Raw genomic sequence first — 137,569 nt, 5'->3', positions numbered from 1 at the left:
TCCAATGGGACATGATTTTGGGGGGCAAAAAAATGTCTGTGGATTCCTCCCTTCTGCCTATAGGGGAGGAATTGCCTTGTTTTAGAGTTCACAGGAACCCATTAAGAAAGGAGGCTTTATGGCACAGCCTTTGGTTTTGTGCTTGTAGGCTGTGCTGCGGTCTATCAGCACAAAACCAAAGCCCTTGGTAGAGATTTATGTACTGTTTTCAAGTGCTTCTAACACCAAATAAGGCCCTTGAAGTGGAATATGTGAACCCTGTAAGTTCATGACTATGACATTCATCCCGCTCTATTAATAATATGTTTTATCTTCTTCACTGTAACATTAAATTTTCACCACAGCAAAATAAGGACAGTGAATCCTGGGCAGTAAACGGGGGTTAAATATTCCCTTTCTTTGCATACAAGTGTCATGAGAAGTCAGCTTTAAAATTCAAAACCAAAACTACTTCGCCACACGCTTCAGAGATAACACAGTAATTTTATAACACCTTCCTCCAGGTACAATAAACATGCATCACCTGAAAACAGACTGCATATAATTTCAGGAGTTCATCTGGAATAGTTTTCTCTTTATTCCTGATTCAATTTGTTTCTGAAGGGGAAATCTGGAGAGGTAGAGGGGGAAATGACAACAACCCTTCCCCATCTTTGAAATGAGATGTAAAAGCTTTTTCAAAGCAAGAAAGGAAAAGGCTTGTTGCCAGAAGCTTTGTGAAGTGAAGAAACCACGTTAAAAGCTGAGCAATGGTAGAAGGAAAGTCTGACATAGTGTTAATGATTAATTATTTAAGCAGTTTTCAACATTTGAAATCATTTTCAATTTGGGATCATTTGAATTTTTGATCTTGGCTCTCAGTTCTTCTAACATGACCAGGGATGTACTGAAAGGCATACACATCAGTACCTTTCCCATACAGAGAAAGCAAAGGGAAGCCAATTACCCAGACTTTGAAATAAAGAATGAGATTTTCAGAACAGGTTTGCAGCTAGGGACTCTACATTTTTTAAAAGCTGGCCATAAGTGTCAAAGAAAGGTCAGGATGAGGAGGAAGAAGATGGAAGCAAAAGGTTTGAAACACTTAGAAACCAGCTGGAACAAAACTGGTGGATTCTCGACACTCAAGGTCAGGCTGGATGGGGCTCTGAGCCCTTCGGAGCTGTGGCTGTTCCTGTTCATTGCTGGGGAGTGGACAGAGTTAATGGTCCCTTCCAACTCCAACAATTCTATGATTCTAAGAAAACTGATTGTGTTGTCAGTGGTTTCACCAAAGCCAATTGGCCTCATCATCTCGACCAGCAAAGCAAACAGCAATACAGACAAACAGCTGGGTTCTCCTTTTGGCCAAGGAAGTCACCTCTCTACTACAGCTCCTCTGCAGAGATTATGTCTACCCCCTTCTTAGGAGCTGCAAATCCAGCACTTTATGTTCACCATGTTATGATCAAGCTCAACTACTCTGCTGGCTGCCATACACACACCAGGGGATGCTCTAGAAACAACAAAATCTGCCCAGTGTAGAAAGCAAATTCTTCTTACTCTCACAACCAGGAAAACGCAAGCTCCAGAAGCAGCAACAAAAATATCTGAGCACCTCAACAAGGCAAACACAGCAGAACCATACAAAGCCACAAACATAACCAGTCCAGTGCTCCTCACTAAGGACAGGAAGAGAAATTTTGGAGAAAGGTATGAGGCACTGCAAGATGGTGAGTGTGCACACATCACATATGTGAACAGATAGATGGTGTGTTTGCAGGGAGTTGGAATGAATGTAAGGAGTTTAGAGAAAAAGAAGAAGGAAGGGAAGGGAAGGGAAGGGAAGGGAAGGGAAGGGAAGGGAAGGGAAGGGAAGGGAAGGGAAGGGAAGGGAAGGGAAGGGAAGGGAAGGGAAGGGAAGGGAAGGGAAGGGATTGCCTGGTGCCTGGGTCCCCTGGCCAGGACTTACCTTGTAGGTCACACAGGGTCATCCTGCATTGGCTCCTATCCAACAGCACTGTGCAGGGTGAGGGGTGATGAGCTCCTCTTCTGCCTCAGAGCTTGTTTCTGGTGACAGCCCTGTCCTCAGAAACGTGTCAGTGGGTCAGTGAAGATCTTTTTTTTTTTAACCTTTTTTTTTCAATTTTTTTTTTTTTTTTTTTTTTTTTTTTTTGAGGTCTCAGAAAAGCCAGAGTCATGCAGTCATTACGTAAGAGGCGGTGGCAGGGCAGGCAGCACTATGAAAATCAGGTGGCCCCGGTGGCACCGCTGCTTTCACTGTGCTTCCCGTTAGCATTTACACCCCAAACATTCGTCAACCCCAGTGGTGGCAGTGGAGGGGGTGGCCTTCCTGAGCCTGAAGTTGAAGCGAATCTGCAGCAGGGGTTGAGTCACTCAGAAAGCTACATGTCCAAGTGCCTCGTGCATGGGAGCTGAGGGAGGGAGCCGTGCTGGTGAGGAGTAGAGGTGGCAGAGCCCCACTGGGAGATGGGAGGGGAAGGAAGGAGGGCAGAACCACCCTGAGCATTCAATAGATGTGGGGAGAAAGATCCCATGCTGGTAATCATAGAATCATAGAAGGGCTCGGGTTGGAGGGGGCATTAAAGATTATCTAGTTCCAAGCCCCTGCCATGGGCTGGGCTGCCAGCCACCAGATCAGGCTGCCCAGGGCCCCATCCAACCCATCCTTGGGTACCTCCAAGGATAGGGCACTCACATTCCTTCTAACCCCTACAATCCTGTGATTCTCTGGGCATCCTGTTTCAGCGCCTCACCACCCTTTGAATAAAAAAAAATTCCCCCTAAAAGCTAGCTGAAATCTCCCTCTTTTAGCTTAAAGCCATTCTCTATTGTCCTATCAGACCATGTAAAATATCACTGCCCGTCCTACTTGTAAGCTCCCTTTCAGTACCGGAAAACCCCAGGGAGGTCTTCCTGAAGCCTTCTCCAAGCTGAACACCCCCAGCACCCTCAGCCTTTCTCCAGCACTTTGTTTATCTTTATGGCCCTCCTCTGGACCCACTGTGACAGCCCCACATCCTTCCTGTGCTGGAGTCCCCAGACCTGGATGCACTACTCCAAATGGGGCCTCATGAGGGTAGAGCAGAGGGTGCATCCCCTCTATACCCACTGCTCCTCCTCTGTAGGTGCTGCCCAGGGGTCTGTCGGCTTTCTGGGTTGCAAGCACACACTGCTGGCTCATGTCCATCTTTTCATCCATCAGGGACCTCCAAGACCTTCTCTGCAGGGCTGCTCTCAAGGAGTTCTTCACCCAGTCTGTATTCCCACCTGGGATTGCCCCAACCCCACACATGGCCTCGTTGAACCTCATTATGTTATCATGTGCCCACTTTTCAAGCCTGTCTAGGTCCCTCAGGAGAGCATCCCTTCCTTCTGTTGTGTGAACTGCACCACTCAGCCTGCTGCCATCAGCAAACTCACTGAGGGTGCACTTGTCCCCACTGTCTTGGGCTGCATCTAAAATATGTAATATAGTTAATGTATACGAGTAACAAAACATCGTTTTTTAAAGATTTTCTATGAAAACATTTTTTAAAAGGCATCAAAAACATAGAAGTAGTGGGATACTTTAGCTCATTTTTGTGAAATTGATGCATCATAGACTGTTTCAATGGAAGTAGATGCAATTCTTAGTGAGTTCTCAAGGTGCTTGTCAGAGGGTTTTGATCTGATTTTACTCTTCCTGTGCTTCATCCTTCAATGTATTTGTTCACAGAAGTTCATGCTGCCAGAAAGTGATGGCACAAATAAGGTGCAGCTGTGAAATGAGGGATTTTTTTTCTGGAAAGTCAGTGGTATTTCTCTATGGATTTAAATTCCTGATCACCACAGTGAGGATATTCATTGGCTGCAAATTTTACGGTGCTAATGCTTTCATGGTTTACTCTCCATCTGCTTTGACAGTGCTGGGATCTCATTGTGCTTTTGCTTTCTGTTGTAACACAGTGATATCGTTCAGCTGATGCAGCTGGGATTCACTTTGCTGGATGAGGATTACAGCTTGTCTTGCATACCCCAGGGACAGGAAGAGAAGGACGTTGCTCTGCTCAGGCTCAGTGCAATCCAGAGAAGCTGATAATCACCACTGTAGGCAGCTTTACCTGTTTGTAAACATGTCGATAGCCTGTGCCACCTGGTGGACACCAAAGATGAAACACTGAGATGTACTGGGGTGAATTAAATGCTTGCTGAATGCACGATCACTGCTCTGAGTCCCAGACATCAACTGGTTCCATCCATAGAGGTGGAGTGGAAGAACAGTGAGGGCTGAACCACCCAACCCAAGGGATACAAATGGGGCTGGGGATACATCAGCTTTTACAGAATCTCTTCTTGGTCGTTTTAATCGTTGTGAATTAAAATGCTCAAAGTAACTGAGTGACTTAGATCTTAGTTTTCTATGTAAAATATGCCAGCTTTGCCCTGGATGTTTGGCTGTATCGTACCGGGAGCCCAGGACTGTGGGTCTGGGAAGAGGATGAGCTGTAGAGGTCATTCTTCTCCCTCTTTATTCCAGAAGAAATTAAAGTGAGAGGTACAGCTCAGGTTACTGCTGCAAGCCTAGAGCCAGGAGCACCAGCTTAACTTCAGTTTGCTCAACAGGCTGGACTATACCAATCATAACCATGCTTGGAATATACTACTTTGCTGAATTTTTTCCACTGTGAAATAAGGCCATGGGTCTTTTTGCTTGTCAAGATAGAAGATGCTGAGCACTGTTTTGTTTTTTTTTTCCATGGAAAAACAACCTTCTGACTTAAAGATCTGGAAAGACTTATCTCCACAAGTTATGGTCTAACTGCAACATGCTGGAAGTGGTGAGTTATGAAAGGAGATATGAATAAAAAGCATTTTTATGGAAATACATTGTGTACAGTGATTACATCGGATTGTGGGAGCATTTCAGATATTCAGAGGTCATTTTGGAGGCTGTTACACCCAATGGTTTCTGTGTTGCCATCTGCTGTGCACTGTGAGTGTGAAAAGAGCTGCATGAAGAAAAACATTCAACCCATTTTTCCACAGAAATATGGGTTTTCATCTAGTAGGACATTTTCCACAATTATCAGTTTTCAATTAAAATTGAATATTCATACTCTGAGTTTGGAAATCTCTCTTATTTCTTCTCTCCACCGGTTTTCAATTTGGACAATCAAAACATTGCAGCCAAAAGATTCCCACGTCGTTTGTCTGGTTTTGTTGTTTTGTTGTCTTTTTTTTTTTTTTTTTTTTGTCATGTTGGTTTCAAACTGCCTCCAAAGGATGAGAAGAAAAACTACTCAAAAAAAGACAACTCCTTTTTTTCTGCTTATTGTTGTCAAAATCTTTGCCAGGAACAGAAAATTTACAAACAGCTCTAAGTGCATTTGTGTGACTGCCAGACTTCTTGCTGCAAGGAAGATGCCCAGGGAAGCATTGGAGCCATCGTTGTTCCTGGGGCTGTTTAAGGATAGGATAGATGTGGTACCTGGGGACATGGTTTACTGGGCAATATTGGTGGTGGGTGGATGGTTGGGCTGGATGATATCAAAGGTCTTTTCCAACCTTAATGGTTCTATGAGTCCCTGGGGACTTTTCATGGCTCTGAGATACGGATTTCCTTTCTGCTTATTTTATTAACTCAAAGTGAAGCTGAACACACGTGCATTGCTGTGACCAGGCTAGTGGAAAACCTGAAGAAGTCATATTAAGTCTCACCTTTCCTCGTGAGATCATCCAATCATAGAATGCCTTGGGTTGGAAGGGACCTAAAGAATCATCAGGCTCCAACCCCATAATGCTGTATCTGAACCTCGTCTTCAAAACCTCACCCATGCACCCACATTAACAACCACAGAGAGCTCCTCCTTTGCACTCAAAGGCTGTGGGCTTTCATCCTTTGGGCTTCTTCATGCTCTTCCCCTGAGCCCCAACACACAAACTGCTGTGCTCCTTCACCACCATCATTCTGACTTTACCTGTACAGACATGTTTCTGATTTCAAGAGTAATGACTTGCATGCTGATTGCAGAGAGGGAGAGGGAATAGAAATATCAGTGTTTTTGGAGGATTGCTGCCTTCAGTGGTCATTCACCCCAGCTACTAATAAGAGTAGACTCTGTCTACAGCCCCTCGCACTCTTCTGTCAATTACTACAAGGACACAATAATGAGACGTGACATATTTTAGCCAAAATGAAGGAGAGACTTTCATATAAGCTCTGTAACTCACTGTCACATTAGAGAAGGAAGCTCAGTGATGGACAGTGATTTGGATTTGGACTGCTAGGATGATAACACTGAGTTGGCCTCTCATTGCAGTGATCTTGGAGGTATTTGGCAATTGGGATGCATTTTGCTTCTATCACTGCAGTTCTGCACAGATTTTGGCAGAATTTGTCCCTGGGAAGTAGTTGGCCTGAAGGGCTGGAAGGCTCCTCCATCCCTTCTGTCATGCCTGAGCCATTGTTTAAGAGTTGGCAGCAGCTTCTGCTATTAAAACCCGCTGACATCTGTAGTGTCAGTGCTGTCACTGTGAGACCAGGGTGTGCCATTTCACTGCTAGACTGAGGGAATGATGCTGGTCAAACCACTCGAGATGAGATGGAACAGCACAAGAGGTAGGTTATTAATCAGCTCATGAAGGTCCTTGGAGGAAATGGGGTTTTAAAGAATGGGAAGGAAAAGGGGAAGGGAGGGAGAGAGAGGAAAGGGAAAGGGAAAGGGAAAGGGAAAGGGAAAGGGAAAGGGAAAGGGAAAGGGAAAGGGAAAGGGAAAGGGAAAGGGAAAGGGAAAGGGAAAGGGAAAGGGAAAGGGAAAGGGAAAGGGAAAGGGAAAGGGAAAGGGAAAGGGAAAGGGAAAAGGAAACAAATAGGTTTTCTCATAAAAATTAAATCGTGGACACCAGGGAGAATGCAGTTCATGCTCACTGTAGTTGAGTCTGAAGTGGAAGGAGGCTTCCACTTTGGGTAGACAGTTTGCAAACAAACAAATGTACAGCCTGTGTTATTGTGTGCATGCAGAGTTCTGCACCTTGAATTCATTTATATACACATACACACACAGAAACCTATCTAGATATGCCTGGGCATAAACGTGCCTGATTATTTCTGCACCAAGTTCCACAGAGGGGTTATTCTGTAACTCAAAGGGTCAATAACAAAGTGCAGAAAAAGAAAATGTAGGTAATTATTTGTCCTGACTGTAAGTCATATCATCCTTTGGAAACTGCTCACAAGGAACATTTACATCCTCCTTCCATGGACTTGGTGGGAAGAATGATCTCCACAAGTTCCCATCACTTAATTCCCTCATCATTTAAGCTCTACCTCTGAAATCTGTTTTCCCTTACGTGGGTCTTCTCAGTCTGCATCTATACTAAGGCATCCCCTGATCCCAGTGATGGAGGGTGAAATGTGTGTGTTATTCTCCATTGATGTGAGCTCCCATTTCCATCTCGTCAAGCTAGCTTTCTCCATCCACATCCATGGCCTGCACTTGTTCTATTGCCAGTATACAGAGAAACAAGGTCAAAACCCACAAGGGAAGGAGTGACAAGGATGGAGACTGCGGTATGCCGAAGTCAAGAAAGGTAATTGATATATAAATGGATGCTGGACTAGATGAAGTACTGGCACAATTCAGTATCTATCTTCTTGTCTTTGGTTTCTAACCACTCTACAGTCCATAGAATGCTTTTTCCACCCTCATTCTGCTTTGTGTCAGTTGATGAGAAACAAACATGAGAAACAGAATTCTTTCTCCTTTTCCACTTACGTTATCACATCTCTTATTAACCATTGCAGACTTTTTCCATACCTTTCTATTTGTTAACATTTTGGAATATCTAGTTCAATGTTATGTGAAAGTGGCTAGAGCAAGACAGAGTTTTTGGGCATTTCCCTATTTACTGTCATAAAAATACTGAGTTCTTTTTTTGAAGGTGAGGTTTGCACAGGCTCACACACAAAAAAACCCAACACTTTGTTCATCTTAGTATAGCATCCATGTGATTCCAACACCTGCACAGAAGAAGGACCAAAATATCCTTATTTATGTCTGTGTGTGTATTTGTACACACATTTGGACGTGGGTTGGTGAAAACTGTGGCATATGCAAACAGTTGCACTGATGGAGATCTTAGACTTAAACCTGGCATCAAAGTTGATCAGCAGAGACCACATGCTTGGTCCTTTTAAACCATTGGTTAAGTCACTTTGTTTATGGGTCTTTCCTATTGGAGCCTTAGGACCTGCCCTTGCTGTCACTTCCCACATATGTTCTTGCTGTGCTTCTTGCTTGCAAATAAAACACTGCTTTCAGTAAGACTCACTTAGAGCATAATGTGTGCAAACTGCAAAAGGCTGAGGCAAATTCACAAAGTATTAGGTTGTGTATTTCTGGAAAGCACTGCTGTGGGGAACAAAAAAGGCATAAAGACAGCCAAAGAGACAGAGATAAATGGCCGCACAGTTTGCCATGCCTAGACAGGATTTCCTATTCATTCTAGGTCCAGGGTTCTTGACTGCATGTCATTCCAGCCTATTTCCCAAAATGCACCAAATCATAGCCAAAATCAATTTCTGGTGTTTGCTGAGGATGGCATGGTATGTTGATACTGGGGAGGGAGCTGATTCTTGCCTGCCTGTTACACCACATCTCTATTTACACCATGCCAAAGGATGTGGCAACTGCCACCTCTCTGACATGACCATGCCTTACACCCACACCGCACTCATTCACCCCGGGAGTAAATGAGTTGGAAGGAAATTTTCCTTCAGAAGACTTTTCCATCCGAAAATGCTGATTAGACTGAATCGAAATGTTCCGTGGAAAGGTTTCAATTCCGTCAAAGCTTTCAGTGGAAATAATCAAGCCTTGGCCAGGCCGTCTGACGGGCGAGCCTGCCTTGCCTGCTGCCAGCTCACCCGACTGCCCACGAATCATTGGCCTTTTGGCACTCTGGCTACAAGATTTCCCTGCCAGCAGGCTTCTGGATGCCAAGACACCAGCTCAGCGTTGGCTCTTGCCATGTTCCCTGCATGGGGCAGCTCTGTAACCATGTGCTCCCTCACCTCTGGGGTTGGAATTTTGATTCTGAAAGTCTCTTTGGATTCCTTTCTTTTGATTTTTTTTTTATTTATTTATTTTTTTTTTGTATTATTTTTTGCATTTTTTTATCCCACTGAAAATAGTCGTGCCTTATTTTGCCTTTCAGTTCAGATGTATTGTCAGGAGCTCACACTTTATGCACCACAAAGTGGTATCCATCTATTTCTGTTAGTAAGATGACTTCCAGCACCAGGAGCAAGTTCTGAAAATACATTAGTGGTGTTTCTTCCCCATTTTACCCTTCCTGATCACAATCTTGGCATTCACACCTGTGACATTACATTAAAGTCTGCAGCTGTGTCCACACCTACAAATATTAGGAAGAGCACAACCATGCTCTGAACAAGTTTAGAGAGAACAAGTCTCTACAGTGTTCTCTGAACAAGTGTTTGGGAGAAATTTTGAGTTGGTTTGCTGGGGAAATGCATTGTTAATACCTAACACAGACAACCTGCATTCCTCTTGTCCATGAAGAACATCTATTTTTCATCAAGTTTTTCAGCTTGCCTCCTTTTTTCTTCACATGCAATGGGGTTGATAGTAAAAGACCACAGTAACGCTTGGCTACTTCTGGTTTGCTGTATATAGATGGGTGTGATGGCATTCTGCTGGGGCATCATGGCTTGTTCAGCTTCTCTGCTGGCTGTGTTAGTCACGTAGTTGTCATGATGCTGAACAAAATGAAAGTGCCTAGATAGCCAAAGGAGATAGAAAGGTGAGTGCACGCTGGTGATCTCAGTGCAATTGATAAATATTCATGTACTGGTGATAAGATATGTTGCAATGCAATAGATCTGCACTGGCAGTGTGATAGATTGTTAGATGGCGTTGATCAGATGTGAGCATCAATGGTTTATCATGTCCCCCCGTTATCAGTGTGGGTATTGAAGTTAGGAGATGTTCCGCCCTTCAGATGGAGAACGTGAGAATTAGAAAGAGTTTTAAAGAATAATGCAAAGTAAAGAGTAAAAATATGACAAGGAGAATAGGGGAAATTGAGATGAGGAGTGGTCAGCAAGAGAAGAGAATTTGAGGAAATTTATGGAGAACACAATCAGCCATAGAGTACTGAACTCACTCTGTTGCTCACTTCAGCCTGACTTTATCTCATCAGTGACTCAGCCCTTGCTCAAACACTCTGAGATCAGCAGGTTTCAGTATTTGGGCTGCTGTCAGTGGGTGAAGAGAGATGGCAGAGCTGGATGCATCTGCGCTGGGGATGGAGAAGAAGAGAGGCTGTCCTCGTTTGCAGAGCCAGTGCACCATGAGACCTACAGATGTAGTGGTTTGCAAATAGAAAGAACATCAAAACTTTGCTTCTACTTTCTCAGGGAGGAAAACGTGACACAGAAGATAATTTTTTTCCTATCTCTGCTACTCACTGAGCCAACATGAACAGACACTTTCTCTTCTGATATCTCCTTTCCCCTCTGTTGGCAAAGATAAGTTGTCCATAGCTCTCAAGCATATAGGAGAAGCTAATGGGTTTGAGAGTGAAAATGATTTAGTGTGTGAGTTGTTCCTGTCAATGGAGGCTGTAGCTGAGGCAAAGAGAGGGGAACATTTAAGTTTTCATCAGATTGAGGTTCTCTGACAGTTCTGAGGCTGTACCAAGGGGGTAATTCAGGTCTCATACCTGAATGGTTGCCTTCAGATCAAATCCACCTCCCCTTCAGGTTTAGATAAGGGCTGTGCCCCCACAGGGCTGTTTGTTTTACCTTCTGGACAAGGTACACTGTGTGAGTTACTGTGTGGCTTTCAGATACCAGAAGATGCTGAGAGATAAGCATTTCTTTTTGCTGCATCTCAGAGCTCTGATCTCCTCCTTCCTCTGTTTCCCCTTCAAAACACTGCAGACCACACCTCAGAAGCATGGGTCACACACTGCACCCAGGGTAGGGGTAGAACAGTGCGAGCCTCAATAGAAAGATAGATAGATAGATAGACAGACAGATAGATAGAGGGATAGATAGATAGACAGACTGAGATGGGCAGATGGATGGACGGACAGACGGACGGATGGATGGATGGATGGATGGATGGATGGATGGATTTCCACAATGGACTCAGCTGAGCAGCTTTTTGTGCAGGAAAACTCCAGCTCTGCCCTGAAGCCAACCAAGGGTGACAAGGGTGGTGACTCTGCAGGCATATGGAGAGAATCAGAGAGGGAAACCCTGCCTTGCTGGAAGGGAATGACAATTTTCAGCTTGAAGCAGCTGCAAGTATTTACAGTTCGATAGTCTGAGACATGGGGATGCTAAAAAATATAGTTTATTTATAGAGTAACGCTCATTTCAGTAGCACAGAGGCAGTCAGGGCCCAGGGGGCAAGCAAGAGATGCTTCGGGTTTTGTTGTATGAGGAACCTTAACCAGTGCAGGGAAGAAGACACCATGCTCTGTGCTGAGCAGGTTTCCAGCACAAGAATCGTTTTCTGAGGGATGGGGAAAAATCCAGGTCTGCTGGAGCCAGCACAGTTCATCCCCAGTAAGCCTGGTTGGCATTAAGCTATGATATTGGGATATGGTTTTGGAAGTGAGTAGGCAGGAACTACAACACCGTCCTGTTCTGTCGTGTGCCAGTCAGGCTGGAGGTGTAAACCACGGCTGGCAGTTGGGAAACACAGAGCACAACTGAGTGCTCTCCCCTGCTGTCTGCTGGCAGCATCATCTCCTGGCTTCTTAGTTCTGAAGCGAAAAAAAAAAAACCACCATATAACAGATTAAAGTCAAAATTTGCAAAGAACCTTTCCAGGTCCTGTGCAGGAAGTCCAGGGTGTGTGTTGAGGGACAGATAGGGAAACTCAAGGAAAAGCTGCTTTTGACTTGTCCTCTGCCTTCGGACCGTTTTCTGTCTTGGTGGCAATGCTGTAGTAGTAGGTGCGGATCGTGTTTTCCACTGAAAAAAATCCTGGACGCTCTTCCCATCTGCAAGGGCAGAAAGGAACAAATAAGAGCCAACAGAAAGGACAGAAGTGAGTTGACCCAAAGGAGGAGGTAGCAGGCACCAAATAATGTTGGGGGGGGGGAACAGGACAAGCTGTACCAGGGCTAAGGAGACCTTTCTACGATGAGAGGTGCAGAAGCAGAGAGGCTCTGACATCTTCCAGGGTTGATACAGGCAAATTAATAGGGACAATAAGCAAGGAATAGATGCATTCTATGTGTTGTGGATTTGGGAATGAGACAAAGGCAGGAGACAACATTCATTCGTATTGTGCTGATGGGCCAGCAGAGAAATGAGCAAGGGAAGTCCTTACCTGTAGGTCCAGCATTGCATCATGAGGGCATAAATCTCTGCCGGGCACTCGGTGGGACAGTCCATGCGCTTCCCTTGCTCTATGAAGCTGATGACCTCTGGGCCTTTCATTTTCTAGGAGAGGATCAAGTGAAAAAACATTTTAATTGTTTTGGAGCTAGCAACAGGCTCAGCAAAAGTAGATCTGTGCTGGTAATGCTTTGGGTCCATGCACAGCAAGTCCCATATAGTCACCATCTTTGGGTGTCTCACCCCAAGCCTGGGCTGAGCAGTGTCTGAGCAACTGATATTTCAGCTCTGCAAGCAGTTGGAAGGATCAAAGAGAAGATCTGCTTTGATTCAAACCCTAATGTTTTGTTTCCCATTTCCTCTCCCTTGCATGAACACAAAGCTGAAGGACCCAAGCAATCCAGTTTGTGCCTTCCACAAAGTGGAAGTGAGCCTGTCTGCTTTCCCTTCTGTTCAACGGTGGCAAAAGCTCAAGGGAATGGAAACTGAAGTTTCAGTGCGTCTCAGCCCGGCTTAGAGTGGGAATTCAGATTGTAGCATCCACCCACGATAGACCCAGCTCTGCCTCCTCACCTTGTATGGTTTCTGCCCGTAGCTGAAGGCCTCCCACATGGTCACACCGTAGCTCCATACATCACTCTTGCTGGAGAACTTGTGATAAAGGATGCACTCTGGCGCGTACCATTTCAAAGGCCACTTTCCTGCTGTCCTGGCCTACAGCAAAGAAAAAGGAACATCTGCACCCGGAGATGAAGATTGCTCTGGGCCAAATCCTAGTTCTGCTTTGCTACATATTTGTGTTAAATGCAGTCCCACATTGCAGGAAAATCCCCCTTGTCTGCATTTCTTCCTCACCCCCTGGGTCTTTGCAAAGCCCCTTTTAATGCCACAGCACTGGGGTTGGACAGAATGTGATATGGTTGTGCAGCAGGTCTTCTGGGTAGAGCCCAGAGCTCCAGTTTCTGGGGGTCTCAGCCCGCAGCCTGGAGGCCTCCTGCTGGCTATTTCCATCTTTTGCTCTGCTTACACTTACCTTGTAATAGCTGTCATCAGCACCGAGAGCCTTTGAGAGGCCAAAGTCACTGATCTTGGCATAATGCTGATTGACCAGCAGGACATTTCTTGCTGCCAAGTCCCTGTGGACAAAATTTTTTTCTTCCAAGTACTTCATCCCCATGGATACTTGGTGCATCAGCTCCACAATATTGCTGACTGTAATCTCGTCTCTGGGGAGGATGGAAAGACAATACAGTAATAAAACTGCTGGACAACAAGGACCTGTCATTAATCTATACAACATAGTCCCCTCTAAGCTCTCCAACTGCAAAGGAGAATGAACAAGGATATCTCTGATCTAGAAGCATTGCCCCTTGTTAGCTTGCATTAAAAGGAATCTCTTGCTATTGTTACCCTCCCTTTCCCTACAAAGTCAGACTCCCCTGACAGCAATGAGCTTGATGAGAAATGCAGAGAATCAGCCATGTTTTATTCAGTACTCACTTCTTGGAAGACAAGAACTTGTTGAGTGGCCCACCAGAAGCCATCTCCATCACGAGCATCAGGGACTCTGCCTCACAGACCCCAATCATGCGGACAATGTAGGGGTTGTCCAGCTGGTGCATGATCTGAGCTTCTGTCATCATTTCATCCCTCACTGTTTTCTCATTGTTGCTCTTCAGCACCTTAATGGCCACATCGATCTGCTTCCTGCACAGAGTACAAGAGGAACAGACACACAGATAAATTAAGCAGCAGGTGGATTCATGTAATATTCGCCTCTTGTAGGTCTGAAGGCATGCCTGAGAGCATGCAACACATACTACACTCTCAGGACACTAAGGCTGTCACTGAAAGTCCTGGGAAAGCCACAACTGACCTTCCAAAGTCTCTCTTATACAGCCCATTGTCACTCTAGGGTCTCTCTAAGTATAAACTGGATGGCAGGGGACACCTCTGAGCTCAGTCTGAAGCACCCTCTTCTTTCTCCCTGGGCATCTCACAGGGCAGCACTCACTTTCTCATTTTGTAGACTCCTTTCTTGACACAGCCAAAGTTTCCTGCTCCCAGTTCTACTTCATCAATCATCAGATGGTCCCTCTTCAGGAATAGTTTCTTATCCTTCAGCTCCTCAGGGTCACTGTACGGGCTCTCATAAACACTGGTGTCCATGGGTAGCATGCGTGACTTCCCTGCATGTTCCAGAGAGATACAGTTGTTTGTAGTTGTAAATTATGTACTCTTCCCTGCCCCTCTCTCCTTTGTTTGGATTTTCTCCTCCCTTCTGGCCAATTCTCTTGCAGGATCCAGCATTCAAACTTTCCTCCTGGGCATCTCCCTTCTTCTCACAGCCCATGGCCTCACTGAATTAAAACAGAGGACCTGGGATGGAGAGAAACTTTGGAGCACTCCCATTCCACAGGTTCCTGCAGGTCCCAGATGTGTAGAATCATGAAGATTGGAAAAGACCTCTCAGATCATCCAGTCCAACCACCCACCTACCATCAGTATGGCCCACCAACCCATGTCCCTGAGTACCACATCTACACATTTCTCAAACACCTCCAGGTTCAGTGACTCCACCTCTTCCTTGGGCAGCCTGTGCCAACACATCAACACTCTTTTGGGTGCTTAACTTCACCCCGCTGAAATCCAACTGAAGACACCAAGAATTTAGTAGGCAGAAGATGTGGAATGGAACAGGACTTTGCTGGCTATTGGATACAGGCAAACAGTTCTGCAGCATTCTTGGCTCTGCACCCTGAAGTGAGTGGGATGTTCTTGGGTGCTCTTGTAGAAAAGAGGCTTTGCAGCACAGCTTTTTGACCAGAAAGTGATACAAACGGCAACTCCTATGGCTTGGGGGCTTTCAGAGATGCTCACCTACAGGCTCTGGTGTGTATCCATCTGCATTGAGAGGCCCAAGGTTTTTCTGGAAAAGAAACAGTGATGAAGTGGATAAAGCAGCCAGGGGAAATTGTTTTAACTTAAAATGGGAGAGGTGAGGGACAGGGAACCTCTGCAGTCCAACAGAGGCCCAGCTGGTGATTTCCACTGTAAGGTGCAGTGTTGGGCACAAGGAGTGACATGGCATTGAGCTGGTCTGGTCTTGGCTGGCATGAACCCTGTGCAGCTCTGCAGCCTCAGAGCTGTTACTGCTTTCTGGAACAACTCGTCCAGCACAGCTCTGAGCCCCAGTACTGCTTGCAGTAGTCACTGTAGGAGCCCATCACAGATTGTGAAAGCTCTTTGACAATGCGGGTAAATGCTCAGCCCTTTATTTAGGTCTGTTGGGCACTCACAAAGCCCAAACTTGCGGGTTTCAGCACAGCTGGGCACTGAGCGTGGACTTTCCCTGGGGCTGGGAATGCAGAGGGAGCACAAAGACGTGGCCCATGGCCAGCAGCCAGCAGTGGGGCTGAGCATTCCCAGAACACAAACACACCTCCCTCACTCCTGCTCAGCAAGGAGGGCAGGGGGAGAGGGCTCCCCAAGGACAGCCCCATGTGTTGCAAGGAGCACAGCGTGAATGGAAACCATTCTTGGCACTGATGGTAGCTATGCCCAACTATTCCTTGTCTCCATCCAAGCTGGAAAGGAGACAGCATTGCAGCCGGCCATAATATATTCCAGTTGAGTTGTTGTTGCCTTTTAAAGAAGAGGACAGTTTGATCAGTTCAAAGTGCCACTAGATGAGGTACCAATAGAACAGACTCTCCCCACAACTTACGCTCACGGAGGGGTGGGTTGGTGGAGCTGGTGCTGCAGAGGCTGTGGATTGGGAGAGAGGAGTTATTAGTGAAAGTCTGCTTACACCCCATGCAGGAACAGAGCATCAGTCCTTGGAGGATCCAATCCCTCCCACGCAAATGTCCTTTTCTACCACTTTAACCATAATGGATGTGGAAACGTGCATGGGTATGGGCACTGTTCCCATCCCTCAGGTGTCCCACAGGACAGGATATGAAGTGATGGTTGTGACACCTGGGACAAGTGACTGAGGCCAGGGTTGGCACTGGCATCATCTCACCTGGCATGCTGGGGTTGGGGCAGCTTTCCCTCAGGTAGAAAATCAGCCCGTCTGGTTTGAGCTTCAGATATTCCACCAGCTGATAAAGGAATCAGGGGAAAAAGGGATTAAAGCAAACAGAAAACCATCTCTTCTTTTGCAGGCAACACGTGTGGTTTATCATAACAATTTCTCTCAGATTTATGGCAACCAGGGACTCAGTTATTTCTTTCTATCTGTGCACTGAGGAAACTCCTACATCATTTGTATCTGGGTGTCTGCCAGAGCTGGGAAGAGTTTGGGAAGTCAGATAAGCCCCAAAGAAAGACAAAGGGAAAACCTTTAGTAGTAGGGCTGGGTAGAGCATTCTCAGTGTAATGTCATTGTTGCCACAGCCGGAAGGGACTGTACGTCTGATAAAGACCGAAAGGAACCTTTGGCTTTCCCAGCAGAACCCCAGCATTCACTTTCTGGATCTCAGGCACTTTTCCACTGCAGCACCCCCTGGTTCCAGCACAGTGGGGGCCTCACTTTAGCTGGGGACCACCACCCCAGCCCTGGCCACCAGAGCACAGGGGACCAGACTTTCTCTTCCCCTCCTGAGTGGCTCAGATTTCATTCCAAATTAGGAGCCTGGCACAGTTCTGTTTCCATTAAAAAAAAAAATGCCCCGAAGTCTTTGTTTTCTTTCAAATTCAGAGTGAAAACAGTCCTGGGAATTTGAAAAATTCAGCAAAACAGTTACAGTCTGCAAACAGCTCTCCCCAGAAAGAAGTGGTGCATTCCTTTCCTGGAGCAGCCCCAGGAGTTGGACTCAGTTATCCTTTAAGGGTCCCTTCCAACACAGGTTATTCTGTGATTCATTGGGCTGCAGCATGCCCACAGTGAGCCAGGGTGGGGGTTGCTACCTGGGCTTCAGGCACTTGTCACATCCCCTACAGCCCAGCCCCCTCCTCATGGATGGGATCTCACAGCCATCTCCTGTCTGCAAACAGCCTCTGTGGGGTGACAGGATGTGTCTCCTGGCACTTGGATCTGCGGTCATGTCAAGGTTCTGGGAGTTGGCTCAAGACTTATGGGCCTCCTGAGTCTTTGTGTGCAAGATCTTAAAGACTTTCCAAGCTCTTGGTGTCTTTAAGGCTCCAGATGGCCTTTCCTTTCCCCCAAGGCATGAGCAGATGTAGCAAGGGAGAAGTGCCTTTGCTTTGCTAGGACAGCAGTGCTTATCATCCCCCAGCACTGTACCTGCCAGAGCGTGTCAAACTTGGTCCCCTCAGGGATGGAGTACTTGCCAGACTTGTCCTGGTCGATCCGATAGTGATAAACTGTTTTGCCATAGACAAGGGACAGAGCATAAGTGCCGTTTTCCTTTTTGTCTCTCAGCCTGGTGGGAAGAAGAACTATTAAAAGCAGCTCGAGGTTTTGCCCTGCGAATGGCTGCAGTGGTGGTTGGTTATTTCTTTCTCCAACTGATTAGGGAGATAATTAAATTCAGGGCTGTCTCACCTCTGCAGAGGCACATTATTCTACAGAGCCTCAATTTCATTGTTAAATGTCCTTGTCTACTGAACCTTTTATCTGACATCAACCAGTGCATTAATTAATAAGCATGCTTCTTGCAGACTTCTACACATAAGAAACAAATAAAGCTCAAAACTGGATTCGTAAAGGCCAGACACTTCTTGGGAAATAACAGATGTGGAGTGGCAGAGCCTGAATTTCAAAGATCCATAACAACAGTCTGACCATACCTAACCAGACCTCTCAGGAATACTCACATGAAACAAATAACCAGAGGGCATTGGAAGTGGGGAAATGGTAAATGGAATAGGGATGGTACCTGCCAGGGTTTGTGTACTCACAGGAATTTCCCATCGGGTTGTGCCCCAGAGTAGAGCCTCCTCTCAGCTTCATCCCGAGCAATGTTGCCATGGTACCAGGGCATCCTCTCATGGGCTGTGGTTGCAATAAGCTTCTCCACCTGAGGGGCCTGGCTTATAATGGCCTGTTCAAGGGCATCCCCCTGGAAGAGAGAGAGAAGGGAGGCATGGCTTCAGCATATCTTGGAGTGATGTCACAAGAAACTTGGATGGTCCTGTAACTGAAGCACCAGTGACTTTAATCACGCCTGAAGCACTGCTGGATGGAATTTTGTTATTCTGTGCATCACTGTTACTCGCTTATCTGAATTGCTTTCTCCTCTTACACCCATTTGATGTCCATTATTTGCTGGTGAGGGAACAAGAGCTAATGGCCTCAATTGCTGCAGGGCAGGTTTGAGTTGGATATTAGGAACAATTTCTTCTCAAAAAGGTTGATGAAAAATTGGCACACGCTGGCCTGGGAGGTGGTGAAGTCACCATGCCTGGAGGTGTTCAAGAATTGTGGAGATGAGTCACCAAGGGACATGGTTAAGGGGAATAGTGGGATGGGTTGAGATTGGGCTTGATCTTACAGATCTTTTCCAACCTTAATAATTCTATGATTCTAAGAGTGAAGAAAACTTGTTCGTATGGATGATCTGACATCAGCTTTGTAGGTGCCTTCTCCCTCTGTGTTCCTGGGAGACCAGGACCCCTTCCCTGGCTGCCTGCTATCCCTGGGCAGTACAGTTTGGAAATCAATGTGTGTTACCATAAAGGAGTTCTATCAGCTCCACACTTTATAAGGAGCTGCAGGTTTTCATTTGCCAGTAGGTGGCAATGTCCTTTGTGTTATCCACCAGCGGTGACAGTCCAGCTTCATGGAGAAACCCTATTGAAGGTCTCATTCTGAGCAGCACCTCCAGTCGAAAACGGGTCACTTTTAGAGATCTTTTGCAGAAAGGCTCCCTGGAGAGAATGATGCCTGAGCCATCTTTCTGCAAAAGACTTGGAAGTGACTGAACAGCCACTGTAGAGGCAACAGCAGGGAGAAAAAACTCATTATATGGCTGCTACTATGGCTATCCACAGAGTTTTGCTTAGTCTGTCTACCTTATCCATGCTCCTGTGTGCAACCAACCATAGCAATCTCTCTGTAGCTGCTTTTAAATTTAAACAATAAGCAGACTTGAGCTGGTACCCAGATGCCTCAGGCTCATAGGCAAAGCCTCCGATGACTTTGCAGAGCAAAGGAAACCTGAGCAAGAGTTTTGAGCCTGTTTCCATCATGACATTATGGATGCACAGATGAGGGTTTAACTACAAAGAATGTCCTGTGTGCTGCAGAGGAGGAAATGGTGCATGGAAAAATGCTTATAGAGTAGCTGGTGACCAACCAACACCAAGCAATGAAATATCAGACTGCTTTCAGTGCTTGCAGTCACACAGGAGAAAGAGCTGGCTGTACCATGATGTGGCAGAAGAGGAGGAAGATATTGACAGAGGAAGTGAGGATGGGAGGTGGCAGTAAGACCCAGAGATTGCTCCTTGCACAGCCCCATGGTGCTGTTGGCCACGACCATTACCTCCAGTCTCCACGTCTGTCGGACATACTCGCGCACCATGTTGTCCCTCATGCTATCAAAGACCCCAGGCTGGGGCTCCACGCCGCTGGGGCGGTTGCAGGGTTTGCGGAGGGTACAGCAGAGCCCATCGGCATCCTTGGAGTAAAACTCACAAAGTTCCTCAGGCCCACAGTGTGCTTTGCCACCCGCGATGGCGTAGGTTCCATTCATCTGGCGCTCGATGGCGTAATGATAGAACTGCAGGTTGCACACCATGGAAAGGACGTAGCCCCCCAGGCTGCGCAGGCACTGCCGCAGCAGGAACAGTCCGTCTGACATGCCAGCCAGCTTCAGGTACTCCTCAGCCTCTGACCTGGCAATGCTGCCATAGTAGAAGGGAAGGTGAGCGGCAGCATCCGGCATTGCTGCACGTGTTGGAACTGCCCGGCTCGGCTTACACGCTACTGGTGCTCAATCTGGAAAGGAGAACCAAAGTTCTTCATTGATTTAATCTTTCAAAAATGGGTAAGTGGGATTCAAACACATTTATCCAGGGATTCTTCAGCCTTTAGGGTCACTTTGGACATTGCTTGCATGGGTGAATTCACATTTCTGCTCTGAGAATCCCGCACAGCAAATCCTCTGTTCTGCCCTGAACAGAGCTAGAAAGTGTAAGCAGAAATACACCTGATTTTCATCTAGTTCAAGCAGAGAATGCACCAAATCCTACAGTGAATTGCTCCAGTCACAAATTACCTTTGCTGTTAAAAATGTGCTTCTTACATCCATCCCAATGTTGTCAACTTTTACTTCCTATTTTCTCTTTGGCACTGTTCACAATAAAAGGAAATTCTTTCTTCTCTCTGAATAAATTATTTTTGCTGTAAAAGTCCATTAGGACAAAACTTCAAATAAATTAAGATCAAAACATCTCATGTTTTAATCTTTATGTCTAAAGAACATGTAGATATACAACTGCAACAAACACAGCAAAAGAAAGTAAATACAAACCCAAGTGGTTCTAGGCAGACATTACCCAACTGTTGACAGGAACAAGAAGAAGCCTTCCTCTAATGGTCCCTTGATAAATTGTATAGACTTTTTTCCTCCAATACCTGATTTCTGAATTTGGTCAATACTTTGATTGCAATTTCTGTAAGTTCCTATTTCTACATCTTGCTTGTGCTCCAGGGAAAGCTGGAGCTCAGAGGTGGCAGGCTGTCATCGTAAAGCAAGTTCAATCCCCCAGACCCATCAAGCTGAAATGTGCAAGCGTTACTGGAAACCCTGCTCAGAGCAGCCTAAAACCAGAAGCAAACCTACCATCATGCTGCTGCAGTGCTGGTTCTTGGTGAAAGTGCGGTGAGAAATGGCACTTCATTGACTGAGTCATTGCAGAGCCCCTTTCCCTGAGAGTTACTGTTTTGTATCAAAACATCTAAAATCACCCACGTTGATTAACAGAAATCCTACAACATTTACAGGGTCTCATTTGTTCCCTGGAGCCTAATCTTCAGTTTTGTCATTACGCAGATGCTGACCCCAAAAAGACCAGAATCAGAGAATCATAGAATCATTGGGGCTGGAAAAGACCACTAAGAGCATCTAGTCTAACCATCAGCCCACCCCCACCATGCCCACTAACCATGCCAGTCATGGTGTCCCTCCGCATTTCCCACAGATGCGTCACTCATGTTTATAGTAAAGGAAACTCAGGCCAGCCTCTGGTATTTACCCTGATTTTTCTCAGCATCACCCCCATTTCTGAACATGACAGGAAGAGTAATGCTGATCATTGGTCCCACTGTGTTGTTGCAGAAGTGGCTCTCAGGCTGGAACTGTGCTTGGTTGGCCATCAGAATCACAGAATCAGAATGGTTGGGTTGGAAAGGATTTTAATGATCATCAAGCTCCAACCCCTCACTGAAAGCTATGTGCCCCACACCAGATCAGGATGCTCAGGGCCCCCTCCAAACTCGCCTTGGGCACCTCCAATGATGGGGCATCCATCACTGGATGTGCCGTGACACCTAGCTGCCTCTTGCCAGCTCTGGGCTCCCAAGGCTAGGGAAGGATCTGATGTGTGCTCTGTTTTGGTAGGAATGGTGTAGGAGCTAGGAGGAAACCATTCTGCTCTGTGCACCTTGCTCAGTGTTCAACAGACCCAATGGGGAAAACTGGATTTATGGCAACCAGACTCTTCTCTCTACCTATTTGTTTGTTGTGCTCATTAAGCCCAGAAGTGCCCCTCTGATGAGAACAGGAAGGGAGAGCAGGGGCAGGGAGGAGGTCTTTCAGCTAAGGCAGGAAACCACAACAGGAAGCCGTCAGCAGCACTTGCAGCCTGCACGTGGAACGAGTGTAAGCCCTGTCAGGCAGCTCAAGCAAGCCTAAATTCTGAATTCTGAAACCCCTTTAATCAAAGTCAACAAATGAAACAAAGTGGGATCTCAGCCGATCTGCCAGTATGAGACAGAAGGCAAACGAGAGCACACCATAGCTAAAAAGCTTGAACAGCAGTCAGTGCTTGGAGCTCATTGGAAATGCTCCAGGAAGCAAAGCAGCCCTGATGTTGGGTTCAGTATCCCCCATTTCTGCTCCTGAGATGGGAGCACTGGTGGTGGGTTGAAGAGCAAGCACTGCAACTCCTGTTTTTTGACTGCAGAGTAAGCTGATGAGTCATGTTCACACAGGAAGGAAGAGGAAGCACTGAGTATGCAGTGGGAAGGTTGACAGCTTCTTCACGTGCTACTAATTTCCACTCGCTACCTGGGATAAACAGGTACAAGGGTGAGGTACCCAAACTCATTGGTTCCCTTCTCTGTAAAGTCTGGGGCCAAAACATCACAGAAAATGGAACATTTGAAAACTGTTCAATCAGCAGAAGCCATCGATCATCACTGAGCTCCTACAAAGTTTCCAACTGCCTACACAGGCAATTTGGTTACAGAGTGTTTTTCTCTCCAAGCCCAGGGTTGGAGTCAGGAGAGCCTCAGAGAGATATCAGAGTGAAGGCTGGGATCAAAGCTTGGCTTAGGCTATGGAACCCCTTGGTTCTGGCCATGGAACCCCTTTTGCATAAGACTTGCTGCCACAGATGAACCATGTTGTAACTCTTTAGAACTCTTCTATGTTCCCAGCCATGTGCAAGAGTCACGTCCTGAAGCCTGAGAGCAGATTGATACCCTTGAACAGGATGATTTACAGCCCTGACAGTGTCCAGGCTCTTTCTCCTACCCACAACTCCGGGCTCCAGGGCATGGCTAAGCTCTCACTCCAGGCTATGGCTCTGTTCCTCCACATTGCCTCTGGGTAGACCTGAGCAATCCTGGCAAAACTTCAGCAGGCTCACAGAAACATCCCAAAACTTTCTTTTCCTGCAGTGTAAAGTGCAGGCAAAAATGAGAACTGATTTCATGGGTTGCTTTGCCAGACATGACAAACCAGTGCCTGGAGGAAGCGATGCAGGGCTTCCAAGCAGCAGGACCTGTTTTTTCCAGCACCTGCTCTATCTCTGTCCCTCAGGGTACAGCAGTACAAGTACTGAGCGTTCCTGGTTGGTACTTTGAGTGCTCAACCCGTTGGGGCTGTGATAATGGCATGTTTGCAACTTGGCGTTATGACACGAGGAGGCACTGGAAAAAAAAACCACCCACGTAAAAAGTACAGTCTGCATAGCACGATGCACAGGAAAGCCAGGCAGGAAGCCATCGAGACGTCAGTCAATCAAATCTATGTGTAGCTGCCCACTCGCTTTTGAAGGGTTGAACGATGTCACAAGTGTAGAAGTTGCCCTTAGATGCCAGTGAGTTGAGGGCTTGCTATATGCAAGATGATGGGCTGAGCTGGTTCCCATGTCATGGGACGTGGTGTTTGAAACACTAAATGACAATCGAAATAACTTCAGATCAACTTTAAGTGCTTCATAGTTTAAAGCAAAACCCTAAACTTGCTTCGGATTGTCCTGACTGTAGCCTTCTAATTGCTTGCGATTAATGTTCAGTTTTCATTTATGCATTCCATGGCAGCTCTTCCAAAGATTTCCTCATAAGCACTTACATTTCCTGGCTTCAGCTGCTTTCTGACCTCCCTGCTGCTGACTGCACACCCAAACCTCAGCCATCCAACCACGTGTTAACATTTGAGCTATGTGTGAGTGGGAGTTGGTGAAGCTCTGAGCCCATTTGTTTGCTCGCCCAAGCAGGGTGCCTAGTGCTTGTCATTGAAGATAACAATCTCCTTTACTTGTCAGTAAAGGACTCAGTCCTACCTGAAATGGTTGTGTTGACTGAAGTTGCATTGAAAAAGCTCCCTGGTGTGGCTGGAAGCCTGTATTTTTCTCAAGAACCCCATCTGTTCTCATTGCTGAAGTGAGCAGGTAAACCCAACCTGCTCATGTGCCCATGGATTCCTGGCCATGTACAGAAACTCTACACACCTCTGCACTTTGAAGCAGAATATGGGAGTCATTTGGCCACAGAGAGAGCCCACAGTCCTTTCTGAAAGGAAAACGTATAATTCCACAGTGGTATTTATGAGTCCCAGGCAGGGGCTCAGCACTGCTGGGACGCTCCTGCTCCACATCTCTTTGCTGCTTTGCTTCAAATTGGCCCCTCTAAACCTGAGGCTGAGGGTGCTCATCCTTCTCAGAAAGGGAGAAACGGTGCAGCAGAGCGTGGAGAATTGATGACACGCTTGTTTGGTGCAGTCAGATGGCAGTAAAGGCCTGAGCTCATTCATATCCTGCTGGGGACTTGTTTTCCTTCTGTGGTTATTTGTCAGATGCTAATGAGCGGAAGCAATTTGCTCTTCTCTCCTTGAGAGCAGGAGATGGGGAGGGGGCAGGGAAGGGGGGGACCACCTGCCTGGGCCCTGTGGTTACAGCTATCTGCCTCCTTTGCTCCAGCTGTTACTTTAATGGCTGGGATTGCCATGTTATCTGGTGCCAGCCTGCTTTTCACTGGTGGCTGTGAACCCGCAGAATGCTGGGGCAGATGTTTCTGCAGTACTGCACAACAGAAATTGGGCAGATTGTGGTCCCCTGAGCCAAAACAGTGAGATTAACTTTGTTTTTATGACAGTTACCCATTTTGTTGACCACAGGAAAGCCACAGGATACCAGAGGGTGGTGGGCATGGAACTGGCTCCCCAGGGATGCTGGAGCTCTCAACACTAAGTTTTCAATGGTGCTGTGTGGAGCTGGGAGTTGGATTTGATGATCACGTCCAGCTGGGGGTGTTCTATGAGTAGTGCAGTAGGAAGCACCAGTGGATCACTTAAAGGTGGTGGTCCTACTTCTGGATCAGCACAGGTGAACTCCATGCATGAAATTGTTTCCTATTTATGTGTGACCAGGCCTGTGGTGCATCACATGCTCTGACAGCTTCTAGCTATCTCTTAGTGCTTTGCTTATGAAATATGAATAGAAAGACAGCAAAGCATGCAGGTATCAGTGTGTTCCTTGGTGCAGAGTGGCTGCTGTTTGCTTTGCACTGGGTGATTACTGGTGACAGGGTTGGTAATTAGTTCTGCCACTGATTATAGGAGTTTGAGCTCCTTCCCTAAAGAAAAGAGTATTGGTTCTTTATATTGTGCTCTTCTTCCATGAAAAGATTCCTGAACAAGAGTTTGTTGTAGGTAGGATCTAGCAGACCCTGATAAATCAGAATGTCCAGAACCATATTAAAAATGCTGCCTTTGATGAGGGTCTCAAAAATCCAACTAAATGTGATGCTTTGCTTCAAGCCAAGCTGACACTAATATTTTGGGGATATACGGTAGTATGTACAGTCCCATGTACCCCGGTACAGGGAAAAGGACAGAACTGCTGTGTCCTTTAGTACCTGGATTAGTGCAGGAACAATCCTGAGTTCTGGTCCCCACAGATGGGTGTACTTCCCCCCTGGACCTCCTGGTTTGCAGTAGCATCCTCTCCTATTCCAAATATGCCCATTAAGGAGCTTCTCTTGGAGCACAGGTGGGGCGCAGGATCCACGGGTAGGGGTGATAGCATAAAGCAGAAGAACACTGCCCTAAGGCAACTTGTGCTCAGCTGCTGCATGTGGATTTGCTTTGGAAGGCTGTGAACACCCTGCTGATCTTTTGTAGAGCCACTGAAAACACTTCTGGCCCCCTGGACCCACACATCCTGAACAGCTTTTAATTAGGTTCCAGCGTGGTTAAACACAGTGCATTGTTCACTGCCTGGTGTTGGGGAGTGCTCTGTGGTCTGATAACTCAGCTGTGGGTCAGCGTGTCTAAATGAATGATGTCAGGATGTCCTGAGGATGGGTGAGCACAACATCTGTCCCTGCATTTACCTGCTACGCAGGTGGAGCTGGAGCTGACAGCCAACCAGAAAGGGCTTGGGATTCCAGCAGGGTGAGTGTGCAGTCCTTGAGAGACAGCTGTTCCTTATGCAGCTGTACCAGATTGGCTGTTGGACTCCATTCCTTTGCTCCTGGTCTTGGTGCTGGATCTCAGTTATTCTGGAGAGGGAGACAAACTGTCTAGAGATACCTTGGGCAGCTCACCCACCTGCTGGTTAACCTTCCATTAAAGTTCCTCTCAAATGGGTTAAAACCTGCTGATTCAGTGGAAACACATTACATCTGATACGTACAGAGATTAATGCTGATCTAGTTTCAGTTCCTTAATCTTTCTGATTAATTTTGTATGAGGCAATGGTTACTGTATTTTCTCCCTACTGAGCTTTTGTTATTGGATCATTTGATATGGTAGATCTTGCCAGGCTTCTGTTGGTCTTCTGTACTGCATTGGTCCACCCCAAACTACCCAGCTTCTGTCTATGACACAAGGCATCTTTTCTTTGGACAACATCTCTACACATAGCCATAATCTTGCTCTGGTTTATAGTCCTGCTCTGAAGCTCCCCAGACCTCTCCAATCGCTGCCATTAGGGGAAGAAAAGGGCAGGGATATGCAATTACTTGGGAGTAATATAGGGAGGAGCAAGCAGGTTGTATTGAGGTGGTGTTGGTGCCCTGAACCTGAGCCAGGAGGAAGTCTGTCATGCGCTTGAGGTGCCCCATAACTCAGCCCCACAATGCTGACACAGTAGTACCTTAAGGAGATGACCTTCCTCTAGCCCTGCTAGAGGGGATTTAGGCAGACAGGGTAAAAATATCCACTCAGAACTTGGCTGAGACACCAAAGTGAACTTCCCTGTGCTTGCAGCAAGATCCATGGGCTCTCGAATGGCCGTGAGTCACTGAGGTTTCTCAATCTCATTTTGAAAGGCCAGGCAAAGGGGTCTAGCAGCCGGTGTGGGCAAGACCAAATGTGGGGCTTTGGCTGTTTGTCACTGGCACTGCTTTTGTGAGCAAAATATTCCTGTGAACAAGTGGGTGGTGGGAAAGGGGTTGGAAGATGGTTGGGTGCATTCATTGCTTCTTGGATGCACAAAAGTGAGTTTTGTTTACGTGGAACAGATCAAAACCAAGGCCCTGCCAAACAAAGTTCCAACAATAAAAAAATCAAACCACAAACCCACCCATATGATTCATTGCTGGTAGTGGACACTATCCTGTCACCTGCATGTTGTGGATGGAGACAGCTTATTTCAATATGTGTTTTGGTACTAGAAGTGTTTGTAAGCATTGCAAGCACAGGATGGAACAAGTGAAGGGCCTGGCTGATGTGACTAATGAGCAGGGACTAATTATGTGCATTATATGTTGAGGTGTGACAGCAGGCAGGGAAAGAGAGCAACCATTAAGCATCTGAAGAATATCATCTTTTGGAGTAAAAGCTTGTTTGGATGCACTAAAAAAATGATGTGAGGATAATGGAGATGATAACCAGCCTTACTTTCCACTCATTAATAAGAAACATTTTCTAATAGGATCCATCAGGATGTGGAACAGTATCTCACTTAGCACTGGGTCAGAAAAAGTACTGCAGGGAACTATCCTCCATGGGCAGGAAGAAACTGGGATGAGCTAATAGGACTTTCCCATATCTAATTTCTGCAATTCTGAGTTCCATGTAGGGAAAGTTACACTCTCTGTTTCTTTCTCTGGCCAAGATAACTTCTAGTCCAGCCAAAGCTCCATGGAATACTGAAAAACACTGAATGCAGAAACATTTTTCTTCCACTGTTGACATTTTTGGGTGGTCTTTTGTTGAGCATCAGTGTCTGAAATGGGAACAGATCCTCTGCCTGTTCACAGACAAGGGATACATGAAGAGTATTACTGCTCCCGTGCACTTTTTTTGAAGTATTTTTTTGTGATCAGCCACACTAAGGTGAAAAATAGCTTTTTCTCCATGATCTGGCAGATTCTTAGCTCTCATCCTTTCTATGCTGTCAACGGAAAGTTGCATCCATCAATGGAAGGATGCATTAATGACTGCTCATGCTGTCCCTGCTGATTATTGTGGGCAACATGCACCATCTCCTGTAACTCTTCCACTAAGCAGACTAATGTTGAACACTTGCAGCTGAAAATGCAAACACCATCCTCTTTTCTCCGAACACAGGACACTGCATTGAGCAGCAGAGGGTTAAAGCTGTCTTTTGGAACGCCCTCTGGTCACTATGCTTCTGCTTTACCCTCTTGCAGCCTCCCCTTGTCAGCTGAACATGCCAACTACTTCTGTTGTGGTCCGCCAGTAACCCATCAAAACAAATTCTTGAAGGAGAACATTGCGGTCCAAGGACAGGGCTTTGTGCTGCAGTGCCCTCCAGGATGCTGGCTCCCACCCAGCCATGGTGGGACAGGCTGGATGTTCCCATCCCATGGTTGCTTGGGCACTGCTGGCAGAATTGTTGTCGCTGAGACTCACCCACCACGAACCAGGCTGAGAGACCAATAACAATTAGTTGCAAATAGGTTTTTCTTCTGCAATCCCAGCACAGACAGAATGGAAAACCTTCCAGGTCCTGGGGAGCTGGGGCATTGGCAGCTGTGCAGGGCATGTCTTGCCCTGCGTGGGTCCGGCTGAGTTCTCAGAACTGCCCGGTGCTGTTTAACCCTGCCCTGGTAATGTGAATGCAGAACTGCAGGTAGCACTGAACCCTCCTCAAATTCTGCCTGTGCCTCTGGCATCTACACCAACCTCGCTCTCAGGGCCCTCCTGCAGGCTCCCGTCTGTTCCTGCACCTAAACTGCATTCCTTGGGGCAGTGCTTGCTGGCTTTTTGCACAGCACAGAGGCAGTCTGGGCTGTGTATCTGTCTGCACTGCTTCTGGCTGTGGCAGGACTCTTGCTGACATCCGTCTGTCCTTTGTACTTTGACATGGTGACAGCTGTGGGAACCCTGAACATCTGATGCAGGATTTGGGGAGAGCTTCTTCCATTGGCTTAGAGAAGTGTGTGCAGTCTCAGCTCCTTGGGGCTTTATGAAATGAGGTCGTAGTTGTTTAAAAATAGATGTAGTTACACTCTCACCTCTGCCTTTCAGCTCTGTGTGTGACAGATTATAATCTCATATTAGACACCAGGGGGCTAGCCATACATGTACATCTACACCCATAATCTTCAGGATCAGAGTAAACATCTAAGAGGAAGAGGGTCATCATTCTTACTCAAAATATCGTGTAAGTTTTCCATCTACCCAGCGGATCTCAGCTTTTTAGATACTGGTGTGGTCTGCTTCATGGCCATACTGGGAGTTTTCTGATGGGATGGAGAAGCAGCAGATAGGAGCAGGATAACAGATGTTCTTAATTGACCCAACCTGTCATGGCTTTCTTTACTTAATGGACTCTACTGAGGGATTATTTAGAAGATTTTAGAAGCATAAATACTTTTCTTTTAAGGCTTTAATGGATTTTAACATTCATCTAGGCGCGCTGTTACTTTCTTATTGGCCAAAAGTTTGACTGAGGGAGAACCTGGGCACAAAGCAGTGGTGCTGTGCCCCTCAGCTGCAGGATTTTCCCTAGGATGTGAGCATGAGATTTGAGTCAATAAATGGTAGTTGACAGTTCTGTTATTTCTTGAGGTTTGTCTCTATAGAATCTTAGAATGGCACAGGTCCAACCATCACTCTGACCTACCAAGTCCCATTGCTAAACTGTGTCCCTTAGTGCTTTATCCACATGTCTCTTGAACACCTCCAGGCATGGGGACTTCAGCACTTCCCTGGGCAACTCATTCCAGTGCTTGACCAGAAAAATAAAATAAAATGGCATCTCAGAACCTAGCAGCCATCTCCTGCTTGACAGCAAAGGTTGACTGAGCATTAAGTTGTTCTGAGCTTTGAAAGGCAAAAGATGAATCTCAGCTTGAAAGCTAATTTACAGGCACGAGAGGAGCTCTGTAAGCATTTTTTAAGAGGACTGAACATTCTTCAGACTGCAAGGGGTTACAAAATGGTAGTAAGAAATTCCTGAAGGAGAAATTCTGAAGAGAAAAATGAACACTTTGGGAAGCAGGGGAAGTTGACTTGGACTTCAATAACTCAGCTAGTTCTTGCAAAAGCACATCTGCTCTGAAGTGTAGGTGTGTGTTTGCATGCGACCAGCAGGCATTTGGGCAAAGCGTGTGACTTGCAAGTGGTAATGGAAGTTTGCATTCACAATCACTCACTTCCTATGTGAAAAGGTCTGTTCTGAGTGTTGAATTGCATCACTAGCAGGCAGCGTGCTATCTCTATTTTCCAAATTCAGAGCTGAAGCACAGTAAGTAAAGGGCTAATCTGCATGAGGCTTTTCTGTTACTTTGGTAATTCCAAGGACTCTCTATTCCGGTTATTTGAATACGATTTGGGGATGAGGAGTCATCTTAAGACCTCCCTCCCCTAGAGTGGCTATACCTTTCAGTTCGGTGGAGTTTGAAGAAAGCTGCCCATGCTCCTCACTGCCACTGCTATCTGCCCTCTGTTCTAGGCTCTATTCTCCAGCCTGGGTCCCCCAATTTCTTTTGTGCCCATTTAATCCCAGACTTAGCAGGGCCCTTCCTATCATTTCTGTGGATTTTGTAAGCCTAAATTAGCATAATTCAGTGATCGAAATCATTTGATCGGTGGTGGGGAAAGGATGTGCTTCACGCATCTTTCTGTTCCTGATCATGTTGCTCAGCTCAAACCCACAGAGTCCATGTTGGCAATATTAATCTCGGTGTCCTTTGCCCTTGGTATCTCTGCTGTTGTGCTGCTGGCCCCCCCACTCAGGACTTGTACAAGTCAGAGCTGCTGCCCTTTCTGACCTCTCAGACCATAACTGCTCCATCTGTATTTCCTGTACTGTTTGAGTGGGCTTAGGACCTGTACAAAGCCTGATGTTTTGAAGGCTTTCTGCTCCTTCTGAAGCCATTTACTTTACAGGCAGCAGAGGGACTGCAGTGTCTGAGAGTTCTCAGAAAATCCTCTTTCTCATCAAGCTTAATAGGAATCAGCTTTAAAAAAAAAAAAAAAAAGCCATTAAAACCCACATGCCTTTATGATTTTTCTAATACTGCTGTGGCACCATCCATATCTGTGTAAGAAGCTGTATTCTTGGGAGCATCAGCAAGCTCTACAGGGACTTGGGTGAAGGAAAAGGGTGGGGAAAGACTGAAAATACACAAATCATCAATATATGAGGAAGCAGAGCCTCGTAGATCAGTTTGCTCGCCCCCTGCCAGGCTACCTAATCCCTTCTCCAGTCTCCTCCGCAGTTCTGCCCATGTGATGGGTTTCCCACTCATCTCTGCAGCGTGTATTCCACCATCTAATGGATCTGCCCATTAGGAAATGTTTTCTGAGGCTTAATCTCAATTTTCCTTTGTTCTAGTTTATTCCATAACACCGTGGACTGTACTTGAACTGATGGGACTTGGAATTCTGCCTGTTTTCACAGCAAAGTGCAGAGCCGTAACAGATGAGATGACAAAGAAATTAAGAGAAGCAAATGTGAATTTGGTAGAAGCCTATTTTCGGAATATACTTGCTGTCATATTTTTCAGTAGGAAATCTCTGAAGCCCTTCTTGATTACTTGGAGCATTATCCAACAGGTGCCAAATACCCTCATTCTTCCCACCCTGCTGCTTGGGCTCCCAGGCAGCAATGGACTTAAAGGGAATCTTCCAGAGAAGACAAATTCTGATGTTTTATGTCCAGAGATAAAAGAAAGAGAAAGACTGGCCCCAATTATTGGCCTGTAAGCTCCCATTTCATCTTAGGATCTAAATACCCCAACACGAAAAAGAGCCGTGAGGCCCCATAACGCTGTGCTGGTCTTCTCAAGCAGCGATGGAGCACTTGATAGAAGTGCAGAGAAGTGACACAATGAGTTCAGCTGGGCCTATTAACACCAGTGCTTCACAAGATCTTCCATCCTGCCACAAACCTGCGACTCTACCAGGTGTGTGGAGCACTTATGAGGCAAGGAACAAAGCAGCCATGTTGTAGAACAGCTACCGACAGCGAAAAAGAAGGTCTTACCTGGCTGGTGGGTGCGCAGGACGTCCTGTCAGGGGGTTGTTATGACGGTTTTGAAGACAGAAAGGAAAGGAGGGGAAAAACGTTCTTTGGTGAGTGAGAAATGTGTCAGTTTTGGAAGATAGGAGGGGAAAAGGCCGTAGCATCCAGTGAGCTGTCTGGCGTTTGCTAACCCCCGTTTGCTGGTTTCTTTGAAATGTGACCTATTTCCTTCTTGCGCAAGAAAGGAAGAAAAAATAAAAGCCGTGTAACTCTACAGAGTGAAAGAGCACCAAGATCTCAGTGCCAGGTCTTCAATGGAAGGATACAAATCCGAGGAAGGTGCTGAAGATCTGTTTTTATTTAAACAAATGTGTTGAGCACAGATGTTACCTGACAGCAAAGCTCTCTTCTTGCCCATTGAGCGGATGTTCGTTGGGAAGAGAGCCTTGCACAAACACATCCTCCATGCCATGTCCTTGGGTTCTCAGCCTTTTGGAATTTTTCACATCTTTGGTGTGACAGTTTGTGATGGGTTCTACAGGTTAAGTCCTCTCCTCATCTATTTTTCCTGCTCAGCTTTCTGCTCAACTCTTCGTAGTGCCACTACACCAACAGCTAGGAACCATCCAACACAACCCAATGTGCCTTTTTCTTGGAAGGGCTTTCAGCTGTTCCTCAAGGACATGTCCTCCTTTCCAGAAGGGAACAGTGTTTCATCACCAAAGAGCTTGTTGCCACTTGACAGCTCCAAACCCTGGGTTAAGGGGTTTGGTATCAGCTAATGGGTGACCAGGAAGAACGGTCACCAAGCTGTGACTTCAGAGTGCTGACTGCAAAGACGTTTCCCAACAGGAATGATGGAGAATCCCAAGAAGGTCTGAGAAATCTGCAATCTGGAAGTTGGGTGTAGGGCTGTACTTGTGGCAAGCTGAGCTTGCTCATGTTGAAGATTTGAGAAAAACAAATACCACTGTTGGGTTACACATACAAAATGCAAGAGGTCCTCAAGCATTACATGACTGCACAGCAGTTCATGGATGAGTCCCCTTGAAAAGCCCCGTGTTTATATTTTGACATGGAGCTCTACATGATGTTCACCCAGAAATCTGTATTAAGGTCTGTTTCAAGCATAGGGTGAGATCCTGAGATAGCAGATGAGTCACTCAGGCAATTAAAAAAGGTGAAAATGCAGTGTCGTAACACATCCACCTTTGCAGTGTGAGCAGAGAGGTCTTGCTTACCAGCAAGGCTCACTTATGCATTTGTCCCTTGCCAATAATCCCCACAAAGTTGAAGCAATGCATAACGACCTCAGTAATTGTTTTCTTTCCAGCTTTGCTTTCAGAGCTAGCAGTGGCTCTTTCAAGCTGAAGTTACAAATTTGGGAAACACCAACCCCATTTATTTTTTTTTCTAACACCTGGCATTAATTAAACTGTTTTTCCACAGTTGGGCAATTAGTTTGCATGTCTCCACACCAGTGGAAAATCAAAACCATTTGTTTACAGCCGGTTTTGTTCACAGGTTCTCAACCTGCAGTACTTGAGCTGCAAACAAAGCAGGGCATTTGTTTATTACAGCAGTCGTGAGAAGCCCAAACGGAGCGTTGTGGTGTTAGGTACTGCGCAAACATAAAAAGGATCAGTCTGTGGCCAAAGAGCTAGTCCCAACATGGATGTGGGGCCAGGCTGTGATGTAGAGCCAGAGCTGGGAACCCTGCCCAGTGTAGATGTAGCAAGAGTTCTTAATTTTTATTTTATGGACAAAATGGTTATACAAAATGACCCCATCAGGCCTCAGCGCTGTCCTCCATCTGCGAGAATGGCAGCCTTAAAATGAGAACAGCAGCCTTAAAATGATCGTTGGCCTACAAGTGTTGCATTTGAGACACGACTTAGTGGGCAATATTGGTGGTAGATGGGTGGTTGGACTGGATGCTTTTAGAGGTCTTTTCCAACCTTAATGATTTGATGGGTGTGCTGGATGGACTGGACATCAGTCAGCATCCTCCAGAAGCGACGCATCATGCAGGCATTGCTGATGATGTTTCTCCTGGATTTGCTGCTGCATCCCCCAGAAGTGATGCACCGTGTGAGCATTGCTCACTGTATTTCTCCCGGATTCGGTGCTGCAGGGTTTGTACCCACAGGTGCTCGCAGGGCTCCATGCAGCCACACGAGGGTGCAGTGTCCTCGGGCTGCTGAGCACTGCGAAAGGGTCCTGTGGCTCTGCTGAGCTCCTGGGTCCTCTCCACCCCTAAATGTGTGAGTGAGGATGCTGGGGAGTTGCAGAAAGAGGATTTTAGATGCATCCTCATCCTAGAAGAAGGGAGCAGCTGGCAATGTTAGGTATTGGAGACAAATGGTTTTGGCTGTCAGTTTCCTCTGAAATCCTTTTTTGAGGCATGTCTTTTTGTTCTGTATCACATCCCTTTATCCTTTCCCATTTCCCAGGCTCCTGTGCTTGCAATGAGACCTTGGGAAGGTGTGCACAGCCCCATCATCCTACAGAGGCAGGTCTGGGCTGGAGTGAACTCGGCTCTTGAGCTGTGGAATTTGTGTGGTTTGGTGTGAAGATGAGAGCATCCGCACAGCCCTGTGCAGGCTTTTGCCCCGAGCACACACGGCAGGGAGAGGGGTAGGAAGCGCAAAGCAGCTCATTCCTGTGCTTCTGAGCAGGGGAGATGGACGTCTGCAGCCTCAGTCCCTCTTAATTACACACTGAGTGGATTTGAAGACAAGTTTTAGCCCTTAGGATGGCAGAAGGCCATGCTTTGAGCAATTAGTTTTTCCCTGGCACCATTCAATTAAACCCCAAACACTTTGTTTGGTTGCTCTTTTATGCCTGTGCCGCGGAGGCTCAGACAATGGCCAGCGTGGCCTGCAGAGGAAGGAAACCACTCTTTCCACCCAACCAGGGAGCCAGCCAAAAATCCAGCCCAGCAATTGCAGTCTCTTTGAACTCCATTCTCACGCAGAAAGCCAGGACCAGTGCAAGGACCTCGCTGCTGTCCTGGGATGTCCTGGTTCCAGGAGCAGGACCAGGGATGGAGTTTGTGGTGGTGACCATGCACAGTCAGAACTCTCCTCCTCAGAGCAAGGCAGGTGTCCCTTTAGCATGTCCAGATTGCTGGGACTAGCACACCTCCTTGGCCATACCCACAGACCTCATCTCAGAGATTTGCTGAGCCAAGAGCTGCCTGCAGTCAGGAGGGTGCCCATGGAAATATCCCTATTCCTGCTCTCTTGCCTGAGCATTTGTTCATGGCTGACTTCAGAGGCAGGGGGCTGGGGCAGGATCTGCACCCTGTCCCAGTGGGTGAAGGAAGGTGGTGGTGGAGTATGACTGCTCCTGGGGCATCTGCTGCTGCTCCATTTGAGGAAAGGAGTTCAGAAGGCTTCGGGCAGTGGATGAAAATCCATCGTGGCTGTTAAATGCAAGGACGCAGCCCCTGGCTCAGCTATCCACGTACCAATAGCACAGGATACACTGCCAAAGGGACGGCAAGCTGCTTGCTTTCCTTTTAGTCTCTTTTCTCAAGCATGCCATGACCCAATAGACAGACGATCTGACCCACTCTGTGTTCCCTTCTAGCATCCAGGTGATTACAGACCACCTTGGGAATGGCTTTGGAGCTCATCTGTCCCCAGAGAGGGGCTCAGGCTGGGACTCTGCTGTCAGATGCCACAGCTCTTGCTGTGTCCTTTCCTTTTCCATCCAGAAAAAAAGCAGGGCAATTGGGAAGGGTCCATATTTGTAATGCTTGCAGAATGACCAGGTAATTCTCTTTACCAAAACCTACATATTCTACTTTCCAATCCCAAAGACTTCAAACGGAAGAAGGAAATAAGGTCCTGCCCTTCACTGCTTATTGTTTTATGTGTTCTGAGGGAGATTTGTATCTAAACAAGCAGTATTAATTACTTGCAGTGTTTATTCTTTACCCTAGCAATGCATTGTCCTCAGTGGGACACTACACAGTGGCAGCAGAACAAGAGACATTCTGCATTGCAGCAGGGTGAAAATGATGTAACTGGGGTGAGAAGGGAATTCTTAAAGCATTGGTGAACTCTTGAGGGCTTCTTTAAATGTAAAGCCGATGCCTACTGGTGCTGTAGAGCTTGGCAGCCTTTGTTGAGGCCATTTTGTCAGACATGCATTGGTTTTATAACAGCATTTTGAAACTGCAGTTAAAATGAAAGTTGGGGATTTGTTTTGTTGGTTTGGTAGTTTTGTTTTGTTTTGGTTTTGGGAGAGGGAGGGGGTGAGGAGCAAATATCCAAGCAAAACCCATGATTGCTTTCTCTGTCCTGCCTGCCCCTGTGCTTTGCTGCTGCCATGGGGCTGCCCAGGAGGATGGCTGTTCCTCGCAGAGCTTCAGCTGATGAGTTTTATACTGCAGCAGCAAGACCTGCCTTCCGCACTGATGTCAGCACTCAGGGCGGGACTTTACAGCCCTGTGGGTTTGGGATTTTTTTTTCTTTTTCTTTGGATAATCCTGGCAAAATTCCTGAGAAAAATTTTTTCTTTTTTTTTTTTTCTTTTTTTTTTCTTTTTTTTTTTTTTTTTTTGAGCAGCCCCTATACATGCTGCCTCCGAGCTGCTCTCTTATTACTGCTCACTTCCTGAAAGGAGACTTTTTAGCAAAGCCTCTAGCTGCAGCTCTGCCTGGGTCTGACAGAAGGAGGTTATTGAGGAAGGCGACATAAACCCTCAGCCTGGAAACTTTCTGACACTCACAGGACTGAGGGGGAGAGAGAAGAGCTTTTGGCCGCAGCTGGGAAAAAAAAAAACGGAGGAGAAAAAAAAAAAAGAATTAAAAAGGGGGGGAAAAAAAGAAGAAAGAAGGGAGAACGCTAGAGAAGGTAAAGCGCTCTTTAAAATAATCTTTCCAGAGAAAACTCTTTGAGGTCGGAGTGGGGTGGTCTGGGGCGGAGGGAATGCGAATGTTCTTTGAAATCAGAACCGTCTCCCTGGAGAAGGAATGAGCCCGAAGAGCGTTGCATGCTGGAAAAACATTTATGAGAATGAAAACCATGTTCACCGTTCTCCAACATTCAGAGTTTCCATAAAAACGCAGGGTTGTGTTTCAAAGCGTCTGCAGACAGCGGCAGTCGGCATCTGCTCACCTCCCCCTTCTCCCCGCGCCGCTCCACTTCTCATTGCTCGGAGCTGCAATCGCATGTTTGCTGCCCTGAAATTGGGTGCTCTGAAAGCAGAGCTGCTGGGGGTGAAGCTCTGAACTCCAGAATTATGGCTGCGGCGGCTGCAGCAGAGCGGTGCGTTCCTCGCTGTCCTCATTCCTGAGGATAAACACAGATTGAGCTCCTCTCCCTTTTGCTCTCCATCTGCAGGAGCGGTGCGGGCGGGGGATTGTAAACCGTCTGACCTGAAAAAGCTGCAAAGTCATTAAGTTGTGTGCATCGTTTGGCCCCGCTGTATGAGCCGTACGTGGTCTCTGCTCTGATAGTATTTTAAAGGGTTTTTTAAGGGAGATCAATCCCTCTGAAAGTGTGATTTTAGACATCAAAGTAAATATTAGCGATGGTGAAACGCCAGGAGATTATCTCATTAGAGCTGGAGCTGTGCTATAAATAGGAAGGAGTTTATAAAATAACATCGATAAATCTCTACGAGAGGGGGAAAAATCAGGAGGATGGGGCAGGTACTGTGCTTGGTGGCAAAATTCAACATTGCCAACCATTTTGGTCCCATTTGGGGACTGTTCCACTCAAGTGTGGGCACATCAGTGGGCTTTTGTTTCCCTGTGCTGGTCCACACCAATGCCCACGTTGGCTGGAGATGGCTCAGCCACACCAGAGATCTGTTTCTTATTCTGTATGTTAATATTACTGTTAGCAGAGCTCGCATGACCGAGTGGTGATAGCAGGAAGAGTTTTGGAGTCTTTGCTCATTTTTTGGTCTCCATCACACTATAGATGGTGGAAGGGGAGATGCTGGGCTGGGCTGCCCAGGTATTCCTCGCAGTGCCGTGCCTGGACTGGCTCAAACCTTCACCCAATGAGGCTTCCCCCAGAGCTGGGGAGATGGTTCCAGTGTCATGAAATTTCTCCATATAAGGCTCATGCTGGCTGCCTTGGTTGCTCCATCCCATTGTTCTGGGCTGGCCCCACCAGCAGCACCCTCCGCTTTCCGTCTCCTTTCTATTTGTGAAACCTCCAGTGCCTGTAGGTGCGTCTGCTGTTGCATTCCCCCAGCAGCTGCTCGGTGGTGTGATGGGAAAGGTCCTGTCATCTCCTCTAAATCATGCTTTCCCCAGATAAGGCTTTGGGGCTGAGCTGTTTCCCTTGGCAGAGGAATGCCCTGATAAGCTGGGACTGAATGAGCAATCAGTGGGGCCAAGAGGAACCCTAAGGGTAGGTGTTGCCTGCTCAACGTAAACAGTTTCTACTCGTCATGCAAGAGGCCTTTTAATTACCAACCTGTATGTTATCACAGATGGCTCAAGGCCACCCAATGTGCGTATCACATGCAGTGCTGATCCAGAGTCTGCATGGGCTCTGCTGCCCAGGGAGCATCTCCATGGAGGGCTTTCAGTTCAGGTTGCCTCAGGCCCACCCAGGGGGTGGTTCTGTTGGAGCGCTCATCTCAAGCTTATCTGAAACCCCCAACTCCAAAAACCACTTTTCTTGCCAAGTTTCCAGCAATTAGTTCTTTCGAAGCCAAAAGCACCGCAGGATGTGTTTGTCACGTCCTGTCCTGCCCAGATCTCAAGTTAACACAAATTAACTTAAAACAAACAGAATTTGGACCAAATTTGTCAAGTTTTCAGAAATAATTCCCTCGTGCTTAGGATGATGTCAGCTCAGATGTGCTGAAGATATGTAAGTCAAAAGATCTTTGCTTGACCCCATTGCCCGTAGGAAATGTTTGCAGAGCAAGGAGTCGCAGCCATTTCCTGGGAATCTGCAAGGAGGTCAGATCCCACGTGCAGCTCTTGCAGGGTGAGAAACAGCAAACCACCAGCCTGGGTACGGATTAACTTTTCAACACCGAAGCAAGTTTTGTAAAGGAATAACATCAGGCAAATCTTCCTATCTCGGTTACTGGGAGTGCCTTAAATCAAGTCTGCAACCAATTCCAGCGTTGGAAGACTCTCCAGTGAGAAACTATGCCAAAATAGTTTTGCTCCATCTGACTTCAGTAGAGCAATGTCAGTGGCACATGCGAAGTGCAGGGTGTCCATTCAGCTGCTCTGCTGCTCTCCTGCCTTTTGTATTTCCCCTGGCTGGGAAAAGACGTGCTTGGGATGTGCCATGGTTGTATATTCGGTGTGTCTGCATTCCTTTCTATCATTCTGGACCACCATTGCTGCTATTGTTTTCTACTCTTCCATTGTAGCTCCATTTTTAGGGAGTCCAAATTAATTCCTGAGCAGTTCTAGACATCCCTCTGAACTCAGTCATTCATAGGTCCTGGTTCCAGTCGGATCTGAGGGTAAAATCCTGGCTCCTTACTATGGGAATTGTGCCACTGACCTCAGCAGGACCCAAGATTTCACCCCAAAGTGGCTTCAGTCAAAACCGCCATGGAATCACTACTTCATCCCTATCAGGTTTAGCATCTCCTTATGCCCACTGCAGTTGGGCACAGATAAGTGTGCCAGGTGGCCTTTGGGCTGCAGCCTCCTCCTTAGAAAGCCACATATGCTCATGAGACAGCACGTTCTGTTGCACTGTGCCATACCCCACCAAATCCAAACCATCTGGGCCATATGTTTCCCCAAACAGAGAACCTGGAGCTTGAGAAAAGGAGCATATAAACTCTCTGGATAGCAGATCTCTTGGAGCTTGTACGTGGGATCCAGAGACTGGAAGTGAGCTGCAGATCTTCTGGAGCTATGAGAGCTGGAAATAGTCCACAGCCCAGTGTGGTTTTCAAGAGCTCATCCTGCTGCAGAGTTCCCACAGTGTTCCTCTATGGGAATGTATCCTGTGGTCTGCGGGTGCTGTCATTCTCATAGTATCTTGTACAAAGAGGGGGGTCCGTGCTCAGCTAGTCCCCTCTCAGATCCCTTTCTCTGTGTCACCAGATGTAGCTGCTTCTCTCATTTCCTGGGAGAAGAGCCTGGTCCAAGCTGATCTTTCTGCTTCAGTGCCTCTCCATGCAGCTCACTGCACTTCCCCAGGCCACTTCTGAGAGCGATCCCATGGGACAGCCTGAGTTTTGTGATCTAAAACTGACCTAATGTCAGTTATCCCTGTTCAGAGTGGGGGTGGGATCTCAGTGAGTCCCTTTCAACTGCAGTCATCCTTTGTTCCAGAGTGGCAGGACCAAACATAAAAGCAAATACAAAACCATGGATGCATGGCATACCCAGATTTGTTGGTGGAGCACGACAGCATGCAGACAGCATCACAGGGGGCACGTGGGTGCCAAGCACTTACCTGCACATAACAGTGGTGACATCCACCCATGCAGGTTGCCCAACTGTGCATGAACACTGGCAGTCCCAGCCTTGTGCATGTAGCCATCACATGTGTTCTTACACGTGTGGTATTTGTGTGTAATTGGCAAGGGTGTCATGCAGTAGGCACAGTGAACTTCTTTTAATGACTGCTCAGCCGTCTTTTTACTTCTGCTGTTCTGTCCGTGGCTGAAGCCAGCAAGGAGAGTGGTGGCAGGGGGCCAGCAAGTCTGGGTCACATGGAGCAGCTCCAAACCATTGCATAAGTCCGTCTGAAAGCGGACCTGCATGAGAACTGGTAGAGTCGTCTCCTGAAAGCAGAAGTCCAAGGCTGTGCTGCTTGGTAGCATCTTGCCTTGGGCTGGTTCAGCAGTATCTGGGCTCAGCCCTGCGGCTTGCACTGCCCCAAGCCCAGCACCACTCCCTGATGATGCTACGTGCTGGCACTTTTCTAATGCTTTCCTGTTGAGGACCTCCGAGCATTTTACCACACTTGGAGAATTGCAGTGACCCCAGCTTTCCAGATAGGGCCAGATCCTTATGTAACAGAGAGATAGGATTTCCAGAAAGCAGAGCAGTCGGTGTCAGAGGGAAGCTGGGGCTCCTGACTCTACACTCCTGTGCCTTCACTTTGTACTGGGTTCCTTTTGCCCCTTTGCTGGTGGAGTTAGTAATCCCACTGGATTTTGCAGCGAACGAGGGGGCAATTCGTTCTTTTCCTCACTAAGATTGCCCTGAATAGACTCGACTGTAAAACAATTCTTGTGTTTAAAAAAAAAAAAAAAACAACACTCCCACACAGTACTGGAGAGAGCCCAAAACCCTATGAAGCTTTGCTTGTACAAAGGGATGGAGGGTGTGCCCAGTTTGAGCACGGCAGGGCCTGGCGCAGCACAGAGCAGGGGCAGTAGGAAGGCAGTGAGGGCATCCCCAGCCCTGCAGTGCTGCAGTAGGATGGAGATGTGGGTTTGTACCCCTCACTGCTTCGGTTCAGCCTGACAGAGTCAGTGTGCATCCTGGCACTGCTGGTGGACACCTTTGGATGGGATTTGATCTCATTTTAATGCCACAAAATCAGATTTTCTTAGCCAGGCAAACTCCAAATGTGGCCCCAAATGTGGGGATTGGTGCCTGCAAAGGATCGAGTGGGGTGTGCTGTGATGGTGTGCTGTGGGTGCCCCAAGCCAGTGGAAAGGGGACAGACAAAGATCTCTCTCTGCTGTGCAGCGGAGCACGGGGATGGATGCAAGTGGATCTGAAGGGGTTGCTGCAGAGCTGAGCACTGACCATCCCATGGCTGCAAGCTGCTGTTTTCTGGTGAATGATGATAACTGCGTGCTTGTTTCGAATTCTTTGCCTGCCATGCCCCCAGAGAGGCCCATCTTGGAGCTGATTGAGGTTCAAGATCTTGTTTTCAGTTCTGCAGATCTGTGACTTTAATAACCCATTTTTCCCATTCTGCAGTGGTCCTAACAGTGAGCTGACAGCTAATACTGATTTCTCTGTTTTTAACCCATAACTTTATTCCAGAGCTAAGGAATGACTTCCCAGTGGAAACCCTGTCATGCTGGCAGGCTGACTGCAAAACAATTTCCACCATCTGCAAATCAGCAAGTTTCCAACCGAGCAATCCCTGAGATATTTGTTGGGAACATCAGGGCAGCCTCTTGTTCAGGGCCAGGTGTCACGAAGCTCTGCACCCTCCCACGTGCTCAGCATCCCACTGCAGGATATGCAGCAGGCAGAGTGGGAGCAATGCTTTTTGGTCTGTCCTATGGGATGTGCAGGGACCTGCTGGGTAATGGGAGATGGCTGCACACCATGGGAAGTCATCCTGACTCTGAGGAACAAACAGGCAGCTGCCAGGAGGGAAGAATCTGTGGGTTTCAACAGTTCGGGGTGTGCAAAGCCCAAGGAGATAAAGGGAGGTAGAAAAGTCTAGCGGTGATTTAGGGACATAACAGAAGGAGATATCCTCTCTGGCCACACTGTGCAAATAGTCCTATCTATGCCTGACTGTCGGGGCTGAGCTGTGACTTTGTGCTGCAGCTCTGCCTGGCAGATGCTGCATTTTCCACCTAGAAGCTGCTGAATTAGGCTTTCAGGTGGCCCTAGATTGCAAAAAGGCAACTAATCTTCCTTGAAGATACTGCATTTTGTTATGGTTTTTTCTGCATTTTGCTGGAGACATCTGACCATGTGTTCTTACACCAAAAAGGTTGATCTGGGTAACATGGGGAGGCTTTTTTCTGGCTGTCTTGGGGTGCAAGGAGAAGACATCATATGGCCCTGTTTCCCCCCACTCTTCTCTGCAGGATGGCCCCATGCAGATGCTACTCACCCTTGAGCAGACCCATGGGTGCCATGGAGTTGTGCCATGAATCTCTTGTTCCCCTCCACCACGCACACGGGGAGCCAAGCACCTGGGTCACCTCTGAGGAAGGTCGCAGTGGTCATGGAGCAAGAAGCTGGCCTGTGGTGAGGGGCGATGCAAAATGGCCAACCACACAACAGGGGCTAAAGTAGAAAATGAGAATCACAGCACAGAGCTTTGGCACTGGGAGAGACCTCAGGGTGGGTTCCTTTCTGGTAAATGGGGACTGCTGCAAGGCCGGCTACAAGCAGTGCAGGAAGGAGACCCAAGCAGAGCTGCCTAGCAAAGCTCAGCAGGGCTTTTAAAGCATTCCAATCCTCAATTAAATAATTTCCTCCACACTTGCACTTTATCTGAGCCACCTGTGTACGCTCACACTTGTAGGCATCTGGAGATGGGGATGGTATTCTGGGTATCCCCATTGCTGTCCCCAGTAGCACTCAGCTTTGCAGGTTACAAGTGGCAGGGATGTGGTGGTTTGCATTAGGCCATGTCCCCTGAGCAGAGCAGCATAGGTTGAAGTCAGGACAGTCGGTGGAGACCACACGGAGTTCTGCTCCTGCCCTGCGGCAGTATTTGCAGTACAGATTTCAGCCAAGGGTTTCCAGCCAAAACTTGCCGGCCTCCGTGAAGCAGCAAGAGCAGGTGAAAAGAGGGCTGTTTTTATGGAAAACCTGGCCATTTTGGGATCAAATTCCATGACCTACAGGCACTGTGAAGTCCCCGTGAGTGGTGGGCATGTCTGAGGGGTCTTTGCATTTGTGGGGTCACATACTGCAGATGGGCTGTGCTTCTTGCAGGGCGTGTGATGCTATGCTGGTGGTTGGGTTGGGGCTGCAGCTGGTCATGCTACAGAATGTGGCACCACATCTTCAATGTGGATGGGAAGTGCCATTAGTCCCATTTTACAGCAAACACCAGATCCACAGAAGCACAGGGCTTGGGGACAGCGAGTGCCCAGGGATCAGAGTGTTTTGAGCTTAGAATGCCTTGCCCAAAGTGATGCAAGATGTAGGTAAAGGAGCCAAGTCATATAAATCCCATGTTAGCCCCTCACCCTGGGACTATCCCTCCTATGAATACTGCGTGCTGTTGTCAATGCACAGCAGCTTTCATTCATTTGTTAATGCTGTTGCTGATAGCAGAGATCAGAATCGCTCTGCTGGGTGAAGCCGACTCACAGCCCTGCTCTCCCTGCACGCTGGGGAGGATGTGTTGGTGGAAGGGCTGGGGAGGGGGAGGGGGTGCACTGCAAGTATTTCCTCCCATTGGGGAATGCTGGAAGCAGAGATCTGTGTTTGTATTTATTTCTCTCTCAAAAAGGGAAAAGGACACCTGAGCTCATCATTTGCAAAAGTTGGATGAGAAACCTGGAACCCGCCGGGCCCTGCATCTTTAAAAGCATTTAAATTCCTCTTTTCTGCACTAGGAGGCACCTTGAACCTTCCTCTTGGCCCTGACCGGGGCCCATCTGCTTCCTATTACCTTCCCATAAAGCTGCCTCACCAGCCAAAAAGCCAGGCTTTCAGGGAATTCTGTCTGCAGCACCGATGTTGAAATTAGTAACAGTTGTCATCTGTTTTTCTTTTTTCTCTTTTCTTTCTTCCAGCTTGATTTTTAACCCCCCTGCTTCCTTCCCCCCTTTTTTGAGTGTTTTTGGTGTCGGAGGAGGAAACCTTGAGCCCAGCCACCGTCTAGAGCCCCATCACCTCTCTGCAGTCCTTGCTGTGTCCCCGCTGTCCCCAGGGCAGGCAGCAGCTCGGCGTGCCGGCAGCTCAGCCCACGGGTTCACGCAGTGAAGCCACCTTGGCAATGGGAGCAGGGAGCGTCAGCCGCTCGCGGGGCCCCTGCCAAGGACAACGAATTCCTTGGGAAGGAGCAAATCGCAACCGGCCCAAGCGAGGGAGGCACGAGACCAGGAGAGGTGACCCCATAGCCTGGGCCTCATTCAATTACTGCCGGTCCGTCCCAATAGAAGGCTGTTGGGTCCTCCAGGGTGTCCGATCGCTGCCCTTCGGGAAGCAAAATGTGAAAAGTGAGGTTATGGAAAACTTTGTACATGCTGAAGACACCACAGGGAACTCGTCCTCGCTGCTTACTTGCTCTCTCTTCTGCGTTTTGGGTCTGTCTCATGCGTGGCACAGCCTCCTTGGGGTCTTGGAAGTCAGTGGGATGTGTGTTCCCTTTGCTGTGTGTAGGAATCGGAGCAGGAGCCCTTCCCCCCCCAGCAGCTTACGGGAACGTTGCAGCTGTAATTCCGAACACGTGGCGCTCGGACCGGAGCTCCTTCCCGAGGTCAGGGGGCTGCGGGCTCCCAGCGGTTGGGGCTGGGGGCTGTGCAGGGTGGGCAGAGGGGAGGAGAGGTTGCTGCTGCCCTTTGGGGTCGTGGGGAGGAGGTAGGACAGGAAATAATGACATCCTGGAGGAAGCTAGTTCAACAGCTGAAAAACACAAAAAAATGAGTAGTAGAAAGCCCGGGAGAAAATACACTTCAGCTGAGCGGCTTTCTGTCCGCAGACCTTGGAGTCGTGACAGAATTGGAGAGCTGGAATCTCAAGCTTTAATAGATTCTGAAAAATGCTGACTTAGGAGAGCACTGCAGCACGCCGGGCTTTGGTTTCGCCTTCTGCTTTTCTCAGTTTGCTTCCTGCAGGGAGAGGGGACGAGCCAGCCTGCACTACTGCTGCCCTTGCCTTGCCCTCCCTGCAGGGGACATGGCAGGGGACAGCCTGCACTGAGCGCCTGTGATCTCAGAGACCTGCAATATTCACATCAGTATCTCCATGTTGTGGTGGCAGAGGGCAGAAAGCCCTGCCAAGCCTCCCGCCTTTGCTTCCTGCTTCCATATGCTGAGCAAAAGCAGCTCGAGAGAGGATTTAGAGGGTTGATCTCCACTTGGTTCTTGTGGTTGATGATGGTTTGTGCAGTCTTTGAGGCAGTGCCTATGGGTCTCCTGCTCTGGGGGGACCAGCCCAAGGCACCGCTGATGGGCTTTAGCCATTTGTGACTGTAAATCAACAGATATAAATCTTAACATTTAAACTTCGGAGCTCGGAATTGTGACTTAGTGACTTAACATGCACAATTAATCCTCCCAACATTTTCACCTGGTAGAGAAATACAGTTAACTTATTTAGATTAATTACTGGAGCAGGAATCATCTCTGATTTATTCTCATGCCTCACCTATGCATTCGGTGGCATCGTTTTGTCGGAGTACCACCAACAGCATATCAAAGATGGGAGAGCAGAACTAGGAGTAAGTTACAGACTCCTTTGAGGGCAAGAGGTGAAGAGATCTATGAGGAGGGATGGAGGCTCTCCTGCCTGCAGCCTGGCTGGTAGTTAGGCACTGCTTTTCAAAATGCACCAGAACAGAGTGAGGCAGTGGTTGATAACATTATTCCAAGTGTTTCCTTGCTGGGATGAAGATCACTCAGAGGCCGTTGCTGTTGGTGCCTTTGCAAAACCCACCGTCCTTCCATCTCTTTGTGCACTTTCCTTGAGCCTATCTCATGATGCTCAGGCTCTGAAGCTGCTGTGGAGCTGAAGCCAGGCTTTAGGATGGGCTCATCCACTGCTTCTCTGCAGTGCTCTGTGGAAGCACCTGTCTTGTGCTCAGTGGCTTCTCCCAGGCAGAACATTGCTCTTCGGATACTTGGGATTCTCCAGGCAGGAGATATGTGCCATATTCATTGCATACGTCATCTGATCGCTGGGTAGAAATGAAAACCACAGGCTTTATGCAACTCTCCAGCTCTATGTGAGTTCTGTATAATTGCCTCAGACTGAGTGGAAATTATCTGCAAGCCAAAAATCTTTCACTGAAGCAATTAGCAAATCATTTTAAATAACAAATACAATTGGAATCTCGTGATCCATTTATGGATAGAGCTGAGGGTAAGGGTGAGTTCACTGAATGGGTTCTTTGTTTTGAATCACTTTTCTAGGTTTAGCTAATGTTCTCAGAGAGCAAGTGCTCTTCTCTCAATGCAGTGATGATCATTAAAGTGTATTCTGAAGCCAGGGACATTGAAATTGGGGTTTTAGATCACTTCTTGCTACCACCCTTAATGCTTTCATTTTGTATTTTCCTTTTTAAGAAATCAGGTGACTGAGATCAGGTAACCATTCATTCTTCCTTGTGGGCATTGTGGGCATTGGCAGCAGGACAAAAGGTTCCCATTTATTTTGAGCCTCCTTTCCTCTTGCAGTGTAAGGCAGACACCAGTCCCCTCAATCCCACTTCACAGTGCTGGAGTGTTGCAAGGCTGTACTGAGCAGAGTGCTCAGACAACAGGATAACTTGGCTTTCTGATGCTGTGAACTGACTTGGTTAATCGTTCCCGTTCTTTTCTCGCCTTCCTTTCTCTTTCTTTCCATTTCTCTTAAGCTCACTCTTCTTTTCTTGAAACCCTGGATTTCCTTGTTGCACTATTTTCTCCCTCATATCCTCCATCTCCTCTCCTCTCCTCTCCTCTCCTCTCCTCTCCTCTCCTCTCCTCTCCTCTCCTCTCCTCTCCTCTCCTCTCCTCTCCTCTCCTCTCCTCTCCTCTCCTCTCCTCTCCTCTCCTCTCCTCTCCATCCCCTATTCATTTGTCACTCTTTCTTCTGCAGGGGCAATGCCACCAAGAACCTTTGACTCCAATTAGCCCATGTTGGCTCCAATTGCGCCTGGGCACAGCTGCTGCAAAGCCACTGTCGGCCTTGCTGCTTTGGGGAGTGGCTGAGGATGCCTGTGGAGGAACCGAGGACTCCTGTCTCTACATAAGCGGTGGCCGAGAGAGAGACATGTGGGGACAGCGCCCTTCCAGCCGGTACAATATTCCCTGCACTGAGACAAGCGTCGCTAACTATGGCCATCGCTTGGAGGCTTCTCATGTGGACTGTCACCTTCACCACCTCCGTCTGCAGTTTTCGGGGTTACATGTTCCAGTCTCAAGGTAGGAAGCGGGGAGGGAGCTGGATCTGCCTGACCCCAAGGGAGGCATTAGGGTAATGTTGTTCTGGGGAGGGGGTGGAAGCAGCCTGACCTCTGCTCTGCTGCGTGTACTTCAGCCGGACGCCTACTGCTGCTCTTGCAGGTGTTTTCCTTTGACCTATAAGGAAAGGATGTGTTTTGCTCCTTGACTTTTTGTGGAATTCCAAGTCATTGGGTCTTGTGTAGGATGGCGGCCACGTAGAGGCTTAGGAGGCAGAAGGGCTCATGGTAGCAATGCCTTCCCACTCAGCTGCACTGAAGCATCTTTGTGTAAGTAGAGGCTTTGCTGCACGTAGCAGGTCTGTGTGCTTTGCACATGCAGAGGCGGAGGTCTCTGCTGAAGGCACAAGTGTTTTGCATACCAATGGCCTGGATGGGCATGTGCTGCTGGATGAGCAGTTTGAGGTGTGCATACGTGTTTCTCTAAGTCCTACTGTTAGTAAATACTCAGATCTGCTCAAACGTGGGCATTCTGTACCTGTTTTGCATGTCTGTGTGTTCCTGTTGAGCCTGTGTTTAAACATAGGGCTGCACACATAAGTTATTGCAAGGAAAGCAGAATGTGGGTGTCCTGCACATTGGTAGCTCTGTATCACATGACAAGATTTTATTCCATGTTAGGAGTGAATAAACTGGAAGGTTAGGTGGGCAACGCTGTACTGAGCCCTGAGTGCCAATGCAGCGTGATGGGTTATGCAGGGTAGTTAAATTGATGATACTAATTTGCTTTTGTGACCATTTCTTAAGAGACAGTATGAATACTACCATCAGATGCTAGGGGTAAGGAGAAGGCTGTGAAATTGGACATTTATCCATACAGGATGTTAATATCCAACCATAATTTTCTATGCCCAGTGTGCCAAAGTTAAATGCAGCAGGGCAAAGTCAGTGGTAGGCGCAGGGTAATACAGTGTCATCCAGTTGTGGTTACAGTGGCACTGGGTTATCTTGTGAATCCAAACTGAAAAGAAGCACAGAGGGAACCCAAAGCCATGTACTGTCTGGTTCTGAGCACCATCTTGTTGGGGCACCGTGATATTGTGGCTTGCACTGGGTAAAATACAATGCAGTCAGCTGCAGAGCTGTGCGCCTTGCGGGCGCTGTGCAACGTGCACCATTATACGGGCAGATTTTCTTTAATCTGAAATAAATGCGGTTTCTGGTCCTTCCAGCCAAAGCCTCTGGCAGTGCCTGTTGGGACTGTTCTGGGCCTCCTGCGTCTGTCAGCTCGCACCTCCCTCCATCTGCACCGCTGTGCTCACAGCACTAGCGACGCTCTGATGGTGGCTTTGCTGCCAGATCGCCTTCATCCAGACTCAGAGCAGCCCTGATCCTCTTTGCTCACCAAAGACACACCTCAGGCTGAGCCCCTGGGCTTGCTGTACATCTGTGCTATCCTAGATCTGGAGCAGGGCTGGGCAGCGGGCTGGGCTCGGCCCCATTGGTGCCAGGGCGTGCAGCCAATCTCCTCCCCTTCCCATGGGTCAGGCTGCCCCACGGGCCCCTCTCACTGTCAGAGTGCTTTTTTAGGCTCCTTGCATCCCAAACAAACAGTGTCAGGCTGCTAGCAGTGCTCAACACTTCTCTTCACGTTGCTGAGGTAGTAAGTACATACATAATCCTCACAACACTCTTTCAAGAGGGCGAGACACTGCTATCTTCTCTTAGCAGTTGGAGGCATGGAGATTAAAGGCCAACGTTTTCAACAAGCCGCTGATTTTGGCCAGAGCAACTTGCCCAGGCAGTCCAGCAAGCCAGCGATGCAGCAGGATTCACGTGCCTCATGCGCAGGCTCCAGATCAGTGTATTTATTTTATGCAGGGAAAAGATTAAGGTATTACAGTCATAAGCTGTAATTATGTATGTGGGAAACAGCAGCCCAACGTTGAAGGCCTCTACATGTCAGCAGAGATGTAACGAGATTCAGAAGGTAAACAACGTCTCGTGTAAACTCAGGCTGCGGTTTCAAACAATGCAGGGAATTGCAGCTGGGGTGGTTGAGTGTGGATTCGGCACATAGCCTCTGTTGCTCAATGGTTTTTCATCAAAAGGCATTTTTTTCCTAGTGCCTTATTTTAATCTTAGTGATAGATTATACATTCCCTGTTTTACAGGACATGAGGTGAGGGTAATCTCACTGCTCCAGGCTCGCATACCACTCGATGGACCCATGGAATATGTGTTGAGACTGCTGCAGTTCCAGGGCAGCTTGGGGCCACAAATCCCAGAGTGTTTTCCCAAATCATCCTTTATAAATTGTGTCTGGGCTGCAGCTGGGGCTCCTCTTTTCTCTGGTGACAAGATGAGAGCAAACATCTGCTTCCTTTTCATCCTTTAAGTGGCTCTGTAATGACAGAGGCAGTGATGAGAACATACAAGGAGGGAACAAAATCCTCCCTCCTTGGCTTTCACTTCCGCTCTCCTTTTTGTTTACCTTACCCCCTACCTTCTCTGGGCTTCTGCTTCCCCTTCTGCATGTCCTTGTCCCCATCAGGAGTGGGGCAGCTCTCCTCATCTTTATCTCTGACTCCACAATCTCTCCTTTCCCCCCTGCGTGCCCAGCACTGGGCAGGCTTTCCTGCAAGAAAGGCTTTTTATAGTATCTCTTCTGAAGCAGTGTGACAGCTCTCTGGAAACACCAGGCTGCTTATCACCAGTGCAAACCTGTCTGATAAGCAGATGCAATACTGTACATTTCAAGCCAAGACCTATTAATACAGCATGAAGTGGCTGAGGGGGCAGAGGGATCATGATGGCTTTTCTGGAAGGAAGGAAAAAAGGAAGGAAGGAAGGGTCAAGCAGAGCTGTTACTGATGTTGGGAACTCCTACTATGAATTGTAGCATGGAGGACAGTGTGACCAAGGCAGGGATGAGTACTGATGGAGTAAGGGAGCATCTGTTATGCTGTTGGGTGGACATGAAATGAGTGCATAGGCTAGGGAATAAAAGATACCTATCTCTTAGAGCTTCATCTAATCTTTCACTTTTTTTGGAGGAAAGAACCAGTTGTACCACTGGATAAAGACACTGTTGTCTTCCTTATATCAAAAATTTCATTATTTCTTCCTTTTCCTACTCTAAAGCATCCATCCCAAAAGCATCCATATGATGTAGGGCACTACTCTCAGCTCTATCCTGTGTATCATTTGCATGGTGACACCCCTGAGGATGCATGGTGTCCAGCACAGCAAGAGCAGACTGTCACACACAGCTTGAGCCCCAAATCTTGACCACTACTCCCTCCTGAATGAACCTTGTAGGTCAGGATCAGGCTCCCAGACCCTTTCTAGACACTAGGTGCACAAGCCTCCTTCCAGGATTCTATTTTGCTACCCGCATGGACTGCAGAAAGGGAAAAACAAGACACTTCTGATAGCAGATTTTTCCACACCTGACGTCATTGCTTAAAAACAAGTAGTCATATTTGTTTGCCTGGCTGCATCACACACAAGGCGGTGTGATGCAAGGGAAGCTGGAGCACAGGAAGTTAACAACCTAATAGTTTCTTCTGGCTTGTTGAGCCAAGGGAGAGGTGCCAGAAGAGCTTATGGTTTGGAAGGTTGGGAGCTAACCCCTAAACCGAGCTGGTGTGAAGGACCATCCCATTAGTGGTGGCCAAGGAAACCACTCGGTCAAACTCCCACACTGGAAAACATGCTAGAGGGAAAGGAAACTTTCCAGTGCTGCCATGTGGTAAGAGTGTAATTTGGAGTTCAAATTTATGATGGCTGGGAAGGCTTTGAAGATGGGTGCTGTGGAGCCAGGCAAAATGCACCCACCCCACAGCAGCCTGGCCTCCCTGTTTGCTCAGGAAACAGCTACACATAGAATGCAGGAAGCACAGTAATGTTCTTCCAGCATGAAGAGGGCAGATCCTCTCCCACTCTATGAGCAAATCTCCAACCCTTGGACTTAAGAAAAAAAGTGCTATGAGTGGAGAGCTATCCTATTCAGTGCATGATTTTTTGTGTCTTCTGCTGAAGCCTCCAGCCTTGAGGCTGCCAGATACAGCTAGACCTCTGCTCAGACCCGCTCTGTAGACATTTTGCTAAAAAAAACCCATGAGATTTCTGTAGAGGTTGCAGAGTGCCAATTTCTTTGACAGCCAGAAGTGCTGTGCAAGTGCAGTCAGACGCTTCGGACGGTGACCTTGTCAAAGTACATTTCCTAAGTGGTACGAGATATCCTCAAGAGCCCCAAGAGGAGGTGCTAAGCCAAGGGCACCGTAGCTGGTGAGCTGTGATGGTGCAATAGATACAGGCTGGTTGGAGACTCAGATTTTGCTGCCTTTTTAGCACAGCTGGGGAGTTCTGGGCACCCAATGTGTTATTTTGATTGTAAGAACACCATCTTGGTGCATCTTAGGAGGATGCCTCATACCTAATGTATTAATGCAGCTGTGATCATGGTTTGCGTTCTGTATGCTGGAATTCCTAGAAAATCCCAAGGATCACACAGACTGAACAGAGAAGAGAATCCAGTTATCATATTCCTGCTGTACTACAGTTTGAAATCCCTTATCTTTCTGCTTATCTTTGTTTTAGATGTCTCTTGCAAGCTGTCACAAGTGAGCTTGGTCCCTCCATCAGGCTGGAGGGAAGCCACATGGCTACTCTGATGCCACAAGCAGCTGAGAAGTCCTAGAGGGCTGCAAGGGACTGAGCACTGAGCTTTTGTCCTGCTGATGCATGTTTTGTTTGCAGGAGGTGGGTGTGAGACTGCTGGAAGCGCAATGGCTACGTGACAGAATTCCCAGGGTCAGGATCCTGCCCTGGCTGTGACTCTGTGCTGAAACTGTTGGTTGTTTTGCTCTGACTCTTGGCAGAATGTCATTCCTCCTTTTTGCTTTTCCTCCCCAGAGGAGTTCCTTTCCAGCCTCGATCACTATGAAATTGCATTCCCCATCCAAGTGGACCAAAACGGGGACTTCCTTACCTTTGACATGAGGAGCCAGCTGAAGCAACGCCCTCGGCGCAGTCTGGGCTCCTTGCCCTACGAGCCATCGGAGCAGCAGGTTTTCTACAAAGTCTCTGCCCATCGAACCCAGTTCCTCCTCAACTTGACACTGCACTCCAACCTGCTGGCTGAGCACTTCACAGTCGAATACTGGAAGCGAGATGGTGTGGACTGGCAGCATGATTTCCATGAGGATTGCCACTATGCGGGCCACCTGCAGGATCAGTACCTGAACTCAAAGGTTGCCATCAGCAACTGCAATGGACTGGTGAGTCCCCTCATTTTGCTCATCCAAGGGCCACGCTGACAACCAGAGCTACCCATGAAGCGGAACAGATTGCAGCTTCTTTGATATTTGGTGTAGAAACTCTGTTTGGGTCCCAGCAGATGGATTCATGGTGGAGATAAAGGCCTGAGATCAGTGTTAAAATATAACTTTGCAAAAGGTGGCAGCGAAAGTCAGCTGAGGGTGAAGGCATGTTTCCTTATTACATTTGTGATCCATGTTGAGATCCAGTTCCTACCAAAGTCAGTTAGATTTTTTCCATTGCTTTTAACTGGCATGGAGTAATCCAGGCTTTAGAGCGTTGTTACAGTTCCCACAGAACTCCCACAGAACTTCCAACAGTAGCAGCAATAGATATATTTTATATGTAGTGCTGGCAAGGAAGAAGTACAGCAGGATAGAAGTTTCATGTCACAACCAAAAACATCAGAAGTGCTTTCATTTCCTTGAAACTGCACCTCCATTCCTGGGGTTGCTTTTCCCTTCTGCTCAGATTCCAGGAGCTGAAAACATAGTTTCTAGGGGGAAAAAACTTGAGATATAACCAGTATTTTTCAATATGAAGAGAGAATACCAAGTGGGGACAAGATAGCATGCCTCAAATCAGCAAAGCTGCTTCAGAGGAGGAGGAAGTGATCTGTTCTGCATGTTCCCAACAGCTAGGATTAGACATCATGGTCTTAATTTTATCAGGAAAGCTTAATGGTAGATGGTAGTGCTAAGGATAGCTGAGGTTTCTTGAAGAGTGCATGCCTCAACATCATTGGAGATCTTTACAGACAGGCCAGACAAATGCCTCTCAAAAATACTCTGGGTATGATTTATTAGCTCTTTCAGCACTTGTTAAGGAATCTCATCCTTATTTTTCTGTGATTTTCTGATATTTCTGGCTCACACAGCACATTTCAAGACCTACCAGATGGAGCGATGGAGCAAACATCCCTGTTAGTGAATCGCAAGGATGATGGCTCCCTTGGAGGAGCAACATGTAGCAATAGACTCTCTAGGCCAAATTCATATTTGTGCTATAGCCCCACCACTTAGCAGCATTCTGGCAGTGTGGAAGAGCTTCCAAATGGGAATGAATTTGCATTTGATTTATTGCTAAATCACATTGCCAGAACAGTGCTGCGGGTTATTAACAGAAATAAGAATCTGACTCATTATATCAGAGAGTCTAATGTTTCCATCTCACAGCCAAAAATCAGAGTTGCATAAATTCTTGGTTCCTGAGCTAGCCTTTTGTTTAGATACGGGACTTCTGCTGAAGTCTTAGATAATTTACTGATGTTCTAAAAAGAAGAGTCAAAGGGTAGCTGAACACTGCTAGCCAGAAGTGATCCAGCGTTAGTCTACCTCGTGCTTCAGAGGGCACCAAGAGCAGAGCAAGCAATGGCTCGGCTGCACTTATGCTGGAATGTTTTAGTCCACAGATGATCTAGCTCTGGAGAGATACCAGGGATTGTCTGGGAATTGCAGCCAGGCACAAAGAGGTACAGGAGGTCATCCAGCAACCTCTCCTTTTTCTGAACTCTGTTCTCCTGTCGTGAAGAGCTACAGGCATCAGCAAGGAGGATCATCAGGCTTCACAAGAACAACAGGGCCAGGAAATTGGCCAAGGGGAAACTGGTGCCTTTAGCTGCCAGAGTGGGGCTGCTCTTCCACTTGAGCAGACCTGTGTACCCAGAGGTGCTAATCACTTCTGAATGATTAGCAGCCAAACCCTCCTGGCTCCACTCCTGCTGTCCTGCAGCCTCCAGGCAGCACCAGGTCTGCTTAGCAGGGGATAGGTGAGGACAGAAGATCTCAGAGGACTCCTAGATGATGCAAATGAGGCTGTGTTCTGGTGTTCAGTGGGTGCAGGCTGGGACCGGTGCTGATTATGGGGTGCAAAAGAGAAGGAGAAAGGGATGACTCCACATGGCATGAAAATGAGTAATATGGGAAAATGGGTCAATCTGTGTCCAACTCCAACATCCTTGTACAATTTATGTGTAGCTCTGTAAAATGCATTGCGCTCTAATGCTTGCACCCCAGCTGCCAGTAGGTTCACTCCCATCGATAGGATGAGAGGTAATGGCCTTAAGCTGTGCCAAGGAAGATTTGGGTTGGATATTAGAAACAATTTCTTCTCAGAAAGAGTGATGATGCATCGACACAGGCTGTCAAGGAAGTGGTGGGGTCACCGTCCCTGGAGGTGTTTGAGAACCATGGAGATGTGGCGCTGATGGACATGCTCAGTGGGAAAGGTTGAGGTCATGCTTGGGAATATGAGATGGAGATGTCCATGTGCAGCAGGACTCAGAGCGGGATACGCCTCACCCAGGCTTAACTGAGGGCAAAGGGCAAATCGGTCAATTTCCCAAAACATCAGAGCCAGGAGCTGCCAGCAGGTCCCAGAACAAAGCATCTGGAGCCTGCAGGAGCAGCCCGGGGAGGCCTGGGTTCAGCAGTGCTGTGTCTGTGCAGCAGCCGGAGGGCTCACATCCTCCAGTCAGCAGATCACAGCTATAGGCATAAACAACCTCAGGAGAGAAATGTGCCTGTCTCTCCTCTTGCGTCAGAGCTCCTCAGAGGCTGCTGTACAGGCTGGTTCTCAGCTCTTGGTGTCTGCTTCCATCTGCACTGCCCTCCTGAATTCAGTGGGGAAGACGAGATGTTTGGAGCTGGGCAGATGGCCCTGCTGCCAGGCTGACGTCAGCTGTGAGTGCATGTGAGGGGAGGTGGACGGGCCAAGCTGCAGTGCCTTTCCGAAGCGTGGTTGTAAGCTAATAGAATAAACCATCCCTGCTCTGCAGCTGACCTGGGTGAATCACAGACAGGATATCCAGCTCAGCTCCCCCACAAACCACAGAGATGTCTCTCAGGGCCTCTCACCGCCCGCTTTCAACACGCGTGTGTCACGTCCACCACCCAGACCTCAGCGCTTGGACTGCGGGGTCAAAGTCCCGTGACAGCAGAGCTTCACTCCTGCAGAGTCACAGGACCTCTTGTATGCACCCAGGAAGCTGCAGATCACAGCGTCCGGGTGGCTGGGAAGGGCCTTTTCCCAGTAGCTCCTGGTTTGCAGGCAGGATGTGCTCTCCCCTCCTGCTGCTCTGCCCCAAGCCGGCAGTGACCTCTTTCTCCCCGTCCCGCGATGCCGGCAGCCAGCTGGCTTCGCAGGCCGACACTCAGCTTTCCGCCGCAGCCCTCGCCAGGCTAACCTCACAGTACCTCACTTGTGTTTGAAAAGGTGGAGCGGAGCCAAGAGCAACAGGGCCTGGTGCAGGAGGAAATCCCCCGGCACTCTGGAGATGGGGACTTCGCCGTGCGCACACTGCCCCGATTCAGCTTTTGTAGCAGGGAGGGAGGTGGGGAGAGACCCATAGCGGAGGCAGCAATCACCTCGGAGAGGCTCTCCCTGCTTGCCCAGCAGAAATGCTGTTACACGGATGGCTCGTTCCACTTAAGGAGCTCGAGATGTTTTGCAGAGATCTGCTTCCCCGCGCCCGTATGGCAGATCCTGTCCCAGTTGTGCCACATGCCATCCTGTTGCGTGACATCCCATCACTGGGAGTCTGTGCACCCAGAGTTGGAGGATGGCCAGAAGGCTGAGACTCTGGGTATACTCTAGGTCTGCTTGAGCAAAGCCGGGAAGTTTCATGCCTTGGTTGCTCACTGGTAAAGTTCAGCTGGTAGAATACCTCCATTTCTTGGAGGTGAGACTGAATGATGAGTGTCTGCATGTTACTTTAGGCTGAAGGAACCTTTTTATGTTGCCCAGAACTTTTATATAGAGGTAAAGCTTGCAGCAAGGGTAAGAACAGCCAGAGAAGAGCAGCTGGTGAATTGGGTTGCCCATCCTGCTGGTAGCTGCTCCCGCTGGTTGTTGTGGTCTCCCAAGGAGGTCCATTGGCAGAAAGCAAAGTCTGGGCTTATAGCCCCGATTTGTTCATTCAAGATGGGAGAACAACAACAAAAAATATATCTGAATAGCTAAATCAAAAAATACAGGAGCAGAAACAAAGTCATCTGATAGAAATGGATGGTCAGGGTGTAAAAGGGGAAGTGGTAGCCGCAGGGTTTTAGGCTGCAGGGAAAGGTTCTGGCTGAAAATCTCAATGAAAATCAGACTTCACATTGCAGAGGTTTCACAAAAGCCTCTGACCATCCACGCTCCTCTGTAGATCTATGCCTGAGTTTCCCAGCTGGTGTTCAGGTCCTGAGCAGCATCTGAAGGCTTCTGGGTGAGGTTGAAAAGCAAAGGAAGAAGTTCTCACTGATGAGTTGTGCAGCAGTGAAGACATGATACCTAGGATCCCACAGACAGATCTTAATTAGATCTTAATTAGATCAATGTATGAAATAGGAAACAATTTTGCAGGGAATTAGTGTGATTTTCTGGGAACTTCAATGTGGATGTCCTGAGGTATCCATGAGCAGCTGGCTCAGTTTGCGTTGGTCCATAGCTTCGTATGATTCAGTGTTTGTGCATAAATGAAGGAATCTTGCATGTTCTCTCAGCTATTTGTCAGCTCCCAGAAACGCAGGGACTAACCATCAGAATGTTCGTTATGAGAAACCACTAGCATGTCACCCATTTCTCTCCCTACCTCCTCTGTTTCTTTCCTTTCACAGCACGGGGTAATAGTTGCAGATGAGGAGGAATATTTCATCGAACCGCTGAGCCCAGGAGCCAACGTCAGCACAGGGAATGAGGGCAAGGGCAGCCCCCACGTTGTGTACAAGCGATCATCCCTCCAGTACCCACACATGGATGCAGCCTGCGGCGTGCTAGGTATCTGCGCCCACCAAATGTCTTCAGTCCATCCCAGTGCAGGCTGGGAAAGTCCACGCTTCCCTCTGTGGCAAATAGACAAATCCACCCTCTTGCATTTAAGAAAGTTTTATTTATGTATTTACTTTTACCCATGCTAAGCATTTCTGGTGGCCTGGTCTTTAGAATACTCTTGTGCTCTCTTCTTCACAGCAGGGCCTTTGGATTTGTAAGCAGAGGGTGGAATTGAGAAAAAATTCTCTCTTATTGTTCTTACAAAAGTCCTCCCAGATTTGGCCAATTTAGGATTGAGAAATCATAATTCACAAATGCTCAGCCTCTTCCCCGCATGCCTGTGTCCTTCTCATCCTTGCCAGAATTCAGTCCCAGAGCCTGGGTGAAGCCCCTGGCCCCTGTGGCACCCAGGTTCTCTAAGTACAGTGCAACCCTGCATCAGAGCAGAGGAGGTTGCAGCCAGCTCTCCCCACTGCACAGTAGTGCTGTAAGCCCCAGACAGCTCTCCTGCCCAACAGTGGGATTCAAGCCATGGGGCAGAGCAGACAAACCCCGCTGGGGACATCTCTGCAGTCAGGTCAGCAGCACTTGAAGCCTGGAGCTCAATCCTACAAACCTGCTGCTGCTTTGGAGGCTGCAGCCATGTCTGCGGAGGAAAAGCCAAGTCCTAAATTCAGGTCCTGGCAGGAAAAGGAAAGAGGAAATGATCTGCAGTGGCTTTATTGTCAGATTATGTCTGTGTAGTTTCTAAATCCACACAGCTCTTCCCCATGACGGAGCCAAGGGCAGGGCCCTGCCATAGAGCAGCAGTGGAGGTGCTGCCTGCGGCAGGGTGGGCACAGGCAGGAGGGCAGCAGGATGCCAGCAGAGCCCCTGGGAATCCTCAGCACAAGAACAGGGCTGGGTGTATGCTGGGTCCACGTGCTGTACATACAGAGCCTTGCAATGCCTTTCCTTCCCAGCTCCAAAACCAAGCTGTCCACCACTCACCTCTGTGATTTTGCAGCAACCAAATTTCTTTCCTCTACAGATGAGAAGCCCTGGAAGGGGAGGCACTGGTGGCTGAGGACGTTGAAGCCGTCCCCACTGAAGCCATCAGGCAACCACAGCCAGCGAGGCCAGCTGCCGCTGAAGAGATCCGTCAGCACAGAGCGCTACGTGGAGACCCTCGTGGTGGCTGACAAAATGATGGTGGGGTACCACGGCCGGCGGGACATAGAGCAGTACATCCTGGCCATCATGAATATTGTAAGTGTTATAACCACATCATGGAGCTTGGGGAGCCCAGAGGCTTGCGTACCCAGCAGCAGAGAGAAAGCTGAGTAAAGCCTGTTTTGAACCCCACATGTCTGGGTTTGGCAAAGGGTGAGACATGCTTTTCCTGTGAGATGATGAGTGGTACGGAGGGAGCACAGTGGGGAAGTGAGCTCTGTTCCAAGATTGTAGTGCTCCTTCCCAGGCAACAATCCTGACATGCTGCCACTGTCCCAGAACAGTGATACTCCGAAGCCTGCAGGGACTGTGTGTTGTACATTGGGAGGCACTTCAGGAGAGCTAAACTCTGGCCTCTGTGACCACACTAGGCCAGATCTAGACTGGGAGAACAAAGCTCTTTCTTTGAACAGCATCTCTCATCTCAAATTAGCAATGCAAATGGAGCCAGCCAAGCTGAGAGACACATGGGAAAGCATAAGGACAGTCAGCTCTCACGCCTGGGGCTGATCAGTGTGAGGGCTAGGGAGAAGTACCCCCTGATCTTCCATACAGCTCTGCCTGTGTCTCTGGGTTACCGCAGAGGAGCTTCCTCTGCAGCATCATGTTGAGGTCATCGCTGGCAGCAGGATGCCAGGCTAGATGCATTAACAGCTTCGACTGGTCATGCTGAGTCCTCCTGTGAGGTGAGATGAGTTTGGAGGTTATCCATCAAACCTATGAAAGCCTCTCTTGTGATAGTTCTTTGTCCTGTCCTCTGTAGGATCTCTTTTCATGGCTTGCTCTGTTTGCATTTCTAAAGCAGATGCCAGATTTGAAAACAATACAGTTTCAAACTATTTCATCTGCTGTAAAACACCCACCATGTGGCAGCAGATTTCTGAGAGATGCTGTCTCGTTCCCTGCTGACAGGCAGCCAGCAAAGCTCCATCCCTAAGGCTGCATAATACCAGAGCCACAGAGCTTCCACAACCTAGGGAGCAAGGTATAGATGCTGCAGGTTTCCATCGTCACCATTCGAACCTCTCCAGGAGACACCAAGGTCTGAAAAAGTTATAGGAGGTTTTGCAATCCAAATAGTAACGTGGAGTCTCATTCCAATTTCTACTTCTTTTAGGATTGTGTTTACACCCCTCAGCAATGCTGTTTTCCCATATAGGTGCCCAACATGTGCCCACCTTCCAGCTGCCTGCCCCATCACTCTGCTACCGAGCTCATTTTTAAGACTCGTCTTTTCTTGTTTCTTGGAGGTCAGGTTGCCAAACTTTTCCAGGACTCGAGTCTGGGCAATATTGTCAATATCCTGGTGACTCGACTGATTCTCCTCACTGAGGATCAGGTAAGCTGGGCTTTGCTGAGCTGCTTGCATTGTGCTGCTGCACTCCCTCTGGGGAGCTGTGTGCTCCCTCTGGATGTTACCCTGGGAAATCCCCCCCACCCCATGCACTCTTCTGGGTGCACCATGTGCTCCGAAAGGCAGCTGGGAACTGGTTTCAAGCTGTGAGAAGATGGGACTCTGAGGATAAGGCGGCTTTTGAGAGACTTAAGTAGTTTTACTAACCCTGAAGGGGACATGGTTTAGGGGGCATGGTGGGGATGGGTTGATCGTTGGACCTGATGGTCTTAGACGTCTTTTCCAGTCTTCATGATTCTATGATTCTAAGAAGTCGTGCTTCCTCTTGGTGTCTGTGAGGGGGGGTGGGTGTCTGTACTGGTTTCGGTGTTCTGCTGGCATGGAAATCATCAGTTCCTTCACATCAGAGCTTCTCTGGGAACACGCTGTTATATTGCTTCTATTCCAGCCCACACTGGAGATTAACCACCACGCTGGCAAATCCCTGGACAGCTTCTGCAAATGGCAGAAATCCATTGTGAACAGGAACGGCAATGGGAATGCTATCCCTGAGAACGGCATAGCTAACCACGACACCGCGGTGCTGATCACCAGGTAAGGAAGCTCCCAACCTTGGCAGAGCTCTCTTCCACCTCCATCCACATGATTCATCCAAGACATCCTTCCATTCATTCCCCAACAAGCTGGCTTGGCAGTGGCTGACCCTTCAGCCCAGCTGCCTGCCTGTTCTGCCACAGCAATGCAGATTACTGCAGTTCAGATAACCGTCATACATCCTCCGAAGTCTTCTCTCCATGTCGTTGTGCTCACAAACAGCTTAGTTTGCAGCCATGGGTATTTGTGCACCAGCGTGTCCATAGAGCAGGATGTACAGCAGGGCGCGTTGCAGTCCTTGGACTTCAACAACCTACTGAGACAGAGAGCCCAACTTGCTTCCTCTGTGGCAGATGGAGAAGGAAAAACAAGTGTGTCTCGAGCATCATGACAATGGCAGAGGGTCTCCAGCCAACATAGGATCTGATTTCCCCCATGTTTCATGCCTACATGTAGGACTGAGCTCTCTCCTTTGTAGCTGGTAAATCTCCTTTGGAGTGACTTCATCTCATCTAAGAAGAACAGTCCTAGAGGTGCCTGCCTGTCCCCACTCCTGTACAAATGGCCTGGGTCCATCCATGGAAACTCTCAAGGTCAGGCTGGATCAGGCTTTGATTGAATTGTAAGCGTCTGTGCTCATTGCAGAGGAGTTGAACCAGATGGCCTTTAAAGATCCTTTTCAACTCTGTGATTCTGTGAAGTTAAGCTGGATGGTGAATTAGACCACTCCCAAGCTGAAAGAAAGCATCTGAACCTTCACATGGCACAAATAATCCCCACTGAAATAACTGTGTGCCTGATCCTGGAACAGCAGAGGGTATGAAAGGAAGCACAGAGAATGCTGACAGGAAAACTGAAAGAATGGAGGCCATGGAGAGGACAGCTGTGAGGATGGAGGATGCCAAAAAGCAGCTCTCAGCAGCCAGGCACTGCCTGCACCCTGGGCACCAGAGAGCCACTGCTTGGCTGGTGGGGCAAGGACCCTATAAGATTTAGTCGCACATTTTCTTTTCCCTATTAAGTGATGGATCCATGTGCATCCCATGAGCCTATACAGCACTCAGGGGGAGCAAACAGAGCACCCCCTTGACCCTAATCTCATCCTCCCAGAGCTGTAGCATCTGCTTTTCCTCCACACATGTGGGACATGAGCGCAGACTCCGAATTCTTCAGCCTCACACCAGATGTTTGAGCTAACCCTCAGCCACTCGCCGCCCAGCTTGGACAGCACCAGCACATCCGGCTGTGTTGCTCATAAATTCCTGATAACATCTTGCTGAGCTGTGGGCTTTTTGCTCTCATGGAGACGTGTCGAATCGGAGCCTCCGAAGGCTTTCACGGATCTGCTCGAAACAAAGCAACAAATGTTTTTCACCTGTTTGGCTTCCTGACGGAGGTGAGAGCTTCGGACACTTTGAGAGAGCACCGGGGGCCAAAGGGACAGGAGCCATCACCAGGAACATGCTGCAATTAACTCCCTGTGTGCTGCCAGTTTGCTTCCTTCCTGCTTTCATTCCCCTGAGTCAATCAGGAGTGGTGTCAGAAGGTCAACTGCCCATTCAGGAGTCCCCAAAGTCACATCACAGTCAGTGCCTTCAGTGTCATGCATCCAAATCACACTTGGGTTGCAATGCACCTCATGGCCAAGGAGCAGCACCCAGCACCCAGCTGTTCCCTATGTAGATTTAAACTTAGTGTTGCCAAAGCTTTGCAAAAACCCAAATATTTGAGTCTCCCCTCCATACAAAGAGCAGAACATGGAGAAAGAATGTAAACAGAGGCAGGGAGGGCATGCAGCTCATCTCTACACGTAAACAACAATATTCACTCTCTGGCCTATGCTCCATCTTCTGGAGGTGCTGCCGGTGTCCCATTGCAAGGATGCCTTTCAGCTGGGAGGAAATTGTACTTTGCTGTCCTCGTTTAGCTTTTCCTCATTTGCAGCTAATGATGTGCAGTCGGTTCCTTGATGCAATGGCTAAAAGTCCAAGCCAGAGACAGAGGAAAGAATCATTTTGAATCAACCCATATTGAATTTGTTTGGAAAATTCTCAGTGAAGAACGAAGCTGAGAAAAAAAAAAAATCATTAAAAAAATCACATTAGCATTATAATGAAACTAAAGTGAATTTTGAAGTGAAACAATTTCAAGCTGAAATGTATGTTGTTTAAAAAAATAAAGCTGCGTGTTCGATTGATAGGATTTAATGCAACAGATCTGAGTGTGCAGACACAAAGTCCTCATCAGTCAAGGCAGTTCCATGAGCCTGATCCTCCCCAAAGGGAAGTGGCTGGCTCACGGCAGTGTGCTGGATGCTCCTTAGCAGCACTGGGCCATCCAGCCAAACCCACAAGGCTTCAGGGCTGCTGGCTCACTGCGTTTCATCAAAACCCCACCTCTGACCCCATCCAGTGTTGTTCAGTAGTTAAGTGACCCATACGTCAGAGCTATCCTTAAAAGAACACAGTGCGTCTCAGCCTGGGAGTATTGCAAAATATGGATCTGAGGCATCTCTTACCTGTTGCAGTCTGTACTCTCTATGCCAGAACTGTTGCGGGAGCTGTTTTGTACGTGAATCATTGGTAAAATTGAGAAGTGTTCACAGAAGATTTTGGTGTTGCCGACATCATGCATGTTCTTAATGCCGCCTTCTCCTTCTCTTTGCAGATACGACATTTGCATCTACAAGAATAAGCCCTGTGGCACACTGGGTACGTAGGATTTTGCTTGTAGGCTGTCCAAACCAGCATGTACATCTTTGAGAGCATGGTACAGGAGGGCTGCCCCATCCGTGTTTCCTAATGAGCAAGCAAAGGGGAAGCGCTCGCCCAATGCTCCCTTGAGTGCCAGCAGCAAAGCCAGGAACAGGCCCATGATTTCCAGCCCGCCAGACCGTGTAGCCTCCTTACTTCTGTAAACACTAAAAGCAGCAACCCAGAGGACAGATGGGCTCTGGAACGCTTCTCTGTTATATCCCTGGGTCAGGTCCAGCCTGATGATTAAGAACCGCTTGCATCTAGGGCTGGTCCATAGCCTAGTGGAGTATTCCTGGCTTAGCAGAGAGAAATAAGACTTTTTTGTGATGACTGTAAAGGGAGTTCTTTATTTAAACTGCTAGACGCAGACAGACCCTGCCGCTCTCTCTGGCTGTAGCTCCTAATTTGTCTTGCCCTGGTCTAGACTAAGCAGTCAGGGAAGGATTATTGCTGTGAATCACTGCAGTTAAAAAGGAAAATTTGGTGGATTTCTGACCTGATGTGGCTGTGGATGAGGTGCCTGGGAGGGTGGTGGTGGCTGGAGGGCTTGTGGTGGCTGGGCCCATTCCTAGAACTGAGTTTGTCCCTTTCTCAGCCCTTAGCAGTGGGGCAGAGCCTGTGGCACTGGGTAAGTGGGTGGCAGAAAGTCAGAGGAGTCTGCTGCCCAAATCCCAGGGAGATTTCTCCTTTCTCCAGCCCTTTGGAGAGAGTCAGGGTGGATTTCCTGTTATGGTGGGTGTCAGCCAGGACCAGATGCAGGTGGTCAGGCTGGATCCCAGGCTAGTTGGTTGTCCAGGCTGCCCTGATAGGGTTTGAGTGACCAAATGCTGGTGTGGCTGATTCCAGCCCCCTGCTAAAGTGATCTGTTCTCCCATCAGCAGTGCTGTTGCTGAGACAAGGACTTCTAGATATGAAATTCAGTGGGTTTTGACCCATCTTCAGTATTTCTTAGTCTGCTGTTGCCAAAATAGTTGACAGTATTGAGTGTCCCTGTACCCCAATCCATAAAACCCGTGTCTTCGTACCAATAGCCAGTGAAACCAGTAAGAAGAAACTTGCTATTGAGCAGGCTGTGTTCAGTGTTAGTGAGCATGAAGTGCCCCATTAGGACTCCCAGTATAACCCATGCCTGTCTCAGCTTGGTGCTGGCCCTACGTCCTTCAGTGCAACCCATGCCCCATCCCTTCCAACCAGGGATATTCTATTCTATGTGACTGCTCTATCTGCCTAGGCCTGGCCCCAGTGGGTGGCATGTGTGAGCGAGAACGAAGCTGCAGCATCAATGAGGACATTGGCCTGGCCACAGCCTTCACCATTGCCCATGAGATTGGCCACACGTGAGTACCATGCCAAGGAGTCCCCATGGGCAGCCAGTGGGGAGAAAGGTTCCTGTTGGTCTGTTCCTGCCAACAGGAGCTGCAAAACCCTTCTTATGGTTATCATCTCTCTAATACTTTGGTATGGCTTTCTAGGTTTGGCATGAATCATGATGGGGTTGGAAACAGCTGTGGCTCCCGCGGGCAAGAAACGGCCAAGCTGATGGCTGCTCACATCACCATGAAAACCAACCCCTTCGTATGGTCTACATGCAGCAGGGATTATATCACCAGCTTTCTGGAGTAAGGAATCCATGTCATCTTGCCCTCCTTTCTACCTCACAACCAGTACACACCTCCAGACTCTCACAATCCCTTGTGAGGAGTGGGTGAAGCCAAAGAAAAGCCTGCAAAGCACACAGCCCATGCACCTACTGTCTTGTCTCCCAGCACCCCTCCCCATTCCAAGAGGCATGTGCTTTCCTTCCTTCCTTTAGGCATTCCTGCTAAAGATGCTAACTCTATTTACCCTGCATCTGTAAGACCTTTAATTAGCTTCCACACTTCCAGAAACTTCACACATAAATCTATAGCTTCTGGGGGCATTCAGACGTTGCTGAAGTTCAGCTGAGAATCATAGGGAAGGTGGGGAAGGATTTGAAACAGAGCTGGGGCTGCATGCATATGCAGCTTCTGCAGACAGCGAGGAGGAGAGAGTAGAGATGTATGAGCAACTTAAGGTGTTTTTTGTCCAAAGCACCTTTAGGATCCAGGAGAAGGGATTTGGACTCCTAAGTCCCTGAGTTTTGATATTGTTACCTTTTGTTGTGGGCTTTTGCTGTGAGTTCAGGCCTTCCACAGGGCTTTTCTCAAAAACCAAGCAGTTGGGATCTATTTTGCTGAGGTCTGTGGGAGGATACAGGCACTGCCTAATGGAAGGACTGGGCAGTACTTAAATTACAAATGAGAGAAGCCAGTGTGTAAGATCATCGTGGCAGGAGCAAGCTTGAGCCAGTCTGAATACCAGACATTTAGGGTCACAGACCAAAGCTGTGATGCTGCCATTGTAACACGAAGGCAGACATCCCAAGGGGCTGCCCTCCATCCCACAGAGCTTGGCCATAGCAGCATGGCTTATCACCACATTCCACATCACGCAGCTCATGTTTGGCCACAGCAAAATCTGCCCTCCTCGCCCTTGACCCCTGGATGCACGGCAAGGCATGAGGAACGTCAGGAAAACATCGCGGCCGTTGTCCTTGTGTGACCCTGAGGTCTCAGCATGGACTGCAGCAAATCTGTGGCAGCCCCCATGGGAAATCACAGCCTGGAGAGTTCCATCCATGCCAGAGCTGTGGTGTGAATGAGACCCCAGGACATGGGGCCAGGGGAGTGGTGACAGGGGCTCTGATTTAAGGAGAGCTCTGAGCGGTGAGCAAGAGGGAGGGAAAGGCGTGTTTCTTGCAAAATTTGGATGTTCCTCCAAAGTTCTGGCATGCAGAAGTACGAGCTTGGAGAGCAGGGTCTCTCTTTGCTCAGCACCAGCAGCCACAGCTATGCAGCCACATGGTGGGAGGGCAGAAGTACCACCAACCCCTGCTTCTGCGAGCAGAACAGGGTTCTTGCACCCACCCATGTTGTGCCAAATGGGGTCTGCTGTACCTGGACTTAAGCAGGACAGCCAGGGGCTGGCAGCAGCCTGCAAAACATTGAGGTTAAAACTGAGAGCTGCATGTGCCAAAAGTGCTTCCCAAAACCCAGCCCTGGGGATGCAGACAGCAAGATTTCAGAGTGCTTTCTTAGCACTGATTGTGCTCAGAGGTTTCCCTACCGGAGGGCAGTAAAATTATCCCCCCAAAGCAGCCAAGCGTGTGTGAGCTGAGCCTCAAGCAGAGCCAGGTGTGCTGCTGCTCCTTCCCTGCAGTGCATTCCCAAAAGCTTTTCCAAACTCTGATTCTCCTCTCTTTTTTTCCAGCTCTGGGATGGGATTATGCCTGAACAACGCTCCTCCCAAGCAAGACTTTATCTACCCCACAGTGGCTCCGGGTCAGGCCTATGATGCAGATGAGCAGTGCCGTTTCCAGTACGGAGTTAAATCTCGCCAGTGTAAATACGGGGTAGAGAGCCTTCCTGCTTTACTATCGGTTCCCAGGGGGTGGAGGATTGGGGCTGCAAAGATCCATGGGGTCATTCCTCTGCTTTGCTAGCCTGCTTGTAATGAGGGGCACTTGCATGTTCCCTGTGAGCTTTCCACCTTGCTTCCCTGGGAGAGGACAGAGGAGGTCATTTCACATCCACAGAGGTTGGCTGCAGCCCAATTTCCATCAGATTATCCCATGGGATCTCTTGCCTTTGCCCTATGCCTTGGCTGCTGTTGAATGCCAAGGGCTGCTATTGTATCCCAAGCTGCAGTCCCCACTTCCAGACTCCTCTGTCACTGGGGATTTAGTACACAGCTGTACTTTTTGTGCTTCTTACTAGAAGTCATTGTGCTACACAGACCAACTTAGGAGGAGAAACTTATCTCTTCCAAAGGAAGTGGGGCATTGTGCTGTAGATGTGTCAGAGAGCTGCCCATCTAAATCCCCATTGCACTGTCATCCCCTGGGATCTGAATACAGGAAACCACTGAAAGAAAAGATTGTTTCAGGAGATTCCTGGGTCTCAGCCTGACGTTTTGCTGTATTTAACATACAGAACACTGCCGACTGAGCATAGTGGCAAGTGGAAGGTGTGTACACTTAAAGGCTAGTTGAACACCTTCCCCTCAAGAAAGCAGAGGATCCACCAGTGAGCATCTGTGTTTTCTGATGGACACACGTGTGTGTGTATCCACCCTGGCCCAAGCCCTGAAAAGCTGGAGAAGGATAAGACACTACAGATCAGATCAGATTTAGTTTCTTTTGCAACATCCCCACTGCCCATCCCCATGAGCAAACAAGCCCACTGTTTGCCATTGAAGTAATCCAGTATGAACCAATTTATCACTCTAAGTGTTCAAATGTGTAGTATGGCTTGATGCTAAACCTCCTCTCAATGATCTTATTAGCTCATGTTGGTGAACAGACACCTGAGTTTGGCTCTCCCAGAATGTCCTGAAAGTAGAGTGGATGCAGCAGTAGGAAAAGTCCAAGACTGCAGTCAGAGCCCCTCCTCATCTCAATCAGAGGCAGTGGAATGGAAGTTTTCCACGTTTACATGCCTGTTTCCCAGCTCATTTTTAACTTGGTCAGGCTCTTCCTGTATATACACAAGGATCACAAAAGCACAAGATGTCCTTGAGATGACCCTTCCAGCCCTGCCCTTCATGCGTGTTTGGGAGTAGCCCAAATGGCATAGGAGCTCAAGTGAGTGCACATAAATCTGGGTAAATGTGTACATCCACCCATAAAAACAAACCGCAGGGCAGTGGTGCAAGCATGTCAGCATCCCTTTATTTTCTGGCTTTCTCCATCTCCATGCTAGCACAAAGCAGATTATTAATAGGCTTGATGATGATGGGGTGAAGAGATATGACTGGTGGAGCTAAGATGTCCATTCTGTTGGTGTCACAGTAGGACTGCAAGAGTTCCTATTTCCCAATAGTTGTAATAGCTCTGGGAGTGCAACGTATTTTAGGGACATGGTTATTGCAGATGGTGGTGATGAGTTGACAACTAAAACTGATGATCTAGAGGTCTTTTCCAATCTTAATGATTCTATGATCCAATGAAGGGGTCAATGCCTTTTTAAGTTGGGAGAAAGATTGTCTTTTCCTTCATTAAAGCTGTGCTTTTGTGCTAAGAGTTAGGAACCAAAACCCCATTGTGTCTAAGAACTGAGGTCTATTGGCACATTCTCACCGGGTCACCCAGTGCCACCCTATCCTTGCAAACCCAGGAACGAGAGTGGGAGGCACAGGAGCCCTAGGCTCACATTTTCACCCCTCTTGGTGCCAGCTCTGAGGATTCCCAGTTGCCCAGCTGGCAGCCACGCAGTCACTGCATCTGTGCTGGAGATCTCTGTGAAATGGGGAGTTTTCCAAAGTCTTCCTTCAGTAAGAGTAGGAACAGGGCAGTAATGTGGCAGGGGACTCAGCTCTGCTTTTTAGCTGTTGCTTTGCAGTCTTCTGGTGTTGAAGTCCAGTCTGGCTGATGTTAGGGGCAGAGCAGGTCTGCACTTCCTGATGTTGCAGCTGTAATGGATACGCAGGGTGTCTGCCATGGCCTTGCGGTTTGGGTGGGTTTTGAATTGACAAGTGGAGCAACCAAGGGAAGCTTTTTGTCCGAGAAGTCAGGATGGGTCAGGAAAGCCCCTATCAGGAGTTCCCAGCCCCTTCCATTCCATGGACCCAGCTGCACCCAGGACCTTGCAGAGAGTCAAGCAGAAATGCCAACTTCTGAGCCGCTCAGGGGCTCTGTCAGCATCTGGCATTGGTTTGACTGCTCTGAAAGGAGCTCTGAACTCTCCAGAGGAGTATTCCCTTCATGGATGTTAGGCTGGCAGAAGATAGCAGATGTGATGTGAGGCCTTATGGGCTACACTTGCATTCCCAAGCAGCCTCAGCTTCCCTCTGAAGCAGATCTGGACCCATCTGGCAGGGGGATTTTCATGATGGGTGCTGCAGGATGGGTCCTTGTGCTTGGCCTCTGCAATGAAGACCCAGTAAAGGAAACGTCCCCAGCCTTGGGGAGGGGACTTGCTGCATTGCCCCAGCCTTGCAGCCCCAGAAGGGGGTGAATCCTGACCTCGGCTCTGTGTCTTTGTCTCTTTCTTCTTCCCTCCCCCTCTCTCCCCCAAAATCTTTCTCTTTCCAGGAGGTCTGCAGTGAGTTATGGTGTCTGAGTAAAAGCAACCGCTGCATAACCAACAGCATCCCTGCTGCAGAGGGGACCATCTGCCAAACCAACACCATTGAGAAGGGGGTAAGGAAGCCCAGGGCACAAGGCGAGTTGGCAGTGGGTGGGTGAATCCCTTGTCCAGTGATAACTGTGGTTATTGGGGAGTGCGAAGCTGATTCAAGAGCACCCACCATTCCCTGCACAATGGGAACCCAGCTGTGCCAAGGAGCACCAGGACCCCTGAGCACACTCAAATATCAGACCATTTTTCATGCTCTGCTGAGAGGGGAAGATAGGATTTTCCATGGCCATTTATTTTGAAAGCGAGTTTTGACTTAAGAATTGTTCATCTCTCTTCTTTCCCTGCACCTCTGACCCTCATTTGCACCAGCATAAAGTGAGTGTGAAATTATTAAAGCAAAGTGTTAATGACTCCCAGTGCCTTTGCAGCCTGTGTGCAATATCTGGGACAATGGAGAATCAGGACTGGGATATCCACCATAAAACGGACTCATGTTTTTCCACTAGAGGAAAAATAATTCCCAAGAAATTGAGGAAAAAAATCAGATCCTTAAGAAGCTGAAGAAGCTCGTGTGCAGAATGGCTTTGAGAAACACATTTTCCTTTAGAGTTCTCTTAGCTTTACTGGAAATTAGATCGAAAGGGATTAGGCAGCTCCTGGGGCTGAACATCCCTGCTGCTCAAAATTCACCATGTACAAGAACAGTCTTTTTCTCCTAGTGATTTTCTACTAGCTTCTGTCACTTTCAAATATTTCTGCTTCCCCCCACTTACTACTGATTATTTTCTGACTAGAGTGTGCATCCTGCACCAGCAGTCCCTGTGCTTCCATGCAGGGACACCAGAAGGGCTGTGCGTGCTCTGCATGTGGTTGCACCTTTGCTAATGTGCTGCCGTGTAAGCAGCCAGCCATCCTGGGAGGTTTATTATTCCCTGCAGACTGTGCTGCCTGCAGAGAGCCTGGCTTGAAAGGAGCCGGGAGAAGCTGTGCCAGTAGCTCCAGGGTGGGTTATCAGCCCCTGGAAGGAGCACACAGCAGTTTCTTCCTTCCTGGGATTATCTCAGCCCCTGAGATGCTGTGTCTGGCATGGTGCCCAGAGAACAGCAGCGGGTCTGGCAGTATCCTGCTCCTTGCATCACTGTTGACTCCAGGGGGTGCAGGATCCTTTCCAGGTCCAAGGGAAATATTTCATAGACAAGTTTGCATGAGCATCCCTTGCTATCTCCGAGTACACAGCGCGTACAGATGGTGATGCTGTGACTTAGACTAAATGATGTCCAGGGAAAGTGAGTGCTCTCTGTGATGGCAAACATGGCTCTGAGGCCGGTACAGCCTAGAATTCAAATTTCGTGGGATCAAGTCTGATCCCAGCCCTCCTGTGTCCAGAGGAGGCTAGGGAGCTATGTGGGAGAAGGAGAGCGTGTCGTTCTCAAGGTCTTTGAAGCTCTGTCTCTCCCCAGTGGTGCTACAAGAGGGAATGTGTGCCCTTTGGCACCCGGCCGGAGGGTGTGGACGGTGCCTGGGGATCCTGGTCATCCTGGGGTGAGTGCAGCAGGACGTGCGGCGGCGGTGTGTCCTCCTCCGTCCGGCACTGCGACAGCCCGCGGTAGGTGTGCGTGCACGTGGCCATGCCTTGTCCTGGATGCTCGGGTCAGTGGGGAAGGTGACAGCTGCTCAGACAATCCCACTGCATGCTGGCAGTTAGGCATGCAAATTCCTCCAGGCAGAACCTGTCCTTGTAGTGGAAGCCTTGGTGTTCCCGTAGGTATCCATGCTGTCCAACCAATGCTGGCCTGGGGCAGCCGTCTGCCACCAATGCTGGCTTGGCTGTCCTGAGCTGCTTTTTTCCTCTTATTCCCTGTTTGCCAGGCCTACAATCGGAGGGAAGTACTGCCTGGGGGAGAGGAAACGCTATCGGTCCTGTAACACCGATGTGAGTACCGTCAGGCTGACATAGAAGAATGCCAAGGGGTCAACAGAGCTTTGACGTGGGCAGAGAGCACTGTGCTGCAGTATGGAGGCAGCAGTGAGCCTTTTGCATGGCTCTGGGCTGTTAGGCACTGCCATGGGACTGCTGGGTTGTGGGGCTGGGGGAGGTGAAGCATGCTGTGCTGGCGGCAGTGGGGAAGAACCAAGCAGGACGGAGCACGTCTGCACCACCTGGTTCAGAGGGCAGATTGGTGTTACATGCTCAAGGGGCTTTGGCATCAAAAAGGGGCCCCAAAAGATAACAAGGAAAAGATCAGAGGCTTTCAGCACCACCACAGCAGCGGTTGCTTTGCACTCTGTGAGTGCAAGCCCAGCAGTCTCCCAAAACCCCAGTACAGCACCTGGCTTCCCCGGGGAGGGCGTTAGACCTCAGAGGGAACAAAGAGAAACAACTGTGTTGCAGGGTTACACAATTCAGCTTTGAATCTGGGAAATTACAGCTTTAATGTCCATGGGCTTGTAGTTAGGAAATAAGATGCTTCCCTGATGCCTTTTGCCATCCTACAGCATTGGGCAGGGGTCAGAGCTGGTGTCCATCTCAAATTACTGGTGCTATCACTGCTGGACCTGCAGCCACCTAGCACCCTAGCAGTAAGGCAGTGCTTCACTTATGTGCTCGTCTCTGTGGCTGCAGGACTGCCCGCCAGGGTCCCAGGACTTCCGAGAGCTGCAGTGTGCTGAGTTTGATAATGTCCCCTTCCGAGGGAAGTACTACACCTGGAAGACATACCGGGGAGGTGAGTGAGTGCTGCTTGGAGCATCCCAGGGCTGGAGCAGAGCCATGCGGTGCTTTGGGTCCCCCACCTCTTCCAGGACAGGTGCTGTGGTCTAAGTCCTCTAGTGGGCAGTAGGTCAACATCTCTTTGAGAACAGGTCCTGCAAGCTGTGTGCTGCAGGTTGCTAGGCTGCTCAGCAGACTGTTCTGTCATGCCCCCCTCCTGTATCACTCAGCTCTGTGCAATTACTCTTCAACATCTTTCCTCTGGTAGAACCAGCAGTATGGGAGCTGTTAAGCTGCTTTCCTTGAGACTGACTCTCAATTACCAAGTGAACAAATACAGAGACAAAAAAAATGAGTTGCTAAAGCAATGCAAAGTACCGCTCTGTTTAGTTCAGGACCCTCTCCCTGGTACATGATGAAGGAGACAAAGGGGAGAGCTCTACCTTCACCACCAGGTAGAGCTTCAGCTCTTACCCAAGCAGAAGGGATCCAAACTTAGGGATCCTGCAGAGTTCCCCCTTTCCAAGGTCAGTCCCCATGTGTCCTGCCTGTCTAGCAAGGAGAGGGGGTAGGTGGAGGCCTCTGTGGCAGAAATCTCTTAATAATGAGAAAGAACAGCACGTCTCCTTCTTGTAGTTAATGAACTTGACTGGGGAAATCCTTCACAGCTGTGTAAATAAGCACACCTCCCAGCAGGGCTCCTGCAGCCGGAGCAGATGTGCAGAGGCTGCAGGGGATGGATCAATAAAAATGTAATAAAATTGCAAAGCAGTCAGTCACACAAAGACCCCAATGGATGCCAAGGTGGAAGATAACCCTGCGGCTGGAGCTGCCCTCGCTCAGACCTCTTTCTTCCCCAGTGATCTGAGCCCAGGGGATGGTTTACCAGTTGCACATCAGCCTTTGTATTTTAGTCTGGCCCCAAATGATTTCTGCTTTGGCTTTCGAATTAGCCCCTTCCTCTCACTGTTCCCCTCCCATAAAATAAGCTGATGAAATGTGTCTTCTTCCTGGGAGGCTGTGAGTGTTGGCACAGCCATGTCTTGAAGGGATGTGGGAATTCCTCCTTTCAAATCTCCAGGTTGGCTTTGGGTGATGGTCACAAGGAGCTGCATTATTTCGCATTTACTATTTGGTATCAGAGGATATCACTGTCTTCCCATGCAGGGGTGCAGGGAAGGAAATGCAGGCATTACAAGTAAGGGACTGGAAGTGATGTGTTCCTTGTTTCTGGAACCCAGCACCAAGCAGCTTCTACTGATGTGAACAGCATGGGCTGCTCATGCTGGGCCCTTGGATGAGCTGGGATCACGGTGGCACTAAGGGGGCCATTCTTGTCCCCTACCCCAACAAATTCTTTGCCCAAGTGTGAGTGATGTGGCAGCACAGACGCTCACCTGCCCTTCTGCTGGTAACGTCGCTGTTCTGCAGGATGTTTTGGAGCATATGTCCATATACCAGGAAACATTCACCACTCCGGCTGAGCCTCTTCCCCAGCTGAGCTCAGCCACTGCACCCTGCAGCCACCCTGCTGCTGAAACACACAGTAGTGTGAGGATGCCATTCACCCATCAGGCTCACAGTGATGTCCCTCCCTGGATGGGAAACATCCCAGGCACACAGGGCACCAGTCCCATGGGCATTTTGGGATGGGACCAAGCCACCCACTGAAGCCTGGTGTCAGCCACAGAGACACTGTGGACTGAGGTTGAGTTCTCCATGGGGCCACACGGTGCTTTCCTGGTGGTGATTTATGACGGTGCTGCAGCTCAGACCCCAGGAACGAAAGGCAGCCCCAGCGAGAAGTGCTGAGCTCAGCCTTTCAGAGCTCAGCAGTCAGCAGATACCTCATGGAATGCGGCTTTAATTGTTTGTTTATTTTGTTTTATTCGCTTAGTTATTCATTTTGCTCTTGGCGGATGCAAGAGCCAAGGGAGGGAGGAATGGCTTACAGGGTTGGGAGAGGGCTGGCGAGGAGCAGGGGCTTGCAGAAAACAGGAGATTGCTCATCAGAAACTGTAATGCGCTTTAATTCCACTATGGGACAGAGCAGGCAGGAGGAACAAAATATCCTTGGAGGCACAGCACAGCAGGTAAAGGTCGGTACCCACAGCAGATCCCGCTCTTACGGACCATGGACTGCTCATTCCACTGAGCACTGAGTTCTGTGAGTTTTCTGGGTCACACTTTCACTGTCTTCTGTGGTGGCTCTGGTGCTGCAAGGGTGCAGCAGAAGTTGGTTTTCCATAGGGAGGGCCAATGGAGCACCTTCTCCAGGGGATTGCCCAGGCATCCTGCTCCACAGCATGCCTGCAAGCAGCTGAATTCCCTTCTCCTGTCTCCTCCTGCTCCTCCCTCCCCCCAGTTTACTCTTCCTTCCCCCCCCCCCCCCCTCCCCCCCAGCTGCATTTTGGTGCTCCCAGGCACAGCTGGGCCACCCCTCCCCTCCATCTGCCCCTTTGATGTGTAATAACGATTTGCAGATTTAGAAGATTTCGGTTGCTGCAATGTAGGGGCTTCCCAGCTCTGGCAGGCAGCTCATGACCGCCTCCAGTGCCTGCAGGAGCAAACTGCCAAGATCTGGGGATGCTTCTCTCTGCTGGGGTCCTCTTTGGCCAGTTCAGTAAAATCTAAAGATAGCACAGAGGAAGTTTCTCTGCTCAGTTCTCTGCTCCCAGCTTCTTTCCTCCCTAACCAGTCCTGTTCCCAAGCACCATAAGGCAATATCCACAGACCCAGCCTTCTTCCTTAGCTGGTGCCCACCTCTAACTTGAGCATCCTTCCCCTTCCTCCTCACCTTGCTGTAGTTTTCTTTGCTGGGAAGGGCTCAGTTCCCATCAGTTCTGAACAGAAACAAAAGCTTCCTCTGGCCATATGGTCTGGAACTAAGGATGGACATAGGCTGTTCAGTTCCAGCCTTTTGGGTGATCCTGGACAAATTTCTTATGAGCTGCTGCCTCAACTTTCCTGTCTGTAAAATGGACTCAAGGGTCTCAATAGCCTTTGCAACGTGCCAGGTGACCCAGAAGTGACTGACACCACATAAGAGCAGGTCAGTTTGTTTCCTTCCCTGTCACATACTGCCCATGTTTCCTGGATGGGCAGGAAGATAAGTGTATCACCATGTTTCGGTGTCCAGTTCAGGGGGTCTCACCTTGCTACTGGTCCATACAGTGTCTAGGTATTGCTATGGGTCCCTCTGCATGGCAGGGATGTCATCCTGAGCACCCAGACCTGGGTGACAAGCAGGATGAGGCCATGAGGAGGCCGAGGGCAAGGTCTGCCTCTCTGCATCTTTTCTTTCTCTCCTTTGACATCATTTAAACCTCAGCATCTTTCCTAGGAGGGGTGAAAGCCTGTTCCCTCAACTGCCTGGCCGAGGGCTTCAACTTCTACACGGAGAGAGCTGCAGCTGTGGTGGATGGGACGCCGTGCCGGCAGGACTCCAACGACATCTGCGTCAATGGGGAATGCAAGGTGGGACAGGCTTAGTGTGAGGGCAGGGCCAGCATGGTTATCGATGACACTGTGGTGTGGTGGCATGCCCAAAGGACACGATGCCATCCAGAGAGACCTGGGCAGGCTCCAGCAGTGCCCCCAGGAGAACCTCATGTGGTTCAACAAAGCCAAGAGCAAGGTCTGCATCTGGATCGCTGCAACCCCCACTACCTATCCAAGCTGGGGGATGTTAAAGGATTGAATAATAGATTGATAGCATGATTAACTTTGGGAGTGGGCTTCAGGGCCCCACCAGGATGGCTAATATTGCACTGCTCCTTTTCCAGCATGTGGGCTGTGACCGTGTCCTGGGCTCTGACGCCAAGGAAGACAAGTGCCGTGTGTGTGGGGGAGATGGCAGCTCCTGTGAGACCATTGAGGGCATCTTCAACCAGTCACTGCCGGAGGGAGGTAGGGAGCAGGCAGCCAGCATCACCCACCCTGGGATCCTGTGGCTCACCATGGCCACGTTGGTGACACCAGCACCTGGGGACACATGGGACAGGGAAGGACTCCCCAGGGAAACAGTGGGAAGGGCTGAAATCAGGGAGTGCATTGCTCCCCTCTGATGACAGTTGGCACCCAGGTGCCTGGCTCCAAGTTCCTGCCCCCCTTCCCGTTCTGTTTAATTGCAGAAGGTGGCTAAATAAGCACCTCTGCTCTGCCACCATCTCATTTTGTGTTTCAATCACCAGGTAACAGGTGACATGCACTGCTGATGGGATGGGGCTGGCTGTGGGCTCGCAGGTTGAGCCCCCTGCTCACCACCCCGTGGTGTCTTGCAGGTTACGAGGAGGTGATCCAGATCCCCAAGGGCTCTGTCCACATCGACATTCGGGAGCTGAACCTCTCCATCAACTACCTAGGTGAGGAGGGCTGGGAGATGCTAAAATCCCAACCAGACTCTGCTTGGCCAGCCCTTAGCCTTGTCATCAGCAGAGGTCCTGGCTTGGTGCATGGGCATAGGAGAGCAGTGGGGTTTGCTAGCAGGGATTCTTGTCCTGACTCAGCCACAGCTCTCTGCAGCTCTGCCTCCATCCTGTGCTCACCACACAGCAGCATAACACTGAGCAAACCCTGCACCCCACTTGGCACTGCCTGGGGCTCCTTGGCGTTCCCCCTGGTGCTAGCATGTTGGTCTGGGGATTAAAAATAGACCTTCTCATATTTTCCTCGGGCTTCATTTTCCAGCCAGGCTCCAGCTCGCTTTTTTTGCAGTGGGCTTTTTTCTTTCCCCTTGTCTTCCTTTTCTGTCCTTTGTGTGATGTGTGCCGATCAAAGAAGGGTGGGCAAGGTACTTGAGTTCCCCCCAGCAGCTCTCCTGAAGCTGGGTCAAGGGAAGGTGGCAGTGGGGTCCCCTGGCTGTGCCCCCCAGGACAGTTCTCTTGGCTCAGAGATGCTCCAGGTAAATTGAGGACACCTCGTGTTCATTCAAGCTGGATTTCTGTGCACTGGAGGCACAGCCCAAGCTCATATCTCTCTGCTGCTGCCACCAAGGACTGTCCATGCACCCCAGGTGGGAAGAGAGGGAGCATCCTTTATCCTCAGTACTACAGAACTTCCTCTCTGTCCCTCATGACAGTGCCAGCGGTGAGGGCAGGGGTGAGGCAGATGTGGACGCAGATGTGTCGAAGGCATAGCATGGGAATGTGGGCGAGTGCCGGTCTCCCTCTAGTGCCTCTCATAAGCAATCGCAGCCGGGCTACTTGCCTTCTCCAGCAGCCCTGATCCGGTGTGCACAGCTGGATTTGAGCCTGCCTTCTTGGCCACAACTTATTCCACTGCCATGTGTCCCATCACTGCCCCGAGCAGCTGGTCCAGCTCCCTGCAGCATCATTTGATGGCTGGACCAGACGATCTTAGAGGTGTTTTCTAACCTTAATGATTCTATGATCCCACCTGTTCCCACTGTGGAAAATGAGGCTGAGTATATTTATCCTCCCACATAACAATGCTCTGAGCCAGGCAGATGAGATGTTGGATGCATGTGGATATGGGTACATGTAGGACAAGAGGTGATGGCCTTAAGTTGCACCAGGAGAGTTTCAGGTTGGATGTTAGGAACAATTTCTTCTCTGAAAGAGTGGGCAGACATTGAAACAAGGTGCTCAGTAGAGTGGTGGGGTCACCATCCCTGGAGATGTTCAAGAACCATGGAGATGTGGCATTGAGGAAAATGGTTTGTGGGCTTGGTGGTGGTTGGTTGTTGGACTGGGTAATCTTAGTGGTCTTTTCCAAGTTTAATTCTCCTCTCCCCTCCTCTCCCCTCCTCTCCCCTCCTCTCCCCTCCTCTCCCCTCCTCTCCCCTCCTCTCCCCTCCTCTCCTCTCCTCTCCCCTCCTCTCCTCTCCTCTCCTCTCCTCTCCTCTCCTCTCCTCTCCTCTCCTCTCCTCTCCTCTCCTCTCCTCTCCTCTCCTCTCCTCTCCTCTCCTCTCCTCTCCTCTCCTCTCCTCTCCTCTCCTCTCCTCTCCTCTCCTCTCCTCTCCTCTCCTCTCCTCTCCTCTCCTCTCCTCTCCTCTCCTCTCCTCTCCTCTCCTCTCCTCTCCTCTCCTCTGTTGATGTGGGCATGTGCTTTGCCTTCCTGCTGACTCTGGCTCCCCTGTCCTGGCAGCATTGAGAGGTGATGCTGGTGATTACTACATCAATGGGAAGCTCTCCATCGACCCGCCACGACGCTTCGACATTGCGGGCACCACCTTCCACTACAGGAGATCCCCAGACGAGCCTGAGTCCCTGGAGGCCCTGGGGCCCACCAATGTCACCCTCTTTGTCATGGTTGGTAACAGCACATTCCTTTGTGCCCCCACCAGACCTTGTCTAAAGGGACTTTGTGGTGTCTACATTGGAATTAGAGATAACCAGACCTTGTCCTTGCTGCTTGGTGTAAAAGGGGTGCAGGGATCAAAGGTAAATTGCACTAAATTCTCAGGTCTCCATCCCTTAGAGGTGTTTTCTAACCTTAATGATTCTATGATCCCACCTGTTCCCACTGTGGAAAATGAGGCTGAGTATATTTATCCTCCCACATAACAATGCCTGCCAAGATATGGAAATATCTGCCAAGATATGGAAATACTCATTTTGAGAGTGCACAGGATCTTGTTCTCTGATTATGTCAACTTCATGCCTCTTCCAATGTCACCTCTGGTGGCTGCTCTGTCCATGATGGAAGGGGCTGAAAGAGAGAAGGGAAGAGATTTCAGCCGCCCTGAATTCCAGACAAGACACTGGGGCTTGGGGGCACCATCAGAACAACCACAGCCATGCTGGATTCTGTGGCACTGATGTGTTCTCCACAGGTCCTCGTGAGGACAGAGCTGCAGGGGATCCGGTACAAGTTCAATGCTCCCATCAGCAGAGATGCGTCCAACCAGTACTCATGGCACTACACCCCGTGGACCAAGTGCTCAGTGCTGTGTGCAGGAGGTGAGGTTTGACCTGGTGTCAGCAGAGGGAAGCTTTCCCCTGGATCCCTTGGGCTGCTTCCCATGAGGGCTGACACAAGGGTTTGCATCAGGTCTTATTGTAGAATCATTTGAGTTGGAAGGGACCTCTGAAGGTCGTGTGGCTATGGAGAGCCTGGATGAGAGTGAGAATGGAGAGCCCTTGAAAAGCAAAGCCTAATAATGTTTCCTGCTTAAAGCTAAGGCCCCTGACCTGCTCTTGTTTGCTAGACACCAATTGAAGCTGATATTTCCATCTCCTCTGCCAACTGTGCCCACTAGTTCCTCCTGAAAGGTGTCAAAAGACAAACTTTAGGATTTTTTTCAAGGGCAATATCGTAGAAGAGTGGAATGGCTTAGCTTGAAATGAACCATAAAGATTATTTAGTTACAACCTCTTCCACAAGCTCTGCTGGATGCTGTCCGCACAGCTCTCTTGGAGATGCTGGAGAGAAAGGAGGCCTTGATTAGGAATAGAGAAACGTGTTCCAGGTTGATAAGGTGCAGCAAGTGGCAGCGCCTGCAGCCTGGCTCAGCTCAGTCCTCAGCCTTGGTCTCACCCCATTGCCTCCTTCTCTCGGCAGGCAGCCAGATCCAATCTGTCGTGTGCAGGAAACTCTCCGACAGCTCAACAGTCTCCAACCATTTCTGTAGCCCTGAAACCAAAATGCTGGAGCGGCAGAGGCCGTGCAACACCGAGCCGTGTGCCCCTGCGTGAGTACCACAGGTGGAGGGAGCATGGATGGAAGAAGGTGAAATCCTCCCCTCTGCCCCTCCCAAGTCACAGTCCTCTGCTGCAGTCCCTAAGGATGACGCTGCCTGGGGAGATGTCTGCTTCACATCCTTTCCATCTTTGCTTTTCTCTCTATCCCCAGCTGGGTGATCGGGAACTGGTCTGAATGCAGCCGAAGTTGCAATGAGGGCGTCCGTACACGCAGTGTCTTTTGCAAGCGTAAGATCTCCGCCACTGAAGAGAAGACTTTGGATGATGCCTCCTGCACCCAACCACGGCCAAAGATGCTGGAGCCTTGCAATAACCAGACGTGCCCTCCAGAATGGGTCGCTCTGGACTGGTCTGAGGTAAGTGCTCATCCACTGCTCTCAGCTGCCCAAGGATGTAGGATGGTGTAAGTCACTGGGGTAGAATCATAGAATCATAGAATGGCCTGGGTTGAAAAGGAGCACAATGCTCATCCAGTTCCAACCCCCTGCTGTGTGCAGGATCGCCAACCAGCAGCCCAGGCTGCCCAGAGCCACATCCAGCCTGGCCTTGAATGCCTCCAGGGATGGGGCATCCACAGCCTCCTTGGGCAACCTGTTCCAGTGCATCACCACCCATCACCACTGGTGATGCTGCCCGTGGAGAGAGTAACATGGGGAGTTGTCCTTTTGCAGTTTAGCAGACAGGAGCATTGGTGGGCAACGCTACCACTCTCTCTGCTCCTTGTTGCACGTCTTGATTGCACTCATGTCTCCTCCCTGCAGTGCACCCCAAGCTGTGGGCCAGGTTTCCGCCACCGCATCGTGCTCTGCAAGAGCGGCGACCACAGTGCAACACTGCCCGCCTCCCAGTGCCCCGAGGGCTCCAAACCCCCCACCAGCATGAGGTGCAACCTGCGACGCTGCCCACCCCCACGCTGGGTGACCGGCGAGTGGGGAGAGGTATGGATGCTCCCCCCTTATCCCCACAAATCCCACGTGAGCCTTTTACCCGTGCCCTTGGTGGCATGGCTATCAACATGTCAGTGTGACATAGAGTTGTCCCCACATCTCCCAGCCCTGCTGGCTGGAGGGATGCCCTGAGGCATTTGCAGAATGTGCCATGAATTTCTGAGTGTCCCCTGCCAGGTTGGCAGTGCTCTCTCCCCTCCAGCCAGGTAGAGATTGAGCATTCCAGCTGCTCTGCAGCACAAAAGGTGAAGATGGGTTAAAACAAAATTTAAAAAAATAAAAATTTAAAGTAATAATAATAAAGGGGCCAAGTGCCACCTCCACATGGCACATTTGGCAAACTTCTGAACCCCCCACCGGCCCATAATCCCTTAGATCTATGGCTTCAAACCTCACTGCTACCCAACAAGGATGGGTGTCCTGCCATGGCAGTGGGACTGGGTGCTGCCCACCCCTCATTCACGTCCTGGGGACTACACAATATCATCAGAGAGAGCTCAGTGACCCTGGGGCACAGACATCCCTTGTTCTGTGTGCACATGGAGCAGGCACAAACCCACTGTCGAAGACTGAGCCCCAAATGTACCAGCACCCTCCCAGCCAAGCTATAGGGTAAAGGGACACCTTGTGACAGTATGACCATAGCTGGAACATGGCAGCAGCACTGCAGGTGTCTAGGCACAGTTCAGTGTGTGTGCAACCACAAGGACACCTGGCGGTCACTGTAAGCTCAGCTGTCCCTGTGTGGGACACAGCTCATCCCTGGGACACAATGGTGTGCTGGAATGGCTGCAAGTGAGGCTACCATTGTTCCCTCCAGCATGGCAATGCTGGCATCCCTTTTGACTTGGGAGCACAGGAGGGCTAGGAAGGTGTAGTGGGTCAAGGCTGCATGGACAGACTCTTGCAGAGAACCCTGGAGCCTTGGATCAAGATTCTGGGAAGCAGGACTGGAGCTCTCAGCTGTGCCACTGCTGCCAAGAGAAGGAACAATTGCTTCAAGCACCCCTTGCACCTCCTGGGAGCTGCTGGGCCCTCTTCCCCCACATCACAGTGTTGTGTTCTTCCCCGGCAGTGCTCTGCACATTGTGGCCTTGGCCAGCAGCGACGATCCGTCCAATGCCTGGCTCACACCGGGCAGCCCTCCAGCGACTGCCTGGAGACCCTGCAGCCCCCCGGCATGCAGCAGTGTGAGACCAAGTGCGAGTCAGGACCCACAGACAACCCTGAAGGTAAGGGAGTGGGACTGGGGGAAAGCTCTGAGCCCCACCAGCTTCAAAGCCACAGGGTACAAAGGCACAGCTCTGGGTGCAGTGGGGTGAGGCTGTGGGGCACACTCAACACTGTACCTTGTAGGCCAAGGCCAAACTGGTCGCCATGACCATGATTGGTGAAGTAACAGAGAGGTATCTTTCTGAGCACCAACACATCCTGCTGCTCCATAGCAAACAGCCCATGGGAGCTGGACTGCAGGAGCTTGAGGGGGAATGGTAAAAGCCACCGCACGGGGCTCCTCGTCCTGGGCTCATCTGTAACTCCACTCTGTTTTGTGACCCATCCAGAATGCAAGGATGTGAACAAGGTGGCCTACTGCCCGCTTGTCCTGAAGTTCAAGTTCTGCAGCCGGACCTACTTCCGACAGATGTGCTGTAAAACATGCCAGGGGCACTAGGAACACGGTGACCCCACGGGAAAACTGGAAGGCAAGAGGTGTGCCAGAGGGCCACCGAGCCAGGCCCTTCCTCTCGCCCCGGGAACCTTCCCCTGGGTCCAACACAGACACTGATCGTGCTTCCAGAGGGAGCCGGCGTCACCCCACCTGTCCCCCAAAGACACGCACCTTTCGTCCCCGAGCATCCCAACGGCAGGATCCCAGTTAAACCACTGCTGGCTGCTGCAGAGACCACGGCCAAGCGCGAGAGGAGCAGGTCAACGTGGTGGGAGAGGGAGAAGCTGGGCAGAGCGCGGCAGCAGGGACATTACTTGAAATTCTGAGACTGTTATTTATTTTGTAGCGGACCCAGGTCCTGCAGGTACCGAAGTTCCCACATCCCGAGGGCTGGGGACACGGGGACGAGTTTTCAGGTGCCACGGGTGATGTGCTTCTGGGTGCTGGATGGAGATGAGCTGCCTTGGGGTGCGGGGTGGGAGCAGGGCTGTTGGCTTCGTCATTTGCACCCCATCACCTTGGGACCTGCAGAGGGTGATGGAGAACAGTGAGCGGAGCAGTGACACCAGTTTAACTGGGAGAGGGAGTTCTTCCAACTCTCTTAACAGCCTACTTCGACCGGGGCTTCCCTCTATTTTTCCTAAAAGCCCTTGTCACTATTATGACTATTTCTTTATTCTGGAGGCACCTCAAAGCACAAGCTGTCAGGGCTGAGGCATGCTCGGGATTGCACGATCCCTTATGGGGCGTTGAGGATATGCTGGGCTGCAAGAAGAAAGCCAGGGAGGATACAGGAGGAGAACTCATGGCCACAGTGTCCCCATGGCCAAGCCATGAAGTGGGATAAATCTGTGCCCGGCCCTGGCTGGTTCCTCCCCAGAGAATGCCGTGGCCTCTGAAGGTGCTTTCCCTCTAAGTGTGCTTTGCCTCCAAAGGTGCTTTGCCTCCAATGGTGCTCTGCCTCCGCTGGCATCTCACTGCGTGCCCCTCAGGGTGCCAATCCCAATGCCACCCCCAGGAGACCTCCAGCCACGAGAAGAGAGCAGGTTAATGTCCTTCCAGATCCCCTCCTCCTGGCCAAACCCACCCGTCTCCACAGGCCACAGCAGCCTGCAGGAGAAGATCCGAATTTGCAATGTACCAAGCATGTGCTTCTTGTTACTAGTATTATTTTGGGGCCTTTCTGGCATCACAAAGAGGAGAAACCTTGTCCCAGGCCATGCTCTGTTCTCCATGGAGGTCATCCTCAGGGTGCAGGGTGCAGGGTCAGCCCCTTTTCCCAGAGGAGACCCCTCCAGCCCTGATGTGTTCCTCTCCTGTCTGTATTTTTCCCTGCTCGGAGCTGATTGCAGCTTCTCTGGTGCTCAGCAATTCCCTTTGGCTGGCGAGCAGGTGTGGGTTTGTCTTCCTTCCCAGTGCAAAGCTCCATTCTGACGTTTTGGGAGGGGGTGTTTTCACCTTTTTATATAGATATATATAATGAAAAAAAAGTGTTTAAAATACTAACTCTGAGGAGGAGCGACGTAACGGCATGATTTATAATAAAGGAGTAGCTACGATCCCAGGTGCAGCTTCTGGTCCCAGTGTTATTTCTCCACTGGAAAGCCTCAGTCCTGGGCGCCCCCCTCTCCCCCCCAGCTGTGATGCTGCTTTGCTGATGCTGGAAGAGGGATTTGTGCACAAAAAGAGGTTCTAAGGGGTTCCCCACATCCCAAGGGACCACGTCAGGTTTGGGGGTTTGCCCAGAGCTGCTGCATGATATGAAGGAACCAACTTCTCCTTGGCAGATCCCAAGGTATGAGGAGATCGCTAAGGCTAGTTTGGGATGTTAGAGTTTTTTTTCAGGAACCAACAGTGCAAGAAATGGAATAAGAGTGGGTAATGGAGCAGAGATGCTGTGTTGGTGCCCAGCTGAGCAGATTTCAGCCCCAGCATTTACCCTTCCCACAGTGACAATTTTAATGGCGTTTCCCATTCCTGCCTCCTGAGGCATGAAGCAGTGCAATGCAGGGGATGTGGGATGGGAGGCAGCCCTGCTCTCATCCCCCACGCACTGCAGCCAGGGAGGGCTCTAAAACGGCTTCGGGCAAAATGCTCCTCTTTTGTGGTCCATTGATCCAAAAGACCTAAAAAAAAGAAGCAACAACCAACCCAAAGCATCTCACTGCTAAATCCAGCTTGAAGCAGAGCATCCCCCAACACAAACACATCACACTGTACCCCACAGTGGGAGAAAAGTTTCTGCAGAGGCTCTGAGCATCCTGGATCCAGGCAGCATCCATCAGCACCACCCACATCCCATAGGATGACCTCAGAACCCACTGGCAGTGGCACTGGGGACACACTGGGCAGGGCCACCCCAAGGCCCTCCAGCAGCAGGGAGACGCCCTCCTCCTCTCCCCCACCCAGAAAAAGGGCCCTAAATGAGGAAGTGGGAGGAGGAAAAAACTGAGTTGCAGTCTATACTTGCAACAGAAACACGAAAGAGAAGCCCAGAGTGATGGACTTTGGCCCTCGGTGACAACAGCCACGGATGCTCCGTTTCCAGGGACAAGACACAGGGACACCATGGTGAGTGCCAGAGGGGTCCTTGCTGAGCTGCCTGCCCTCCCCTCTCCCCCAGATGTTGTTGGGATGTCGCTTCGCTCTTCCTACTGCCACACTGCTGTCCCAGCACTGTCCCTCTTTGCACCCACCTGGGTCCTTCACTGCTGCTTGACGGTGCCACTGTGTCCCTGGTGGAGAGGGGACAGAGACATCCAGGCTTGAGGAGAAGGAGCAGAGCTGGGGCTGAGTGCAGGGGAGCAGCTGGTGATGAGTTCTCAGTGCAGGATTGGTGCAGGATTGGAGAAGGATTGGTGCAGGACTGGTACTGAGCTGATGCTGGGAACACTGACTCAAGCAGGATGGAGGGCAGCAGGTGAACTCAGTTCAGCACAATGCCTGCAGGGGAACCCCTGTGTTCCTCCCAGCCCAGCTTCCCACCAGCACTTCTGGTTTCAGGGCTCAGTGCAGAGGCAGAGCACATGGGTGGGGTGAGGGTTGCTGGATGTCCCTGTGCTCGAGTGGGGGGACATAATGGGTGCTCTGGGCCTTAACTCACACCCTGGGGCTGCTGCAAGGGCAGTGGCCACAGTTGGAAGTTGATCTGGAGGATGAAGATGACGATGGAGGCTCTCAGAACGAAGATGATGCTCAGATGCAGCTGCACAGCAGGGCTGCAGCAACATCCTCCAGCCCACAGCTCTGCTCCCTGCACATCTCTGCATGACACTGTCCCAGAGCATCACTTCCCACCAGCCAGGAACTGAGGGACAGTGGCTGAGGTGCAGCACAGCATCCTGCCTGCAGCAATACTGCTTCGGAACTGTCACCTCTGCAAGGCCACTGCCATGCTGTCCCCATGAGAGACACTGTCCCCTCTGCACCTGGTGACATTTTGTGTCTCCACAAGGTGCTGTGGGGCTGTATCCCCTCTCCCTGTCCAGTTTTAGCCCCAAAACATTGGGGTAATGCCCCATCCCTAGATGTTGGTGCCTTGGAGCAGGCTGCTGGTGGTGATGCAGCGCCTCGTGCTGCTCTTCTTTGATGCTTCCTGTGGTTTCAGAGGTGTTGGCTGCATCTGCCCTTGCCTATCTCAAGGTGCCAGTATTGGGCTGCTCTGCATCCGGAGCTCACAGGGTTATTTCTGCTGGTTCATACCTGAGTTTTGAAGAAAAACAAGCAACAGTTTGTGATAACTGCTGCAGGGCCACTCCCCATGCTCAGTGCTCCCAGGGTCACTGGGTGCACCCATGCTCACACAGGGACAGTCCCCATGCTGCTGCGAGGAGAGTCCTAGTGGCCTCTACACCTACCATGCATGGGGCTGTGCACAGAGTGGCTGCAAAGGATACGGGATGCCTGGTCCAGGTGATGCTTAAAATGCTTCTGCTTCGCTCGAGGATGGAGTGGCTCAGAGAGATGTCTGGTCCCAGCACATACAGGCAGGTGGTTGTCACACCCCTGCTCTCACCCCTTGCTTTGGCCAGTGGTGTTGGAGGGATTGGCCCAAACCTCAGAGCAATTCAGCTGCTGCCCTGCACAATGCTTTGCTTCCCATGGGGACTCCGCCCAAGCCCCTCAGCCATCCCTGGGGCTCACCGAGCAGTGAGATCCAGCAGTGCCCAACAGTGCTTTGGAGTCCAACCACCTCCCCCTCTCGCAAGGCTGCTCCCCCAGCGGAGCAAACTGCAGCATCACAAAACCCTTCACCTCGTGGGATGCACAGAGGAAAGCCAGAAATGAGGTGGAACCACCCATGACCCTGCTGACAAACCCTTCATTCAAAGTGCTCTGGTGTTTTTCCTGCACCTGTGCTGCATCTGGCACCAGGCTGAGCCAGGAAAGCCCCTGATCTATGCCCAAGGAAGGAGAAGCTCCGGGTGTGAGCACAAAAGCTCCGAACCGCAGACCAGGAAATGCCTGTTTTTGCCTTAATTCTGTGCCGGAAATGGTGGTGTGTGAGCAGGGTGCCTGCACGAGGAGACCTGGGTGATGGGGGCTGTGGGTAGGGAAGGAATCAGTGTCCCCATGGGCTCAGGTTGGGGTCACCAGCAGAATTGTGGGAGACAACGCTTGGACTGTGCCCCCTGTGTTTTTTCATGGGCTTGTTAGCGTGGAGGGGAGGAGGAGGAGCCAAAAAAGGCCAAAAACAAAAAACAAAAACAGTGAGCAATGAACTAGAGAAGAAAGAGAAGCGGTGTGAGCAGCCCTGATCCCATCCATGTCCATGCATCCCAACTGAAGGCACTGGGACATGGGAGCCAAAAGCCCTTCAATCACTCACAGAGTTGCTGGGTACTGAGATTTTGCATGAAACAGACGCACTGTGCCTAGGGCTGCAGATCTCAGCAGCCCCCAGGAATGGAGGGGGTTGGAGCAGGCTGGTGCCACCAAGTTCCGCGAGGTTCCCTCTGTGCTCCCTTCTAGTGCTGCTGGGTTGTGCCAGCCCCAAGGGTGGAGCTGTGAGCAGCAAAGGCAGCGGGGTCCCCTGATCTGAGAGCTTGAGAATGGGCAGGACAATGAAACAAAAGGGGAAGAGGAAAAAAAGGGAAATGGAAAGAGTAAGAGGCTGGGGCTGATGGGGGAGAAGTGAAATCAGCTCTGGGAGCATTAGGGTGAAAGCGGAACTGGGGCTGGTGGCCATGGACCAGCTCTGGTCCTGTCCTGGGATGAGGACCCTTTGAGGGGTTTCTTTGTGCACAGCGTGATCCCACCCCAGGCTGTGTGTAGCTCTACGTTGGGTTAAATTGCAGCTCACAGTTTTCCTTTCTGCTACCCACAAGGACAATGTAGGGGCAATTCGGGGCAGCAGGAAAGCAGGTTATTGGGATTCCCTGGTTGATGCTGCTGCCATTTGGCCCATTTGGGTACCAGCAGTTTTGGGGCTGGATCCTGCTGCAAAACTCTGTGCCTTTCCCTGCAGGGCAGCAAGGAGCGCTTCCACTGGCAGAGCCACAACGTCAAGCAGAGTGGTGTGGATGACATGGTGCTGCTGGCCAAGATCTCCGAGGAAGCCATCGTGGAGAACCTCAAGAAGCGCTTTATGGATGATTACATCTTCGTATCCTTCCGAGGGTGGGGATGGGGAGAAATGGAACTGTGCTCCAAGACTTCACCAACACCCACAGCTTGTCAACCTATGCATGGGGCTGGGATGCAGGTGGTGGTGGTGGCCCTTTACAGCTGGTACAGCACATGTGCACCACTGCTACCCAGGGGAAGGACCCCTCACTATCATCAGCAGCGTGATCCCACTGTTTTATGTTCACAGGTTCTGGCATCATCCTTGGCACTGGTCCAGGGTGCCCAGAGAGCTGTGAGTGCCCCATCCCTGGAGGTGCGCACAGCCAGGCTGTGTGGAGCCTTGGGCCTGATCTGGTGGGATTTCAGGTCCATTCCAACCTAAGCTATTCCATGATTCCATCATCACTGACATTATCCCCTCCTGCTGTTGCCCAAACTTCATGGATGCCCACCAGGCGTTCTGCACCAACCACAGACCCAAGCAAACGCTGGATGGGGTGGGAGGGTGCATGTGGATGGGACACCACTGAGCCCATGCAGAATGCAAAGCCGCTGTCCCTTACGTGTCGTCCCCCAACCCACGTGCATTTGTGGTTACAGACTGTCACAGAGGTGACACTGCTGAGCAATAAGCACGAGGTCTGGAGGCTCTCAGGCTCCTTGAGGATGGGGAACTGCCTCCAGTTGAGAACCCAACCCAGCATCTGCTTGGGTTCACAGCCAGCTCAGCACCCAGCTGCATGGCCGCATGGACTCAATCTCCAGCTCCAGGGGCAGAGGAGAGGCTCTGTGGCTGCAGAATGGGACGTGGTAGGAGCTGAGGTGTTGAGCGCTCTCTGCAGCTGTGGTTTCCCCCAGTCTCAGCTCTGGCCTTACAAGGCGATGCTCAGCCCTGGCTGGACGTGACGCAGCTTGCTGCCCACTCTGTCAGCAGCCCCAGGGCTTTAAATGTGTTTGGGGGTTGGGTTTGGGGTTGGCTTTTTTTGGAGGAGGAGGAAAAAATACCCCACGCAGCCTCTTTCTTCCTTTTTTCGTCCCCCTCCAGCTGTGACTCAATGCCCCACGCTTCTGCATTTCCCAAAAAAAAAAACAACCCTGAAGTTCTCCCCTGAAAAAAGGACATCAGCCCCACACCAACTACATCCCCAGCATCAACCCAAGGGGATTGATGCACCTCATCCCCACCCACCACTGCATCACCTCTAGGCACACCCCCAACCCATACACTTTGGAGATGCTGCATGCAGACCAAAAGGCTGAATGAGCATCAGGTCCTAAGCTGAACCCCTTGTGAAAATCCTAGTGCTGTGTTTGGAAGAGGGCTGAGACCCCCTGGCACCCATTGCTGATGCTGTGGGCAGGAGGGGGAACATGGGACATGGGACACAGGGCATGGGAAATGGGACATGGGACATGGGAGAGGATGCACGGACCTTGACCTGCTGCCCAGACCTACATTGGACCAGTGCTCATCTCTGTCAACCCCTTCAAGCAGATGCCATATTTCACCGACCGGGAGATCGAGCTGTACCAGGGGGCGGTGAGGCTGCAGGACTGGCAAGGGGCTCACAGGGGTTCATTAGCATTAATTTGCTTGCATTTGCATGCAAGCACTTGGGATTTTCCCATGAGCTTTGGGTATTGCAGGGGTCAGTGCTCCCAAACGGTGAGTTTGTAAGAAATGTGAGTACACAAAGGAAATTCAGCTCATAGCGCACACCAAAGTGACTTAAAACCGTACCTCGGTGCTTGGTTCTGCTCTATGCTCTTCCACAAGTGCAGGGTACTGAAGCAAGCACCTGGCACTGTGCTGCTGCCTTCAGCACACGTGGGCAGAGCTAAGGAGATCCCAGCATCACCATCCTTACACCCCTGTTTTAGGCTCAGTATGAAAATCCCCCCCACATCTATGCCCTGACGGACAACATGTACCGAAACATGCTGATCGATGGGGAGAACCAATGTGTCATCATCAGGTAGGGGATGACCAGGTGCCCCAATACCCTTCCCCAGCACTTGGGGTGCCCCAGGCAAACACAGGATGAGGGGTGGCTGCAGCCCAGTGCAGTCTTGGGGGCTGTGCTCCCAGCTGAGGACTGAGCTTTGTGCAATGCACTTTTCCGGCTGAGTGTTGCAAGGAAGGGGTGAGGAAATGGGGCAAGGCTCAAACTTCCCCTTCAGCCCTCCCTCCAAAATCCAGCACCTCCTGCTGCAGCTCCTTATGCAGCTCTGTCCCTGTCCCAGAGCCTCCAGCATCCCACGAGATCACCCTATGGCCCCCATTTCACCTCTCCTCTGTTTTTGACATTTGCACAGTGGAGAAAGCGGTGCTGGGAAAACAGTGGCAGCCAAATACATCATGGGCTACATCTCCAAAGTGTCCGGGGGTGGTGAAAAAGTGCAGGTAAGTCTGATTCCCACCGTGTACCCATCTCTTCGCCTCCCGACATCTCTGCTCCCCAGTCCCTGCACAGAGCAGCTCCAAGTGTCTGGGTCCCAGCTCCATCCCCAGCCCCTTGGGGCAGCTGCAGTGAGTGCAGGCACGTGGTCCTGCTCACCCTTATGCCCTGCTCTGGCCACCAGCACGTGAAGGACATCATCTTGCAGTCCAACCCACTGCTGGAAGCCTTTGGCAATGCCAAAACCGTCCGCAACAACAACTCCAGCCGCTTTGTAAGTCACCAGGGCTGGCACAGAGCGTGCTGCCTGCTGGCACCATGCGGTGTCACAGACAGGATTTGTCCACACGGATGCACTGACAGCTCTATGCCCACACAGGGGAAGTACTTTGAGATCCAGTTCAGCCGGGGCGGAGAGCCAGACGGGGGGAAGATCTCCAACTTCCTGCTGGAGAAGTCACGGGTGGTGAGCCAGAATGAGCATGAGAGGAACTTCCACGTCTACTACCAGGTATGGGGCAGTGGGGCGAGCTGGGTGCAGGGCCATAGGGCCAGTGACTGCATCCCCCCCTGATTTCCCACAGCTCATTGAAGGGGCATCCCAAGAGCAGCGCCAGAACCTGGGCATCATGAGCCCCGATTATTACTACTACTTGAACCAGTCAGACACGTACCAGGTGGAGGGCACGGATGATCGCAGTGATTTCCTTGAGACCATGGTGAGTGCCCCCAGGAGGGTTCCCAAAGCTGTCAAAGTCCAAGCTGGGACTGACGACGCCCTGTGTGTCCCCAGAACGCCATGCAGGTCATTGGCATCCGGGGTGAGGACCAGCAGTTGGTGCTGCAGATTGTTGCTGGGATCCTACATCTGGGGAATATCAGCTTTCGGGAGGAGGGCAACTATGCCCGGGTGGAGAATGTTGACTGTGAGTAGCTGAACTCCTCCTTGTTCCAGGGAGCAAGCTTAGGTACCACAGAGACCCTTGGCAACAAATCACAATCTCTCCATAGCGCTACTGACCCAGTAGAGAGGTAGCAGCAGTAGCTTCCCCAAATCTGATGCATCAGTGCAGGTTAGGGGCTGAACTGTTGGAAGGGTGCTCTGAAGAGATGGACCTAGATGTCCTTGTTGACCAACAGTTGATAACTGTTGACCAATGACTGAACAACAGTTGACCAACAGTTGACAAACGGTTGACCGGTGGTTGACCAGTGGTTGACTGCAGGTTGACCATCAGCCACCCGTGTGCTGTGGTGGCCAAGAAGGGACCCTGGTTGCACTGGGAAGAATGTGGCCAGCAGGGAAATTGAGATTATTCTCACCTTTTCTCTGTCCTGGGGAGGCCACAGCTGGAGCACTGGGCCCAGTTCTTGTCCCACATCAAGCAGAGCTGCCCCATTGTTGGCCCCCACTGTGTTTGGTGGGATGGGAGAAACATCATGTAGGAGGGGGTTGCAGGAAGCCCTGAACCCCTCTGCCCAGCTCTGGCCTTCCCTGCCTACCTGCTGGGCATCGACCGTGACCGCCTCAACGACAAGATCACCAGCCGCAAGATGGACAGCAAGTGGGGCGGCCGCTCCGAGTCCATCACCGTCACCCTCAACGTGGAGCAGGCAGCCTACACACGGGATGCCCTGGCCAAGGGGCTCTACGCTCGTGTCTTTGACTTCCTTGTGGAGGTGGGTGCCTCCTTGTGGAGGAGCACGGCCATGGGATGGGGGTGTTTGCCGTTCATTTGAAGTGGATCCTGCTGTCCTTTTCCTGCAGTCCATCAATAGGGCCATGCAGAAACCCTATGAGGAGTACAGCATTGGAGTGCTGGACATCTATGGCTTTGAAATATTCCAGGTGAGCCCTGCTTTGCTGTGGGAGCCCAGCTGAGGACTGCCCTGCTCCAGAGAAGGGGACCTGAAGTAGTACCTCTGTTTGGGGTCACCTTGATATAGAAGAAAATAGCTCAACCCCTTCTTTTTCTGTTGTTTTGTAGAAAAATGGTTTTGAGCAGTTCTGCATTAACTTTGTGAATGAGAAGCTGCAGCAGATCTTCATAGAGCTCACCCTGAAGGCAGAGCAGGTATGGGGAGGCTGAAATCCCAATTCCCCCACCCTGCACATGTCCCACGGGTACAGAAATGGAGCCCCTCCAGCTCTCCTGTTGCTCCCTCAGGAGGAGTACGTGCAGGAGGGCATCAAGTGGACCCAGATCCAGTACTTCAACAACAAAGTGGTGTGCGACCTGATAGAGAACAAACTGGTGAGTGGGGGGCAAGGACCAGCCCTGCTGGGTGCACCCCCAGGGAACAGCAGCTCCATGTCTTGCATCCAAATTATAGTTCAGTGCAAAGCTGCTTTGAGCAGCACGGGACCCCCGTGTGCAGCCAGGTGCATGACTGAGCCCTGCCTACAGCCTTTGGTCAGCCTTAGCTTTGCTCTCCCTCTTCCAGAACCCCCCTGGGATCATGAGTGTCCTGGATGACGTCTGTGCCACTATGCACGCCACCGGCGAGGGTGCAGACCAGACCCTGCTGCAGAAGCTGCAGGCGGCCGTGGGGACCCACGAGCACTTCAACAGCTGGAATTCAGGCTTCGTCATCCACCACTATGCAGGCAAGGTGCGGCACCCTGCAGCCCGCACCCCGCATCCTGCACCCTGCACTTGGTACCCAATATCCTCAGCCCCAGCATCCCACATTCTGAGCTCCCTCCTGCCCCCAGGTCTCCTATGATGTGAATGGTTTCTGTGAGCGCAACCGGGACGTGCTCTTCACTGATCTGATCGAGCTGATGCAGAGCAGCGAATAGTGAGTCTGGGCAGTGCAGTGATTCCCTGGGCCACCCCCAACAAGAGATGGGCAGCATCCTCAAAACCCATCCATAACGCTTTGTTGGTTCTATCCCTACTGGAACTGGTGCTCAGCATCAACCTGTGGGGCAAGCAGGGCTTGGCAGAGGGCACACAGGGCATGGCGCCACCCACCCAGCAGCTCTCATCTGCGGGCTCTCCTTTGCTTTTCAGTGCTTTCATCCGGATGCTTTTCCCAGAAAAGCTCGATGCTGACAAAAAGGGCCGCCCAACCACTGCAGGCTCCAAAATCAAGGTGGGTCCTGGGGTCTGCAGGAAGGCAGCTGGGGGCTGCTGGGCTCCCACCGCCACCTTTAACGCTTCAGAGGTCAATCTTTGCAACAGAAGCAGGCTAACGACCTGGTGAACACGTTAATGAAGTGCACGCCACACTACATCCGCTGCATCAAACCCAATGAGACCAAGAAACCACGGGACTGGGAGGAAAGCAGGTAACAGAGCAGGGTATGGGGACTGCAGATAGTGCTGAGGTGGTGGCTGTCCTCCAAAAGATTCTGGTCCTGCTGTGCCAGGGGAGTGTGGGGACACGTATCTCTTTGAGTGAGCATCCCTGTAGGGCTCCATCCCATGGCATGCATGGGCACAGAGCTATGGGAATGGATAGAGCTGTGCCATCGTGTGCACCCCGCAGGGTGAAGCACCAAGTGGAGTACCTGGGACTGAAGGAGAACATCCGTGTGCGCCGGGCAGGTTTTGCCTACCGCCGAATTTTCCACAAATTCCTGCAACGGTGAGGGGACGGGGGGCTGCACGGAAGGGACCCATGGCTCGGCCAGCACTCATGGCCCCTCTGCTGACAGCTACGCCATCCTCACCCCTGAGACGTGGCCAGCGTGGCGTGGGGATGAGAAGCAAGGCGTGCAGCACTTGCTTCGCTCCGTCAACATGGACCCGGACCAGTACCAGATGGGTCGGAGCAAGGTGTTCGTCAAGAACCCCGAGTCGGTGAGTGATGGGGGCACGGTGGGCAGCTCAGCACAGGGTCTAGCAACACGGGGGTTGGACCCTGCCCAAGGCTCAGCATCCACCTGCCCCCATCCCACAGCTCTTCCTCCTGGAGGAGATGAGGGAGAGGAAATTTGACGGCTTCGCACGGGTGATCCAGAAGGCCTGGCGTCGGCACATCGCCATCCGGAAGTACGAGCAGATGCGGGAGGAAGGTAAGGCTGTGATGACCAGTGTCCTTCAAAGGGTGCCCTTGGCCAGGGACAGCCCTGCTCCTAATTACAGATGTAGCATCGCACGGTGATGAGGGTCATTTATAGAATCACAGAATCATTAAGGCTGGAAAAGAACTCCATGGTCATCAGTCCAACCATCAACCCATCACCGCCTGTTCACTCATAGAATCATTAAGATTGGAAAAGATCACCATGTCCAGCCAAAAACGCATTGCCAACATGCCCATTAACCACGTCCCTAGGAGAGATACATGGAGATACCCAGATTCTTTTCCTACACCTACAGGAGGGAGGGGGTTTCTTGCTGCAGTTTCCAGCCCTAAGGAAGCTGTGGGCAGCCCCTCGCTGTCTGGATGCATTCTGCTGCCTGCTAAAGAGATGAGCTGATGTTTGCAGAGGAATGGGAAAAGCCAACCACCATCCACCAGCATAGGCAATTCCCAACCCTCCTAAGCATACAGCGAAAAACTGAGAGAAAACAGAGTAGCTGAACCCTTCCCTCACACAGCACGAAGTTTTGGGGACAACTGCTGCATTTCATAGCCTGGTGATGCCCAACCAATATTGCTTTGGGTCCCACACAGCCTCCAACATCCTCTACAACTTCAAAGAGCGGCGGAGGAACAGCATCAACCGGAATTTTGTGGGCGATTACCTGGGCATGGAGGAGCGGCCGGAGCTGAGGCAGTTCCTGGCCAAGAGGGAACGAATCGACTTTGCCGACTCCATCACGAAATACGACCGCAGGTTCAAGGTGAGGGGAGCAGGGGACAGGCCAAGCTGTGTTTGGTGGTGGAAATGCAATGCAGTGTGGTGCAACCCTAAACCTAATACTAACCCTAAACCTAATCCTAACCCTAAGGCCACTGCAATAGAATGCAATGCAATGAAATGAAATGAAATCCAATACAATGCAACCCTAACCCTAACTGTAATCCTAACCTCAGCCAAGTCCTAACCCTAACCCAAATGCAATAAAATCAAAGGCAATCCAATGAGAAAAAATGCAATTCAGGGAAACTAAATCCCTTGGGAGGGACATTCTGCTCCTCAGCAACCATCTCTCACCCTCTGAGCCCACCTTTTCCAGCCCATCAAGCGGGATTTCATCCTCACCCCCAAGTATTTCTACCTGATCGGGAGGGAGAAGGTGAAGAAAGGCCCTGAGAAGGGGCAGATCAAGGAGGTGCTCAAGAAGAAGGTGGAGATCCAGGCAGTGAGCAGTGTCTCGTTGAGGTGTGTTCCCCCAAACCATCCCCATCCTTTGGTACCCCCAACCCGACCCCACTGCTAGCAAAGCCGCAGCGACACAAGAATCTCCATTCAATCCTCCCCCTTGGGAGGCTCCCCCCACCCCTGTCCTGATGGGGTGCCTGTACCTGCTGTGACACCCCTGGGGCTGCCCCCAGCACCCGGCAGGATGATTTCTTCATCCTTCACGAGAAAGACGCCGACAATTTCTTGGAGTCCATCTTCAAGACGGAGCTGGTCAGCCTGCTGTGCAAGCGCTACGAGGAGCTGACCCGCAGCAAGCTGCGCCTCAACTTCCAGGACACGTAAGGACAGGGATGGGGAGAGAGGACAGAGCACTATGAGGCCATGGCTTCATGGCCCTCATGGCCCCTCTCCTCCTCCCAGACTACAGTTTCGGGTGAAGAAGGAGGGTTGGGGCGGTGGTGGCACACGCACTGTCACCTTCACCAGAGGACAGAGTGATGTGGCTGTCCTCAAAGCTGGAGGCAAAACGCTGACGGTCAGCATCGCGGATGGGCTGCCCCGGAACTCCAGTGAGTGGTGGTCCTGGGGCATTTGGGGGGGACAAGAAGACCAGGGCCATAGGGAATGGCAGGGCTTGGGGACATTGGGATGAGCCACTGTGTGCACTGTGGGGTCTGTTTTGCACAGGAGGGATGTGGGTCCCCATGGAGGAGGATACCTAATGGGGTCTTGTGTCCCCCCACACAGAGCCCACCAGGAAGGAGGTGATGCAGAGCAAAGGTGGCGGCAGGCGGCCACCACCATCCCGCAGTGCCCCCCCAGCACCCCAAGGTGAGCAGTGCCTGTGGGCTCCTATCCTCATCCAGCTGTCCTCATAAAGGGGGCTCCCCCATTATGGATGCCCCCTCATAATACAGCATCTCTGGGGGGTTCCAGGTAACTATAGGAATGGTGCTCCTCAGTTCCCACGTGGGGATGGTCAGGCCAAGCGGGACAACTACACGACAGCCCAGAAGCAGGCACGGGCACCCCCAGCCAACGCATTGCCCCCCCAGAACGCAAGCCGCCGGTCAAAGGCACGACCCCCATCTGAGCAGAACATGGAGTTCCTCAATGTCCCTGACCAGGGGGTGGCTGGGTAGGTTCAGTGCCCACCACCCCATCTTCCCATCCCATTGCCATGGAGACAAACTGAGCAAAGCGGGAGGTGGGAGCATGATGGGGTTTGGGACATGGGATGCAGTCCTTGGTGCTCGTGCCTGGTGCTGCCACCGTCACATCCTCCAATCCCATGGGGACAATTGGCTGCACTGGAAGGTGAGAGCAGGATGGGTTGGGGATAAGGGATGCCACCTTTGTTGCTCATGCTGCGTCCCCATCCTCCCATCCCACTGCCACGGAGGACAAACTGAGCAGAGTGGGAGTGGGATGGGGACAAAAGATGCTCCCCTCAGTGTTCATGCTGCTTCCTCACCATCCCATGCTCTCATCCTATTGCCGTGGGGACAAACTAAGAAAAAGGAGGGGGAGGTGGGAGCAGAATGGAGTTGAGAACGTGGCACATCCCTCACACTGCTCACACCATGTCCCCACAATCCCATACCATAGCTATGGGGACAACGTGACTGCACTGGGAGACAGGAGCAGGACGGGGTTGGAGACATGGGATGCCACCCCCAGTGCCAACGCTGCATCCCCACCACCCCATGCTCCCATCCCAGGGACAAACTGGGCAAACTGGTAGGTGGCAGCAGATCAGTGTTGGGGGTGTGCCATGCTCACACCTTGTGTCCCCATCGCACAGCATGCAGCGGAGACGCAGTGTGGGTCAGCGGCCCCCCCCAGCCAGTCGCCCCAAGCCGCTGCCCAAAGCAGCCGTGCCGCGCTGCCGGGCACTTTATCAGTACGTCGGACAGGACGTGGATGAGCTCAGCTTCAACGTGGGAGATGTCATTGACATCCTCCTGGAAGGTACTTGCTAGATCTTGGCTCCCTGTGCCAGCCCCATATTTCACCCGATGGATTTTTTTTTCCTCTCCCACATTTCACCCCATCGATTTTTCCCCCCCTTGCAGATATCTCGGGTTGGTGGAAGGGACGGCTGCACGGCAGGGAAGGGCTTTTCCCCGGGAATTACGTGCAGAAGATCTGAGCTGGGCGCTGAGGACACGGAGGCGTGTGCCACCCCGGGGTGCTGTCCCCAATGCTGTTCCTGATGATGGCTCTCCTGCTCCATCACCAGATCCCATCCCATCCCTGAGCTGTGCCATCGGCAGCACCAAACTGTGCAGCAGAGCAGGGACTCTTTGCTGCTTGTTCACACGGGGTTGTGGAACTGTGAGAGTGAAATTTGGGGCACAGTAGGATTATTTTCGGTAACTGTAGAGGTAAAGATATGGGCTGTAGCTTTGGGACTACAGCATTGTTGCCACTTTGCAAACACAGCACATCAGAGTCGGACTCCAAATCTAAGCCTGGAGTTTGTGTTCCTGCTGACCTCACTGGGACCTATGGCAAAGGATCCACACATGAGGACACAGGGGACACCCAATGGCTCAGCCCCATTCCCTGCACAGCCCCTCCTGATCACAGCGCAGAGCCCAACCCCGTCTCACGTTCCTGCACACCCCAGCACTGCATGGATCTAAGGGGTGGAAACCCTCAAACTATGGGGCTGGTCCCTGTGCATTCTCAATGCCCCCCATGCTGCTGGGGACCACGGCATGTCAGAGATGCAGAGCCCTGTGCAGCCTCAGGGCCCTTCGTCCCCTCCCCGGATAGAGGAAGTGACGCAGCCCTGTTGCAGCCTTCTGCCTCACCGCCCAGCCCTCCTCTTCCTCCCTCCCCCCACCAAGGGCTGACTCTGGGCCAAATGTTGGGCTGGGAGGGTCGCCTTGAGCTGAGGGGGGGCTCAAAGGATCCTATATCCTGTGGGGTTGGGGGTTGTGCGAGGCAAAAGACTGCTGGGAAATGGAGTCCTCACGTGGCAAATGGCATTTAGGGCCTGGGGTGGGGGCACGGGGGGGTCACGGGGTTGGGGGGTGCACGAGTTGGGCAGCGCGGGACACTCAGTCCCATAGCTCTGCTTGACACCCTATGGTCCTAGGGGGGATTTCTTCCCATAAATGCAGTTTTAGGGTCCATGTTTAGAGAGGGAGACTGCAATGATGGCACTGTTCTCCTTTTAATTATTAAAAAAACAAAAAGAAAGAAAGAAAGAAAGAAAAAAAGAAAAAAAAAAGGCTTTGGGAACTCAAAGGGTGCAGGAATCGCCCTCCTGCAGCCTCTGACCTCTCCTTGGGGATGTGCAAATGGGAACGGGATGCTGCCATCATCTCCCAACCCTACACTGATGGGGGCAGCCCGGGAGGGTCCTCGGGGGCTCAGGGTAGAGCGACGGGCTCGGGATGCTCTGAGAGATGCTCCAAGGAACTTGGGGGGGCTCAGCGGCTCATGGCATTCTCTGCTGGGTGCTCGAGGTGAGGGATGGAGGGGGTCTCCAAAGGATCCCAAAGGGGGGCTGCTATCAGGTGCTGCTCTGGGGGCTCCCCGCAAACCTCCCCCCGCGCTGCCTCCCGCACACAATGGGGCACAAACAGCGGCCCCCCCTCGCCCCGCACCCCTCCTTCCGCCCCTCTCCTTCCTCCTCCCCATCCCCCCCACTCGCTTTTTTCCTCCTCCTCCTCTTCCCCCCCCTCCCGCCTCCCCCCCCCCCCCCCCCCCCGGCTCTCGCGACAGCTCCGAGAGCAGAAAATGGCCCCGCGGCCGCAACGCCGCCGCTGATGCGCGTTCCGGGCCCCCCCGCAGCCCCGGTACGTGCGGGCGGCACCGCGCTGGGAAGAAGGGGGGGGGGGGGGGGTCACTGCTGAGGCTGCGGTGCCCTCAGGGTGGGGTCAGCCCCTATAGGGCTGTTTGTGTAGGGAATGCTGGCGGGGAGGGGGGGGGGGTGGCTGCTGGCCATAAGGGCTGCTGGCCGGGATTTATTGGGGGGGAAGGGGTCTTGACAATTGTACCGGGTGGCTGCTAGCAAGGGGGAGCTGCATGGGGGGCTGTTGGCCACGGTGCTGTTTGCCATTGTGTGTTGTTGGGGGGCTGTCAGTAATACAAAGGGAGTGTTAGCAGGGGGCTGCCGGCCATAGGGGGGGTGGTAGCAGTGGTGTATTGTTGTTGGGGGGCTGTTGGTAAGACAAAGGGGCTGCTAGCGAGGGGGGGGGAGGGGATAGATGGGGTGCTACTGGTAGATGGGGATGGTAGCCATGAGTGCATGGTTAGGGGGCTGTTAGCATGGGGGGCTGTGAGACATAGAGGCTGCCAGCCGTGGTGTATTGTTGTTGCTGGAGGGCTATCAGTAATTGAAAGGGGAGGTTAGCAGGGGTGGGCTACCAGCCACGGGTGTTGGTAGCCATGGGTGTATTATCTATAGGGGCCATCAGCCACAGGGTGCTGCTAGCCAGGAGGTGCCAGCCATAGGGCTAGTAGCCATGGGGTGAGCAGATGGGAGCTCCCCATGCATGGCATGTGAGTTTGGGAGTACCAGGACATGTTGGCACCCTGAGCATCCCTGGGGTGACCCCGCATCCTCCTCCATGGGGTAAAGATGGGAGGGGGTGTAAAGGCAGAGCCAGGGTCCCTGCTTGGCTGTCACCTCCCAGGGGCGGTCCCATGAGCCAGCCTTTGTCTCTCATCTCCCAAGCCTCTGAGCTGCTGATCACAGAGATGCTTGGATGGGATTATCGGTCCCGTTTCTCCTCCCGGAGTGGATCTGTGAATGTCTTTAAATCATCCTCTGGTTTGCTTGAGGGAGATGAGCTGTGTTCATTATTAATAGAATCAGTCCCAAAGCTGCTCTGGGTGACCGAAGGCTGCAAACCCCTCGGACCCCAGAAGGGGTTATTATGGGGTCACCACTCAGCACAGCAGTGCCATTGGATTTGCAGGAAAATGCTGTGAGAAGCATGCAATGAGGGTGCAGTGGCTCCAGGATTTGGGTTTCCAAGGCAGGGTTTGCTCTGGGGCTGGGGGGTGACATCTCCTGGGGATGGGAACATTGGCTTACAGCCCTTTGCTCAGTGTTGCAGAAGGATGCTGTCCTGCTAGAGATGACAAATGGCAGCAGAACGGTGCAGGTGCCACCACCTCCCCCAAAGCTGGGGTTTGCAGGGCCAAGCATGCTGTGTCCATGCAGCTCCTCACTGTGTCAGGGACAGTTCCTGGAGCAGTGATGTTCCTACACTGTTTCTTGACCCTACCTATCCCTGGGATCATCATAAACCACCACCTCACTGGAAACCCAATGCCACCATCCCCAATGGCACCATTTGGTCCCAGTGCCAGCCCACTCCAGATGAGGACATAAGGGAGCAGGATGCCAAAAAGGCAATTTTTCCAAGTTTGTTTTTTCAAGAAATCAGGAAATTCATTGGAACCTGTGGTGTATGGGGGCTGCCAGCCCCTGGAATGGATACTGCTTGAGGACTCCATCACCAACCCCAGCAACACCTTTCAGTGTCACCCCATGTGCTGAGACAGCCCCCCCCCTCCCCTATCCATCCAGGCTGTGCTTCTCAATACAGCTTGCAATCCCACAGCACCCCAAAACCATGTGTTTTAAGCTGATTTTCCCCTGAAAAGCTGAGGAAATGCTTCCATTACTGTGTCACCTGGGGGAAAGGGGGGGGGTCCTGTGGGTCCAGGGTAGGATTTGCCTATGGATGCTGTGCTGCACCTGATCCTACAAGCTGGTGATGCGTGGGGCAGTGCCCCATGGCATGTGGCAGAGGAAGTGATGCTTGCTTGCTTTGGGGACCATGTGTGAGGGGGGGGAGAGGTGAGGAGGGAGGGTGTTGGCTTTAACACCCAGAGAAGAGCAGTTGCTATGTGCTGAGCATTAACCCCTGCTCCTTGGTTGGGTGCAGCACCACGAAGAAGAGGAGAGCCCCGTGACTTGCAGCGACCATGAAGACGGAGAAGGATGAAACTCTGCCCAACTTCTCCCTGGGGGGGAAATACGTTGGGGAGGGAGCAGGTGAGTCCCTGGGATGGTGTGGGGCAGGCTGCTGTCTGAGGGGTGTGACGCTGGGGGACACCAGAAATCCCATTGTAGGCATAGAGCTATGGCCCCAACCCCACCCCAGATCACGCTCTGCTCCATAGCCAGGGCAGGGTTGAGGGTTTGGGATCACGATGGCTGCACAGAGCACTGACCCTACAACCTCTTCCCTGCAGGCCCCATGACAGCACTGGGGAGTGGAGGAGCCCCCCCAGCACAGGACCTGCGGCTCCTAAAGCGCCGTCCAGCCCCAGGTGAGCTGAGTGCATCACCCACCCTGCTGATCCGTGGGTGAGTAGGGATAGGGGATGAGGCCAATAGAGGTATCTTCTTGCAGGGAAGCACTACGCCTGCTCCAGCTATGGCTGCAAATTGGCCTTCCCCAGCATGCAAGAGCTGATGGACCACCTGAAGGTGCACTACAGACCCACGCAGTCCCTTGAGGGTAAGGGGATGGCAAGATGGGGATGTCATGTGGTGCACAAATAGTGCTCATGGAGCCCAGAGGGGGGTGTGGGGCACAGTGGTGGCACAGCATGGAAGGGGATGGGGACAACACCAGGATCCTCACCCAGGGGCACAGTGCAGCCAGGACAGTGCTGACTCAGCCCCATCTCTTTTTTTGCAGGCAAAACCTTCCAGTGCCCCACGCTGGGCTGCACAGAGACCTTCCCCAGCATGCAGGACCTCATGACCCACATGAAAGTGCACTACAAACCCAACCGCTACTTCAAGTGAGTCCTGGTTCCCCCCACTTGTCCTTGTCTCCCATTTGTCCCTATCCCCTTCTTGTTCCTGTCCCCACCCCATGTCTCTTCGTGGATCCATCCCATGTACACACAGCCCCATCCCATGCCTCATTTGAGGCCACCCAGTACCCCACCGTAACGGGGCAGACCCCAGGTCAGGGGGTCTGTGTGTCCCAAAGTGACCACGGGAGGACTGACTGCCCCAGACCTGACACTGCCTGTGGCCCCACAGATGTGAGAACTGCCTGCTGCGCTTCCGCACCCACCGCTCCCTCTTCAAGCACCTCCACGTCTGCTCCGACCGCGCCAGCAGCCCCGCACCGCCGCCCCAAAAGGCCGAGAAGCCCACCCTGCCCACCGCCTCCACCCAAGAGAAGGAACCCACAGCCAAACCACTCCCCGAGGGGCTGCCCAAGCCTCCCACCGTCATCCGGCACACGGAGAAAGAAGCCATCACCACAGCCCCTGGCACAGACACGGCCTCCAGCCTGCCCGACCTGCCCGGCTCGCTGGAAGCGCTGCCGCTCGTCCCGCCGGCCCCGCATCCCTTCCCGCTGCTGGAACCCAACCTGTTTGGCCCTCCGACCTTGACTCGCTTCTCGGGGCCTCCTCCTCCTCCTCCCCCTTCCTCGGTGCCGTTCCTCTCCTACATGCACCCCCCGGTGCCCTTCAGCCTGCCCACAGCCCAGCCCCGCCTGCGGCCCTGCTCGCCCAGCCATGGCCCGTCAGCCTCCAACGCCGTCTGGAAGAAGAGCCAAGGTGAGCACAGACGGCCCTTAGGGCAGTGCTTCTTCTGCTCTTGGACCAGGACAGCACGACGGCCAGCGAGGATCCCCCCTTCACCCCATAGCCCACAGCCTGGAGCTGCCCACCTCCACCGCCCTCTGCCTCATCCCACCGCCGTTCCCCGCCTCCCCCCACCAAATTGGGAAAGAAAAACAATGAAAGCGATCGCCAAAATCCTCTAAATTGGCTCAGCCCTGCTGCTCCCCCGCATGCTGGGGTGCCAGGCCTGCCCCCCACGTCCCCCCCCACCCAGGGAGGGGAAGGCCTAATGCTTGTCTCGCCCCTCGATTCCCTCCGCAGGTGTGAGTGTCAGCCCACTCCTCCCATGCTTTGGCTCAGGAGTGACTCCAGGTTAGTTCGGCACCGACTGGTTGGGGGCTGCTTTGTCACTGGGGGGGCGGGGGGAGGTGTAGGGGGGGACTCTAGGGGAGGGGAGAGCTCCCCGAGCACAATGGGGAGGGAAAGCACCCTCATTTTGGGGAGCCCTGTGCAGAGGGGATGCTGCCCAGGTAGGGGAGGTTGTTGCTGTCTGCATCATACCCCCCCACACCAGAATCTGCTAAGCTTGGGTTCAGCACCACCAAGAGGGGGTGCAGCAGTTGCTTGGACTCAAACCCCCCCCATTTTTCCAGCAGCCGTGGCCAAGGGACACTGTTTCATGTGATGCCCATAGCCAGCTCTGCTCTTAGATCTGGGGGCCTCTCCAGGATTTGGAGTCCCTCCAACAGAGCGGGGACTTATGCATATTGCAGGGCTCAGCGTGGAAAACTCCCACCCCACAGGTCCATGTAATACCCATGGCCAGCTACGTGCCAAGATTTGGGGTCCCCCCTCTAGATGCAGGGGGCTCTCCCAGATTTGGGGTACCTCCTTGGAGTGGGGTTCTCCTGCCCTGCAGCTCCATGGCACAGCTCCACGCAACACCCATGGCCAACTCCGCTTTTAGGTTTGGGACCCCTCTTGCTGTGGGGTCTCCCCCAGATCTGTGACCCGTTCATATTGCAGTGCTCAGAACGGGGAGCTTCTACCCCATTCGTGCCCACGGGTGCTGCCAGCAGGCTCTGTGCTTCCCTCCTTCACCTGTCCTTGCAGGGCACTCCTCCAACAGCCGGATCGTGTGGGAGCACACGCGGGGCCGCTACACCTGCATGCAGTGCCCCTATTCCACTGCCTCCCGGGAGGAGATGACTCTGCACATCGAGGAGCACCGCAAGAACCCAGCACCAGCTGGGCGCATGGACACAGACGTGGGTATGGCCTTGGGAAGGGGGCTATGGGGGACCCCAGGTGCTCTCTTTGAATGGGATTGAGCATGAGCATCCCCTTCTTTCCCTTCAGTCCCTAAGGGGTGAGAATGGGGCTCTCAGAGGGTGTGGTTTGGAGGAAGAAGGTGTTAATGTGGATCAACCCCACTGCTGTCCTCACGATAGCATCCCAGCATGCTTCCAGGCCACAGCATACCCCCAAAGCAACCTGTGCAGCTCAGCCCCCACACCTGACGGCTCTCTTCCTTTTCCCTACAGATTTTGGGGTGAGCATCGCCTCCTTCCACTCGAAGCTGACGCCAGAGATGGAGAACTCCCTATACTCGCAGCTCTGAGGAGCTCTGCTCCTGCTGAACTGAGGGCACCGCATGCTCCACGCCTCAGCACTGGGACCCTGGGAGCATCCCCCACCATGGGCTGCCAGAGGAGGGTGGCAATTGGTGTTCTCTTTTTTTTTTTTTTTTGAGTCTCCCTTTTATTTTTGAAATGCTAAGCCCCCTAGGAGCCCTCGTGTCCCTCCCTTCCCTAGAAGTTCTATTGCTCCAGCCTGCGAGGAGGGGGTGAGAGGTTGGGGGGAGCCCAATGGATGCTCAGGAACAAGGTCTGGAAATTAATAAATAGGAATTGTACAGGAGGAACGGCTGGGAGAGCCTCTGTGGGGGGCAACAAGGAGCTGTGCCAGCCCTAAGGAGCTGCCCCTCCACCCCAGAGAGGGGGCAGGAGGGGCAGCAGGGGCTCTGCATCGAACAGCAGGGGATCCCACCATGGGAAGGGTGTGGAAAGGGTGGGTTTGAAGGAGACACAGCATTTACAACAGACTCCATAGGGAGGAGGCCAGTATCATCCAGGTGCAGCTCCCGTCGTCCTGCTGCCCTATTGGGTGCTCAGGCTTTGCCCCCTGTGCTGCAGCACCTGGAGCTTTTATTTTCTTTGGCTGGAAGATGGATTTTCTGCAAGCAGTAGCTGAGAACTACTCTACTACTCATTCCATGTGTATCGCTCATAGCAGCTGGAGGGGAGGCACTGCAGGATTCCTGCAGCAGAGCTGAAGCTGCTCTTTTCCCAAGAACACCGACCCCATAACACAGATCTTGAGGGGGCTGCATGCTCCCAGCTCCCTCCATGCAGCCCTGCAGCCATAGCTCCAGCACGCCCAGCTTTGTGTATAGGGGAAGGTGAGCACAGGGAGCAGCCCCAGCTACTCCTGCTGGGGATTGAACACTGAGCAGCAACAGTGAGGCTGCACAAATCCTCACCAGCCCCTGGGCTGGCCACAGAGCAACGCCCTGGGCACAACCACCCTGCAAAGAGCCCACACAGAACTGGCAGTCACAGCTCACCAGGACCACGCAGCCCTATAGGCACCTTAAAACCTCAGGGAGGAGGCACAGCTCACCTTTCTGAGTCCTCCAAAGCCCTCCAACCTTGCCTGGGTTCAGGTCCCAACACCCAACCCCCTCTCCAGCGTTGCCTTTGGGGTGTACCAACACTGGGGCTGTTCACCCCTCTCCACCCTTAAGCTGTATCACTGTCCTCAGCAGGGCCTCCCAGCAGAGTCGAAGCCGTTCTCATGCACTTCTCAACATTTAACCGCAGACTTTTCCTACAGATAGAAAAGCAGATACACACCTACCTGTCCTTCAGCAGCCCCACAGCTCCCCATGAACCTGGTGCTGGCAATTCACAGGAGCAACCCACAACAGGAGCTGCCATACAACCATACAAACCCCACAGACACATCCTGCATGGCTTCCCCAGCACGTTTCCCATCCAAGCCCTCCATCCCCACCCCAATGATAACAGACAAGCTTCACTTACCGAGAATCCTCCACAAATTAAAAAAAAAAGGGCATGGAAAGGTGAGCAGAGCCATCACTGCTGTGGGAGAGGATCCAGCTGCTCAAGAAAAACTGCCCCAGAACTTCCAAGGCAGGGCTCCATGGGCTGCTGGCAGCTCTGGAGTTCCTAGAGCAGAGGCAGTGAAGACGACATTCATTGCAATGGATTTTTAAAAACTGAAGTCTTTATTAAAAGTTTTATCCAAATTTTGTAACAAAAGATACAAAAGGGCTGGAGATCCTTATTCCTGGGACTAGTCTGACCAATCGAAACCTGACAGTGACTAGGCTATTATAAAATCCATACAATCTGCTAAAAATGCAGGGAAAAAAATTAGAAGTAACTGCTGCTCTGATTTTTTTTTTTTTTTTCCTTTTTAAAATTCCTTTAACATTTATAAGTTACTCAGTTTGCATTTTACAGGAGTAGTTCTTCTCTGAATGGTTACAGCTACTGTACAATGCAAGAGACAACGGCAAGAACAGAACAAAGCAACAGAAACTCTGATGTGCTGCAAACACACACCACTCCTGAAGGAACTCTGTGAGCCTCACCTCCAGGCACCGGGTGCCAAAGCATCGCCTGGAGCACCGAGCAGAGCTCTGCAAAGTGCCAGTGCCCCCGCAGCAGTGGGATGCTCCCAGCACCGCGTTGCTCCCTCTGTCCCCAAACGCAGGCACCCAGCACCCAACAGTTCCCCACCCCTGCAGGCCACAGGGCCAGGTTTCTCCAGAAGCTATCAGCTGTGCCATCTGAACACGTCGTGGCAAAGGAAAGAAGGGTCAGAGGCCAGAAACCCTGCGGTGGAGAGCTAGCCCTGGTCCAATTCCCCCCTTCCCTGCTCCAGCCACTCCAGGTCAGAGGGAGACATGCCCCATGGCTGCTCCTGCAGCACGTGAACAGCATGAATGGGAGCAAGCTGGATTTCTGATCAATGGACTTCTCTTCATGTTGAAAAGGAAAAAGGAGGAGGACGCACACCAGGCAACTGTCCAGAGCTGTTACTGGCTAGCAGAAGGACCCTGAGAATATATAGGCTAACACGGTCTCCTGGGGAACGCCGAGTTAGGTGCATCACAGTGATACTGGTTGAACGTGTTCTGTACAGTGCGAAATGGAGTTTGACAGAAGTGCAGTATCCCTAAACCTGCTATTTCCTATCTCTTCCCAAAGCACAGGCTGCTAGAACGATGACATGCCTCAGCACAGCAGATGTTCGGGACCATAAACCAGCACTACTTGGGCATCCAAGTCAAAGTTATTAGGTGGCAATCAGGAAAAAAAAAAACATTCCAGTTTATAAAAAGTAGGAAAGCAAGTACAGGGCTACTGCAAGGTGCTTCACCAGAGGTACCAGGTCTTGCAAGCAGTCAACCCCCCGCCCAAGACCCCAGGCACCCCACAATCCCAGCACTAAAGTATCTTCAAGCATATCCAGAGATCACATCACCATTATTTCTGATCAGAGAGACCTCAGTGATCGGTTGCTTAAGAGTCCATTCAGATGAACCAGATTTGCACCCACTGCTCAAGATGGCTCGAGTGTCTTCAGAAAGCAGGTCTGAGGGCATGCAGATAGCAAACACCTTCTTGGTTGTCAGGCAGGGTGGCAGGCTGGAGCTCTGGGTCCAGTGTGGCAAGGCTGATTTCAGACACCAAAGATACCCTAGGAGGAAATTTTTTTCTTTTTCTTTTTTTTTCTTTTTTTTTTTTCTTTTTTTTTTTTTCTTTTTTTTTTTTGCAAACTGCTGCACAAACCACAGAACGGAGAAAGCCTTTGGTCATGAGATACTTGTGAGAAAGAGAGCCTTGTATGGAAGATTCCCCTGAATGCCTACAGTATTCTACATCTTAAAAAAATATATTGTGGACGCTGCAGCCATACAAAGGGGAGGAGGAGTGGGAGATGGGGATTTACAGTCTCACATAGACACAACGGGGAGGTTAAGACAAGCACAGTCATAGTCTGTAAAACTGATTGGCTCGCTGGGATCAGTCATCCTCATCATCCTCTTCGTCTTCTGGGTCTTCCTCTCCTTCATCCTCTAGATTTCGTTTTCTCTTCTCCCCCCGTGGAAGGTCTGCAAACAGAGGTGAAGCATGAAGTTCTGTTCAGTCTTGAGGAACAGCACTTGAATTGCAGCTACAAGCCTCAGCAGCCACAGCTTGCCAGTGAGCAAGCACAGACTAGACTCTCACCATGACGTATGAGATCCACCCAGCTCAGTTTCTCATGCTACCCAAAAAGCATGGACTCAGAAGCAGCAGTAACAATTTTTATGGCCTCCAAGCATCCTACATTTCATCAAGTGCTCCAAAGCAGGCTTTTTGTTGAGCAGTCCCAAAAGCTCGACTATACAGTTCAGTCATTTCTGACAGAACTCAAGAAAGAACATTTAAAGTCATGTCAGCCACCACATTCTGTCAGTGTGTTTGGGTGCTTATAACCAGAGGAGTCTGGGCTCAAGTCAAGCTCAGGTCTATACCCCTCTCTACAGCTGACAGGAGAGAGGAGCTCCTCTCACAGAGACTGCTAACAAGAGAGTCTATGACAGAAGCCCCAGTCTGGCAAGAGCCATCAGTTCAAGCTACTTAGACAGGTTCACTAGGCAATCTACCCCTAATATTTGGCTGATTTGGCTTGATAGGCATTAACAGGCACTGAAACTTATTTCCCCATCACTACTACCTAACTCTCAGGTTTTAGCCACTATTTTCTAGTTAGCTCAGACACAAGCAACAGCTTAGCAGTGCCTCCAAGGAGGAACGCTGCATTGTCATGGGAAAGCTGAAGGCAACAAGGCACAGAAGCTTGGGAAGCTCTAATAGAGCAAACATGCCAAGACTGTCAAGACAGCTTTGCAAGGCACATAGGTTATTAGAATTCAACTTACCATCATCAGCTTCATCATCTTCTTCATCCTCACCATCTTCCTCCTCATCTTCCTCCTAGAATCAAAACAAGACACCATGTTACACAAACCACAATGCTTTTCCTTCAACTCTGCTCCTGCCTTACTTAGGGTGCCAGGTACAAGCTGAGCATGGAGAAGCTCCTCTTTCTGTAACAGCACTTGTTAAGAGTTTACATGTATGGCTTTTATGGCTTGACAACTGATACAGAAACATCAGTCCAAATAGAAAATTACTGAACCAGAAAACTCTGATGGAGTAAGAATTTTCTGGATGGGAAAAGCCAAAGCCCAGGGTAGGACCCCTTGAATCTGCCCACAAACAGGCACCTGTGACACCTGGTCTGATGGGTCACAACATACAAACACACTGTAAAGCAAGCCAAAATGCTGCTGAAGACATACAGTAATGACAGAAAGCCTCACCTCATCATCTACTCCATCCTCCTCCTCTTCACCTTCCAGATCATCATCTTCATCATCTTCTTCATCGATGACTTCTTCATCCAAGTCATCTTCCTCATCATCATCCTCCTCTTCCTCACCTTCTACCAAAGGCAAAGATATTATGGTTTCCAAATATTTGCTAATCCCAGACAGAATGCCCACAACTCCCAGAGCAGAGGTAATAGGAAAAGGACCTCACACCAAACAAGCACACACAAGGAGTACCAGCAGCAAGCCCTGCCAGCTTGCAGCAAGCCTCACTTCTCTGCAGCCCATCAAAGAAAGGAATGAGCAGGGCTGTCCAAACAGCCCCTACTTCAGTGGCAAGTTATAATCATTTATATAGCAACACAACCGTAGAGAATGGGAAAATGGGCTGTTCCCCAAGAAAAAGGATTAAATTTCTTACCTTCCCCATTCTCATATTCATCTTCCAGGCCATCCCCATCTGCCTCAGGGTCTGAGTCAGGAGCTTCCTGCTCATCAGCATCAAATCCATCTAGGTACGTGAGCTGGGGCAGAAGGGTGAACACACTCTCCCTGTAGTTGATGAGCATCGTAACCTCGCAGTTGAAGAGGTCCAGACTATGCAGGTTTGGCAACTTTTTCTGCAAAGATTAAGTCAGCAGATCATTCACAAGTCAACCCTTTAACAGAAGATCAAGCAGCCATTAGAATACAGATGGTTTGCTTACTACCCATATCTAATACCAAGAAGGATATTTGCATGCATTATTTTCACCATATGCTCCTCATGTGGAGATACGTTGCTGGTTTTCCTAAGCATAGGACAACACTTATGCTGAAAGATGACTCCTTTTCAGCTCCCCTGTCCTACAGCTTCCTCTCCTTGGACCCATATGGGAATCTTACGCCTTCTTAGATGATGGAGTGGGTAACAAACACAGTGCCCAGCTCCCACACAGCAGGAGGAATTACAAAATCAGGCTCACAGTGCCCAGAAACATCAGGCAAAATGCCCAAGAGCACAACACAGGCAGCTCAGTGCTTGCAAACTGTACCTGATGTGCTTTTCAGCACAGCCACCGCAGCTCCTCCAGTCAGGCTACCACACTGTGCACCCAGCTAAGCAAAGGAGAACAGTTTCCAGCTCTTTCTGGAGAGGATGGAGGGACCACAGATAACAGCTACTGAGGCCAACTCCCTAGATCAGGCCTTTCACAGCTACTAAGTCTAGATGACAAGGCAAAAGCCTTCCTTAGGGCAGTTTAGCTGCACCAGCAATGGTGCTCCTGCATTCTTAACAGGAAACTCCTGCAATGTAAGTTGTGACAGCACCCATGGTCACAGTGCAGCATCATTGTCTTTGGATTGATGCAATGGAAGCCCTCACTGGTGTCCAAGCAACTCATCTCCATGACACCCCAGGTGCCACCTACCTCAAACTGCATCCGACCCATTAACGGTCCTTTCTCAGATGGACACTGAGCACTGCATCCACAGTTTTACTCATCCAGCCCAAATTTCATGCTTCTTTTTAGCAACTGGCTGCTGGTTTTCCAGACAGTGGAGCCATTAACTATTAGCCCAGCCTCAAATTGGACCCACTCATCTGTGCCCATCAGAACCACGAAGTGCTGTTGGAACAGTTACCAAGATGTTGGACTTCTGCTGCACAGACATGCTCCCCAAAGGAAATATCATCCCTCAGATCCCAGCACTGCCTTTCACTCACCAAGGGTTCCAGGGTATTGATGTCTTTGATCTTGTTGCCACTTAGATTCAAGTGTGTCAGGTTAGGAGTTCTCTCTGCTAGAACTTCAAGGCCACCAGAAATCCGGTTATCACTCAGCTCCAGCTGCCAGAAGGAAACATCATATGGTCACAAAGTGTTTCAGCTTTTCACAAAGGGAATACAGTTCCCTGACAACTAGACCGTAGCAGAACCCTGTTCATTAGAGAAGCAGCTCCAGTTTTCACTGAGATCCCATTTCCAAGTTAAATATAGCACCACTCCCAGCCACTTCGTACTGCAGGTTTGAGGGAGCAGTTATCCAGCCACCTAACTACAAACACTAAAACCTAAAATACAAGACTGAAATTTACAACAGTAGAAACACAAAAGGATGCTTAAAATGCAAGCTTAAAAATATCTTCTCACACTACAAAATAACCTCTTAATTGCTCAGCTTACAGACTGAGAATCCAAGAGTCTTATCTCCAGCTAATGCAGGAACAAGCTCTGACCAGATACAGATCAGCCTGCCTGTCTCAGAGCAAGGACTGCTGGAGATGGGACTCACCTTTCGGAGCTTGTTAAGTTTGGGGAGATTGGAGATGGACAGCAGGTTGACGTTGATCATGCTGAGGAACTCCAGGTTCTCAAAATCTGAAGAGAGCCCGACGATCTTCCCATCATCCGAACGGCAGTTATCAAGAACCAGCTCTTTCACCTGCCAACAGAGACACTCAGGAGCTGTCATTGCACATCCAGCTGAGTCTCACCTCAAATCCACCAAGCTGACTGTAGGCTCAGTGAAGCTTCACAGCAGCAGGCATATCTAGAGGTCTCCCTGCGCTCACCCTAGGGGACACGCAAGATCTTAAAGCCAAACCACTTCTGAGAGAGCACAAGTTACTGCAGTGAGGATTTCAACCTTTAAATATAAGCTGTACAACTTTGCACCACCATACATCTGACTCCAGCCAAGGCCTGCCAGAAGCCTTTCTTCACTAGGAAGCCTTCAGAGGTTGAACCATAAGGTTGCTTCAAAGCATTTCACACATAGCTTCAGAAAGCTTCGAGAGCCACAACCCAGGTAGAGCTAACAAAATACCAAACTAGGTCACCTGGTTCTGTCCCCTTTGGTCCTCCCCACAACACCAGGCCTGCCTTGGGCACTGGAAAGCCTGTCCCAAACAGCCACTGAAGGCACATTCCCCACATGGACTCAATGATCCTGATAGGTCCTTTCCAAATCAGGATATTTTATGGAGCAAACCCCTCACACCCCTTAGCCTCCAAGCTCTTCATACACTGATGGCATCCAATATCTTGCCAAGCACAGACTACATGCACAGCAGTCATCTTTACCTGTTCTTTCAGTATAAACCCCCCACAACAATAAGACCACAGACCTGCGCCCTGGAAGCACTCAAAAAGCAGACACACATACCTGCAGCCACCCCCCCTCTCTGAAGCACAGCTCCAGTTGTTGTGGGCCATTCCCAAAACTTGCTTTTACCCCATACATTCTTCCTCACAAAGATGCAAAAATGAGTCTTGGCCAGAAAGATCTTGTTGCTCTCCAAATCCCTCCTTTGCAGATCTCTAATTTTACCTCCTGCTCAGATCAGCCAACTCTTAGGAAGTCATACGAACTTCACTTGGTCCTGTTGTAAGGGAGCTTTCTTCCAGGGTTGCCCTGCCAACTTCACAGCAGCAACCCAGGTCAAAACGAGTTAACACAAACTCCTGAGGTGGCTGTACTGGTCAGGGCTCTGAGCAAAAAAGCTCAACCAAGAGTTCTGCAGCTGAACTCATTTTGCTCCTCAAACAAAACTCTGATTAAACTGAGACTCAGTGTCCAAGCACAGAGTACTTTTCTGTCTGGCTGTCACTTGGTTCACTCTCACCACAGAAGTGTGAGTGAACATTACTGGGTTAAGAACCAACCTAGCTGAGGAGAGACCTGCTTAACTTGGAGCAGAGCCTTGCCCTGGCCAGCAGAACAAACGCTGCAGCTGGCAGTGCAAAAGCAGAACAGGACTGAGCAGCCAGGACTGCTCCTTCCAGCAGCAGTACTGGCTCGTACCAGCCTCGGCTGCAGGGCACACACGCTCTGAGCCTGCTCTTTTCCCCAGCATGCCACACTCAAATTCCTGGTGTCAAACAAGAGGAAACCTGCAGCTTGCAGCCTCCAAGGGACACTTCTGTTCCTCACACTGTTCTCGTTCTGCAAGTTCCTTCACCATCCAGAAAGGCTCTAGCTTCAACCACAAGCTCCATTTATGGAGCGTTTTCCTTGTGATCCCAGCTCGATTTTAAGCAACCCAGGGCAACGTGCTGCAGAGACGCAGCGATCTGTTCCAGGAGCTGGATGACAGTCACAGCTATCTTGCCATGAGGAAGCCAGCAGGATGGCACAGCCGGCCTCAGATAAGGACAGGCCTCTTTGCTGAAGCACTGCACACAGCAGCGATGAGCTGCTCCAGAAGCTGAGGCTTAAAGGACAACACAAACGGCTTGAAAGGGTGCACAAGTCCCAGCCTCAAGCTCTGGCTGACCGCTGTGTGCAGTGTGATCTAAACACCATAGCAGCGAGGCAGTTTAACTGGCCCCACCAGCTGAGCAGACAGCATTCCTCAGCACAGCAAAGGACATACAAGCCACAGGCAGGCACTGGGAAGGAGAAAGTTCAGCCAAAGCGGCAATGGAGAAGGAAACTGAGCAGCAAAGTGATTTAGGACAGCTCAGCTATCGCCTCGCTCCTTTTTTTAGGCTGGGTAGGTCTATCACAGCACCCTCCTCCTGCCAACGTGGGCTCTTCATGTCCGTGCTTCAGCACTGAGCTTCCCCTCCTCCAAGAAGGAAGAAACCCCACTCCAAGGCACAGGCCCGAGCATGGGAATTTCCACCTTTCTTTCCCCACTTTCTCCTCTCACAGCGAGCCCACGCAGCCCTGCCTGCCTGCGCGAAGGAGAGGCCGGGCTGTGAATCACCACCAGCAGCGGGGAAAGTACAACCCGTGCTGCTGCCATCGCCGGCTACGCTACGAGCTCGGCTCACCGGGAGCCTGCAGGGCGATCAGAGCCCCGCACACCGGGCAGCCCGCAGCCCCGGGGGCGGCACGGTGCCTTCCCACGTTCCCCACGCAGCAGCGGGGCGGGCGGGCTGGCAGCGGGGCGCGGCCGTGCCGGGCTCCTGGGGGCACAGCAGGCTTTAAGGAAGGCTCGAGGCCGCAGCCCCAACACGAGGCAACTCCGGTCCTCGCCGCCCCTCAGCTCCGGCCCTCGGCGCAGTGCCTCCATGGCGCCCGGGGCCGCCCCTAACATGGCCGAGCCGCGTGCGCGGGGCCGCTCCGGCCATGTTAGACGGCCCGGCGCGGCGGGAGCCATCTCAGCACCATTTTGGGCGAGCTCCGGGCACGGTAACGGCGGCAGCGCCGCCCAGCCCTGCTCCGACACGTGCGCACGCTCCGCCGTGGCGCCCACGGGCCGAGCCGGGCCCCGCCGCTCGCTTCGCGTTCCTCCCCGCCCTCCCGGCCCCGCCATGTGCTCGGCGGCAGCGCTACCTCTCCAGGCTTCTTGTTGCGCAGCTCCAGCGTGAGCCGCTTTTTCATCTCCATTCTCCCGCCGCCGCCGTGCCGGGCTGAGCCGAGCCGAACCGAGCAGAGCTAGAACCGAGCTCGCCGAAGCCGAGCCGAGCCGAGCCCGCCGGAGCCCGCGCGCCGCCGCCGCCGCCGCTTATATAGAGGAAGGCGCCAACGGCAACAAAGGCGGCGCGCCAAGCGCCCCCTGGCGGCTCCGCGCCCCTCCGCGCCGCGCAGCCCCGGACCCCGCCGCGCCACAGCGCCCCCTGGCGGGTTCCGCCGCGCGTGGCGGGCGAGGGGCGGCCCTCGACAAAATGGCACCCCGGGGCGCGGGTGGGGGTGCGCGGGGCCGTGCGGCTCAGCGCCCTGCTTCAGGGCTCCGTCTCCTCGGGGAGAGTGCTGGCGGGCTGCCGGGCCCGTCGCGCAGCCGCAGTGTGTGGTGGCACAGCCATGTCCGGCGTGGCGGTGTGGAGTGACGGTGCAGTTCTGCAGGCTCGCCCTGTGCTTATCATGGCGACGTTTGGACTCAAAAAACGCTGTCCCGGTCTGAAATGTTCAGGTGGTCCCGATGCCTTCAGTCCCTGCGGATGGGAGCCAGGACAAGGTTAACCCAGTGCAGGGGAAATCACCACATCACGTCCCCTCATGGCAGTAGGGCTTTGGGATCTCCTCCATGTCCCAGTCCCTGGTTGGGACAAGGTTGCTGTATGATCTCCCCATTACCAGCAGGTCACCACGTTACATCCCCTCACTGCTTCCTTCATGGCTGTGGAGCTTCAGGGGGACACATCCAGGTCCCCTTGGACCTGGTAGGGTCACTGTGTGGTTTCCCCATTATCACAGCTCCCATCACAGCTGCGGAGCCTCAGAGTCACCTCCAGGTCCCCAGGGCATGGCCAGAGTGAGGTCACTGTGTGACTTGCATGTTATGAGGAGGTCATCACATCTCACAGCTCCCCCCATGGCTGCAGGGCTTTGGGATCTCCTCCATGTCCCAGACCCTGACTGGGACAAGGTTGCTGTATGATCTCCCCATTACCAGCAGGTCACCACGTTACATCCCCTCACAGTTCCCCTCGTGGCTGTGGGGCCTCAGGGGAACACATCCAGGCCCCATTGCTTGGACAAGATAGGGTCACTGCCTGATCTCCCCATTATCACAGCTCCCATCATGGCCGTGCGGCACTGGGGACGTGTCCACATCCCAGTACATGATTGGAATGAGGTGACTGTGTGATCTCCCCATTGCCACAGCTGCAAGCCGGGATGTGGCACTGCCCTCTGTGCTGAGCCTCCACTCCAAGATTCCTCGGGGATGTGGCACTTTGTTAAACCTTGGCTTAAAAACATGCTGGGAAGCCTCTCCCATCACTCCATGTAAACAGGAACAGGAGTGCAGACAGAGCAGTGCTGCAGTCCCACATTGTCCCCTTTGGCAGAGGGCCACCAGCCGTCCTCCTCTGAGGAAGTGGCTTAGCTGTGTTACCGTCCAGCTCTGCCAGTTGGCTCCAACATGAACTGTGTTTTACGAGGAGCAGCAGAAGGAAGCGGCCATGTTCCACAGAGGGCTTGGACCTTCGAAGGGGTCTGAATGAGTGCTTTGTGGGAGAAGCATCGCCACGAAGAAAAGCTGTGTGTGGAAATGGTGTGTTCTGGCATCGATGTGATCTGCTTTGCTCATGCCGTGGTTTCTCCAGGCCCGCTGCATGCCAGGAGCTCCAGGCTCTCTGCCACAGGGTATCACAGTGCTGATATCCCCTGAGGAGCTTCAGGGCTGGGGCTGCATGGAGGTGTGCAAGGGCTGAAGAATGATAGAATCATAAAATCATTAAAAGAGGGGCAATTTAGGCCAGATGTTAGGAAGAATACTTCTTACCCAGAGGGTGGTGAGACCCCGGCACTGCTGCCCAGAGCTGTGAGTGCCCCATCCCTGAAGGTCCCCAGTGCCATGGATGGGCACTGAGCAGCCTGAGCTGAGGGAGGGGGATGTCACCTAGCCCAGAGCAAAAGGATTGGAGCTCAGTGATCTTTAAGGTCTCTTCCAACCTAAGCCATTCTATGATGCTATGATTAAGTCCGGAGCAGACCCCTAAGATCACCCAGTCCAACCCCAACCCATCACACCATGCCCACTGACCTTGTCCCTCAGTGCCACATCTCCACATTCCTTGCACATCTTGAGGGACGGTGACCCCACCACGTCCCTGAGCAGCCTGTGCCAATGCATTACTATTGTTTCTGATAATAAATTGTTCCTAATGTCCATTAAGTGTCCTGAATGCTGGATCCCACTGGGGACACCGGACAAGCATGGAGAGCAGGCCAAGACTGGAATAAAGCCCAAAGCCTTGCAGCAAAGCCCAAAGTGTCACCTCCTTGTCCTGTCCCAAATGCTGCACTGCCCAGGCCCCATTAATTGCATTCCCTCCTTCACTGGGTGAATCCAGGCTCCTCTGGTCCCTCTGGGCCTTCCCGAAGTCCTGCCCTTTGGACTGAGGACAGCAGGTCCCAAAACCTCATCCCTCCCCACCAAGAATCCCATTTGCTCCGAGCTTCTGCAGGCTGCTCCTGGGCAGAGCAGCTGGGAGATGAGCCGAGAAACCCCCTCCCTTCCCCCCCCCCTCCCCCCCCCCCCCCCACTCCACTCCCTTGCTGATCTGCATTTGTTTTAAGGTCTCTTTCATGTACTCTTTGAGGCTCGTTTCCTGTTCTTTGTAGAAAACAATGCTTCCCTCCCCAGCCCCCCCGGCCCATCCCACGGCGGCTTTATGTCCCCTCCCTCGGGATTCACTGCGCTGGGTTCCCCTTGTTTTAAGTTCGCCTTAAAACACGAAACCCCGCTCTGATTGAACCCAATTGATTTTAAAGCTGTGTCTGGTATTTGATGTCTGCTAGATGCATTTAAACGGATCTCAACTTTCTGCACTGGGCAAATCAGCACGAAGCTGGTAATTCACTGTGCAAGGGACAGGGATGGGAAGGCTGAGATCTGTGTGCTGACTTGGGGCAAAATTCAGGACTGAGGCTCTGTGTAAGCTGCAGTGGAGATGCTCAGAATAACGCGTGACCTATTATACAACACGATGTCATGGCTGTGCTTTGCACTGCTTGAACTGCTTTGTTCTTGGCACAGTGCCTCGCTGAGTGGATCCTGCACAAATAGGGCATCGCTGCTGCCTGCACCACAGCGACTTTCACACCACGCCGTACTCGTATCCCAGCACAGAGATGAGATTCCCCAGGCCTCCTGGCTGTTGTGAATCCCAAGCATCCAGTCCTGCGGGGATATACTGGGATCCAACCACAGGAGAACAGAGCAGCTCCTCCAGCAGCACCTTGGTGCCCGTGTGGAGATGGAGGAGCGTTTCACTGGGGCATCTCACTCCTAAGATGGGATGTGTGGGAAGGTGCAGTGATCTTCTCCCTTAGCTGAAGGAAGTAACCCAAAGATTCTGTTACGGATTTACAGACAAATAAAGCATCGACTGCGAGATGAGAAAAACGGTGTTGCATCCAACAGCCCAGCAAGAAGAAGGTAGACGAAGAGAACAGTTGTCCGAAGCCATGAAGAAGGAATTCCGTGATTCTAGCTGCTGGGAAGTGGGGCTGTGAAGCTTGCAGGACTGCTCGGTGCCAGCAGAGGGAAGCATCCCCCCGGCTCCGGATAGACCTTATATCGGCCTTCAGTGCCTACAGGAGTCCACAGGAAAGATGAAGAAGGACTGTTTATACGGGAATGTGGTGATAGGAATAAGGGGCAGCGGCTTTCAGTTAAAAGAGAGGAGATTTAGGTTGGATGTTAGGATAAATATCCTTGCCGTGGAGGTGAACAGGCTGCCCAGAGAAGCTTTGGATGCCCCATCCATGAAAATGCTCAAGGTTGGATGGGGCTTCAAGCATCCTGATCCAATGGAAGGTGTCACTGCCCATTGGGTTGGGATTGGATGGCTGTTAAGGTCCCTTCCAACCCAAACTGTTCTGTTATGGATGATTCTATGACCACCAGGCAGCTCTTCCAAGAGGGCAATGCAGAGATGCCCAAAGGGTTTGGATGCCTCCAGGCACTTCTGCTCAGTGCCTGGAACAGGAGCTGTTGTCTGAGGGCTCCCAAAAGGTAGCAGGATGAAGGAGGCACATCCAGAAGGAGGCTCAGCCTGATTTTGCCTCTGACTTGAATGTTGTGCCTCCAAGAGCAGGCAGGATTTGATCCTCAAAAAGCAGAGGCACTGCAGTTTCATGTGCAGTATTTCCCCAGTGTGGGATAAAGTCACGATTCTCTCCTATTTGCAGTGTTGCTCTTTTATTGGTGATTCTCCTAACGGTGCACCTGGGACATCAGTCTGTCTACCCTGAGCTTTTTGCACAGCGAGGGCCCTACAAGCTTTGCAGTTTGTGCTTTAATATTTTATCTGCTAATCCCTGGCTGGAAAAGAAAATCCAACCACTCTCAGTGGAAATTATTCATCCTGCTGTGTGACTCACAACAGAGGCTGTATCAGGTTTGAAACATGCAGGTGGCAGACAGACACCCGTTGGTTCCTTTGGACTCTTTACAGATAGATTTTTTTCAATCCCAGCCCAGGGGTTCCTCAGTCCAAGATGATTTATTCCCTGTGCTCTGCAGGAATTAGCTTTGCCTTATACCTATGTAACCATACAACACGCAGCTCCTATCTCAAAGCAGATCTGGAGGCACCTTGCCCATCACTGAACTGTCCAAGAGGGAATAGAGCAGGGAAGCTGTATCCCATCACTCTCCAGAGATTATACCTGTGCCTTCTGGGCCACTTTCTCCCAGCAAATGCCCCCAGCATCATTTCCACCTCATCCATGCTTGGAAACGTGGAGTGCGACCATGCAGCCTCAGGGCAGTGGGGATGTGTCCAGCCCCAGTGAAGGATGGAGTGCCTTCAGCCTCACCCCAGCACAGTTGTCACCTCTGAGCTGCCTCTGACTGTTTGCAATACATGGAGAGAAAAAAAAAAACAAAGGTGGTGGATAATTACTGTTTTTGCTGGCTCTGTAATGTCTTCCAGCTCAGCTGGACCAAACAAAACAACGCCAGGAACTGTCATTATGGCTATTACTGCGTTGTGCTACCGCAGGATTTCAGATCCTCTGTGAGGAGTCAGCACTGAGGGAGACCACAGAGAAAACCTGTCCTGGGAGCTGGCAGGAGGCACGCAGCTCCAGCGAGAAATAAACTTCGGGTGCCTCAGGCCCTGAGATGCACCACAGCTGCTGGGATGAAGCACTGCTGAACTGGCACAGATCTCTCCATAGACACTTAGAAAAATTGGATTTTTATCCCAATTTTATCTCTTAAAATCTCTTTTATCACACCACAGCTCAGCCAAAGTTGCTCTTGCTGCTGCGTTTGTGCAAATATTGTTCTTGCAGGAGCAGCATCACAACAAGAGCATCCCTGGATGAGCTGGAGCTTGTCCTCGTCACCTCCGCAGAGCCATGAGCGTGCCGGGGCCGCTGTGCTCTGTGCAAAAAAAGAGGATTTGGGAAACTGCTCATTGGGAAATAGTCCCATGGGTGCCACAGGGAGAGGTGGGTCGGGCTGCAGATGGGACAGCTCCATCTCCTTGTTCCCATCGCAGCGCCAGGAGATAGGCAAGGACATGGCCTGGAGGCTGGGTTCCCAGGGCTGCCTCCTCCGCTGTCACTGGTGTTGTGCAACCCTTCCCTCCTTACAGAGGGTGTGGGCAGGAACCCTCTCACGCGGATGCAGCTCGGGGTGCAGCTGAGCTTTGGAAGCGGCCGTGCACCGGCAACCAGCGTGGTCCATCCTTTGTGCCATGTTCTGCACCACGGTTGCATCCAGCCCTGCATTAAGGTCACCACAAAGGTCTACAGGAGAGCGGTGCAGTCGTGATGTGAGGATGTTTTATTGTGGCTGCTGTGCTCAGACTGCTGCACAGGCACAGGCTGCTCAATGGCTCGCAGAAGGACACAAGCATTGCTTGTTATCCAGCAAGGCTGAGTTGGAACCACAAAGGATGCTCTCTGCATTTTGTCTGCTTTAGGAAAGAGGAGGATGGCTCGTGCCATGTGGTGGTTTCAGGTGGGTGGAGAGGGATCCAAGCACATGGGGTGAAAGGTGCATCTGTGCACACAGGTGGGAAAGCAGATGAGGCAGTGGGAATGAGCAGAGTGGGTGGAGAGCTGCAGGAATGGGCCTGGAGGTTTTCCAGGTCTGACCAAGCTGGAGGACATCAACACAGCCAGCAGGCAGCAGGTTTAAAGCAGGTGAAAGGAAGTACTTCTTGACCCAGCATGTAGTTAAATCGGAGCTAAGAGCTGTAGGGCATGGCCTCAAAAATGCCCTTTAAAAAACTGAGATACACGTGCATAGCATGGCTCTGATCTGACCTATGAAATATGACGGCCCAGGACCTCCAGCCAAGGAAGTGCTAAGTCACCAACCACCAGAAGATGGGGCAGGATTGTTTCCTGCTTCCTTCCTTTTTACAATCCTTCAGAGAACAGATACTGCCATGGGCAGGACTATGGGATCATGGGACCATAGAATCATGGAATCATTAAGGTTGGAGAAGAGCTCTAATGTCACCAAGCCGAACCCAGCCCAACTAACCATGTCCTCAAGAGCCACATCCCCACGTTTCTTGAATACTTCCAGGGATGGTGCACCCACCACTTCCCTGGGCAGACTGTTTCTTCCCTGCTCTGCCTTCTTTGCCGTTTACAGAGTTAGAAGGAAGGCACCAACTCCCCATGCTTTACTCTGTTTTTCTCAATGAAGGGCAGCGGATGGGGGTGACCATAGTGATTTCTCCCTTCCTGACACAAAGGCATCACCTCCTTCTTTCTTGCCTAGCAGGGAGGGGAGTAAAGGCACCGGGGGGTCTCCCCTCAAGGACTTGGCAGCCTCTGGCTCCCAGGGATGCTGCCAACACTGCTATTGGGTCTCTCACCAAACTTGCACAAACCTTCACCATCTCCTCCTGCCAAAGCTTTGCGCCACTCTCAGAAGGGATTGCAATGCTGGATAAACCTGGTGCAAAGCACTGCCAGGCTTCTGCCAGCTTGGATGGAAAGCTGCAGACTCAGCTCAAGTGAGAAGGAGTCTTCTCATCTCTTTCCATTTTTGAGTCTCTTTAGTCAGGAATCTTCCAAGTAGGAAAGGATAGAAAGGTTGGTTAGCAAGGGTCTGCCCTGCCCTGCTCAGTGTGATACTTCCCAGGACTTGAGCAGCCCTCACTGTGTTCGTGTCCTGAGCAGGGAGAGCTCTGCTGGAGCTCTTCCAGTGCTGCTGAGAACGAGGGGATTTTCTCTCTCCAGATGCAGATAGCTTGGGCTTTGGAAAGAGAAAAGTCCATGTTCAGCCCCTGCACATGCAGCAGCTCCTGCTGGGTTGTGCAAGCCTGAGTCTGCTGCGCGTATACATGACCACACTGAGAAGTGCATGTGACAGATGACAGCACCGGCAGAACTTCATTTAATTATCACTGTTATTGTTGTTCCTATTAGCAATTAAATGATTTGGTTTTTAAAACAAACCTGTATTTCAAAACAAGCATAGGGGGTGGGGGGGTGGGGGGGGTGTCAGTTTGGCAAAGGATATTCGGTTGATTGTAAGGCATCCCGTCTGGAGCAGAGATAATGGAGTGCCTGGATGGTTGCTCAATGATGATGGATTGGTGGGGAATTGCTCCTGGACCCCGTGAGCAGCCCTCTGGGGCCTGACAAGGCTTGTGCTCCGCTCTCCTGAGGGTTGTCTTGCACAAGGGCTGGGGCAGTGATGTTGTAAAGAGCAGGTGGGTCAGCCCTGAGAGCCACACCTCGCGTGGGGTGCCATCCGTCTTCGCTGTCACCGCTGCTGCTTTTTGGTTGCCTGGAGCCCTTGAGCTGCGTGGTGGAGAAACACAGATATTTACAGCTCTGCAGATGTGCACAGGAGCAGTGCACGGCTCCCGCTAGGCTGCGCAGCAGCAATGGAGACGGATGCTTTCATTTGGCACTGTAAAGCTCATCCGGCTTTAGCACGTCTCCCGCTGCTGATTTTATATCTTCCAGACCATGGTTTGCTAAACAGCTTCCAAACCAAGCAGAGGCTGCAATCCCTGCCCTGTGGAGCTGTGAATGTTAGGAATTATCCAACTGCTCAATGTTAGCAAGGCTCCCAAGTCACTTCCCTGTGCCTTTATACCTGGCAGCAAGAATTGCTGCTCCATATCCAGCATGTCCACCTGCCCCGGACCTTTCTGGATGTGGGCAGTGAGATGGAATGGGGCAGTGGGCAGCCAGAATATCTGAGTTCCTCTCTTGGCTCGTCCAGTGTGAGAACTGGGATGAGTCCTTCATCTCCATCCACCCCAGGGCTCTGATTCATATGTGCTGAGCACACAGCAGTGGGTCTGTGGGATGCCTGTGCACCCTCCTCACCGTCCACCAGCAGTCACAGCTCTGCAATGAGCACATGGAGGCACGTGCCCCTGAGCCACAGCTTCTCCTGATGAATTGCTTAAAGCCTCCCACAGCAGTGCAGATGGAAGCCTCCATGTGAGCTGCCCTGCTTTAAGCCCCCCTGCTTGCACTGCCAGCTCATGGCTGTCCCACTCTGTGGGGGATGGCAAAACCACAAAGCCCAGCATGCTATGTCCTGTGTTAGAAACAAGGGAGAGAGGAGGCAGGAGCTCTTAGGTGGGAGGTAAGGACCTATGGGGGTTGTCTCCATGTAGCTCTCTTGTAAACTTTGACCCCATGCTCTCCACCTCCAGCCCACCCCACATCCCTGCTGCCCCCAGGCAGGAGAATGCAGCCATTAGGAGGAGATGGGACAGAGGACTCAGCAGGAAATCAGCCCCTCTCCCTGTGACCTGAACACTGCTGACTGATGAATCAGGGAAGATGCAGATTCCTGACATCCTGCCATTACTTATTCATCGTGTGGTACAGGATACATCAGTGATGCTCGTGCAAAGGATGCCAGAGCTTTGGGGGTGGGAAAACAAATTATTTTTGAAGGTGGCTGCATGAGGCAGGCATCGTGTGTCCAGGCAATGCCTTATTCTCAAATCTCCTCTCTGCTTCTCTCTCTGCATCTCACTGTGAGCCCATGGTACCCTGGGTACCTTCAGCACACCAAATGCCATGATCCATTCAGAGGCTGTAAGTGCATAAGAAACAAATTTCACCCCAAGTTTCTCCAGCACAGCAGTGAAGACATCCAGGGACAGGAGCAGCCTGCTGGTCTCTGAGCTCCTGCTTTGAGTTGCAGTGTCTGTCCTAGAAAGAAGCTTTGTCTTAGTGGCATGCAACGTGGCTCAACCATGCTGCAGATAAATGCTGCAGTAATTAACTAGCATTACATTTCAAAATCTATGTGAATTTGCAGAATTCTTGTAAGCCCTGGCATCTCTGGGAAGTGTTGCGTGGCCAAAGAGTTCCAGGGTAAATTCAGCCCGGGCAGCCTGGAAATGTCACAGCAAAGCAGGGGTGTGAGCCTGAGCCTCAGAGACTGCATGCACAAGCACAGAGATAGGGAGAGGGACTGAAACAGGTATGGGGATGGGGACAGGGAAGGGGACAGGGACAAAGGAAAGGGACAGAGACAGAGACACAGGCAGGAACACCTCAGGTCTTGGTCAGACCCTGCCTGGTGATGCTGAACCTGATGCCTCCCCTTCTCCATCAAGACAAGCTGGTCAAATAATGAGCTTTTATCCTTAAGAAAGCAATGTAGCTCTTCTTCTCCCAACCCTCATGAAGGCAAATGGTGTTGGTCTTTGGGAAAGGTACAAACACTGCCAGTTTTCATGATGCCCTGAACGGGATTGAGGAGGAAAATGTTTGCAAAGCAGTCACACAGAGGAGTCCCATCCAGCCAATTCTTTCACTAAATAACAAAATGTACAGCTAGAAGAAGTGTGGTTTATCTTTGGTAATAGGTGGCAGCCATTGGGGGAAAGTTGAAAAGTGGCTTGAATTTAATCTCTGGAAATGAATGCAGTTTGCTGCATGGTTTTTTATGGGGCAGTGAAAATGGTTATACTGTTTATTAAGCAGCAATCCAAAGGAGGCTGTGCAGATCCGTTCCTCCCTTAGGAAAACCAGGGCTGGGAGCACAGTGTGTGCGCCTGCGCAGGTAACCCGCCTAGGGGCAGGCGGATGATTTCAGGCTGCATTTCTACCTGCTCTTCCAACCCTTCCAGCTCACGCTTCCCTGCCCTCCCTCTCTGCCCCTGCCCATTTGGGAGCACAGATATAAACCCTCCAGCCAATATGTTTCCTATGGGGGACAGTGAGCTTTGCCTGGAGGGTGCTCATGGCTCTCACCTCATCCCAAAGCTGTCCTTAAAGACGGAGCGAGGCAGTTTACTGCCTGCAACCACAGAAGCTCCAGAAGCTGGGCAAGTTGTTCTCCTGACAATTCACCTCTCCCACAGGTAAGTACTGCTGGGATGAGCAGCAAGTACTGCTTTTCTATTCCTTTCTGCTTCTCCTGTGCATGTCTCCAACATCCCCTCGCCTCTTCTTGACTCAGCGAGGAGATGGCATTTACCCTCCTGGATCTGCTTCTTTGCTCACTTGGAGATGGGTTTTACCCTCCTGGGTCTACTTCTTTTCCTATGCAACCACTTGCGTTGCTGTAAGCACGTGATGCACAACACCAGGGAGCAGCAGCTCATCCCTGTGGTGCATATGAGCCCATGGAAACCCAACATTGCAGAGCCAAGGCACAGCCCAACCCACCTGCATCTCCTTTCTGCTGCTTTTATTGATGCAGTCTCACCTGCTTGGGAGGAATCAGCCTGGATTAAAGAAAGGATGTCATTAATTGTAATTGGAAGGGAGCAGTGGAGGTTTATCCACAAGTCAGTTTGCCTGATAGAGGCAGGGGGCTGCAGACGAGCTTGTGGCCATGTTGCATTTGCAGGCTTTCTGCATTTGAACTTCTTGGGAAGAGAGGCAGAGGAAACTGGTTGCTCCTCAGCCTTGCACACCTACGGCCACTGCTGAGCTCAGCGGCGTTCCTCAGCTGCTGTTAAGCAGCTTCTCCATAATAACACAACTAACCAAGGAGTGATTGTAAGATAAACTTCCCTTCCTTGTGCTAGACCCAAAGCTGAGAGAGATTTAAAGGGAACGCTGCTTTCCACACATTTCTTCCTGTGCCTTGGGCATGCTCAGTGCCAAAGAGCCACAGCAGCCCCAGGAGCTCCAGCGTCCCCAGCACTCAGCCCCGGGGTCTGAATGGTGCTCCCAAACCTCCAGGTTTGGCACCCGTCTCTGTCAGCCTCCAGAATAGCTCCAAAGCCTCAAGGATTTGTCAACAAGGAACTTGATGGGAACATTGATTTTTTCCAAAGGCTGAGAAATGATGTGCAGATGGTGGGTAGGAAAGTCTTCAGCACGGGGAAAAGAAATGAAGAGGAAAGGTTGGATTTTGGTTAGAATCCTGCTCGGAAATGCAATTCCTCCTCCGTCAGAGGCCAGGCTGAAGATAAGAGGTGTGAAGCTTGGATGCCTTTCACTGGGCTGATTGCATTCAAAGTGGAATCACTGCCAGCAAAGGGACACAATCCCAGGCCTTTGCTCCGTGCCTCAGGATTCTAGGAACATCCCAAGTCTGAACTGGTGCTTGCACTGAGCTCCAGCCCTGGGGTGAATGCTGCAAAACGATGAGAAAGGACGGAGCCAATGAGCAATAAACCCTGCAGATCTCCACTCCCAAAAGGTAGCGCACAGCCCATGAGGTGTGGGGAAGTCCTCTTGGCAGCAAGATCTGAGTCATAAAGAAAGTGAAGCAAAGGCAGAAGGCAGGGTGACAAGGGCAGGGCTGGGACATGGAGCAGCAGTGACCCCCGAAGAGGGATGTTAGTGCTATGGATGTGGCGACGGTGACCATTCCAAGCTCAGAGCTCAAGGATATTTCCTAGGGTGGTTTGTGACTTCTGATTGCGGGGAGAGAGCAGGAAATGTCTGCAATGCAATGCGTGCTGGGAAGAGGATGAGTCTTTCATAGCAGGGTAAGGATGCTGTGCAACATGAGCGCGTGCCGGTGTGCAAGGGGCCGGTGGGCAGCACACTTCTCCCCATTCCGTTTGTGCACGCAGGTGCACGACTAACCCACTCCTCTCCTTCTGCCCAGGCAACCCAACGATGCCGAGTATATTCTCCTACCAGAGCTCTGAAATTGACTGGTGTGAAAACAACTTTGTGCGCTCGCCGATCATCGCAGAGTACTACAACACGGTGAGTGTGGGGCATCCCGAGGGCAGAGCTGCCTTTGGGATAAGGGATGGGATGGGTCAGCCACGTTTGCTCTCCTGCTCTGAGCTTCCTGCTGCTAGAGGGTGTTTAATTGGGGAGCTGTATGTAAATCCTGGGGGTTTGCTGCCCATAAGGAGAGCTGGGGTCTGGGATTCTCCGGGCACACATGGGGCTGAGTTCCCACTGAGCAAAGTCTGGCAGTGCTCCTTAGCCCAGATTGGTGAGATCCTGTTATACCAGTCCTGCAGCTTGCCTGCCAACTGGGGTAAGTCCCACACAGGGCTCGTATATTCCAGCTAAATGTACAGGAGTGGCAGAATGAGAGACAGCGCTTGCATGAACCGCGTCGGGCAGGTTGGGAATCTGGAACTCTGGGCAGAGGAAAGCTGATGTGGGAGTTTCACCTCCTGTGATCCCCTTTGTAATCAGGCTCCTTTCAGCACCAGTCCCACATGCACTGACATCCATCTGCAGGCACCCGCTGTCTGCGAGTGCGTCCCTCTGCCTCCATGCAATTAGTGCTGGCAGGAGCATGAGGCCATTTACAGCCTTCCAAAGGCCTTGTTTACAACCTTCAGCAGTTACCTTTGAACACTGGAAGTTCTTGTTTCTCGTGGAAATGTCTCTTCCTTTTTTTTTTTTTTCTTTTTTAAAAAGCATTTCCTGTTTCTAATAAATGACCTCTAATAACTATAATACCCTCTCCAGTCACACAGTTCCAATTGACCTGACAGGGTCATGCAGGAGGGATGCACGGGATGTGTGCAGTCCCTTCTCTTGCAGGCACTGAAATAAGGACCTGCTGGTCCTGCTGCCCCCCAGTGCTCAGCACCTGGTCTGGTGTCTGCTGCCCCTGATGGATGAGTACAGGGTGCAGAGCAAAGGGGTGCAGAAGTCATTGATGCTCCCAGCAGCATTCTGAATGTCGCTGGAGGTGCCAAATGCCTCTGAGTTTGAGAACCTCATTGGCAAGACTGGAGAGGGGCTTAACTCCAAACAGATCAGAAAGTCTGAAAGTTGGACTTTTAAAATAAGAATTAATACTGGAAGAAACATTCGCCCAAGCTCTGAGGTCAGCACTCAGATAGCATTTTCCCAACGTGTCTTTGGAGCTGAGACCACATTTTTACAAGGACTGTGATTTATACCCCCTGTTGGAGTGGCTCAGGGTCACACCAAGAGGTACCTCAGGAGCTCAGTCCCATGTCTGAGCTCCCAGTGGCACACTGCCAGACCCCAGCTGCTATGGTCAGGTGCACAACCGTCCTCCTAACGTCCCAAAGTCCTCTGAACCCCATAAAACATTAACTCTTAGATCTCTGCCTTTACAGCAGAGGAAACCACTCCCACAGTTTCTGGCTTGGGATATAATTCTTGTTTAGGGAATGGCCAAGATCAAGACTTGCCTTGCTGCTTGCAGCAGGACTGCTGTGTGGACTTCTCTCCAAAACATAGGAGGTAGAAGAGCAAGCCCTGAGGAACCACTGCTGTCTGAGCAACTGACAACAGTTGCTGCACTGACCCAGAGCTGCACTGTGCTCAGCTCAGGGAATCCAAAGCCAGCAGGAGCATCACCTCCATGGCATCGCCCTCAGTCCATGCAGGCTGGCTCTCGGCCCTGCAGCACTGGGAAACACTCTGCTCAGAGCACCATCCTAGGTGTGATTCCAGAGTCCTGTGTCTCCCTCTCTTCTCCATTCCTTTGTTCCCCACATTCAAATCTTCAGATCGCTTCCTCCCTGCTCAGACTTTATGGACCTTGTCTCACTGCCCTGCCTGGAGACAATTATATCAGTATTGACTTCAGCACCGCTTTGTCAGAGTTTTAGACTAGCTGGGAACCCAGCCAGCTCCTACCCAATGCTCCTAAAGCAGCAGGGCTTCCTAATGGAGCATCCTTTCTGCATCTTCTTCCCAACACTGCCCATGGCTCCAGCTGGAAGCTCTGTGTCAGCAGCAACATACTGCTGAGCATCGCTCTGCAGCAGCCGCTCTCACTCTCATCCCTGCCTGGGTTGGATGCTTTTTATTAGGAATAAGCACCAGGGGTATGAGCAGAGAATGTAAACAATATCGTAAAGTCCCTAATAATTAATACATCGTGGCTCATGATTGCACTGCAATTCAGTGACAAAGCTCTAACTATTTATAGCGAGACTCGGTGACCCAGAAATTTATTGTTTTCTGGCTGTTTGCAGTTGAACAGTGCTGTGCTACATGAGGGTCATCAGTCAAGGACCTGTCATTCTACTCCCCTTTTTTTTTTTCCTTCCTGCAATAACCAATGAGGATGCTGGTAATGACATCCAGATCCTCAGCACTCTCTGGCTAAGCACCAGGAGCTCTCACACTGTCAGATAACCACAGCTCCATTGATAAGCCTGGAGATAAGCCTGGCTGCAGGTGTAAATCACCCACATATGCCAGATACTCATGCTGGAGCTCAGCAGCCCCATGGCAGCAGGGACACCTCACACTCTCCTCACCCTGCAGTTTGTGTGCAGCCATGCTGCTGCTTGCTGCCCCAAACACGGTGTGACACCACGATGCAGGACGGGCAGCCCCAGCTTCTGGCTGTTAGGAATTTGCTCTGCAAGTCCAGAGAGCCTTGGAGATACTTGCTTCCGTCTCGGGCTCTGCAGGCTCTGCTGTCAGTGAATGCCAGGTCTTTGGTCTTCAAGGGAGTGAATGCACTGCAGCAACACTTTGAGAAATCTCCTTCTACTGCTGAAAATCATACAGTCAGAATTCCAGAGTGATTGGGATGGAAGGCCCTTAAAGGTCATTCTGTCCAGCCCAGGCCACGGGCAGGGCCTTCTCACATCAGATCCATTCAGCCTGGCCCTGAGCACCTCCAGGGATGGGGCACCCCTACCTGCTCTGTGGCAGCAAGCACTTGGGTTGCCTCTGTCTCATTTCTGTGCTCACAGAGCACAACCAGCACCTGCTGTCCCAGTCCATCCCAGGAAGCCATTCTCACTCTGCTGGGCATGGAGAAGCGGATGGCCCTCTGCAGGGCTGTCCTTTCCTTTTAGGCTGCACAGTGTACATTGCACAAGCCCTGGGGCCTTTCCCGTGATCCTTCTAATGCAGCAGGATTACAGGTATGTCACTGTTCCCAGCCTCTTTTCTCCTAGAAAAACAAGCAGGGCTGGGACCTGACAGCTGTTGAAGACCCCCAATTGTGGGTCCCTCGTGGCTCTGTCCCAAGCTCTGAGCCTGGCTGCTCTGCAGGGAATCACTGCAATCTGCTGGCACGGTTCTCCTGATCATCCCTCCCTGCTGATATCTGATCTTGCACTTCTCAGGCTGAATTAATGAAGTGATAATGTTGCTATCATGTAATTAATGGTGCTGTTGCAATGCCCACTGCAGCAGGGATCCGGACCTCCCTGTGTGCAATCTCAGACTCCCGCGTTTCCTCACTTGGACACACATGCTGGCACTTGCATACTGCTGTGTCTTCTGCAAGCATTTGCTCTCCTTGTGATCCCTGCCTGTTTTCCAAAACCCTCTTGAACCATTTCACAGGAAAAGAAATGCTTGCAACGCAGTTGGTTACTTCAACACATAGTTTGGTTTCGTGATCATTTCCAAACTGTCTGACCTCAAGCGTGCATTGGAACCGGCACTTCCCTTCTCATTTTGGAACAGAGACAGGCCTGGATTTGGCTGTAAGCACACACAGAGAACCTATACATTTGCCCTAAGAATTGCTGTTTGTAGGCACATGGACTGGTTTCATGAAAACCACAGTGAAATTCAAGATTGATCTCTGTTTGTTGAAGGGAATTGAGGCCTTACATTAAACATGAAGGGTTCTTCCCTCTGCAAGGTGAGGGGATGTGCTTCAGGTCTATGACAACATCCCTGGGATTTGCAGCCCTCTTCCCCTAAACTCACATCCCTCTATGCCATTGCAGTGTACCTGGTGCACAGTGGGGATGCAGAGGGATGAGCCTGCAGCTTTGGGGTGACACTCCAGGCTGGGCTCTGGGACAGTGTCTGGCTGGAATATGAAAGGAGAATTGTCAGGGCGAGATAAAAGCTGTGCTGGTGGCTGGCCAAATAACAGCATGGCAGATGGCTGTGCTTGGCTCTTCCAAACCCACTGCACTGCCTGGCAGGTGGAACATTCCACCAGATCCTAACCTTTCGTGTGCAAGAGAGATTTTCCTTAGGGACACTGAGCTTCCTGGTGATACTCCATTTATTGTGTTTGCACACCAGGTGACAATGCCTCACTTGCAGAGGTGAGGGCTGCTTCAAACTCTCTTCCTCCCTTGCTGCAGGGTGGAAAGGGCCCAATCCAGCAGTCAGGTGCAGGCTCAGAGCACTCCCTGCTCCTTCTCAGCTCCCGTGTTCTGCCCATCAGCATCTGCTGCTTCTCGAAATGCTGGCACTGTCACCAGGTTGAATCCCCATGCATTTTCCTCCACCCCAGCTGCATCAAAGCCTGGCAATGCAGCAACTCTGCAGAGCTGGAAAACAGGGATGAATTATTTTGCTATGCATTCATTCACAAAGCATGTTCAGATAACTTTTATGACTTCATTTAATTATTGGCGTCCAGCCTTCCTCCCTCCCTAGGGCAGGTGGCTTTGCATGTGACACCACAGGATGCCACCTCAGTCCAGCCCCACCTATGGGTGTCCTGCAGGTCCTGCTGCTGTCCATTGCACCTGGTTCACAGAAGCATACCCTGAGCTTGCTGTCCTCACAGAGAGCACAGCCCAGCTGCTATCACATAAGAGCCATCCTTCCAGCCCCAGCCTCACACCTCAAGAAACGCCTCTGCCCTTCTCCAGTGCCAAGGGCAATGCCTCCACACATTGCTTTTCTCCAGAGATCAGTATGCTCTCCACATGGGGACACACTGAGACATAAGGTAAGATGGGACCTGCCCAAGATCATGCAGCAAACTGACTGTGTCTCTTGTTTTGCAGGTCAGCAATGTATGCTTCTTCATCCTTTCGGCTGCCCTGCTCCACCTGAACCGGCAGTACTGCCAGCAGCGCACCGTGCCCATGTACTTCATCTCTGGCCTTCTCCTCTGCGTAGGTGGGTGCCAGTTTCAGAGATCAGGCTGCAGAGCATTCATTCACGCTACCTTTAGCTTTGGAGATGGGTTTGTAGTGGCCAAAGCAAGGAGCAAGCTGGGGTGAGGAACTGGACAGCCATATACGTGTGAAGCTGCAGCTCGTGGCTCCTGCTGGCTCTGGGTACAGAGCTTCATGCCCTGCAAAGCCGTGGGTCTGCCTTTCCTGCCCTTCAGGAATGGTGTTTCCCTAAGAAATGTCTTAAATACTTCCCAGTCCAGATAGGCTTCTCCTGAGACAGAGCTGCACTGATACAAGCTGTCCTCACTCCCTGCAGGTATCTTCTCCATGTACTTCCACATGACCCTGAGTTACGTGGGACAACTCTTGGATGAGCTCTCCATCCTCTGGACGCTGGCTGTGGCATATTCGTTTTGGTACCCAAAGGCTCACTTCCCCAGGTGCATCAAAAGCAGGTATGGCTCAGTGGGAAATGAGTTTCCAGGCTGCAAGGGATGGGAAACTGCTGTTGATATGTGACCCTAAAAGCCAGCTCTCAGCATTTTGCTCTTTGGCCAGACCCTACACTACTCACTTCTGGATTCTGCACAAAACCCCTGGAAAGGGCTGTCCAGAGCTCCTGCTGCCTGGAGCTACCTGCCCTAACAAAGCTGTACAGGAAGCTTTGTACATAGGATCTCAAAAAGAAGAGATTTGGGCAAGTTTTTTTTCTTGGTGTGATTGGATGGGGACAGTTGTGTTAGGAACATGGGGACTGCTCCAGTTTGTGCACATCTTTGAAGGGACTGGAAGTCCTCCAGCCATTAAGGGAAGCAGAGAACCATCTGGGGCAGTGCAGGACTTGGGCACTTTACACATACTAGGAAATTACATGTTCCTGAGCACTGACATTGAATTACCCATGCTGTCAAACTCTGGTAGCATCCCCTGCCATTATCAGAAGGGATGGGGCTTTCCATAGGCCAAAAAAGTCCAAGATAACATCCCGTGTCGCAAAGGGTGTTTGCAGAAGGGCTGGATGCAGAAGGGCTGGGTTGCAGCAGGATGGATGGAGAGATTGCGATCAGCAACAGGAGCTCAGCAGAGTTTTGTTAAGAGGATGCTCCCGTCCTGGCAGGCTGGCTGAGCCCTCCGATACAGCCCTTAACAGAGCTCGCTCCCATCCCGCTCCTCCCATGCCACGGAGGAGGTCACCAGGAGTTCACTGTGGAGACGTGGCTGGGGGAGGCAGCGAGAGGGGAAGGGACTTGGGAAGGGATTTGCATGTGAAAGGCCTCTCCGAGCCCTATTGTTGCTCAGTCAGCCCGAATCCGCGCTGCTGAAGGCCCAGCCCCCGCTGCTGGGACAGCAGCTCTGCAGCCCTTCCCTCTGCACAGCTCCATGCCTGGCTCTGGCATCGCCGTGGCAGTGCACGAGTCATCCTCGGCTCTGTCCTGGACCGACCAGGGGATTTAGCAAAGCAATTTCTCGGGCAGTTCTTGAGAAACATAAAATATATCCCGGCTTTCCTGCCGGGACTTCTGCAGAGCCTGAGGACAGCTATATGCAAACAGGTTGGAGGTGCTGGAGGGTGGCTTCCTTTCTCAGGCAACAGCCAGCACCATCCTTTACCTGCTGCACTTGGAACCCTGGAGGCACTGATACTCACTCGCAATTCTGTCGTCCCTTTAGGAAGCAATTCTACTGGTTGGGTGGTGTCACCACCGTGATCACCACCTTGATGTCCTTCATCAAACCATCCATCAATGCCTATGCGCTCAACTGCATCGCCTTCCACCTGCTGTACCTGACCTGGCGCGAGCTGAAAAAGTAAGGAGGAGGTTGAGAAGTTCATCTCTGCCATCTCTGCAGCTCTTTCTCCTTTGTGTGGGATTTGGGAACCAGTGTGGGGTTGAGGGGAACCCACTGGGATCTGGGGAGAAAGACAAAGGTGTGTTAGCATCTTGTAGCATCACTCTCACCCACTGAAGGTCAGAAATTCCTTTTGCAGAGCCACACTTTTCCAGTTCTTGTGCTCTGATAAATATTCTTGAGCAGAAACCCACCAGGTTTTGCCCTGTTGCATTAGCACATGCAAACAGGAACCTGCTGGCCCTTTTTCAAACTCACTTTCCTTCCATCCTTCCAACACAGCTCCCATCTCCCTCTCTCCTCACTGTATTTTCCAGGTGCAATGACCAACGTGTTCACCGGATGGCCAAAGCCATGGTGGTGTGGTGGGTGCTGGCCATCACCAGCTGGTTAAGTGACAGATGGCTTTGCTGGCTCTGCCAGGCGATCAACTTCCCTTATTTCCACAGCTTCTGGTAAGTCTCCAGTGGAGAGGGAGGAAGCCTGGCTGAAATGTTTCAGAGCTGAAGGGCCACAGAGGAGGAGGAGGGAGGGCAGGAGGGATGTGGTACTCAAACAGGGAGCAGCTGCATCTGTGCCTCCCCCTCTCCCACTTTGCTCTGTCACTGCTGATGCTGCTCCTCATCCTGGCCCCAGCCCAAGGACTCATCCTAATCGCTGCTTAATATCCCTTACCTCCTCCACACCAACAAATGTGAAATTGTTCTAAAACCACTCCAGGTAAGCCGCTTCCTTTCAAGGCACTACATCTGCTCCCAGGAAGCCATACAAAGTGCAATGCCCTTTATTTTAACAACCAAATTGAAAGACAGTGATTTGCTTTAGGAAGACATTTCAGTCCCTCGCCAAACATTGTTGTAAGTGCCATACAATGTGTGCTTTCAGATTCATCCTCCCAAGTAACTGGGATGACCAATTCAGATACCCAGACCTTCTGTGCTATGCCAGGCAAAGTGAACTGGGTGGTTTGGGGTTTAAGTCTCCTGTGTCACCCCAACTGCCCCAAACCCAGCTCTCAGAGCTCTTCTGGGATTTCTCTGTAGGCACAAACCCTGCAGGACCCATAGATCTTCTATACACTGCAGGGTTGTATACATTTGACATTTGCCTGCCATTGCCATGCCCTCAGTGTGACAACTTCAGCCACACGCAGTCACAAGGTGCAGGAGGGCTGTTAGTGTTACTCCTCTCCCACACATCTTTTTTGCTTCCTTGACAGGCACGTGCTGATAGCTGTGTCCCTCCTCTACTGCTTCCCACTGGTCATGTACTTTGACGTCACCTACGAGATGCCAGCATTCAAGCCAAAACTGGGATATTGGCCCAGTGACTCCTGGCCCATCGTGGTGCCTTACATTGCCTTGGAGGAGCCTCACAAGCAGTGCTAGAGCCAGCTGCGTCCTTCGGGCATGGGGTGTGATGCACACATGTGCATCTGCACGGGGAACACCTCAGCTGTGTGCCTGCTCCCTGGACAAGGGCGATGTGGCTGGCAGATGGGGCAGGGAGCAGCTGAGGCCCCGTGGTGCTGGGCGTGAAGGAGGGTGGGAGCCCACAAATTAGGAGACTGCCCAGGCCAACGCTGGGGAGATGAAGGTCTCCTCCTCCTGCTGATGCTCACTGAGAAGGGGACAGTGCTACTTCTGTGTCCTCTGCATTACTCAGGCTGTGGCACCTTTCGCTGACATGGGCACAGCTGGAAAGACAGAAGCCAAGCTGGTGACAGATGGGTTTGTTGGGGCTACTCTAATTGTTATTATTAATTTTATTTATTTATGTGTATGATCTTGCTCAGGAGAATTGTGCATTAAAGCTATGGACACTTACTTGCTCTTTTCTTTCCCCTGAGTGCACTGTATCCCCCATTATCTGTCAGTCACCTAGGGTGGCCAAAGTTCTTTATGGCCTGGGGAGAGAAATCCTCCTAGCTGACAGCCCAAGAGAGGTTCTGTTCTACCTCTTCTCAGTCCCTGTGGCCGTTATCCCTCTCCAGCTCTGTCGGTTCCCAGTGTGTAACTTGTAGAATCACCTGGAGCACTGAAAGTGCCAGCTGATGGCAGAGCTGGATCATGAGATAAACATGTCAGAATCTTTGCAAGGACAAAGCAGGAGATGTGAAGCTCCAGAGAACGACCACTGCTGTGAGAGATGCTCTCCAGGTTCTCTCCATAGCACAACAGTGAAGAAGCTGCTTCTGCTGTGGATGTGCTCTGAGCCCTGCTGCATCACAGTGACGTGGAACCTGGGGCCTGGCACAGCCACTGGTAGGACAAGAGGTAATGGCCTTAAACTGCACCAGGGGAGGTTGGGGTTGTCCATTAGGCACAATTTGTTCTGAGAAAAAGTGGTCAGACATTGGAACAGGCAGCCCAGGGAAGTGGTTGGGTCACTGTCCCTGGAGGTGTTTGAGAGCTGTGGACAGGTGGCAGGGAGGATATGGTTAGTGGGCATGGTGGGATGGGTTGGGGTTGGATTGGGTGATCTTGGAGGCCTTTTCCAACCTGAATGATTCTATGATTCTCTGGGGGCACCAAGAGGCCAGCAGAGCAGCTGGAGTTGGCTCCCTGAAGTACAGCCTCAGCAAGGTGATGTCCCTCCAGGGAACCACAGGGGTTTGGGGACACTGTCAGTAAAGCAAACAGCAGGAGCCCTTTGGGGCTTATCCTGAGCAAGAAGTCAGCACACAGCTCCACCACCGTCGTGTTGTGGGCCCTCTGCAATGGTCCCCGGAGCCACTAGATGGCAAGTTTGGCTCATGAACCCTGGGCAATATTTCACCTGCATCACGTCTGGGCCGAACCCCAAAGCCTGGTCCATATCCCCCAGCACTGCACA

At 51.0% G+C, this 137,569-nt stretch overlaps 6 protein-coding genes across 9 annotated transcripts; 4 read left to right on the top strand and 2 right to left on the bottom strand.

The window, feature by feature from the left end:
• Window positions 1-11,348: 11,348 nt before the first annotated feature.
• LOC128090402 (tyrosine-protein kinase ZAP-70) lies at window positions 11,349-32,370 on the bottom strand. The gene is made up of 13 exons (XM_052702706.1): window positions 32,186-32,370; window positions 19,816-20,270; window positions 18,230-18,390; window positions 17,613-17,751; window positions 16,389-16,467; window positions 16,089-16,129; window positions 15,242-15,290; window positions 14,376-14,550; window positions 13,862-14,068; window positions 13,395-13,587; window positions 12,935-13,075; window positions 12,354-12,466; window positions 11,349-12,021 (listed from the first exon to the last, which is right to left on the bottom strand). Exons 2-13 carry the CDS (start codon window positions 20,215-20,217, stop codon window positions 11,898-11,900), a joined length of 1,824 nt encoding a protein of 607 aa, XP_052558666.1. The 5' UTR covers window positions 20,218-20,270; window positions 32,186-32,370; the 3' UTR covers window positions 11,349-11,897.
• A 4,263-nt stretch (window positions 32,371-36,633) lies between these two features.
• Window positions 36,634-84,586, top strand: ADAMTS10 (ADAM metallopeptidase with thrombospondin type 1 motif 10). The gene is made up of 25 exons (XM_052702694.1): window positions 36,634-37,029; window positions 47,583-47,908; window positions 52,807-53,171; window positions 57,810-57,969; window positions 58,994-59,211; window positions 60,431-60,514; window positions 60,978-61,123; window positions 63,791-63,834; window positions 65,111-65,216; window positions 65,352-65,498; window positions 67,171-67,312; window positions 69,992-70,099; window positions 71,498-71,643; window positions 71,907-71,970; window positions 72,661-72,763; window positions 76,091-76,224; window positions 76,533-76,656; window positions 77,031-77,111; window positions 78,856-79,019; window positions 79,544-79,670; window positions 80,272-80,401; window positions 80,563-80,767; window positions 81,173-81,349; window positions 82,434-82,590; window positions 82,921-84,586. The coding sequence occupies exons 2-25, from the start codon at window positions 47,821-47,823 to the stop codon at window positions 83,028-83,030; spliced, it is 3,330 nt and encodes a 1,109-aa protein (XP_052558654.1). The 5' UTR covers window positions 36,634-37,029; window positions 47,583-47,820; the 3' UTR covers window positions 83,031-84,586.
• Window positions 84,587-85,451: 865 nt separating this feature from the next.
• On the top strand, window positions 85,452-98,724 carry MYO1F (myosin IF). Of its 2 annotated transcripts, XM_052702695.1 has the most exons (28): window positions 85,452-85,598; window positions 88,495-88,632; window positions 90,046-90,135; window positions 90,477-90,571; window positions 90,912-90,999; window positions 91,179-91,268; window positions 91,374-91,505; window positions 91,579-91,713; window positions 91,788-91,920; window positions 92,478-92,674; window positions 92,763-92,843; window positions 92,983-93,069; window positions 93,163-93,249; window positions 93,440-93,607; window positions 93,711-93,796; window positions 94,012-94,093; window positions 94,183-94,289; window positions 94,490-94,588; window positions 94,659-94,803; window positions 94,904-95,018; window positions 95,624-95,793; window positions 96,130-96,275; window positions 96,449-96,595; window positions 96,678-96,826; window positions 97,005-97,088; window positions 97,194-97,395; window positions 98,062-98,228; window positions 98,333-98,724. In XM_052702695.1, exons 1-28 carry the CDS (start codon window positions 85,596-85,598, stop codon window positions 98,407-98,409), a joined length of 3,300 nt encoding a protein of 1,099 aa, XP_052558655.1. In that variant the 5' UTR covers window positions 85,452-85,595; the 3' UTR covers window positions 98,410-98,724. The 2 variants fall into 2 exon arrangements, with proteins under 2 accessions (XP_052558655.1, XP_052558656.1); XM_052702696.1 differs by lacking the exons at window positions 97,194-97,395; window positions 98,062-98,228; window positions 98,333-98,724 and having other exon boundaries at window positions 85,453-85,598; window positions 96,945-97,028.
• A 1,248-nt stretch (window positions 98,725-99,972) lies between these two features.
• ZNF414 (zinc finger protein 414) lies at window positions 99,973-105,744 on the top strand. Of its 2 annotated transcripts, XM_052702708.1 has the most exons (9): window positions 99,973-100,069; window positions 102,173-102,282; window positions 102,483-102,560; window positions 102,644-102,751; window positions 102,935-103,040; window positions 103,288-103,814; window positions 104,142-104,192; window positions 104,934-105,092; window positions 105,365-105,744. In XM_052702708.1, the coding sequence occupies exons 2-9, from the start codon at window positions 102,213-102,215 to the stop codon at window positions 105,439-105,441; spliced, it is 1,176 nt and encodes a 391-aa protein (XP_052558668.1). In that variant the 5' UTR covers window positions 99,973-100,069; window positions 102,173-102,212; the 3' UTR covers window positions 105,442-105,744. The 2 variants fall into 2 exon arrangements, with proteins under 2 accessions (XP_052558668.1, XP_052558669.1); XM_052702709.1 differs by lacking the exon at window positions 104,142-104,192.
• A 1,365-nt stretch (window positions 105,745-107,109) lies between these two features.
• Window positions 107,110-115,751, bottom strand: LOC128090408 (acidic leucine-rich nuclear phosphoprotein 32 family member B). Of its 2 annotated transcripts, none has more exons than XM_052702715.1 (7): window positions 115,560-115,751; window positions 112,569-112,718; window positions 112,001-112,123; window positions 110,714-110,912; window positions 110,284-110,402; window positions 109,840-109,894; window positions 107,110-109,026 (listed from the first exon to the last, which is right to left on the bottom strand). In XM_052702715.1, the coding sequence occupies exons 1-7, from the start codon at window positions 115,611-115,613 to the stop codon at window positions 108,938-108,940; spliced, it is 789 nt and encodes a 262-aa protein (XP_052558675.1). In that variant the 5' UTR covers window positions 115,614-115,751; the 3' UTR covers window positions 107,110-108,937. The 2 variants fall into 2 exon arrangements, with proteins under 2 accessions (XP_052558675.1, XP_052558674.1); XM_052702714.1 differs by having other exon boundaries at window positions 110,284-110,405; window positions 115,560-115,748.
• An 11,531-nt stretch (window positions 115,752-127,282) lies between these two features.
• On the top strand, window positions 127,283-136,560 carry ACER1 (alkaline ceramidase 1). Its single transcript, XM_052702716.1, has 7 exons — window positions 127,283-127,579; window positions 127,702-127,805; window positions 132,770-132,884; window positions 133,200-133,338; window positions 134,555-134,692; window positions 135,052-135,189; window positions 135,954-136,560. Exons 2-7 carry the CDS (start codon window positions 127,713-127,715, stop codon window positions 136,120-136,122), a joined length of 792 nt encoding a protein of 263 aa, XP_052558676.1. The 5' UTR covers window positions 127,283-127,579; window positions 127,702-127,712; the 3' UTR covers window positions 136,123-136,560.
• Window positions 136,561-137,569: the final 1,009 nt, after the last annotated feature.

Source organism: Tympanuchus pallidicinctus, unplaced genomic scaffold (genome assembly GCF_026119805.1).
Source record: "Tympanuchus pallidicinctus isolate F22 unplaced genomic scaffold, pur_lepc_1.0 scaffold46, whole genome shotgun sequence".
Taxonomy (NCBI): domain Eukaryota; kingdom Metazoa; phylum Chordata; class Aves; order Galliformes; family Phasianidae; genus Tympanuchus; species Tympanuchus pallidicinctus.
The sequence above is the reverse complement of the archived record's forward strand: the minus strand, read 5'-3'. Positions and strand labels throughout refer to the sequence as shown.

Bases quoted from the DNA above. Each gene is read 5' to 3' on its own strand.
- ADAMTS10 (XM_052702694.1), top strand. From the start codon at position 47,821: ATGGCCATCGCTTGGAGGCTTCTCATGTGGACTGTCACCTTCACCACC. The intron at 63,835-65,110 runs GTACGTAGGATT...CTATCTGCCTAG, and splicing joins TAAGCCCTGTGGCACACTGG to GCCTGGCCCCAGTGGGTGGC. The intron at 67,313-69,991 runs GTAGAGAGCCTT...TTCTCTTTCCAG, and splicing joins CTCGCCAGTGTAAATACGGG to GAGGTCTGCAGTGAGTTATG.
- ACER1 (XM_052702716.1), top strand. From the start codon at position 127,713: ATGCCGAGTATATTCTCCTACCAGAGCTCTGAAATTGACTGGTGTGAA. The intron at 127,806-132,769 runs GTGAGTGTGGGG...CTTGTTTTGCAG, and splicing joins TCGCAGAGTACTACAACACG to GTCAGCAATGTATGCTTCTT. The intron at 132,885-133,199 runs GTGGGTGCCAGT...CACTCCCTGCAG, and splicing joins TGGCCTTCTCCTCTGCGTAG to GTATCTTCTCCATGTACTTC.
- LOC128090402 (XM_052702706.1), bottom strand. From the start codon at position 20,217: ATGCCGGATGCTGCCGCTCACCTTCCCTTCTACTATGGCAGCATTGCC. The intron at 16,468-17,612 runs GTACAGTGCTGG...TTCCTTTATCAG, and splicing joins AGTTTGACACGCTCTGGCAG to CTGGTGGAATATCTGAAGCT. The intron at 13,588-13,861 runs GTGAGTACTGAA...CATCCTCCCCAG, and splicing joins AAGTTCTTGTCTTCCAAGAA to AGACGAGATTACAGTCAGCA.
- ZNF414 (XM_052702708.1), top strand. From the start codon at position 102,213: ATGAAGACGGAGAAGGATGAAACTCTGCCCAACTTCTCCCTGGGGGGG. The intron at 103,041-103,287 runs GTGAGTCCTGGT...GTGGCCCCACAG, and splicing joins AAACCCAACCGCTACTTCAA to ATGTGAGAACTGCCTGCTGC. The intron at 105,093-105,364 runs GTATGGCCTTGG...TTTTCCCTACAG, and splicing joins GCGCATGGACACAGACGTGG to ATTTTGGGGTGAGCATCGCC.
- LOC128090408 (XM_052702714.1), bottom strand. From the start codon at position 115,613: ATGGAGATGAAAAAGCGGCTCACGCTGGAGCTGCGCAACAAGAAGCCT. The intron at 110,913-112,000 runs GTGAGTGAAAGG...TAATCTTTGCAG, and splicing joins TCAATACCCTGGAACCCTTG to AAAAAGTTGCCAAACCTGCA. The intron at 110,406-110,713 runs GTAAGAAATTTA...TGCCTTTGGTAG, and splicing joins TGAATATGAGAATGGGGAAG to AAGGTGAGGAAGAGGAGGAT.
- MYO1F (XM_052702695.1), top strand. The intron at 88,633-90,045 runs GTATCCTTCCGA...CCTGCTGCCCAG, and splicing joins TTATGGATGATTACATCTTC to ACCTACATTGGACCAGTGCT. The intron at 96,276-96,448 runs GTGTGTTCCCCC...GGCTGCCCCCAG, and splicing joins GTGAGCAGTGTCTCGTTGAG to CACCCGGCAGGATGATTTCT.